Source organism: Grampus griseus (genome assembly GCF_964374135.1).
Source record: "Grampus griseus genome assembly, chromosome: 15".
NCBI lineage: Eukaryota > Metazoa > Chordata > Mammalia > Artiodactyla > Delphinidae > Grampus > Grampus griseus.
Genome location: NC_139009.1, coordinates 57,200,400 through 57,344,144, shown reverse-complemented (window position 1 = coordinate 57,344,144; position 143,745 = coordinate 57,200,400). Strand labels below are relative to the sequence as shown.

The 143,745-nt window shown below is 37.1% G+C and overlaps 2 protein-coding genes across 3 annotated transcripts; one reads left to right on the top strand and one right to left on the bottom strand.

Moving 5' to 3' along the window:
- Window positions 1–35,370: 35,370 nt before the first annotated feature.
- On the bottom strand, window positions 35,371–117,295 carry APLF (aprataxin and PNKP like factor). Of its 2 annotated transcripts, XM_082671959.1 has the most exons (10): window positions 117,141–117,295; window positions 102,311–102,382; window positions 91,319–91,491; window positions 81,984–82,128; window positions 81,319–81,451; window positions 72,645–72,829; window positions 60,300–60,655; window positions 55,340–55,465; window positions 40,847–40,893; window positions 35,371–35,882 (listed from the first exon to the last, which is right to left on the bottom strand). In XM_082671959.1, exons 1-10 carry the CDS (start codon window positions 117,234–117,236, stop codon window positions 35,680–35,682), a joined length of 1,536 nt encoding a protein of 511 aa, XP_082528085.1. In that variant the 5' UTR covers window positions 117,237–117,295; the 3' UTR covers window positions 35,371–35,679. The 2 variants fall into 2 exon arrangements, with proteins under 2 accessions (XP_082528085.1, XP_082528086.1); XM_082671960.1 differs by lacking the exon at window positions 91,319–91,491 and having other exon boundaries at window positions 117,141–117,271.
- A 2,686-nt stretch (window positions 117,296–119,981) lies between these two features.
- On the top strand, window positions 119,982–121,006 carry FBXO48 (F-box protein 48). The gene is made up of 2 exons (XM_082672877.1): window positions 119,982–120,317; window positions 120,754–121,006. Exons 1-2 carry the CDS (start codon window positions 120,012–120,014, stop codon window positions 120,913–120,915), a joined length of 468 nt encoding a protein of 155 aa, XP_082529003.1. The 5' UTR covers window positions 119,982–120,011; the 3' UTR covers window positions 120,916–121,006.
- The last annotated feature ends 22,739 nt before the right edge of the window (window positions 121,007–143,745 follow it).

The following is a 143,745-nucleotide window of genomic DNA, read 5'->3' as shown; positions in this document are numbered from 1 at the left end:
TGCACTATCCTCCTACATCAAGGGCTTCCTTGTAACTTGTCCCTAATTCGCCAGGCTGCTGGACGAGTCTGTCCAGGGTGTATCCTACACAAACTACCCAGACAAGAAGGCATGCAGAGGCCGAAGCCCTGCCCACACACCTCATGCCAAGCTGATGGCCTTCCTGTGGCCTAAGTCTACCCAGAGGAAGGGGTGCCTTTAGACGAATGAAACACTAGCAGTGGCCCAGAGTCTGTCTACTGGTCAACAATCAACACTTGGTCCTCAAAAGTCTTCACTTTATCAATTCAGCATGCCAGTTGATCGTTTGCATCCAACTTTGTATTCCTCCATTCTACATTCTGTTGGGTAAAGAGGCTCCAGGACTAGGCTGGAAGGCCAACATGCTGGGCTCAAATTTCTACCCTGCTCTTGTCTGTGTGCTGGTGTACAGCTTGCCTACCTTCTCTGGGATTCGGCTTTGCCATAATCTCTAAGAACCTCTAAGATCCCTTCAAGCTCTAAAATTACATGATTCCTTTGGGCATCAAGTTTCAGAGATGCCCACACTGTCAAATTTGCTCCAACTAGTCAAATGATCTCCTCGGGCTTTGAGATCACGGCCCCCACCCCTGAGTGGCTGCTGGGAGAAGCTGGAAAGCTTCTTGACCTTTGTTAAGCTGACCACACTCTCACTGAAGCCAGCCACCTTCACTTCCACACCCTTCAGACCCTGGTGCATGTCCCTGAAGATGTCCTGTGGTTGCCATGAGATCCCATCCCACTCCATCTCCCAAAACTTCCAGTGGTAGCACTTAAGCTTCTTTTGTAGCTGGAAGAAGATTTGAGTAGATTTCTGGTTCTTCAAAGACCTGCTTGATGTGGGTGGCCTGCTGCTTGTCTGCACTGCTGGCAAGTTTCAACTAGTCATCAGCGTTGTCCTCTGGGATGTTTGTACAACCTCGATCTGTTATGTAAACTTCAGGGTCTTCTGGTGCAGGTGCGCGATAGCAGCCTTTGTGCACTGAGCATCTCATATTCCATCCATGGAATCCATTGGATGCTGCCATCAATGCGAGTGGAAGTCTGGGCAAGGCTACTTACTTCCAACTACTCCATTTATTCTTGGTTGAAATGCAGCAGCAACACAAGCTATTTCCGTCACAGTTAAGCTGCTAGAAGCATCAGTCATAGCTAGAGACTTGGGCTGGCCTGACTATAACAACTGCCATCTTCTGGCCAGATCTCCTATTCCTATTGATTTGGTGACTTCCCCTTGTGGTCTCTGGCTTGCCCCACCTACTATGAAAATTCATCTCTTCCTTTATCTTGGATGGCAGTTGGATCTGCTGTAGGACTCATTCAGAGCTGTGGGGTGGGTGGAGACACCATCAGTCTTAGCACATGCGTTCTTGCTTTCCAGATCCATTTCAGGCTCGGGTCTACCTGAATTCGCCGCACATCGTGTGGAGACACAGATGACCTCCTGTGCTGGTGTTGAAAGAGATGCTTCAAGCCTTGGCCAGTCACATTATTGTTCTCCAAAGCATTATGGGTCATTTTAACAATGTGTGTTCTGATTCTGTCTGCTTTCTGGCCTCTGCATCTGCAAAGTAGTAAATGTGGCATTTTTACTTTGACAATTTCTTGATGCTATTTTTCCTTTCTCTCTCTTCCTTCACTAAGGAAGGTTTGCAGCTAAGTCACCCTTCCCTGACCTGGGACACTGTACCAATGGTCCAGCCCCTCCACCCTGCCTCCCAAAACATACCTTTTGGTTCTTTACAACACATTGTATCTTTGATGCTGACTGTCACCATGAAAGCTTTCACCTGACTCAATGAAACGACAAGTACTCTTTTGCTAATGACTTAGCTGCGTGATTGGGTGACTAGACTATACTTGGAGGCAGTAGCAGGAAATGACAAGCTACGCTAATTGCAAAATTCTTTGGATCTGTTTTTGATTCCGTGCAAGGGATGTGGTAAAGTAGCGGAAACTGAACTAAATATAGGTCCAGCTCTGGTTCTGCCACTAACAAGCTGTGTGGCCTTGAAAATGCTACTTTACCTTTCAGGTCTCAATTTCCTCACTTATTCAAAAATATCATTTGAGTATTCTTATGTGCCAGGTGCTGTGTTTATCACAGGTAAAGAGAACATGGTCCAGATCCCTTTGTTGGTGGGTAACACAAAGAAAGAAAGAAAGAAAAGTAAGAAAGATAAGAAAAGGAAGGAATGAAGAAAGAGAGGAAAAGATGGAAGAGAGGATGGGGTGCAGGGTGGAGAGATAAATTAGGAGTTTGGGACTAACATATACACACTACTATATATAAAATAGATAAACATCAAGGACCTACTGTATATCACAAGATATCCTGTACTATATATCTTGTGATAACCTATAATGGTAAAGAATCTGAAAAAGAATATATATTGTATATATTATTGTTGTGTACCTGAAACTAACACAACATTGTAAATTAACTAAACTTCAGGTTTTTTTAAAGGTCAAAAAAGGGAGCAAGTAAATAATCACAAATTATAATATAAAACTGAGTATTTTTCAGTTTTTTCTTTATCCATAGAACTATTTACTCAAAGAAAATCTACCAAGGCAGCCCATGAGTTGACCTGGTTGATCTCCACCTCTCTCACACATGGCACTCAGCCCTTGCTCAGCCCATGCCTGCCTTCTCATTCCTTCTGGATCAGGCTGAACTCTCTCCCACCGCAGGGTCTTGGCATTTGCTGCTCCTCTGCTTATAACACTGCCCCTACATTCTCAGATGGCCTGATCCTTCGTTTCCTTCATATCTTTGCCTAAATATCATGTCTGAGAAAAGACATCTCTGTTAAAACTATCTAAAATAATTCTGTGTCTTCCAGTGCCCTTCCTACCTTACCCTGCCTTGTTTTGCTTTTCTTTGTTTTTCTGGGGTTTTTTTACATTTAATTCTAGAAATTATATACTCATTCTTTGTCTCACAAATGTAAATTTCATGACAAGGAGTTTGTCTTATTAATTTCTAAGTTCTTAGCTACTAGTGCAAGGCCTGGGGCAGAGTAGGAGCTCAATTAATATTTGTTAAAAGAACATGGGGAGAAAAAATTAATGTGGAGTTGGTTTTGTTGAAACATTAGGGAAGACACTAAGTCCTACACCATCGTTTCCCTCCCGATATAGCCCGTGAGGACACTTTCAGGTCTAACACTGTAGGATTTCATGAATCCATTCCTCAGGAAAGAGGTCTCATGTGTTAAACTTTATTCATTATTCTTTTTTTTTAATTCCAAAATTTGTACTTTGTTCTAAGAATTATGCTAATAGTACAAATAGCATTATCTATTCTGTCTTGCAGTTCATGGTCTACCTATGAAAACAGATTAATCACAATTATGACAGATGAGCTGGGAAGACAGAGTAGCTTCATGCAGGACACCTCAAATTCCTCATCTATAAAAGGCATATTTACTTCTTGACTTCAAATTCTGTTATAAGAATGAAATGAGAAAATGGATATGAAATTGCTTGAAATACTGCATAACATCTTCAAATGTCCAGTATTGGTATGGTTAGGACTTCAGCAAAATGGTGGAGTAAGGAACTCCAAAAAGTATGTCCCTCCATGAAAGCAATGAAAAAAATGTCAAAAACTGTAAGAATCAGTTTTGACAGGAATCTGGAAATTAACCAAAGGCTTGCAATAACACAGGGAGCACTTACTCAAGAAAAACAGCTAAATCTATGTTAGAATGGTTAGCTTAGTGGTGTTTTAACTTACCCTAGTCCAACCACCCACACCCCAGCTCAGTAACAGCCTTGAAAATAATGGTCCACATTCTCAATACCAGAGAGAACAGAACCCCATTCACAAAGAATTGTCATTCTTTGACCTACTAGTGACTCTTTGGAAGACTGCTTGAAAGGCTATCTTCATCTCACTTGACTCAAAACTCAACTAGTACTAAAGCCACTACCCAGGAACATTTGTCAAAAACAATTACAAGGAAATATTTTAGCCACGGCTGCCTGAGGCAATGGATAACAGCTGGGCAAACAACAGACTAACCTGGAAGCTTGAAAAGAAAGAGTAAGGAATGAAGAACTTTGAAGAACTCCTAAATATTTCCTGGAGTATAGAAGGCTATTTACATGCCCAGAGCTGTGTACCTGCTCGAGAAAGACCCAAGAAGCCCTACACTCTCATTACTGGCAGACCTTGAGACTCTGCATAAGGATAACATGAAGCTTAGGACAGAGCTGTAAACTTCCAGACTAGATGCTAAATGTATGCCTCAACACTCACAGAGAGACTGTTGGCAAAAGCTCTAAGAATTTTTGGTTCCAGGTGTTTAAGGAAATCTCTGTCCAAATCATTAGGTAACCAATAAATGAACGGACCAGAAACATCAGTAGCCATACATGGCAAAGAATACAAACTTTACAGAATTAGTTCAGGAAAGCCACTAAAAAACAAAGACCAAAAGTACAACAAGCAGCAACAACAACAAATCCTAGGGAGGGAGGAGAATCTGATTTCCAGAGTTGCCCACATAATATTCAAAAAGTGCAGTTTTCAACAAAATATTACAAAGGATATGAAGAAACAATACACAGTGAAATATAAAAGCAATCAATAGAAACTATACCTGAGGAAGTCCAGATGTTGGACTTAACTAGACAAAGATTTTAAATCAGCTGTTTAAAAATATGTTCAAAGGAAACCATAGAGAAAGAACTAAAGAAACTAAGAGAGGGTCTCATCAAATAGAGAATAGTCCAGATTTGAAAAGTACAATAACTGAAATGAAAAATTCAATAGAGTAGCTCAGCAGCAGATTCAAACAGGCATGAAAAGAATCATCAGACTTGAAGAAAGTTGATTGAAGTTATCCAGTTTGAGAAAAAAAGAGGAAAAAAATGAACAGAGCCTAAGAGACCTGTGAAACACCATTAAGTATATCAACATATGTACAAATGGGACTCCCAGAGGACAGGAGTGAGAGAAAGGGAATGGAAGAACATTTAAAGAAATAATGGTAAAAATCTTCCTGAATTTGATTTTTCAAAATTAAAAAAAAATTAATCTACACATTCAAGAAGCTCAAGAAACTCCAAGTGGAATCAATTCAAAGAGATTCACACAGAGTTGCATTACAATCAAACAGTTGAAAGTCAAAGAGACAATCTTGAAAACCGCAACAGAGAAGTGACCCATGTACAAGGAATAATCAATAATATTAACAGCTGATTTACCACCAGAAAATATGTAGGGATATCACATCCAAAGTGTTGAAAGAAAAAAATGAACAAACATTAATACAACATATCCAGACTTATGGGATGCAGTAAAAGTACTGTAGAGAGGGAAATTTATAGCTATAAATACCTACTTCAAAAGTAATAAAATCAATATCCTAATTTTTCAAGTTAAGAGACTTGGAAAAAAAGAGCAAACTAACTCACAGCAACAAAAAGGAAAATATATTATAATAGAAATACACAAAATAGAGAATAGAAAAATACAGAGAATCAATGAAATGAAAAGTTGGTTATTTCAAAAGATCAGCAAAATTGAGAAAATTTTAGCTACACTAACCAAGAAAAAGAGAGAAAAGTACTAAAATCATGAATGAAATGACTAAAATTAGTAAAAGCAGGAATGTAAAGTACTAAAAACCACAATTACCAAAACTGACACAAGAAGAAATAGAAAATCTGAATAGACCTAAAAGAAGTATAGAGATTGATTTAGTCATCAATAAGTTACAACAATGAAAAGCCCAGAACCAGATGGCTTCACCTGTGAATTCTATCAGATGTTTAAAGAAGAATGAACACAAATGCTTCTCAAACTCTTATAAAAAACAGAAGAGTAGTGAAAACTTCCTAACTCATTCTATAAGAACAGTATTACTCTGATATAAAAACCAAAGGTATCTTAAGAAAGGAAAATCATAGATCAATATCCCTTATGAATATAGACATGAAAATCCTCAACAAAATACAAGCAAACCAAATCCAGCAACATATAAAAAGGATTATACACCATGACCCAGTGGAATTTATCCCTGGAATACTGACTCAGTATATGAAAATCAACAAATAAAATAGACCATACTAATAGAATGAAAGGCAAAAACCACATGATAATCTCAACTGATACAGAAAAAAATCTGACAAAATCCAATGCTCTTTCAACATAAAAATGTTCAACAAACTAGGAATAGAGGCAACTTCCTCCACCTTATAAAGGACATCTATGAAAAACTAACATCACACTTAATGGTAAAAGACTAAAGCTTTCACTGTAAGATAAGGAACAAGACAGAGATGTCTATTCTCACACTTCTGTTCAACATTGTACCAGAAGTTTTAGCCAGGGCAATTAGTAAAGAAAAAAAAAAGAAAGAAAAAAAATTCCAAAATAAAATTAAGAAAACAACTGTATTTACAATAGCATCAAAAAGATAAAGTCCTTAGGAGTAAATTTAATCAAGATAGTGAAATACTTACACGTTGAAAACTACAAAACATTGTTGAAAGAAATTAAAGAACACCTAAATAAGTAGAAAGATGTCCCATGTTAATAGATTGGAAGACAATATTATTAAGATGGCAATACTCCCCAAAGGTCTACAGATTCAATGCAATCCCTATCAAATTCCAAATGCCTTATTTTAGTAATGCACCATTATTGTAGCAAAGGCTAACTCAGACAACATATACCCAAGAGAAATGAAAATATATGTTCATTCATTAACTTGTACACAAATGTTCATAGCAGCATTATTCACTGTAACCAAAAACATACAAATTTTCATTAACTGATGAAAGTATAACAAACGATGTGGTATATCCTTACAATGGAATATTATTCCGCCATAAAAGGAAATGAAATAATTTCTCTTGATGAAAGAGAAATACATGCTGCAACATGGGACATCTTAAAAACATTATGTTGAGTGAAAGAAGCCAGACACAAAAGACCACATATTCCATTTTTATGAAATATCCAAAAGAGGTATCCACAGGGACAGAAAGAAGAATGGTAGTGGGAAATGGGGAGTGACTGCTTAATGGTTACAAGAGTTTCTTTTGAGATGCTGAAAATGTTTTAGAACTTATTACAGTGGGTGGTTGCACAACTGCTGTGCAACATTGTATTGTTGCTGCCCCCAGCACTATACCCACCATCTTCATAGGTCTTTAGACTCCTGTTGCTCCTGTGAAAAAGAAGGGTTTCCATCTTTGGCTATATTTTAATTCCTATTCTAGTAACTGCCTCAGAGAAGATAGGATATGACTGTACTAAGGTCCTCTGGCTATGGGCCAAATTCCATTCAATTCAGTTCAAGCATTTAAAGTACCTCTCTCCCCAGATAAAGCAGAAATTAACAAAATGTTAAACCATTGGTTATTCTATTTTCTGTAGCCTTACTGCTAGGAAAATGAACATTTAGGTTCTATCACACATGCCAAGTCCTGAACTGAGCCCAGGGTAAGGGTCTGTCACAGGGCGTGGCCAGTAGACCAGCATTTTCATGGGGCACAAAGGCCTGCTCTGTGGAACCTTTGCAAGAAGGACTGAGACCCAGTTCGAAAGTCAGTAATTTGAGTAATCAGCAGGCAAAAGCTTCAGCAAAAGTAGTTAGTAGATCTTTTTTTTTTATCCCTATAGTCTTTTATTCATTCAGTTTCATACTCCCTGCCCACTAGACTTTTCAGATTAAAAAATAAAAATAAATCAAAACAAACCAAAAAACAACAGCATTCACAGTCAATACTTTACCTATGCACAGTGTCTTCGCCTGAGATGCATTTCTGCAAATGGAGGAGACTAACTCCCAAGGGGAGAATCCAGGCTTTTCTACAGCATTCTTCTCTTCCCTCATGACCTGGTCACCCTTTGGGGCCAGATGTCATGCTTTCCCAAGGAAGGGAGCAAGTGTTCATTGAGCATCTATTATGTGCCAACACTGTATATACACTATTCACTTAATCCTCACAACAACTCTATGAGGTAGGTCCTATCATTAGTTCCTTTTCACACTGAAAAAGAAAAAAAAAAAAAAAGAGGCCAATGCCCTAAAGTCACACAGGCAGTAAATGGCAGATCCAGAGTTCAACCTCATGTTTCCAGAACTTGAAATTTATGTCCTTTCCATTCTTGTGAGGCAAATGAAGTACTGATTTAGAGAAGAAGAGCACTGAACATGGCCTCCCAATTCTCAGGTTTTGGGGCGGGGGGGATTAAGAGGCTTCCTGAAGTTTCATTCTGTTACCTTATTAAACATGATTTTTAATATCTGTTGTGCATCAGAATCACTAGAGGAGCATTTTCACTATACACATGCTTGGAATTCACACACTGGAAGACCTGGTTAGCAAGAGAATAAAATGTGTTTAGATTTTCTTGCAATTTTTAGAAACGATACCAAATAAAAATAGTAAGAGAATGAATGAAGCTCAAAGGAAATGTATCAAATAAAAAAGATAGATTTTAATTAATTGGGGCTAAGTTATTGGCTCTTAAAGATATTAGAAAATTGCAGTAGGATGGCATTCTGGTTTTCTTGTTTGTAATCCTTGAATCAGACAAGGTTGTCTGGGTCTCCATCAACAGCTATATTCAAAGAGCTGTTCTTTTTCCTGTCCTCAATTCAATTCAGTCATTTTTTTTTGAATGCCTGTTCTTTGAAAGGCTACTTTTTTACAAGTCACATCAGGAAGAAAAGGTTAAATTCAACCATAAATTTAACAAGCATTTATTGACTGCTTGATGTATGCAAAGCTCCATGCCAGGCAATGCAGGTCTTGAAAGAAAGGAGAAAAGGGGAGACAGAGGTCGGGAGGGCATTTCAGGAAAATCGAACAAAGTGATGGTTTAGAGAACTTCTGCAGATTTTAATTAATACAAATATGTCTATATATATATATCTTATAAAACAAACAAACACACTTCTTCTAGGCCTTAGGGACTGTGCAGTAGACTGTATTATTTGTTAGTAATTATTTGTTCATACTTGTCTAGGTAGAGTACTTTGCTGACTCCACTAGCTACTAGCCCCACCCCTCCTCAGCTGACTTTGGGCTTGGTCTTAGGACTTGCTTTGGCCAATGGCATGTGAGTGGACATACTCAGTATATCCACTTGCGTGTTTTGACTCAACCTTCTGAACTCGTACTGTCCACCTGCAAACAACAGTGGCTGCTCCTTCAGTCTTGTCCCCAAAACGAGAAGACAGAGAGACCTGGATCTTTCCCACATGCTATCAAGTCTAGCACACCCCAGCAGCATCGAGCAGCTCCACAACCACAGACCCACAAGTGAAAAATAAGTGTTTGGAATTTAAGCTACTAAGCTTCGAGGTACTTAGTAATGCACCATTATTGCTGCAAAGGCTGACCAATACATCCTGTAATGGTTTACAAAGACGAGCAGCATGAAATGTTCTAGAGATACTCCCCTAGAGCCCATCTAGTATTCGTTTTCTACAACTCCTGTAACAAAGCACCATGAACTGAATGGCTTACAAAACAGAAATTGATTGTCTTGCAGTTCTGGAAGCTCAAGGTCTGAGATCAAGGTGTAGTTAAAATTGGTCCCTGCTGAGAGCTGTGAGGAAGATTCTGTTCTGTGTCTCTCTCTACTTCTGGTGGTTTGCTGGCAATCTGTGACATTGTAGAAGCATCACCCCACTTTTTCTCTTCATCCTCACATGCGTTCTCTCTGTGCCCAGATGTTTTCATAAGCATGAAATCTTTTAATAAGGACACCAGTCATATTCGATTAGGGGCCCACTCTACTGCAGTATAATTTCATCTTAACTAATTGCGTCTGCAATGACCCTATTTCCAATTCTGTTGCATTCTGTGGTCCTGGGAATTAGAACTTCAACATATGAATGGGGGAAGTGGGGGTGGGCACAGTTCAATTCATAACAGTGCTTTTTTATACTTACGTTCCTTAAACCAGGGGAAGACCAGAGACCAAACATCATTATGGCTTACACTCCCCTACCTTGGGCCACTGGCCCTTATTGTAATAATTCTCACTTTGAGAGGAGTGGGTTGTTGATGACATGGTATGTGTTGAGCCTTAGGCTTACAAAGCTTGTAAGTTCTGGAACCAGGCTGAGAATCCAGGTGTCTGGATATTAGAACATCTTTCCTATTCTATTCTGCCTTTTTAGTGGTCAGTGATTCAGGGAGGCAGCTAAAGTAAACAAAATAAAGAAATTAACAGGAAAGCAAAAAACAACAATCACATACATTCAAATCACCTATAAACCTCATTTACCATTAGCACGACAAAGTTTCAAAGGCATGAAATCTCTGAAGAAAATAAACAGATCAGTGGTAGAGGATAGCTTTAGCAATCAAAAAAGGAAGTAAATATGGTTGTACAGGATTTTTTAAAATATGAAAGTAACATTTTATAAACTTGATGAAATGAATCATTTTTTGGAAATTACAGAAATTGACTCGAGAGGTAGAAATCACAGTAATTATAGATAGATGAAAAAGTAGTTAAAGTCTCCTCCTATAAAAGGTAATAAAGCCAGATTTATGCAAAAAGTCTACTGAACTGTGAGGAACAAATGATGGAAATCTCCCCCAAATATTGGGTTGGCCAAAAACCCGAACAAACATTTTGGCCAACCCAAATATTTACCCATCACCCTTATGAATACACATCAAAAACTTTTAGTAAATATTAGCAAAACTGGATACAGCAGAAGAATCATGACCAGGATTTATTCCATGAATACAAGCATGGTTCAACATTAAATATCTATTATGTAATTTATTACATGAAAAGGTGAATGGTGAAGAAATATACTTACCAGAGGCTAAAGAATTTAATAAATTCAAAATAATTTTTACTTCTTAAAATTCTTTATAAGCTATGAAAAAAAGTAAACTTAACTAGAAACCTATTGTGTGAGAAAAAAAAACCAAAAAACAGACCCACTATCAATAAAACTACATGTCACATATTCTAAATGTTAACCTCTCAGCAAAGAATTACTTAATATTTGACTCCTCTGCACCAACTTTGTGATCTTTTTATAGGTCTTCAGTGTTTTACTCTCCTGGAAAAGATGCCATGGTACCTTTCCAAATACTCTCCTGGATAATTACTATGTGTGTTATCAGTGCTTTCTTTATACAGACCTTGAAGTTTCTAAATTATGACACAAGGGCCACTTTCATCTGCCTTTTTGAGTATCTTGGGTCTTATCTCCCCCACTTGATGTCATGAGACCCCCTTCTTCCTTGCTTACCATAAGGCAATTCTTGAAGAGCTGTTAGGTTATGCTTAGGTTATTAAAAAAAGACCCTGTGATTACTTTTATGTGTAAAAGACTGAATTATTGTGTTTGTTTCCCTCATTTCTTCCTCTAGACAATTATTTAGAAAGAGAACAAAAGGTTTGCTTGTAAAATTCTAACTCTATGATCTTTTTTATCTATAACGGCAGCAAGTCCCATACCTCATGGTAAAACCTTAGAAGCAATCCCATTAAAATCAGGAACAAGGTAAGGAATCTGGCTATAAGTTCCCATTATTCAACACTTAATGGAACAAGAAAAATAGGTGAAGTGCAAACACTGGAAAAGAATAAACAAAGCTAAACTAGTTCGCAGATAGTATCATTGTCTAACGAGAAAATATCTCAGAATGTGTTATAATAAATACTGAAACTATTAAGACTGTTCATTAAGTTGGTCTGATAAAAGATCAACACAGGAAACTTGGGTTGTTTTCTTATTCATAGCAATAGCCGTAACCAATTAGAAAATGCAAAGGAAAAATATACTCCATTCAGAAAGGCAAAAATAATTATGAAGTACTCAGAAATAAAAGTGGCAAGAAATACGCAAGGCATTATTTTAAAGACTGTAATACTAAAGATATAGAAGAAGAACCGAAGAGATGGAAGGGCTGGTATATTCCTGGATGAGATTGAATTTTCTAAATATGTACCCTCCAATTAAATTATAGATTTTGTGCATTCCCATTAAAAATTAGAATAGAATTTCTTTTTGAATTTGACAAACTGATTCTAAAGTTCATCTGCAAGAATAGCCATGACAGTTTTCAAAAAGAACAAGGAGGCTTGTGGTAGGCAGCTTCTAAAGTGACCCCCAATGACCCTTACTTCCTAATATTCATGACATATGTAATCCCTTCTGCTTGAGCATGGGCTAGTTCTAATGTCTCACGTCTAATAAATATAACATGGCAAAAGTGATGATGTCACTTCTGAGATTAGGTTAAAAAAGGCTGTGATTCCATATTAGGCACATTCTGTTGCTCTCTCATGTGATCTAGAGCCAGGAAGCTGCCATGTTGTGAGCTGCCCTTTGGGGTAGAGGCTCGTGGGGCAAGGAACTGATGTCTCTGGCCAATAAGCCAGTGAGGACCTAAGGCCTGCCACCCAACATGAGTGAGTTTGGAAGTGGATTCTCCCAGTTGAGCTTTGAGATAAACACAGCCCCACATGCCACTTTGATTGCAGTCTTGCGAGAGATCCTAACCCGGAGGCTCACAGCTAAGCCACGCCCAGATTTCTGACCCATAGAAATGGAGAGATAATAAGTGTTTGTTGTTTTGGGTAATTTTTATACAATAATCAATAATTAACACACCCATAAATATTCAATTCCTTTAACCACAACTGCCTCAATCTCATTCAGCTTCCATTAAAACTTAAAACAGAGAACAGATGAGTCACGGAGTGCTGCAGATTCAGGGTCCCATGAGAGTTAGGCTCCTTGGAACTCTTACTCTTACTCCCATGTTGAGGAGTTTTGTGTGGAAAAGCAGGTGCATTCACCAAAGGAATGGTCTGAAGGCCGTCATACCTTCCCAGGGCAATCTTTTTTTTAGAAACTGCAATTAATTTATTTTTTTAACATCTTTATTGGAGTATAATTGCTTTACAATGGTGTGTTAGGTTCTGCTTTATAACAAAGTGAATCAGTTATACATATACTATATCCCCATATCTCTTCCCTCTTGCATCTCACTCCCTCCCACCCTCCCTATCCCACGCCTCCAGGGGGTCACAAAGCACCAAGCTGATCTCCCTGTGCTATGCAGCTGCTTCCCACTAGCTATCTATTTTACGTTTGGTAGTGTATATATGTCCATGCCTCTCTCTCGCTTTGTCACAGCTTACCCTTCCCCCTCCCCATATCCTCAAGTCCATTCTCTAGTAGGTCTGTGTCTTTATTCCCGTCTTACCCCTAGGTTCTTCATGACTTTTTTTTTTTCTTTTTTCTTAGATTCCATATATATGTGTTAGCATACGGTATTTGTTTTTCTCTTTCTGACTTACTTCACTCTGTATAACAGACTCTAGATCCATCCCTCTTACTACAAATAACTCAATTTCGTTTCTTCTTATGGCTGAGTAATATTCCATCGTATATATGTGCCACATCTTTATCCATTCATCTGTCGATGGACACCTAGGTTGCTTCCATGTCCTGGCTATTGTAAATAGAGCTGCAGTGAACATTTTGGTACATGACTCTTTTTGAATTATGGTTTTCTCAGGGTATATGCCCAGTAGTGGGATTACTGGGTTGTATGGTAATTCTATTTTTAGCTTTTTAAAGAACCTCCATACTGTTCTCCATAGTGGCTGTATCAATTTACAACCCCACCAACAGTGCAAGAGGGTTCCCTTTTCTCCACACCTTCTCCAGCATTTGTTGTTTCTAGATTTTTTAATGATGGCCATTCTGACTGGTGTGAGATGATATCGCATTGTAGTTTTGATTTGCATTTCTCTGATGATTAATGATGTTGAGTATCCTTTCATGTGTTTGTTGGCAATCTGTGTATCTTCTTTGGAGAAATGTCTATTTAGGTCTCCTGCCCATTTTTGGATTGGGTTGCTTGTTTTTTTGATATTGAGCTGCATGAGCTGCTTGTATATTTTGGAGATTAATCCTTTGTCAGTTGCTTCATTTGAAAATATTTTCTCCCATTCTGAGGGTTGTCTTTTCGTCTTGTTTATGGTTTCCTTTGCTATGCAAAAGCTTTTACGTTTCATTAGGTCCCATTTGTTTATTTTTGTTTTTATTTCCATTTCTCTAGGAGGTGGGTCCAAAAGGATCTTGCTGTGATTTATGTCATAGAGTGTTCTGCCTACGTTTTCCTCTAAGAGTTTTATGGTATCTGGTATTACATTTAGGTCTTTAATGCATTTTGAGTTTATTTTTGTGTATGGTGTTAGGGAGTGTTCTAATTTCATGCTTTTCCATGTAGCTGTCCAGTTTTCCCAGCACCACTTATTGAAGAGGCTGTCTTTTCTCCACTGTATATTCTTGCCTCCTTTATCAAAGATAAGGTGACCATATATGTGTGGGTTTATCTCTGGGCTTTCTGTCCTGTTCCATTGATCTATATTTCTGTTTTTGTGCCAGTACCATACTGTCTTGATTACTGTAGCTTTGTAGTATAGTCTGAAGTCTGGGAGCCTGATTCCTCCAGCTCCGTTTTTCTTTCTCAAGATTGCTTTGGCTATTCAGGGTCTTTTGTGTTTCCATACAAATTGTGAAATTTTTTGTTCTAGTTCTGTGAAAAACGCCAGTGGTAGTTTGATAGGGATTGCATTGAATCTGTAGAGTGCTTTGGGTAGTATAGTCATTTTCACAATGTTGATTCTTCCAGTCCAAGAACATGGTACATCTCTCCCCTCCCAGGACAATCTTTAACTTCCTATGTTCACAACCACTCAGCTATGGTCCTCAACCTTGTGGGCTCAGCAATCTGATTTTGTGGCCAAACAATGTCTGATTCATCCCTTAAGAGTGGACTCGTATTAGCCAAGCATGTGAGACTGAAGAATAAAATCATTTCCATTTACAAATTTAAAAAGAAAATTCTAACTCACATGGGATCCTGAATACACTGTTCTCCATGAATCATCTCTTCTCTCTGGGTAAGTTTCTTAGGCAGCAATGGAAGATGAATAAGTTCAGGAAGTTGGTTAAAGGAATCAAATTAAACATTAATTATATTAATTATCGATTGCTGCATAAAAATTACCGAAACCAAGCAGCTTAAAACAACCACTTTGAAACTTTGAAGTGCTTCAGAACCTGAAATGTTTACTGTAAGACCTGGCAGCTCTCAACAAACAGGGGTCATTATGGTCATCCATCTCCCGTGTTCTCACCAGTGCTTAGGTACAAGAGGGGCAGCATGGAGTCTTGGACAGAACATGGGCCTTGATATCAGATAAATCGAGGTCCAAGTTCCTGTGCTGCTATTTATCACCTGTACTTTCTACTTCGACTGCAGGAAAGGGAGCAGCAGTTTGCTTCTGTCAGAAGTCCTTGAGAAAGTAAGTAGATGCATACTAGAGGTATTTGAGACCATCTAGATACAACAAATAATAAATAAGCCTTAGAGATACAATGAACAATATTGTGTAACATATTGCATTATAATTACCAAACTTGCTAAGAGACTATAACTTAACTATTCCAACTCCAAAAAAGAAAGGATAATTATGTAATGTGATAAAGTTGCTCACTTTCACTACAATGGCAATCATATCACAGTATGTAAATGTATCCAATTAACATGTGACCCAAGTCAAATATGTTTCAATAATAAAAACTAAATTAAAGAAATAAAAATAAGACTAGATAACATATTGCCACAAAAAAAGAAAGCAAACAAAAAATCATCTAGAGAAATCCAAGGATTATAAACAAAAATATACCTTAACAAGGCTGAATGGCAAAAACCTTTTAGAATCAGGGGTTACAAACTCAAACGTCTGCTCAGAAGGCAATGTAAGTAGATGAAGCCTCTAGGGACAGGTAAAGCCAGGTTTGAGGGTCATCTAACTCTTTCAGGTCTTCACCAATTCTGTTCCTGCTGGCTCCTTGGGAAACCAGCCAGCTGTGCCACGGCCCATGTGGTGTGGCCTGCAAGATGCTCCAAGCTTCCCTGCCACCAGCTGTAAGGGTCCCTGGCAAACATGGGAAATGATAGGACAGGTGTGTGGGAACAGAGGCTGAGTTGTCCTGCCTTGGAGTTTATAGAGAGTAGTCAGTGCCTGTGCTACAGCAGTTTCATCATTTTTGGTATGGTGTAAATCTAGATCTATATATTTATTTTAGTGTTTGTGTGTTGTAAGGAATACCTCTATTACTTAAAATGGTTGTTTTGGTTGATCAGCCTCGTACAGACACAGAATAACACCATAGAGAGGCACATGAAAGTGAAAGAGATTTACTATACTCACAGGTCCCAGAAGAGGTAAACCCAGCACTACATGCAGGCGACAGCATGGGAGGAGGGCCAAGGGAGTAGACTCAACCAAGCAGGTGGGCAGCCAAGAGAGAATGAGGACCTGTGGACAAGTGCCTGTATTGGGGGTCAGAGTGAAGCACATAAGCAGAAAGTGTGAGGGGATTTCATTGGTGTGATTGAATGCCACTAGGTCAGAGGGAGGGCAAGAAGGGGAACTTGCAGTGGGGACCAGCCTTATCACACTGGCGCACCTGGTCACCTGGGCAGCGTGCTCACAGCCTATTTATGGGGATGTTCAGGAATCAGAAAAATATGAAGTTTAAAAATTTTACAATATGGTTTGGTAGTGCTTTCTAAAATTTATTTTGCAATAAAAACCTCTTGGTAGCAATGAACTTATAGAAAGGAGAGTACTAATTATCATTTTTTAAGGGAAGTTGGTGATAAATGTTCACTATTCTTCCTTTATCAAAAATAAGGTGACCATGTATGCGTGGGTTTATCTCTGGGCTTTCTATTCTGTTCCATTGATCTATATTTCTTTTTTTGTGCCAGTACCATACTGTCTTGATTACTGTAGCTTTGTAGTATACTGGGAGGGAGGGAGACACAAGAGGGAAGACATATGGGGATATACGTATATGTATAGCTGATTCACTTTGTTATAAAGCAGAAACTAACACACCATTGTAAAACAATTATACTCCAATAAAGATGTTAAAAAAAAAAGAAAATAGGGAAGAGAGAAGATAAATATGTAAGATAAAAAATATATATAGCTGATAATTGTTAAAAGAGGTTCAAAAAATAAATTAAATAATAAATAACAAAAAAAGAAAGATACTGTGAATAACAGTAAAAGTACCTCTGAAAATATTTTGATTGACATATTGTTCCATTTCAATACAAAACAAAATAGATTTGGAAATAGTCTCCATTTAGCATAATTGACTCTAAGTTTACTGGGTACCTCAGCATGTATAGATAGAATATTTTCCTCATTAACAATATTATATTCTATGGAGAAGAGACAGATGAAAGTATAAACAATTTCAAATTGATTAACCATAACAGCAATATTGAAGAAAATTACAGGAGATTTTATTAAAAAAAAAAAGTAAAAATAAGGCTGTATTGAAAAAACTACATTCTTCAGCAAAATACTAGTGTCATACAACAAGACAAAGATATGGCCCTGAAATTGATTAAAGTTCAAGAATATTTATCTAAAATAAATATACTGCTTATGCTATTTTTTAATATTAAAGAAAACCTATAAGGGAATTTTAAATTTTGATCTATTATCACTTATGTATTCAAGTTTTTTAAAAGATATTTAGTTTTGAAAAACAGTTTTGAATAAACTCTTTCGCAGGTCTACCAATACAATAAAACCAATATTTTGTTAAATAAATAAATATTTTAAAAATCACTTGATTCTAACAATTTTAGTGTCCCCTTTCACTTTCAAAAATGTCCCAGTGGGGTGGTATATTATGTGGTCACTTTGGCTTTACATAACATGTCTGGACATCCTGCTACCCCACTACAGGCCTCTGAAGTTTATGGGTTTGTCTTTACTTGTCCTTAGACTCAGTTTGGATGAGTTCTTAGAGACGGAGTCCACCCTCTCATTTACAGATGAGGTTGCCTCCTAGAGCTAGCTTAGTTCTTGGAGGTGGCATCTTCCACTGTCAGGAGAGGACTGGAAAAATTCCAGGGTAGGTACTTACCAGACAAAGAAAGAATCCCAGGATGTTCTGGAATAGCCAAACCAATGCTGATAAAGGGGGTAGGGGGGTTTTCCTCTCAAGAAATTGATTCTCTTTGAAGGACCTGAGAAAAGTGCACAGAAAAAAAAGGAAGGGGAGCAACCTGTAAAGCCCACACAGCTGGAGAACTAAAGATCATAAAGAAGCCTTTGGACATGTAAGAAAATAACAGCAGTTACATGCATCAAGCACCTACCACGGCATGTGTCAAGCACTTGCTGGGCACATTACATACATGGTCATGTCTCATCCTTTCAACACACCTACGAGATGGGTATTAGATCCATTTTACTGTTGAAATCCTGAAGCTCACTCAAGCCTGAGGGCTCTTTACTGCTGCACCACCAGGTCTTCCCCAGTAGAGGGGAATGGAGAGCAATAGGGAAACAAAGAAAGAACAGAAGATGAAGACAGGTAAGAAAATCAAGGTTACAACTTGAGAAAACTATTCGTTCATATAAACCAGCCTGAACAAAGACCTTAGCAAAATATGAAAAATCTAGAGGTTCAAAATATATAGGTTTTGAAGGCTCTTGAGAGCAGTGGTCAGCTAGAGACTTTATTCATCCAATCAGAAACAAACATGCCCTCTTTTGGGTGATGAGTGTGCAGAGAGCCAAAGCTCAGAATTAATTACAGAGTGGCTACAATACCAGCCATCCCCTGGAAGTCTGCTGTGAAGCGGAATGCAGAAATAGCACGGGTAATCAGATCCACGGGTTGCTGGGGACGATGCACATTATTCTCCCCAAATTAAAGCACTCTATTCATGTCCAGAGCTTGAAAATTCATTTCTCAGTAAAGGTCAAGAAAAGCAAACACTGCTTGAATTCAATTATTAAGCCAGCTGTCAGTCACTGGCAGTGACAGAGACAGGAAGACATACTGAGGCAGGAAATTGGCTGAAATTAGCAAGACAGCGTCCTTGCATCTTTAGTCAGAAGCTCCTCTTTTAGAAATACTTTATCGCTGAAAGAATGATGCCAAGTTGGCATCTATTATATTCCCTTATAGCTTTATCTCATTTTTTAAGTAGCAAATCTAGCAAGACCTTAGTTCACTAAGAGGATGGATTTCAGAAGGGCTGATAATCATATTATTCTGTCATTGACTGTCCACATTCAAAGTAGTGCCCTGAAGCAAGATCAAGGCATGAGATAAAAATCTGACCTGCTGGCACTTTGTTTTGTTTATAAGCTTAGGTGAGAGAGAGTTGGTTCAGGCATCAGGTGAACCAATTTTATCCCTGAACCCGCCACTACTAACTAGAGGCAGCTTCAGAAGGTAGAAAGGACCCAGTAGGCTGGAAGGGAGTACTTGAACTATTGATGTACAGTGAATGAGAAAAAGGCCTAAAGCATCTGCCATCCCCTCCTAGAACCAACCCTGCTACTAATTTTTCCTCTGTAACTTTGGAGGATTCACTTAACATCTCTTAATTTACATATTATTTGATTTTTACACATCAATATTATTAATATTTCCTTAAGCTTAAGTTACTGCCTCGCTACTGATAAATGTTCTTCTGTATTTTTTTTTTTTTTTTTTTGCGGTACGCGGGCCTCTCACTGCTGTGGCCTCTCCCGTTGCAGAGCACACGCTCCGGATGCGCAGACTCAGCGGCCATGGCTCACGGGCCTAGCCGCTCCGCGGCATGTGGGATCTTCCCAGACCGGGGCACGAACCCGTGTCCCCTGCATCGGCAGGCGGACCCTCAACCACTGCGCCACCAGGGAAGCCCTCTGTATTTTTTGATGGTTCTTTATACACAGGGTCATAACAGAGGAAGCAATCCCATCATTGTCACAAATGATAATGAACAGTCTTCCACAGTCGACCTTGCTTCTCAGTAAACTCTAAAGCTTCTTCCAGCAGTAAAATTAAATGATGATGATACCTTCACTACTTTCAACCAATACATATTCTCCAGTCCTTATGATGAGACAGAAATGCTTTCCTAGGCTAATGTCTGACAAGGAGTTAATGAGTTCTATAGAAAAGTTCAGGAATATTCGCTAACCTGTCATCCATTCAAGAAACTACTTAAAGGGCATGATTAGTCACATTTTCAATAGTTTTTCATTTTTTTCAGCATAATGATGGCCACAGAGAAGAAATGACATTTTTGAGTTAGATGGAATTAGATAAAAATGATATAACCTTAAAAAGGAAAAGTTTCAAATACACACCTAACACCAAATAAGGTTTTATTTTTAAGTTTAGTATCTCTTACACATACGTATAATTAACACATATTTCATTAATATGCATACAAGGTCCTCATTATTTTCATTTGAAGTTTTTAACTTTTAATATTTCGAGTGTTATTGATGGTTATAGTAGAAATGTCTATAAGGTTTCTTGTGTTATGGATTTCTCTTTCAGCTGATACGTATTTGGATTCTGTTGGCTATAGTGTAAGTCAGTTTCTCTTCTAGAGCATTCATCTTCTCAAAGCCACAAGATCTAGATTCAATTCACTGGGAAAAAACCTGAAAATCAGCTACGTATACAGCACAGGGCTAAGAACTGCGTGAGAAAAAGAGAACACAGGCCTCACCCTCAAGGAAACTGGACCCACATGACCCTCCTAGGATGACCGCCCAGGGGCTTCAGTTAGAAATAACGAAACCCCAAAGGGTTCTGAACGCCCTGGTAACGCTTCCTCTCCCCTTCCTCAGGACATCACAAGCCTCAGCTGCCCATACTCCATGCCCTGTAACTGGAGGCTGCAATTAGCTGCAATTGTCTTCCATCAGATGCATCTCACCATGCCTCGCACCCGTTTGCCTCAGTCAAGTCTAAGATCATTCCTCACCTAGTATCTTATACTTATGTGTTCAATACATATACAAACTTGACTCGGTTTCTTACTCCCTCCCAACCCCCAAACTTACCCTCTGTAATTCACACTCTGTCATCTCCCAAGTCTGCTAGATGCTCACCTCTTCTCTGAACATCCCCATGAGCTGGCCCTCCGTGGTCTGGCTCCTGCCTCCCTCTACGAAAGGGAGAAGTCTCTTATCCCTCCTGACCTCCGACTCCTCTCAGCCTTTCGCATTCTACCCTAAGCACTCAGGTTTTCTTGATGTTGCTGGAACTCTCTAAGCTCCTTCCTGCCTCATGGCCTTTGTACTTGTTACTTCTGTTGGGAATACTCTTCTCCTAGATCTACACATGGCCACTGCCTTGCTTCACTCGTGTCTCTACTCAAGTATCACTCCTCGGGCACACCTTCTCCTACCATTGATCTAAATTAGCTACCACCCCTCACACCCACCACAAGTCCCCACCTCACCACTCCCTATCTCTTTTTTTATTTTTATAGCACTTATTACATTGCTATCATCGTCTCTGTTTTGCTGGCTTATTTGCCGTTATCCTGCTAGAGAATAAGCTAAGTTTGGGAAAGAACATTGTGCCAAGAACAATATCTGCCTCAGTTATAGTTACTCAATAAGTATTTGTTGAATGAAGGAGTGAATGAATATTCTAGAATTTCTAGAATACTCCAGGAAAAAGGTCATGGTTACATAGGTTTCATAAACAGTAAATACTATAAACACAATTTTGAAGATTCACAGAACAAATTTCCTTATGCAAGGCTATGACATGTCTCAGAGTGAGAGACCCTTTTAATCCAGCATTTCACAAACTTACTTCATCACTGTATTCCTTTCTGAGCTTCACCTATAAACACCCTATAGAATCAGAACTCCACTTGGGAAAGGCTGTCGTTGGCTATAGAAATCCACTGAGGATATTTTAGAAGGGGAATGACATCTTCTGACCTTCAAGTAATCCCCTTCCTTCCAGCTCCAATTTTCTAATTTCTTTCCTAGACCAGGAACAGAACCTCAGTCTCAGTAGTCCAGGCTCTTGCAATCTGGGACTCACATGAGAGAACAAAGAGTCTATCTGCTGGTGGCCACTTGGGAGATTTTGTTACCTAAAGAGCCACATGGAGACACGCAGTGTGACACCCAAGCTTGTCTCACACAGGTCACAGGAACCTTCCGTACGGCAGCATCCAATCTTGCCCAATTCCTGCTTCCTCCCAACACTGAACCACTCTCCTCGTTGGTAAGATGTGTGGGTTGAGTGACATTGTTAGGAGGATGAAGATAAATCTACTTGCCATTGCAACTTGCTAATTTCCCCCAGAAGATCATTGGATTGTCTTCCCATGAGCCTTAGTTCCAGGAAGTACTGCAGTCAGAGCTTTCGGGAGCCTTCCATAGGAAGTATCTGGATCATGTTACATGCCCCCAAATTTCCATGGGGGCAAAGTGAGTGGTTGAAGACAGAGAAACACAGTCTAGAATGCTCTCTTCAACTTAATTCTAACTTCTGATGCTTAAGTGAGAGCCCACCCCCAAAAAACCCTCCCTATCTTGATTGAAGCCTGCTAACAAATTCTTCCTAATTGATTACTCTTCTTACTTTCTCTCTGCTCCACAACCAGGTTATTCTATCTGCCTTGGTAGCAGTTTAAAATTTCACCCGGAAATATGAGAAATTTTAAGCATGAAAGTGGTCTCCAAATGTTTTTGACTGCACACTGCATGAACAAGAAATTTTGAGCATGTATATATTTTTTTATAAATTTTGAGCAAGTATTCATATAAATACTGGACATAAAGTATTTATATGCACCACCATATTAATATATGCCCTACAAAACACACAAAAAATTTTTAATTTTAAAGGATGAGGTCAAATTGAAATAATATTTTTAACAGGATTCTTTTGTCTTCAAATTAACTAGTATAGAGCTATGCATCACTTTCTTTTGTATTTAAGAAATCACCCCCATGTTTTATTTTCTTGTTTTATTTTCTTTGTTCTAAGACTTTTAAAGAAAGTTTTTTCAGACACACAGAAAAGTTAAAATAATAGTATAATGAACATCTGGATACTCACCACCTAAATTCAACATTAATTAACATTTTTGCCACATTATCCGTGTGTGTATATGTGTATAATGGAACCATTTGAAAATAAGCTAAATATATTATGCCACTTCAGCCATAAATATCTCAGCTTGTTATCTCCTACAATTAAGAACATTCTTCTTCAGCATCAAAATGCTATTATTGCAGCCAAAGGAATTAACAATAATTTCCTAATATCATCTAATATTCGGTTCATATTCAAATTTCTTTGACAGTCCTAAAAATATCATTTATAGCTATTTTTTCCAAAGAAGGATCAAATCAAGATTTACGTATTGCGTGTGGTGGTTATAATTTTTTATTCTCTTTAAGTCCAGACTGGTCCCCCTACAATCTTTTTAGAACATTGTCTTTTTTTAAGAGATCAGGTAGAACATCCCACATTTTGTTTATCTGATTATTTTATTGTGGTGTCATTTACCATGTTCCTCTGCCCACTATATTTCCTGTACCCTGAGAGTTAGATTCAAAGGCTTAATTAGATTCAATAAAATATTGTGGTCAAGAACATCACTTCAGGAAGCACATAAGGTCATATTGGTGGGTGACAACTTCTCTCTCCATTGTAAAGCTACATTTTCTCATCTGTAAATTATCTGCAGGATGACACTTTTCAGGATGTGTTGATGGCCCTGGTCTGAATTCATGGGTACATTGGGGGGTTAGAAAATGGTTATTTCCTCGTTCTCTCATTTCTCCTCCTTTTATTAGCTGGCATTCTACTGTGAAAAAGAGATTTCTCTCATCTACAGGGGATGAAATACAGTTTTTCCCCAAAGGCAGGATAAACGTTTCTTCAAATTTGCAGAGTAAGAAGTTAATGAGTTTTTTCCTTCTTTTACTTTGTAACAAATATTATTAATAGTAGTAACAGTAGTATCTCTATATACTCACAAATTTGTATTTATTTAATATTTTGTTATGAATTAGAATCACTAGTTTTTTGTTTCACTTCCAACTTTGGTAGTTTAAAGTTATACTTAAATCTCTAATCAGCTAAATAAATGCTGGTGCACTGGGATCTGAAGATCTGCAAGATTTTTTTTCCTTTAAGAAGACCCTGTACATATTTGAGCTTAAGAAGCATTGAAATAGTACCTGTATAAAAGAATAAACTTTGAGACTCATTACTTGACAAAATGCCAAGAAGTTCACCTTAAAGCGTTATATCAGATGTTTTAAAAGACAAACAGTATCTTTTCAACATTTCTACCTCAGTCTGCTTCCTTAAGTACTGACTTTTGGAGAAAACAGGAAAGGAAAGATCGTAACAAATATTGATGGCTAAAATTCCCTTAATTAAAAAAAATACCCTTAATTGAAAACTATAGTGTTGATTATATAGCTTAATCATAGTGTACACTTTACTGTAATAACTAAAAGGGGTTTTGTTTTTTCCTTTTTGCTGGATGCAGCAGACATCAATTTTGGCTAGCTTAAGGAAAATAAAAAAGACCCTGTGGCACTTCAGACAAAGGTCTGGGGATACGCTCTCTAGACGGCCACAGTGCAATTGCCCCAGCTCCAACTCCTCCCTTCTGTTCTTATCCAGGACAAATTCTCTGGAAGGAACACCTGATGGGCCTGTGGGGTCTGGGCTCACCCTGCATCAGTGGCTGAGGTCAGAGAGGTAGGATCCTGAAGCTGGGATGTGGTCCCCAGAGCCACTCTTGGGCATGTTCTCAGAGACAGCAGATCATCACCAGCGGGCAGCCTCTACTAAGGAAACTTCAGTTGTTCTTTACAATGAACTGAGAGTGGCTGTCATTGGTGAGATGGTGTGCTGAGTGCAGATGTGGGAATTTCATTAACTTTGTCATTCTGATTGTGTTGATAGCTCTGTTTTGTTAAAACAAAACAACTTAGGTGACTGTGATTTTTACCATTTAGAGGGACTATAGGTAGGGTGCCAGCTTGGAAAACAAAGTTTGGGGGAACAAACATGTATCCTTGATTAGGAAAATTTTCCCTGAATATCCAGCCTGCTACTTCCAGACATTTGTTTATTTCACAGACCAGTAAACCTGCTAAGTCATAAAAGTGTCATCTCTTTATCAGGTGGCATGGTTAATATTTAGGCATAGATGATTTGTGCCATCTTGAGATGGCAACCATTAATCAGAAATAACAAGTGCTATATCTAAGAAGAAAACAAGAGGCAGATTGATCTGTGGCTATTAATTAGACACACCAAGCAGCGTGATTTTATCTCCTGTCAGTTAGCACTTAAGATAGCACTGTCCAAAGAATGTAAATCCCTCCAGCATGTAATCAAGGGTGTTGGAAACACAGTTTGCTTAATCTCAGTTTTGGAAGAACAAATTTCTCTTTCAAAAAAGAAGGGATGAATTCCAATTATATGCTGTCATTAAGCTAGCATTAACACAATTAGGGGATATTCTGGACTTCTCATGTAAGCACTGGGATGGGGTGGGGGTTGTTTGGAGTCTTAATTAGCTCACATTCTTCAACCTGCATTTTCTTATCCAGTGGTACCAGTAGGTGAAACCCCCCCTGGCTTTTCACCTTGCCCTGTTATAATACACAGAATAACAACGATCATGGGTGGGTGCTTGCTGACCTAATGATGCCGACACAGTGGAGGAGTCCAAGCATCAAGACATCTAGGAGAACCCGGTCAGTATTTATGACAGATGTTAAATACCATGGAATATCAAGAGATTTCCAGGAGGAGGGGTGAAGACTCCTTCCAGAATAAAGGATGAGGATGCAGCACTGAGTGGGTTCATCCTGTTTTACCTTATGATGCTCCTTCTCCAGCTTCCCCGAACTCCTCACCCAGGAGTTATATTGATAAGTGCTTGGAATTTGGAGGGAACTGGGGAAATTTAGCTTAATATTTTTTTCTAAAATCAGATTTTCTAAAATCTATCAGATTTGGCATGGGGGAATGCCTTGAATCCATAAAATCTTACATTTCTACTAAATTGTTTTTGTTTGAATTTATGTTTTGGCAAAACCCCAGAAGCCATGGGCATAGGGAGATTCGTCCTGGTCACTAAAAAGTTTTCACTGACAGAAACGTTATTGACGGCAGCAGAAATAATGCATGTGTCTGAGGGCTTTATCTTGAGACTGTACTGCTTATCTCTATCACTGCCAGCCTCGATTGGGATCCTTAGCAATGATTTTTTTTGGATACAAGTGGTACTTGAATATGTTCTTGTTATAATATAATAATGTATTCTGGGAATACATTAGTACATGGGCTGAATTTGACAGTCCACCCTTACTCCCCTCCCCCTCCCACATCCATTCCCACTCTCACAGGTAAGTATTATTAACAGTTACCTATACCCTGCTTTTTTTCTATTCAAGTGTAAATAAATATACACAGGTACTTCTTTGCATAAATGCAGTCATACTGGTCTAATTATTCAATGACTTCTTTTTTTTTTTTTACAAACAGCACTTCTTGGAGAGCTCTTCATATTTGTACATAAGTCAAACACATTCTTCTTAATGGCTGCATAATACTCCACAATATGGCAGCTTCATAATTTAGTCAACTATTTCCCTATTGATAGATGGAGATTTAGGTTCTTTCCTTTTCTTTTTTGTTTTTCTTTCTTATTAGAGACAAGGCTACAATGGACTTTTTGGAATATTCATCTTTACACTTGGACACAAAGTTTTTTGTAGGACTGTTTCCTCAAATAGGAACCTGAGTCAAAGGGCGTGCACTTTAAATATTTGTAACTATGGCAAAATTGTCTTCCAGAAAGGCTTGACCATTGAACACTTCCTTGTTATCACTGAAAGTTGTCAATATTTGAGATTAAAACTTGGCAGTCAAGAACTCTTCCATCATGTTAATTTGTACCCATGTACAGTGAGGCTGAACGCATTTTCACATACACACTGGCAAACTGCTTATCTTCTATGAATCACCTGTTCATGTCTCTTGTCCATTTTTCTTTTACATTGTTCATAGATTTTTATGTATATACATTGCATATACTGCAAATATTTTCCCTGTCTGTTGCTCTATTAAAACAAAATTTCTTTATTTTTGAGTGACATGTGTCATGTTTTTTCTTTATAGATTCTGAAGCGTGGGTTTTGCTTAGAAGGGCTTTCCTTAACACTAGGTTAGGGAACTATTTTACATTTCCTTCCAATATTTTATTTCCCCCATGTTTTTTCTTTAATCCATCTGAATTTTATTTTTCAGAATCTGAGGCGAGTATAATTTCATTATTTTTCAACTTGGCCCAATTGGTTTAAAATTGAACTTTTATCATAAGTTAAATTCCTATATACATATGGGTCTGTTTCTAGAATCTCTATGCTGTTTCATTCATCTGTTTGTCTCTTCCTGTATTGATAACAATTTTTTAAAAGCACGTATACTTCTATTGTTTAGATATAGACAATTTGACTAGGTGGTTGAGTCTTCTCATTGTTCTTGTTCAAAAATTATTGATTTGTGAAGTATATTTTTCTTCAAAATGAACTTTAAAATTGCAAACTTGTCAAAACTTTAGGTTGTAAAACTCTATAAAAAATACATTCAGGGCTTCCCTGGTGGCGCAGTGGTTGAGAGTCCGCCAGCCGATGCAGGGGACACGGGTTCGTGCCCCGGTCCGGGAAGATCCCACATGCCGCGAAGCGGTTGGGCCCGTGAACCATGGTCGCTGAGCCTGTGCGCCCGGAGCCTCTGCTCCGCAACGAAAGAGGCCATAACAGTGAGAGGCCCGCGTACCGCAAAAAAAAAAAAAAAAATTCAAAATTTTACTTGAGATTTCATTGAATTTACTGATTAGAGAGATTTATATATTTTTCCACTTCATTGAGGTGTGATAAATAAAAATTGTATATAAGGTATACAACGTGATGTTTTGACATAATATATATTGTGAAATGATTACCACATCAAATTAATTAAGGTGTCTTTCAACATTGCATTTTTAATCTAGAAATATAGTGTGCATTTCCATCTATGTCAGTCTCTCATGTCCTATAAAGTTTTAATATCTAATTCTATAGGTCTTACACATTTGTGTTAGGTTTATTACTAGGCATTTTCGACTTTGTTGCTCTTCTGAATAAGATACTCATTCATTACATTTTCTAACTTGTTCCTGCAGATGTATAGGGAAGCTGTTAATTTTTGGTGATCTTGTATCTAGCCAATTTAAAAAAAATCCTTGTTAGTTTTAATAATTTTTCAGTTCATGTGTTCCCTAAGTAGCCAAACATGTTGCAGATAGTAACAGGTTTTGTTGGGGTTTTTTTCCTATCCAATATGGAAAACTCTTATTTCTCTTCATTTCTATTACCTGGGGAGGAAGACTCAGAAGACCATGAAACTGTAAAGGTGATCGTGGAGACCATCTTGTTTCAAACTCCTTCTCTGGGAACACTTCTAATGTTTCCCTATGAACTGCAATGTTTGCTGTAAATTTCAAATAAACACTTGCATCAACTTAAAGCAGTTTAATTATACTCCTAGCTTACCAAGCGCTTTCTTCTTGTTATTTTGTTTTTTGAAGAACAATGTTGAATTATCCAGTACCATTTTTGGCTTTTCAGGAGATCATGAGAAACTGTTCCTTCTTTAACCTGTTAGTGTGATGAATCACATTAATAGATTTACTGACACTGAACTACCCTTATACGCTCAGCATAAATCCTGGTGCATCATGATATCTTAATGCACTGTTGGAGACAAGTGAGTCATTATTTAGGATATTTATGTCTATGTTCAAACTGAGGTAAGTCTGTAAGTTTTTCAGTGCTGTCTTTGGCTGATTCGAAGAATTGGAGAGTTTTCCATGTTTTTCTATACTCTGTAATAGTTCTTATAACAGGAGGACTGTATGTTGAATAAAGGTTTAATAGACTTCACTTGTAATCCCCAGCATTTAGTACCACAGTAGGGGCAGATCTTTGAATACTCTCCATTTCCTCTATAGCTATTGATCTATTCAGATTTTTAAATCTATTTTAAAGTAAATGTTGATTAAATTATATTTTTATAGAAAGTCATACATTTATCTAGATTTACAAACTTACTGACAAAAAGTTGTACATATTATCTTACAAAAATTTTACAACATTCGTATGTATAGTTCTAACCATTTTTGTTTCTAATGTCTTTTTTTGCCACGTGTCTATTTTATCAATCATTTCAAAGAATCTATTTTTGTGTACTACTGATCAAGTCTACTGCTTTTTCGAGTCTTTTATTTCAAGTTTTCACTTTACTAATTCTGTCCTATTTTCCTCGGGTTTATCTTGATGCTTTTATCTTGCTTCTTGAGAAAACTTAGTTCATTTATTTGTATTCTTTTTTCCTAATATATACATTTAAGGCTATATATAACTGTAGAGGCCAAAGATTGAAGCAGGGAGCCCAAGCTGATAGCAGTGGAAGTTCAGAGATAGAGTCAGATTCTGGATATATTCTGAAAGTAGAACCATCAAGATTCTGCTGAGTGTGGGAGAAAATGGAAGGTCAAGAATAATATCAAGTTGTTTAGGTCTGATCAGGAGAGGAAGGTTTGGGGGGTAGCGAGGAGGGCAGTTCGAATTCAGTATTGAACATGTAAAGTTTGAGATGTCTATCATACATTCAAGCGGAGATGTTGAGTAGACAATTGGGTATGTAAGTCTGGAATTTAGTTAGGGAAGAGGTCAGGTCTTGAGATACAAATTTAGGAGTTATCCATACATAGAAAAAACAAAACAAAACAGAAGATTGCATGAAATCACCAAGCAAATGAATGTAAATAGGAAAATGAAGACCAAGGACTCTGCTGCAGGGTACTCAGCATTAAGAGCTCATGGAAAAACTAAATACCCAGCAATGGACACTGGGAGTAAGGCAGAAAAATCTCAAGAAACTCTAATTTCCTAGAAGTCAAATCAAGGAAGTGTCTCAAGGAGGTAGGAGTGACTTATTGTCTCAAATGTTGCAGAAAGTTCAAGAGGAATGAGGGCTGAGAACTGATCATAGGATTTAGAAGAGTGATCATTGATGCTCTTGACCAAAGCAGTTGCAATGGAGAGGTGATAAGGAAAGCTTGAGTTTCAAAGGAGTAGAGGCATTAGTGACAACAAGTATAGACAACACTCTTGGGGAATATTTCTGTTAAGGGGAGAAGAGAAATGGAGTAGTAAAGCTGTAGAGAAAAGTGAAGTCAGAGGAAGATTTTCATTTGTTTTCAGGATGGAAGAAATATTCTTTATATGGTGATGGGAATGGTTCAGTATATAGGCAAAGACTGATGAGATGAGAGCAAAAGGGAGGAATTACCAGTGTGATATCCACGAGCATGAAAGAGGTGACTGAATATGGGGGATTGGCTTTAAATAGGAACACAGACAATTCAACTGTAATATCAGGAAAGACAACAGAGAATATGGGAATAGCTGGGAGATAGGTAGATACAGGTGAGAGTCTGTAAGTTCTCATCTAATGGATTCAATTATCTCCATGAAGTACGAAGTCAAATCTAATCTCAGTACTTAGGCTTGTATCCATTCTGTAGCAACTGACATTGTTCGCTACTTTCTAATAGTTCCTCAACTTTTAGCTTCTGCAACACAGCAAGTTCCTGACATCTCTCTTCTCCAATTCCTTTGAAGTCTTCTTTATCTTCCTACTCCTTAAATGCTGACACACAAGATCTTGTCTTCAACTCTCTTCTCCCTATTTATCACTCACCCCTTCAGTGATTGTGGACATTACTAGTGTTCACTCCATCTGGTTCTCATCTTTTCTGGGCACCCAAATTGTATTTTCCAGGGCCCTTTCAGTGGGCAAGGCGATGTGACTACTTCTGGCCAATGGGCTGTGAGCATGAGTGACACTCCCAGCATGAAGCATTTAATTAACAGGGTACAACCCTCCACTTTCTTTGTTCCCCTTGCAGTCATGATTGATAAGTTTTCATATTCCGGTGGTGCAACTACAAGATGACAGGTTCTGAAAGCCTGGAATGATGAGTTGCCACATGAAAGACACTGGCCTGGAGAGTCACCCAACACAAAAAATCTTGGCTTATGAAAACTTTCCTTGTGTTCAGGCACTGTGATTTGGGGGTTATCCCACCATAACTAGCCTAGTTGAATGGTACAGTGATCTAATTGAGTGGTTCTCAAAACATTGAGGCTTAAGACTCCTTTAACTCGTAAAAATTATTGAGGACCCTAAAGAGCTTTTGTTTATGAGGGTCATATCTATACTTACCTGTTTTGAAATTATAATTGAGAAATTTAAAATATTTATTTGCTAATGCTTTTAAAAATAATAAATCCATTATACATAAACACAAATAATATATTTTATGGAAAATAATATTTTAATTTAGTGAAATGAGTGGCATTGTTTCACATTTTTGTAATCTCTCATTTTTTAAATCTCTTTAATGCCTGTCTTAATAAAAGACAGATTCTCATGTTTGCTCTCGTATGTTGTTTTGCTCAAAGTATATAGAGAAAATTAGGCCTTGTACAGATATATACTTAGAAAAGGAAGTATTTTAATAGGCTTTTCAGATAATTGTGAATGTTATTTTCAAAAAGTCACCCAAAATAGACAGAGAGCAGCTTCTGAGATGTTAGGTGCAATGTGTAACGTGAAATCATATAATGAACTTTACAGACTCTGTTGCACTAAGTTTCATTGGTCTATCTTATGCCTTGAATGTATCTTTTACCCATGCCTGATTTTATAACATACATTGGTCATTTGTAAAATAATGGCTTGCTCAGTTTTGTAGATCTCCTAAATGTGGACACATTTCATTGTATTATATCACCATCAATATCATCAGAAGAGTTTTAAAAGTTCTGGGAAGCTATCAAGCTCACAGCGACATACACAAGTTTTCTAAAATTCTAATTTTTTCTTTGAAAGCTCAATTTTTACAATTACAACATATACTGTTGGTTGCTTTCCTTGAAAAAATAGGCTAAGTTCATTTTTGAGGAACTGTCTGCCACATACTCAAATGTGAATAACCACAGTATGTCTGCCAGTCACTACTGAAGATAAAAATTGTGTACCATGAAAAAAATTTGCTAGTTCAGATTGTAACTCAAATCAGACAAGGGCTCTTCCTCAAGAATGAGACTGTATTTCAATATGCAGCAAGACAGGACATTTAAATTATACTCCAGTATTCCTTTCTTGGACTATTTCATTTCTACCCATTATGCTATTTGCATACTTGCCTCACTGCCTTTGTGAGCTCTCTGACTGTAGACCCCATGTCCTTTTCTTCCTTGCATTCTCCACAGTGTTCGGTAGTCACCGTTACTGAATGAATAAATATCCTATCTTCCCAAACAGACTGTAAGGACACTGAAAACAGAAACTCTGTGTTATTCTTCTTTGAATCACCAGCACCTAAGACAGGGTCTTGGGCACAACAGAGTACAACTGTGGTTGTTTATGATAATCAAGTTTATTATGTATATTATATCAAGATGGCCGGTAACAATCTCAGCAATAATTACTCTTTATCATTTTTCTTTCAATAACTACTGTAGAGGAGCAGCTTCATAAGTTAGGTTTGCAGATTGGCAGGAAGAAACCAAACACATATACACACACATGAAAGAGAAATTAATTGCAACAAGGTGGTCACACAGAGCAGGGTTGGATATAGCATGTTGGTGTGTGGTTTCCGCCTCCATGCGGTGTGTTGGTGACACTGAACTCTGCATAGATAAATCAGAAGAAAGTCACTATCCATTTATTGTCAGCTTTATATCACCATTCTGGAAAAATTATGCTCACAATCTATTTGCTTTCATTACAATGAATGTTTACAACCACTAGGATCGTCTAGTTCTAGAAACCAACAGTATCAACAAAGCCATCCTCAACCTGGGAGAAAAGCAGAATCAGCACCCATGTGTCACTGAAAAATCTTCATCTCTCCAGCTTCCCAAGGTCCCAGAAAACCCACCTCCCTTCAAGAAGTCAACAAAAAATATCTGCTTTTAGAATTAAACATGTAGGTGAGAAATGTATATGTGATCATTTTTAGCTTGAAGGAGGAGGCTGGGATATAGTTTAAATTCCATGAACACCACGATAGGGAGAGTTGGCTCTTTTCCACGTTCAGGACAGCAATTAATTAAATAATCAAGTTTTTGTTAATATTGCTTTTGAGCCCACAAATGTCATCAGTTTTCCCTCTATTTCGAGAATCACAGACTTAAATATAGTCCAATTACAAGTGGCAAATTTTTCTTACACTTTAGTCAATTGAGTTACATATTTATACATTTGTTATACTCAAAAGTGTCTTCAGGATGATTATGAAAGGCACATCAAACTATCCTTAAAAAACAGCTACCATGAGTTATCATATTACTCTACTTCCAGGAAGAATATATTCTGATATTGAATGCTTTTTTTTTCTTTCTAAAAGACGAGTGTCATCCTTTGCATTCTTTTTTTTATAATACCCTTATTGAGATATATAATTCATATGCCATAAAATTCCCCCTTAGAAAGTGTATAATTCAGTGGGTTTTAGTAAATTTACAGAATTTTGCATCATCACCACTAATTTTAGGATATTTTTATCAATTCATAAAGAAAGTCTTCTATGCATCAGGAGTCACGCCCTAGCCCCTCCCTCCTCTAGACCCTGGCAACCACTCATCTACTTTCTGTCTCTATGGATTTGCCTATTTTGGATATTTCATAGAAAAGAGTTTACACAATCTGTGGCCCTTTGTGTCTGTCTCCTTTCACTTACCGTAAGGTTTCCAAGGTTTATCCACGCTGTAGCATGTTTCAATCCTTCAGTTCTTTTTTATGGCCAAAAAATATTTGGTTGTCGAGGAAGACCACATTTTGTTTATCCATTCATCAGCTAATGGATATTTAGGTGTCTCCACTTTTTGACTATTACGAATAAAGCGTCTATGGACATTGTGTACAAGTTTTTACGTGGACACGTTTTTAATTCCTTTGGGATAGATCTGTAAGTGGATCAAGAAACACTTTAAGGATTAAGTTAGTGCAAAATGAGAATAAGTTCAAAGAATTTTTTTCACAGGTTTTTCAAGCCCCCAAGACTAAAGGGACATTAGGAAAGAACATTAGTTCCTAAATAACAACAGAGAGAAAATCAGAATAATAGACAATAGAGAAATACTTACCTTTTCCTTGCTGTAATTTAAGTAAATTTTAGTATTATACAATTTCTTGAAAACAAATTTAAAGACACTAAGAAAACAATTATAAATCTGTCTTGCTCTTTCTAGATATACATTTTTAGGTTCTTTTAGAATAGAAAATATTAGTGTTTAACAAGAAAACTTTTGGTTTATGATTTATGATTTCAATACTGTATCTACTGCGTTGTGTACATACCCAAATTAAAGATTCTAAACTATATTTCAAAGATTCTAAGTCATCTAAAATGAAGAGTATTACAGAGCCTAAAGTAGTTTAACAACAGAGATACAGGGAGTTCCCTGGTGGCACAATGGTTGGGAATCCTTCTGCCAGTGTGGGGGACGTGGGTTTGATCCCTGGTCCAGGAAGTTCCCACATGCCACGAGCAACTGGGCCCGTGCGCCACAACTACTGAGCCTGCTCTCTAGAGCCCGCATGCCACAACTACTGAAGCCTGCACACCTAGAGCCTGTGCTCTGCAACAAGAGAAGCCACCTCAATAAGAAGCCTGTGCACCGCAACAGAGTAGCCCCCGCTCGCCACATCTAATGCAGCCAAAATAAATTAATTTTTAAAAAAAGATACACTACATAAAATTGGAGAAGAAGGAGTTTCTTCTTGAAATAAAAGGCCAGCATCTTGAATGCTGGCAGACAACTTGCTACTTTCATCTGAGGATAAAAGAACTAATATCGTTTGAGAAAATTATGGTTAAAAATACTGTCTTTATTCTTAATACAAGGACAGCACATTGAGAGCTAAAATAATCAGGCAGGACTTCAGTTTGTAAAAGAAATGGTCAAATTCTTTGAGTTTTCCTAAATACTTTTAAACTCAGACATACAGTAAATTACAGAGTTGGGACGCAAAATAACATCCCCGACATGGTGGACATTTCTCTTCTACAGTCTAGTTGAATCTATTTGCAGTATCCATTTGGTACTGATTTCCCTGTTTCAAAGAATAAAAGTGGTAAATGAAATTGCAAAGCTCACATCTAGGGTTCTAGAAAAAATAACAGCCATTAGATGATGGCTGTTATTTTTTAAAGCCTGGTTCTGCTCGAAGAATTACTTTTAATAGGAATGAAAGAAGCATGCTTTCCCACTAATTATGCAATCTGCCTGCTTATACTGGAGTAAGTATTCTATATAAAGACAGCATCTTTGGAAAAAAGAAAAGAGACCAATGTTTTGTGCAACCTATGGCTTTTAGTTTTATTATAAACACACGAAGTACATGAAAAATATCAAATTATTTCTTTTTAACTCTCTGTCTGCTTATTATTTCCAGATGCTTTAAATAGGATAGAAAAAGCAAACCAACAAAACAAATTCCATCCACTACACTGAAGGTTGACATTTCAGTGTTTCACTTGTAAAGAGTCAATAGTAAAGTCATAACTATAAAAAGAAGGAAAACAATTATCACTTAAGTGCTTCCGTGGTTCCTGAATTATTTTTCCACAAAGAAATGGTAAATATGAGCCATATATTACTGCAGAGGAGAGTTACTTTTTTCTTTTCATGAACTTTTTCGCTTCTTTCAAAAGCCCTTCCACATCTTCCTTTTCTAGGTCTTCCTGTCCTGGTTCCCAGTCGGAATCTTCATCTGTTGGCTCATATTCTTCTCCCTCATCATCTGTAACGCTGTCATGCAGGTTGTACTCACTGGGTTGGCCAACACTGTCATCTTCATCTGAAATGTTTCTCACTGAAAAACAGTTTAGTACATGACACAACAATTGCCACTCAACCTGGGATTAGAAACATCTAACTGTAAAATATCCTTTTCTGCCAAGAAGAATTAATTTTACTTAATACAAAGCTAACTACTACAAATTTCTAGAAAGGGGGCTAAAGCTCTCATTTGTTATAATTCTAACTTTTTTTTAACATTTGCTTAATTCTAACTTTTCCTACCATGAGGCTCCCAAGACTAAAATGTCCTCTGAGATTCATAATGGTTCCTTAATAATATCATAATCATATTCATGCTACCCTACCTTCCACTGTGGTAGAATGTATTTTTGTCCCAGTTATTCACTGTCGCTCCCTGTGATGTGATTCTATTTACCCACCCCCACTGACATCAGACTTGGCCAAAGAAAAGTGAGTGGAAGTAACAGCTTCCATGGAGAAGCTTTAAGGGCCTTTCTGTGGTTCTGCTATTGCCATTTCCCCTCTGCTAGGAGAACAGTGTGTCCCAGATAGAGGTTGATCCTTCAGCCTGGAGTTAGGATGAGAACACACATGAGACAGAGCCACAGCCAACATGCAGCTACATGCATGTAACATGAAGGAGAAATACACCTATTTATCGTTGTAAGGCACTAAAATTTGAGGACCGTTTGTTTTCGCTGCAAACCTAGCACAATCTGATTGACACACCAGGGTTGTGACCAAATGAGGTAATATAAGCTTCCAAACTTTGGAAAATTTAGCTCATGCTTCAATAAGACTAGGATTACTATGGTAACAGCCATTAGACTTTACAGATTTCTAAATAACATTATAATAGTAGAATTACAATTCTAGAATTCTTCTGTCTCAAAGATCCTTTGACCTCAAATGACCTCAAAGATCCTTTCCAACTCCGAAGTTCTAATTTTAAGGACAAAACAGGAATTTTCATTTTCTCTACAGGAATATGAAATGCAGAGACAGGCTGACAGCTTGACTACTTGAAAGCAGCACAAGAGAAATAAGCTGTCACTTTTTTAAAAAAACTGATGGGTAACACTGTTCTACCATAACAATGAAAAATAACAACCTCTAGAAAAAGTAACAAACTCTTTAACATATTTGAAACAACATGCTATTAACTATTTGGTATTAGGATATGGTAATTTCTGACTTTTCTATTTATGCAGAGGAATTTATAATAACAGAATGACAACTCTGAAGTTTGTATCCAATATTTCCTGTACAATTTAAAATTTCACCATCAAAGTCTTATCCCAAGAACCAAGTCTGCAGAGCTACTGAAGAGTATACTGTGTCACATACATGCTGGAAGATTTTTACATGGAGAAAAAAATCTTTCCAAATTGCTGATTTTCTCCAAATAGTTTTCTGGTAATAGGCAATAATAAGACAGATGTCTCATTACAGCTTAACATCAATAATTCTTCAGGTTTTATTTTCCTTTCTTTTCCAGTATATCTTAGGATTAGTTAGGATATTAATTTTCATTTAAGTGAAAAAATACTTTAGCCCAGCATCTCTAAAGATGAAAGCTTACTACATACTATAAGAATAAACATTTTTAAATGCCTCATTTTACTACTACTAAAGACCAAGCTACTAGTTGGGTATTCATATTTTTAACTTTGGGAAAGCAGTTTGTGCAGGTCTGATCCACTTTATTATCCATTAAGTTTATTTCTTTTTTAAAACACCATTGCATTAGCCTTTTATATGTTCCAAAATCTCTCAGGTTTCCTCACAGTAAGCAGCAGTTTACAGAATCTCATTTAAGTTTCACCAACCTTCCTTAATAGCTTTCTTTCTAGATCTTTTAATTTCTACTTCTGAAAAGAAAAAAGTCTACATAAGCACATGTGTGCATACAACTGCAGAACTAGAGAAATAGGAAAATAGCTAGCAGTAGGACATTCTAAATTTTGAGTCATGAATGGTACTGATCACCTAGAATCATGACTATCACATAATAATCAAAGCCAGAAAGAATGACTCCAATAATCAGGTAATAAAATGCTAACAACAATTTCTTTCAAATGCTGTCAACAAGCAAGGTAGCTAAGAAAGTTTAAAATAAAATCTTCCTGGCATTGATCACTCTTGTATTCAATATGTTGTGCTAAAACTGCAGCACTATGAAAAAGTGTGGAAAGTTAGTGAAATTTTAAACCAATTAGTTATACAAGAAGCTTAACAGATGATAGCAGTCAAACCTACAAAAATTGGAATACACTGCATAAACTGTTACATGTATGGAAGAACTTTACAAACTGAAGTGTTTTAGGAGTGCTACAAATCAGAAATTAAATAAGGATTTCATGTAGTTATTCTGTATTATAAAATTCTATAGTATTTGGTATATAGTATATGGGTCTATATTAACTTTTACTGTTTTATTATGTATTTATGATACCCCCACCTCAAATTTAACATGTGTTAAAAAAAAACAACCCACAAACTACCTAGTTCTTCCTCCTGATCTCTATTATCATCTCCAGCCTCCTGATAATCTGTAATTTTCAGTCGTTCCTATTTCCTTTACCTCATCCACCCCCCACACCACAACCAATCAGTTGGCAAATCCTATTGACTCTTAGTTCAAAATCTCACTTGTATCCAATCCTATCTTCCTACTCTCATGGTAGCCTAGTTCTGGTCCTTTATTCAACTACCTAACTAATCTCCAGAAGGCTTCCCCTACTCTAATTCAGACTGCTCATCATCAGGGGTAAAATACTGGCTCACCATTGTTTGTCAGTGCACAATACCTCTTTGGTCTAGCTTTCAAGAGCTTCTATAATCTGACTTCAATACACCCCTTTAGTATCATTCACAGTAACTAGAGAGACTCTCCCTGTCAATTAAACTGATCTACCTTCTAACTCCAAACACAACTTTCCATTTTCTACTCAATGTCCTTGACTCATCTATTATTCACTTTGTCTGGGATGTCCTATACCCACCCACGCAAAGCTAAGAAACAAAGATAATTGAAATCCTACCATCGTAAAGACCAACTTAAAATTCCCTTATCAAGTCCACGTTGATAAACCCTGGCAAAAAGTGCTCCACCCCTTTCCTCCAAGATTTTAGAGCATTTCACCCCAAGCATGTAGAGCCAGAGCTGGTTCTCATGTATCTCTGTAACTCTGCTCACTTGGAAGACACATAATAAATGAATAAATGAGTGAATGAGTGTTACATAAATCAGATTAAGATCTTGGGTAATGTTAAACTTTAAAGATTTGGGAAATAAGAAAAACAAGTATGTTAGCATTTTATTTTAGATATCTCTAAATTAAGAAATATGAGACCTCAACATTTAATATTTTAAATACCCCAGACACCTTAATTTATAGGATTTTAGAGTAGGAAGAGATATTCTGACTATATTGCCACATAACAACTCTTGAAAGTACATTAAATATACAAGGCTAAACTGTTACATTAAAATATCATACTTAAAAAAAAAACCACAACTGTCTTTCCAACAAAATAAAGTTTTTTTTTAAGAAAAGTTAATTGTTCTAAAAATACGTTCTTCATTCAGAAGACACTTCAGTGATAATTCAAAGAGATTTTTCAAAGAAAATTCAGATACTTTTAACTATGCCATATGATGCATATTGTCGGTTTTAGGAAAATGGTTCCTAGTTCTGTAAAGATATACAAATGTGTCAAATGCTCTTTCATGGGGCAGTGCTGAAATCTGTCAATAAAATAGAGTTTTAATCAAATATTATTACATTATTGTTCAAAGGAAAGTTAATTTAACAATCATAAAAGCTATAGCTTGAGATACAGCCCCAATAAAGAAAAGGATAACATATAAACTCCATACCACATTAGCTCAGATAAAGTGATTAAATCTGTATCCGCAGTATTAAAGCACTGAAGTGTGTTTCAATAAGAAACAGCAAATAGAATTCCCTTGTGGTGAAATTAATTATTTTTATCACTTGGTTACAAGTTGGCTGTGTTTATACATATACAAAGGCAAGTGGGCATAGCCCGGATAGTACATTTTATTCTCTCACTCTGTGGGCAGAAATACTGGATGATGAATTGGCCTCTGCATTATATAAATGATATGAAGAAGCCAGAATTTGTTAACGGGAAAAAATATTAGAGTTCAGAAGCAGGGGAAACAGAAGGTAAAACAGACTGATGTAAACAGGAATGACGGTCATTCGATAGTTGCATCTCTGGTGTCTATCTCCCCTTCTTCCCCAAAACTAGCTTCTACTGGGGATCTCTGTGGTTCTGAAGAAAGGGACTCTGAAGAAAGGGACTCTGCCTTGGTTCCAAGGGTGGAACAAACTAATCAGTGGTCACAGTGATTAATTCAAGAATAAGAATGTAACCTAAGCCAGTTTAAAAAAAGTTAATTTTATGATTTTTCCTAGGAATAGCAAGAGTCAAAGTTGTTCTCTCTCTCTCCTTACATATAAACATGGGGAGTTTACCATGTTAAATGGAGTTTAGCCAGTTGAATAAGGATGCATATAGTTCCTTGGTGGGGAGAGGAGCCAGTCTTAGGATAAAAATCACCCCTCTAAAGACAGGATGATGGAAGGAAATTGGGTGTTGGTGAATTATTGACATTATTAATGAGCCAAAGCAACAAATCTTGTCCAATCTAGCCTTGCTTCTGGACTTTTCAGTTATAGAAGTCAATATGATCTCTTTATCATTCAGGCCAGTTTGAGATTTTGTTTTAAGGTACCTGCAAACAAAAGAATCATAACAGATACCAAGGCAACTATATACTGTTGGACAATGATTGTAGAAAACATCTGCTATATAAAAACTCATCAGTTATTAAATCTAAGAAAATTATTAAAATCAGCAATTCAACAAATTCACAGGAGCAGAGATTTTAAAAATTCACAATAACTGGAAACTGTATCTAGGTTTAACAGGAGAATCCATTTGAAGGTTTCATTTGGAGTTTCCTGAGGGAAAATTACTTACCTGGAAATGTACTATGTCTATATTCTATCTTGTGCTGGGGATTCTTCCTTTAAAAAAAAAAAAAAAAGGGAAAAAAAAGAAAGAAAGCAAATATAAGGTCTAGTTTGACAATCACTGAAAAGGAATAGGACTGTTCAAATTAAACTAGAGCACTCACTAACCTATGAATAAAATTATCAGTAAACCTCTTACTGAAAAGCATTTGCCTTGTTATTGTTGTTGCTGTTAACTAGAGTCACCATGCTGTACAAAGCATTTGCTTTTTAATTACATTTACTGAGTGCCTACTCCATGCCAGGCATACTTCTAGATGCAAAGACAGAGTGATGAACCAGATAAAGTGCTGCCCTCATGACTGACATTCTACAGAAAAGCAGTATGAGACAAATAAAATATAATACAATATACTGTATCTCTAAACTGTCAATGCCATATATCACATATATAAAGATATGAGGTAAATTAGTATATAAAGTATATAACACAAAATATCAAATTGTGTGTGTGTGTGTGTAATATCTAAAAGGATACTTCTAAGGCTCTTCTAGAATCCAAAGACAAAAGCATGTAAGTCATGTCTCTCCAAAGAATACCAATCAACTGTTATGAGAAAACAAGAAAGTCAGTTTGCATCGAGAAATTTATAACATATCCCGAAGTCAAACAGAAACTACTGTTTGAATATCTACTTTTGATTATATACATTGATGATCGCTTCTATCATTTCATTAAACAAATGTTTGGGTACACTGTGTATACAACACATTCTCCACAAAGTACAAAACTACCCAGGCGGCAGAACCCCAAAGCGGCAACTGGTTTATCATGATCCACTTGGTGGGTACCTTTCTCTTAGGGGACTGACAAAGGAGAGCCGGGGAGCGCTGACAGTAGACATGTGCTGAGGTATACAGTTCACATGAAGCTGCTGTGAGGATTCAGGAGTAATACACAATAAGTCCTCAGTTTAAGGGCGTAGTAGGCGGTAAGTAATTAATCTTAGCCATTGATTCATTCATCAGTGGTCCAAGTAATAGGCATGGGCCACTTATTACATGCCAGGCTCTGTGTCAGGTGTCAGCAACGTTTCTTATTGCTAATATCTCTTCTTTTGGGGTAACTTCTCCTACGATATGAGCATTAAACACAGTACGAGAGTGCAACCACACAATTAACTGGGGTCATAACTCAATAGTTTTGAAAAGTGGAAATAAGATTCACCAAAAGATTGTGTGTTTGGGGTAATTAACCCAAATCTGACCTTTTGATGGAAAAGAAACTTCAAAGTTGAAAGAAATAAACTGGATAACTTAAACGTGATGAAGGGAGCTGCAAATGAACAAAGCTGCCATAATGCTTCGTGGGAAGATCTTTCCTTACTGAACATGCTGGCACAGGTCATTAACTTGTTTAATTCAGTCTTTATTAAAGTACAATTAATGTTGGACATCAGGGGAGGTAGAACAGAAAAATGGGGGACATTAATACCAAAGGTATTTTCATCAATAATCTGGATGAAATTGCTGATCCTTTGAGATTGTTTTTGGTAACCTTTTTAAAATCTTTTTTTTTTATTGTGGTAAAATATACTAGTAACTTTTTATTTTGAAAAAATGTCAAACTACTGAAAAGTGGCAAGATTAGTACACAGAAATTCCATATATCTTCATCAAGATTCTTCAAGTGTTAACATTCTACACAGATGCCTCATTATTATTATTATCTATCTACAGTCATTTGAGATTTAAAGGCTTTTTTCTCCTTCCTTTTAATACATGTTTGCTTCAGGTCCCTAGAAGTCCTAACCTTTTCCTGTTTTGCCCTTAACAGAGCAGGATTATTGAAAAGTTCATTATGGTCTTAATTGTTTGCTACTGGAGCCTCCTTCAAAAGCTGCTTTAGAAACTCTCAAGTAACTAAATGTCAGACTTTAAAAACAAGTATAGAAATGAAACCAAGTGAGTTAATGGAGACAAGTACAGTTTGTGTACCAAATACCAGTTAAAAGACTGTGGACATCCACTGGCAGGCTAGCAAGACTGAAAGGAAGAGTAACTTTTTTAAAAGGCCAAATGAAGACACAGTATCAGGATTGACATATATATATATTAATATGTATAAAATAGATAACCATTGAGAACATGCTGTATAGCACAGGGAACTCTACTTCACTGTACAGTAGAAACTAACACAACATTGTAAAACAACTATACCCCAATTTAAAAAAAAAAGAAACCACGGTGGGGATGGAGGTAATGGTTCAACCCCAAAGTTGCAGAAGGTAAGGTTCCCCATCATCTTGGAACACATACACAGTTGCACTCACATACTCCATTTACATTATCTAACCTCACACACTACCTAGGAAAAGGCAAGCCATTTAAGAATAAACGAATACGGAAAAAAGTTTACCCTGGTATATTGCAAAAAGAGCAGAAATATGTGTTATGAAATTCTGTGCTCAGAAAATTTCAGCTCCATGTGCAGATTCTCATCTGCCTTAGAGGGGAAAAAGCTGTTTCTCTGAGGTTCTGCTAATAGTTTCCATCCTTTCCTAGGAGAACTTGCTATTTTCATTAAAAGGCAGGTGTTAAGACTGCAATGTAGACCAGAAGAAACTAGCTGAGTTGGTACTTTTCCACATTTAACTTAGAGATCAAACTTCCCATTTAAAACAAAAGTTTTAATTAATTAATATCAATAGAGATTCTGCTAGTTAATTCATTGAAAATGAAGAAAAAATATCCTCTGGGACAGGTTCAAAAGTTTCCTGTTTTGGGGTATTTTCAAAAATACTTTATTCTTTCTTGATGCTATAACTCACAGAATAGATAGACTTCAATATGAAAATGAGCCAAAGCAGAAACAAAAATGTATCATCACATTTATGTGCAAAAGCACATACTCAAAAACAAATTTTAGGCATGTTTTCTTTACATAGCAATTTAAATGTAAAGAAGTTAAGTATTCTGAATGTTAAATTATCCTCTCCTTCAAGGTCCCTCCACCTTTATTTGCAGCCCAATCCTTCATTTCTACATTGGGAAAAAAGTTTTTGATTTTTTGCCATTGATAGGCACTTGCTCACAGCCTTTTTTTTTTTAACATCTTTATTGGAGTATAATTGCTTTACAATGGTGTGTTAGTTTCTGCTTTATAACAAAGTGAATCAGTTATACATATACAAATATCCCCATATCTCTTCCCTCTCGCTTCTCCCTCCCTCTCACTCTCCCTATCCCACCCCTCTAGGTGGTCACAAAGCACCGAGCTGATGTCCCTGTGCTATGCGGCTGCTTCCCACTAGCTATCTTTTACATTTGGTAGTGTATATATGTCCATGCCACTCTCTCACTTTGTCCCAGCCAGCTTACCCTTCCCCCTCCCCGTGTCCTCAAGTCCATTCTCTAGTAGGTCTGTGTCTTTATTCCCATCTTGCCCCTAGGTTCTTCATGGCCTTTTTTTTTTAGATTCCATATATATGTGTTAACATACGGTATTTGTTTTTCTCTTTCTGACTTACTTCACTCTGCATGACAGACTCTAGGTCCATCCACCTCTCTACAAATAACTCAATTCCGTTTCTTTTTATGGCTGAGTAATATTCCATTGTATATATGTGCCACATCTTCTTTATCCATTCATCTGTTGATGGACACTTAGGTTGCTTCCATGTCCTGGCTATTGTAAATAGAGCTGCAATGAACATTGTGGTGCATGACTCTTTTTGAATTATGGTTTTCTCAGGGTATATGCCCAGTAGTGGGACTGCTGGGTCGTATAGTAGTTCTATTTTTAGTTTTTTAAGGAATCTCCATACTGCTCACAGCCTTTTTGCCAAGAATATTCTTCTAACTCTACACTGCTTGTCTAAGTACCTTGCGCAGGAAAACAACTCTGATAATTACTGGGAAATATCTCCAGAACATCTTGTCCATATCCACCATTTGGTACTTATCACGTAATTTCTTATACTGTCATCTAAATTTTCAACACAAATGTTTGTGTGTGTGTGTGTGTGTGTGTGTGTGTGTGTGTGTATTATCTCATCATCTGTCAAATGAGCTGCTGGAGGTCATGGGTTTTTCTTACATTTTTAAATATCTTTTATAGCACTTACAAGAGTACCTTTTACAAGGTGGCATTCAACTATATTTTTCATAAATTATCTACCTACTACAATATAATCAACTCTTTTCCTTCAAAAAGAGGGTTTTTTTAAATTGAGCTTTACATGAGTTTCCAAAATGATGAAATATTTTCTATTTTCCTATTTAAGAGGAAAAAAGACCCTTGTTTTTGCTACCTATACTATTATTTCTTAAGAAAATGATTGTTGAAAAGAGCTTGAAAGAATCATTTGTGGGACTTCCTTGGTGGCGCAGTGGTTAAGAATCCACCTGCCAATGCAAGGGACACGGGTTCGATCCCTGGTCCGGGAAGATCCCACATGCCGCAGAGCAACTAGACCCGTGTACTACAACTACCGAGCCAGCGCTCTAGAGCCCACATGCCACAACTATTGAGCCTTCGCTCTAGAGCCCGTGCTCCACAACAAGAGAAGCTGCCGCAATGAGAAGCCCGCGCACCACAATGAAGAGTAGTAGGCCCCGTTCCCCACAACTAGAGAAAGCCCGTGCACAGCAAAGAAGACCCAACGGAGCCAAATAAATAAAATTAAATAAAATAAAATAAAAATGCCAATCTTTAAAAAAAAAAAAACATTTGCAATAAAATTTTCATTGGCTGGTACAAAACACGATTTCTAATAACTTCTAGACTGATGAGTTTTCTTACATTAACGTTGTTTTTTTTTTTTTTTTTGGAAATTGTAATCCATGGATCGTGATGTTTTCAGAAATCTATCCTTTGAAAGGCAGTTTTTCTGTTGGATATAAGCCAAAGAATGCCTATTCTCATTAGGCTGAAAAGAATGTCTATGTGCTGAAATTGCTCTGCATTCACACCTACAAAGTTAATAATCAAAGTGCTCATGGAAGCTTTTTACACAAACCTAGGACTGAAATATGTTAGAATTTCCTGCCATTAACAATTCATATTACTTCCCCAGGAAACAATGAAAATCCGACAACCATATTAAGCAGACACCACTGCAATCAGGTTCCTGAGATACTGACTGCTCAGCATCATAGGACACTTAGCTCTAGTCAATCAATCACTCCAGTTAACAGGAACACAGAGTGTGTCCTTCACAAACACTTAAGAGGCAGATGCCACTGTGACTTGGACCAGTTCTCATCTGGCTTGTTAAACTTTAGATCACCAGCATTATGTTGTGGAAGGGGTTCAGGTTTCGAGATCAGAAGAACCGAGTCTGAATTCAAACTACAGTTTACTGGTTATGTGATTCAGGGCAAGTCCCGTGACCAAGTCTCCACTTCCTCATCTGTAAAGCAGGGAAAATACTGCCTACCTCACACAGGGTTGTTTGAAGCATTAAATGAAGTGACGTGCATAAACATTTGTAGGCCATTAAGCATTTTACAGGTGTCAACTATTTTTATAGAAACATAAATCAATTTTACTTTAAGATAGCCAACAGGGCTTCCCTGGTGGCGCAGTGGTTGAGAATCTGCCTGCTGATGCAGGGGACACGGGTTCGAGCCCTGGTCTGGGAAGATCCCACATGCTGCGGAGCAACTAGGCCCGTGAGCCACAACTACTGAGCCTGCACGTCTGGAACTTGTGCTCTGCAACAAGAGAGGCCGCGACAGTGAGAGGCCTGCGCACCGCAATGGAGAGCGGTCCCCGCTCGCTGCAACTAGAGAAAGCCCGCGTGTAGAAACGAAGACCCAACACAGCCATAAATAAATTTAAAAAAAAAAAAAAGATAGCCAACAATGTCTAAAAATTCTATATGCCAGTAAAAGTAATTGCCAACTAATACTAGAAAGCTGAATCTTTCCTTCAATAATACATATAATTATTATTGTTGAATATTTCCCCAATTGCATTTCACATATTTATAGAATATTTTATAACATTTGCCCATGCATATCCTATTTTTAAAAATCAGTTATTAATAATAAAGCAGAAAGTCTTTTTCATATAACCCTGGGTTAAGGCTAAGTGGCAATACTGTACAGCTCTTTGGGGACATATGAACATCTGAAATAACTTTCAAGGACAATGCAAAATTCCACCCAGGACTTTTTCCTAATAATGAATGGAAATACTTAGAATTCATTCATAAAAGATTTACATCAACCTTTTCCACAAATAGCATTTTCTGTAACTCAGCAGGCCTCAAAATCCTGTTTTTGGACTTTTTTTAAATCTTTGGGTTCTAAAGATAGACGTATACACCCATAACTACACCAGGTTTTTATGAGCTGTTATATTTTAAAATATACATTTTCGAAAGCATTTCTGGTGTTAATGATATAGACACATGAATAACAAATACATATCTGAAGGAAGAACACTCAGTAAGAGAAAATAAAAAATGTCTTCAAATTTGCCATGGCCGTAGGGTATTTGGAAAAACAAAGATTTGTATAGCTCAAGGAGAATGAGGGAGAAGGAAAAGAAGTCCTGAATGAAGTCAGAGAAGAACTTGTAAGCCATGGAAAAGAGTTTTGTGGGAGGCTATCGGATGATTCTGAGTAAGAAATCAACATGATATGACTTATTTTTAGAGAACTGCTCTGGCTGCTGTGTGGAAAATGAACTATTAAGGGGCAAGAAAAGAAACAAGGATATCAGTTAAGAAGCTACTGCGGTACACCAGGTCAGAGATGACGGTGGTTATGACTAAGACGACTGAAGTAGAGGAAGTAGGAAATGGTCAGGTTCTTAATGTATTTAAAGGTTGAAATGGCAAGAACTGCTGATGGATTGAATGCGTGATGTGAAGAAAAGAGAAGAATCAAGGGCATGTCTTGGTTTGGGGCCTAAACACTATGTGAATGGTGAAGTCATTTACAAAGGTGGAGAACACTTGGGAAAGAGTTGTTTTCATGCAAAATCAAGAGGTCTGTTTCTGATATAAGTTTGACCTATTTTACAACCAAGTGCAGGCATTTAAACATTTGAGTCTGAAGCCATTACCCTGAATTAGCTCACCTAGGGAATAAACAGAACAGAGAAGGGAAAGGATCAAAGAACTGAACCCTGAGGCTCAGCAATAATTACAGGTGGGAAAAAGGAGACAGCAAAGGCGGCTAAGGAAGAGTAGCCATGAATGTAACTGATCTGACTTTATGAATATGACTATATTTCTCTCTGTTCTAGATTTCCCCACTATTGAATGGAGGCCCCCAGAGCACAAATGATCCAACCTTCTTGTTTTCATGAGGAACTGAAGCCTAGGAAAATCAAACGACATTGAAAGTTTTGCTACAGAACTGGCATAACCATAACTAGAACCTAAGTCTGCTGATTTCAAAACCCATTCTCTCTCCATCATAAAGAGCTACCTAAAGATTAACTAGGCAGTAACAAGAACAGAATAATATTTATTTTTGTTTACTTCCAAAAATTTGATAACTTAATACCAAACCTACCACTCAAAATTTTAAAATGAACCTAAAGTACTGTTTTACATCAACTTCTATAAAACTGACTAGTATATCAGATGCTCAACATTCACTCAATGAATAAATGATCATACTATATGCTTTTCATTCCAAAATAATTTATCTTGCACTTCTGAAATTCAACACTTATTTTAAAACCTAAAGCAAAAACATGAATCCTATGTTTTCAAATATCTAAGTCTCAAATTTAGGAGAAAAAGGAAAATTAACAAATATGGTCTTTATCAAATACTGAAAGAGTAAGCCAGCATAAAATAAGAGAAAGTAGTCAATCTGCTAATTGAAAATCATTACAATTTACTATCTCTGCCAAGAGAGCTCTGAAAATTTGTATACATGTGCAATTAACACTAAATATAACAAAGAAAAACAAACATTAATATGAAAGGGAATGTATATTCAAATAAAGGAGAAAGAAAAACAAAACCACAGAAGACACTCCAGCACATTTTGTCAAGGCTATATGACACATTACATGTCAACTAGCAATGTTGTCACTGCTACTTCTTTTTTGTTGCTGTTACTGCTATTTCTAAATGAAGTTAAACAAAAATTTATAGCCAAGTCTCAGGTAAAACTGTGCAGCCAGTGATTAACATTTACTTTAAGATTCTTTCTTCTAAGATTGTATTCTTACATATGATTAAAGAACCGTAAGCGTGGCAAGTGATGACAGGTTACTTCCTATATATGCAGATCCTATAAAAATGCGATCAACTTTGATTATTCTTAACTACAAATAAAATCATCGACAGCCTCACATGACTGATTCTGGGAATCTCAACTACGAGGCAATTAGAGTTTCCCTATTAAAACCTATTTATTTTGCCTCAAATAATATAATATGAATTTACACTAAACACACACATTCCTATTTTTTTAATTAAGCAGCTTCTAAAGATCAGTATCTTGTAGTTTAAGGTGTACATCTGCATACAGGATCTATTAAGATAATACTGCAATAACTTGGAACACTTTGAAAATAAAAGAGAAAATAGGAAAAGACTAGATCATAGCTATAAATCTGGATCAACAAATAAAAAAAGATAGTAATTTTAATATCAACAAATTATGCTTGTGTCAAAAACACTTACGTTTTTTCACACTATACAGATCATATTGCAGATTCACTACAATGAGAGCACTTACAGTTGATGACTGATACACTTCCTTATGTCATCCCTCTTAGAAGGTATTATAATTAATATTTTAAAAAAATGGGGCATTGGCTTCTGGAAAACATGAAGGCAACAACACTTTCATTTGTATAATACATGCCTGCCTAAGGTTTTGTAAATCTAAGACAATATACATGTTTGACTTGACATTTTTACACTAAGCTGGTTGAAGATGGATTCTGTTCATTTTAATGTATATATATTTTAAGTTTAGTGCTTAATTTAACAAATAAGAACAGGAGTAATGCACTGAATAAAATCCTATTATGCACCAGAGGAGGTAGGTCAGAGGCAAGCACAGCAATCACTGGATTATCCTGGACATTAAGTATCTAACGTTCTAATTTAGACAAGTACCTTAAGCTAATCAAATGCATTAAACAGAACAAGTCTTCTGACAGGCTGCAGTGTATAGTGCAAAGGGAAGAAAACTGGTTAAATGAGTGAGATACTGAAAATGATAACAACTAGTTCTTTCAAATTATCATTTTTCAAGTTGATTTAACTTTGTTAGAGTTTTAAAAGTATAATGTCAGAGAAAATATTAATAATGCCTGTAGTTTTAGAAGAAATAAAATTTAATAATTAAAGATCCTTTTTTCAACATCAACCTCCTATATTATATGGGCTATGGGAATCTTTATTTTACTATAGATTCAGATTCAGAACTTAAGTCTCTCAGACCTCCCAGGAACTCAGCAAATATTTCTTGGGAAAAATCAGCCTTGTGTTTGGGGTTCCTTTAGTTTCTAGACTGTTGTGACAACACCATGAGATCATGATAAGCTGTACTAGCTGATACAGTATAAGATTAAGATTATTTAATGTATTATACAACATTTGAGATCACCTAGATTTATCAAAACGAGAAACTGACTTGGACACGTTCAAGGGATTAGAAGGTAAGATTGGGAAGCAAACAAATTAAAAGCCAACCTAGTATTTCACTTGAGAGAATACTTGTTTTTACTTGAGAATAATTCTTATCCTGTTTTGTGAAGGCAAATTTTTAAAGATAAAAAGCTAACAAAGATGTTTTAGCCCCTGAATTTCATCTCTCTTCCAAATGTGTCAACCATCATGGAATACAGGCATATCACAACTTTACTTTTAAAACATATATATCTTTACTTTTCTAAATATATTAATTTCTGGCTGATTTCGTGGGTTATTTTATGATCCGTGAGGCTTCAATATTTTTCTTCTATGGCTACAGGAAAAACCTGACATGCATTTACCTAAAAACTTGCTTTTAAGCAAGCTAATTTAGAACATTTTATCATTCTGATACAGTAGGCTTATATTCTAGCGCTATTGAAACAAACATCTAGGACCAAGATGGAGCCACTCCTGCCTAGGGTGCCATGTCAGCAAACTGAAACTTAAGATAACTTTCAGGTCCCTGTAAATGCTCTGCTTGACCACAGACACCATGTATCCAGTCAGCCAATCCCCACAGGCCAAACCAATTCTTGGCTCTATACTTATTTCTTTGTTCCTTCTCACCCCAAACAAGGTTGACTATGGGGCCCCAGCCAATCAGACATTTTCTATTTTTCTCTTCCTTGTTCTTTATTCTTCATCCTATAAAATCTTCCTGTCTTCTGCCCCATGTTGCAATTCTCCAAATGGAGACTGTCTGTTTCATAAAGTGTTAAAGTTAATTTGTATCACCCAAACTGTCTTCTTTAAATCATTTTTTAACAGCACTAAACAGTATATGGCTAAAAAAATAATTTATTCTTGCAAATCAATATTGTTAAAGAAAAAATAGCTCATAACATTATATCAATTTAGTTATAGAAATGATACAACATAAATTTACTAGATGTGTTTTTTGCCTAACTAAAAATGATAATGTGACGAGAAAGGATATATAAATATATATCATGCTTCTACAATCTAGTTTCTAGTATCTTGTTGATTTGAAAAATTCACGATTTCTTTAAGGTACTTTATCTGGGTTTTTTTTTTTTTTTTTAACTCCCAAATATTATTTTGCTATGTGGCTAGAAAGGCAAGCACTATCAATACTTTAGAAGCGCTAACAATGGTGGAATCAGGCCACAACACAGAGAAATGCTGGACCGGAGGAGAGAGGAGACTTGGTTTTGAGCTCACTAGCTTTGGAGTCTTAGGCAACTCAATCTTTCTTTGTTTCCATTCCCTTATTTGTAAAACAGTAGTCAGAGTAAGCAATCATATCTAACATTCTCCAAGAGCCTCTCTAAACTGTAATTAAAATTAATGAGGGAGAAAAAAATCTTACGATTTTATCTTCAAGTGGAAACAATGACACCAAGCAGCTCAACAGATGAAAAAGAAAAATACAATATACATACATATAGATATATTTAGATACAGATATGAAAGTTTCTACTAGTACATGTGAGTCACTGGCCTTTGAGTAATTTCTCCTGACTACTCCCTACTCTGCCCCCATTTAAAGAGACTGATGAAATAAAGGCAGCAATTTTTGACATCATTATTCTTAGCAAAGCTTTGCATTTTGTTTTTATTTTCCTCGAGAATAGGCATATTTGTATTTTGCTTCTGAAAAGGGTTCAGGACATCATGGCAGACCGATACTCTTGTTTTAACAACTAGAAAAAACCCTTGATAAATGGTTAAAAATATATTTATGAGAGAATTGTGGGAGCAACGAGAATTTTATATTATCTAAAATTCCAAAGAGGAAAAAGTCCTTCCTAGGTGAGCTGACAATAACTGGCTCCTTTCTTCTGCAGAAGCCTTTGACAATTCTTAGTGTGGGCTAAGGATAAGATTTGGACCGAGTGGAGGCACACTATCTTAGGAAAGAGAAATTAGTATAGCTTATCATGATCTCATGGTGTTGTCACAACAGTCTAGAAACTAAAGAAACCCCAAACACAAGGCTGATTTTTCCCAAGAAATATTTGCTGAGTTCCTGGGAGGTCTGAGAGGCTTAAGTTCTGAATCTGAATCTTCAAAAAGGCAGAATGAAATGTCTAACTCAGGTAGTGTTTCAGAGACAAAGTACTATTGGAAGTAAGAGATCTGTAACAAACACATAACTAGCTTCTAACAATCAATTATGAGGAAATACAAGGGAACATAATGAATGACAATTTGGTAATGCAATCAGCAAAATACAGACTAAGGGATACTCCTCAGTACAAATGGTCAGCTTTCTTACACAAATATATTGCAAGGGAAAAAACAAAGAGGAACCTATTGATTAAATAACTTAAGAAACATGGCCACTTTTTGTCATACATGGACCTTAACTGGATCTGGATGCAAAGATACAAAAGGAAAAAAAAATATTATGAGACTGTAAGGGAATTGGGATACCTGACAGAATATTGAGATATTAAAGATTTATTTAATAATGGTATCACAGTATTGGGTTGGCCAAAAAGCTCCTTCGGTGTTTAAAGTAAAACTAGAAGACGGATTTTTCATTTTCACCAAGAACCTTACTGAACAACATATTCACCGTTTTGTTCCACTACCATCTGCCAGTTTCCAGGCAACTTCATAATTCTACCTTCTCAAAACCTTTTATCTTTTTGAGCAAAGAACTGTTCCAGGTGCCTTTTACAGTCTTCCAGGGAACTGAAATTTTTTCCATTAAGAGAATTTTGTAAAGACCGAAATAAATGGAAATCTGAAGGTGCAATGTCTGGTGAATACGGCGGATGAATCAGAACTTCCCAGCCAAGCTCTAACAGTTCTTGCCTGGTCATCAAAGAAACGTGCAGTCATGTATTATCCTGAAGGAAGATTATGTGTTTTCTGTTGACTAATTCCGGATGCTTTTTGTCGAGTGCTGTTTTCAGTTGGTCTAATTGGGAGCAGTACTTGTTTGAATTAATCATTTGGTTTTCCGGAAGGTGCTCATAATAGAGGACTCTCACCATATACACAACATCACCTTCTTTGGATGAAGACCAGCCTTTGGTGTGGTTGGTGGTGGTTCATTTCACTTGACCCACGATATCTTCCGTCCCACAGTATTGTACAGTATCCACTGTACAAAAAAAAAGTGTACAGTGTACACTTTTCATTGCCCGTCGCAATTTGTTTTAAAAACGAAACGTTTTTGTTACGTTTAAGTAGAGAATTGCACGCGGAAATACGGTCAAGGAGGATTTTTTCGCTTAACTTACGTGGAACCCGAATAAGGTGACATATGGTCACCTTATCTTTGATAAAGGAGGCAAGAATATACAATGGAGCTCAATATCAAAAAAAACACTACCCAATCAAAAAATGGGCAGAAGATCTAAATAGGCATTTCAGCAAAGAAGACATACAGATGGCCAAGAGGCACATGAAAAGATGTTCAACATCACTAATTATTAGAGAAACGCAAAGCAAAACTACAATGAGGTATCTATCACCTCACACCAGTCAGAATAGCCGTCACCAAAACATCTACAAACAATAAATGCTGGAGAGGGTGTGGAGAAAAGGGAACCCTTCTGCACTGTTGGTGGGAATGTAAATTCAGCCACTATGGAGAACAGTATGGAGGTTCCTTAAAAAACTAAAAATAGAGCTACCATATGACCCAGCAATCCCACTACTGGGCATATATCCTGCCTTCTTATTGAAAACCAAATCATAGAAATAGCAACAATTTCAAAAACGGCAGTAGGTTCAGTAACCTGTATTCCAAAATTATCTAAGAAAGACAGTTGTCTAGAATTAAAGCTCTCTAAGAATGGAATCCTACTTCTTTCTTTGGTAGTTTGATTTATTTCAAGTTCATTCATTCATTCAACAAAGTTGCAGATAAAAAAGTCCTTACTGGAGGGACTTCCCTGGTGGTCCAGTGGTAAAGAATCTGCCTTCCAATGCAGGCTTCAATCCCTGGTCAGGGAACTAAGATCCTACATGCCGCGGGGCAACTAAGCCCACACGCCATAACCACTGAGCTTGCGCTCCTCAATGAGAGCCCACGTACTGCAAACTACAGAGCCCACGTGCTCTGTACCCTGCGTGCCACAACTACAGAGCCCACACACCCTGGAGCCTGAGCGCCACAACTAGAGAGAGAAAACCGTACTCTACAACTAGAGAAGCCCGTGTGCCACAACGAAGAGCCCACACTGCAACAAAAGATCCCATACGCCTCAACAAATACCCCAATGCTGCAACTAAAACCTAAACTAAAAAGGAAATAAATTAAAAAAGAAATAAAGATGCTTAAAAAAAAAAGTCCTTACTGTCAAGGAACTTACTGTCTGGAGGAGAAGCCAATCCAGGAAAGAACTAAACACAACCTCATGAGATAAATTCTACTGTGCATGATACAGACAAGTACAAGATGCTATGGAAGGAGAGAGGGGAGGTACTGTTTCCTTTTAGGATTGAGTTTCATGTGCTGGCAAGAATGGTGGCCTGGTAGGCGTTGAGGGAGGCAGAGATAACATCCTGAATTGATTTATGTCAAACTAAGGAGTCTGGATAGAAGGTATAATGGGGTAGCACTGACAGCTTTTAAATTATCTGATTTACACTTTAGAAAGTTAGAAATGAGGAAAAATTTTAGGCATTTATAATGTTAATAACTTCAACAATTTAGAATTATCTAAAAGAAACATTACAATCCTACCTATTAACAAAATGAAAACCTATTATCTATGGAAGTTTAAAAACTAAAAGTGAAAGGCTTGAGAATGAGAAGCTTGCCTGCAGTTTCTCCTGAGTAAGTAACAGAGATTAAGCGGAAAAGGAGTATAACCAAACACTTCAGGTTTACGTACCTATAACAAGATGCTCCATAGGGACATTCGGGCCGGTCATCAGCCTCACCTTGACACGTGATGTGTACACCTCCATAATCACTATCACCAGGGTGACTGAAGTGTTGAAAATGGACAGGATTCTTCCTATGAGAGTGATAAACATACTGTCAGAAAAAAAGAATTAATAGGATATAGCAGACTTCTAGATAAACTAGAAAAAAATAATAGGATATAGCAGGAAACCAAACAATACACATTTGATTATTCTAGAACGTGAACCAACATGCTACATGACATTTAGTCAGTGCGGAACTCTCATGGCAGCAAATTAAATTTCTGGTGACATGGGGAAGACCATGAATGTCAACGGACAATCTGAAAACAGTACTTTATATAGGCTATATACAACAGAATATACAGGATAATATAAATAGTATAAGCATACAGAGCTTTTAAAGACTTTTAATAAAGTGAACACATCTACACTCCCTCTGCTAAGATAAAAAACAATATTACCAACATTCTAGAAGCCCTGCATGTCCCCTTCGAATCATTAAACCCATTTTACTACCCAAAGCTAACCACTATCCTGTCATCTGCAACAGTGTTTCTCAAACTTTTCAGTCTCAGGAAAAAAAACTATTAAAACTCCAGAGAACTTTTATTTATGTGGGTTATTTAACCTATTAGAAATTAAAAATGAGAAATTTTTAAAATAAATTTACTTTATAATAGTAATAAACCCTTTACATATTATGATAAATAGCACATCTTAATGTAAATACCTATTTTCCAAACAAATTCGTGGAGACATTGTTTTATACTTTGGAAATTTCTTTAATGTCTGGCTTAAAAGAGGGCATCCGAATTCTCCTACTTGCTTCTGCATTCAATCATTAACACAAATCATGTAGCCTCTGGGAATACTGTACACTTGTGAGTGAGAGAATCAGAGAGAAAAAGGCACACACACACAAAGTATTATTATGAAAATGGTTTTGGCCTCCTAAAAGCATCTCGGGGACCAGGACCTGCAAGGGCCTCTGGAACATACTTTCAGAAGCAATGTTACAAACAACATATTAGTTTTTCCTGTATTTGAATTAAAATGGAAATATGTAGTATGTACTTCTTTGAGAATGACTTTTTATGTTTGTATGATTACTCCACATTACTGCATGTAACAGTAGTATACTTTTATTACTGTGTAACATTCCACTGTATGAAAGTGCTATAATTTATTTGTCCATTCTACTATTAATAGACTTTTGGATTCATTCTAGTTATTGGCTTTTATAAATAATACTGCTGTGAACATTCTACTTTTGGCGTACTGTTAGAAGTAATAAACTAATTCAGCAAAGTTGGAGGATACAAAAATCAACACCCAAAAACCAGCTGTGTTCCTATATACTTGCAATGAACAATCCCGAAAGGAAATTAAGAAAACAATTCAATTTACAATAACATTTAAAAATAAAATAGTTAGGAAATAAACTTAAGGAGGTGAAAGACATACACAGGTTTAATTTCTATTAAAGAAGACACAAATAAATGGAAAGACATCCCATGTTCATGGAATGGAAGACTTAATACTGTTAAGATGTAAATACTACCCCAGGCAATCTACAGATTTAAAGCAATCCCTATTAAAATCCCAATGACATTTTTTTGCAGAAATAGAAAAATCCATCCTAAAATTCATGTGAAATCTCAAGGGATCTCAAATGGACAAAACAATCCTGAAAAAGTTGAAGGTTTCACACTTCCTGATTTCAAAACTTATTACAAAACTACAGTTATCAAAACAGTGTTGTACTAACATAAAGACAGGCATATAATATAGACACATGGAAAAGAACAGACAGCCCAAAATAAACTCTTGCTTATATGGTCAAATGGTTTTTCAACAAAGTTGCCAAGACCATTCCAAAAGGAAAGAATACTCTTTTCAACAAATGGTGCTGGAAAAAGAGGATATTCACATGCAAAAGAATGAAGTTGGACCCTTCCCTTACACCATATACAAAATTAACTCAAAATGTATCCAAGACATAAAAGTAAGACCTAAAATATAAAACTTCTAGAAGAAAACAGGGGGAAAGCTTCATGACATTGGATTTGTCAAAGATTTCTTGCCAAATGCAAAGGCAAGAAATGTAAAAGTTGCCTAAGTTCCATGAGACTGCCCCAAACTCTGCCTGTCCTCTTAGCCCTCAGTCTGAAACACTAAAAAATTGTCAAATGTCACAAGAGAAAAAGAAGCCTCAAGGTCCTGACTGCCTCTAATGTTCTCAAGCGTGAGTGTTCCCCTTTGCTAGTTGTTTTCAGTGGGAGCTTTGGTCCTCAATAAGACACATCACCTTTACTAGAGATAAAACGCTTATTTTATAGACTATTAACTCATAATTTATATGACCTTATGGAGATAAAATCTACAAGTTTTAATTAAGGTATAAATTTCTTACAAGTTAATAAGAGACATTTCAATTTCTATCCAATTTTTAAAAGCAGTTTACTAATGGAATCAGATGCTATTAAACAGAAAAACTATATGGCCCCAAAAGAACAAAATTTTCAAAAAGAATTTTTTGGAAGCAACGGTTTCTATAAAGTTAAATGCTATTTTGTTGTTTTTTTGCTTCACAAAGGATTGAAATAAGATGTGACTGCTTTAGACAGGTTGAATTTGAAGTGCCTGTGATTTAAGTGGTGATTATCTGGATCTAAAATTTAGTACAGAAATCTGTGTTGGAGATACAGACTTGGGAGTTAATACCATAACATCAAGGGAGTGAATAAGACTACCCCTGAGCAATAATTTTCTATTAAGACAGAACATGTAAATAAATAATTAGAAATAAATGATTAGATAGTAAATATCAGATCTAATATCAAATATTAGAAAGTGTACGAGGAAATGTCGTGTAGAATAGAAGATGAGCAATTTAGGGAAGAATGAACATGTTAGAAAAGGGCTAAGAAAGGAACTGAATGTGTCTTTAAGCAGGACAGGAGACAGGAAAAGGGAACAACACATCCAAAGGACCTAACAACAGCATGACAGCATGGTGCATCCAAAGAATTACTGGGAGTTCAGGGTCTTCTAGGCTATGCTAAGAAATCTGGCCTTTAGCCACTGAAGGATTCTGTAAAGGAGAGTAAAACTGTCAGATTTTTTTCTCTCTCTTCTTTTTTACCTTTGTTTTTATTTTCTTAGCCAGATCGTTCAGGCAACAATGAGGAAGGAATGTGAACCTGACGGAAAGTTTGGAGACTTAGGAGATTATTCACTTGTCCCAGAGAGATCATTGCATGAGCTAAAGCAGTAGTACTGAGGCTGGAGAAAAGATACATTTAACTAATTGTTAAGATGCATGTATATAACAAGAACTCAATATAGGTTATTTTTCCCCCTTTGTTACAAATATAAACATTTTGTTTTCAAGATTTCAGTGGCAAATATTTCTCAGGTATTAATTATGTATATCAAAATTAGTGAAGAAGTAAAAAAAACTATTCATAAGCTATGACTGGTTAAAACTAACGTGTATCATCATCAAATATGTATGAATTCATTATGATCTTGATAAAACATTCAATCACATTTAACAAAGACAAGTACCAGCCAAACACTGTTATGGACTGAATTGTGTTCCCTACCCCCAAATTTGTATGTTCAAGTCCTAACCCCTAATGTGACTATATTTGGAGACAGAGCCTTTAAAGAGATAATTCAGATTAAATAAGGTCATGAGGGTAGGGCTTTAATCCAAAATGACTGATGTCCTTATAAGATGAGGAAGAGACTCCAAAGATGTGCATGTACAGAGAAAAGGCCATGTGAGGACGCCATGAGAAGGCACTGTCTGCAAGCCAAGGAGAGAGCCTGCAGGAGAAACCCAACCTGCCAACACCTTGATCATAGGCTTTCAGCCTCCAGAACTGTGAGATAATAAATTTCTGCTGTTTAAACCACCCAATCTGTGGCATTTTGTTATAGCAGCTCTCGTGAACTGATACAGATACCAAACAGGATTTTTCAAAAATCCAAAATAATAGAAGGTTTATATACTTCCATTTCACAAGTTTATAAATTATGTTCCATATGCAGGACTAAGGCCATTGCAAATAGACAAAATTGTGAATAAACGCATAAATTATAATGGTTGAAATTGAAAAATATAATTATTCAGGTGTTATAATGGCACTGCATTTTAAAGAGAGATACAATGAATGAGAAATTAACAGAATATGTGATATAAATATGCTATTGAATAGAAGACAAACTGCACTAGAATGTACTGATAAGATACTTGGTTTGATAAGTTGGAATGGCAAAGAAATACTTCTGAAATAGGGCTAGGTAATTATAAACATGCTAGAATAAACAGAGAGAAACTATAGCCTAAAACTAATTCACAAAGCATGAAATTAGAAAATATGGTACAGTGTTATCAAATGAAGTAAGTATAGGAGTAACCAATCAATCCAGAAAATATATATTTAGTTGTTTCAGAAGGCATCACGGTGACTCAGAAGCACCATTAGAAAAATATAAAGGAAAATGCACAAATATAAGATGCTTAAGCACAACTTAGAATTCTCTTGAGAGTTATACTGTATACAGCAACTATTTATGAAGGCATCTTTCCAACAGCTAAATAAGACATTACATAAGCAGGTATTTTGATCTGAGTGATTCTGTTTTCAAGTCTGGATTCCCCAGTTCAGATCCCTGTATTAATCAGCATATCTACAATGAAACATTTAATTCTCCACAATATTTTAAAAGCCTCTAGCAGGATTTGCTAGAATGCATACTGAGAAAGTGCAAACCAGGAGAAACATGATAAAGCTCCTAACCTTTAGGCCAATGGGTTTTATTAGGCTTTTAACACACTATAGCATGTATCTACATAGCTTTTATGCTGTTGAAATAATGGAATTATATGCTAGCTGTAATTTCACTTCATACCTGTAGCAGTTTGCCCCATACATGCAGGATGTCCTCTTGACCTTGTTTTCTTCAGAACCCTGTGGAACTGAATCAGCTGCCTTTGCATGCAAAGTTTCAGGATTGGAGGGATCAGAGCCAGACTCAGGATGAGATCTTTCAGGCTCGTCATGGAAGGACTTGCCTTGGGCACTCAAACAACTCTCAGAACAACTCCTCGCCTTGCTGTCTTTATTTGGTGTTCCCTTAGTGGTGATTTTATGTTCAGGAACCTTACCAAGTTCCTCTACTGGGATTTCATTTCTCTGTGCATTAGTCTTCATGTTATTTACCTCTGTGTTATCTAACGTGATTGCAGAAAATGACTGTGACATTTCCTATAACACAAATCAGAAAGTAAATAATAAAGCATGTTTCAAAAGAAATATGTAAATTTAAGCATAAAAGCGTGAAACTACAAGATTCATGCAATATGTATATTTTAAAACTTTAAGATTCACATTTTAAAGTTATTAAAAATACCATTATCTCTGTCTCTAATTTAATAACTTTGAAATGGTCTACCGTTATCAGAAAAGGAACTTATAGCTGTATCAAACCTTTACAATCGTGTCAAACATTCAGTGACAAATAACCAGAAAAATACAAACGAAACATAAGAGAACACAACAGTTGCTTTCATTTGAATATAATCTTTCCCAAAAAACCTAGTAGGCTCTTAAATTTCCTGTTCAACAATGTGTCACACTCTTATGCCCTGTTCTTATAATTTCTTATAAGTTACTGTAATACTTTATTTCTACCCTCTAAATATAATCATGATTTTTTTCCTACAGCTGCATGATGAAATTGCTCCGCCTTCACAGAAAAATTTGCATTAAGTTATGAGCAACTTAGAAAATAAATGATTCCTTTGAAGTGGTAGGAATAACAGTTTCAGTTTAACCAATTAAAGGCATCTTGAATCAAGTAAATATTCTCATTAGCACTACAGAACCTTTTTTAATGTGTACTTACCACCAGTAAGTACAATGAGTAAGCCTACTCTTATCCTATTAAAAATGACCTATTAATTTCTTATACTTCCTGTGGAATGAAAACATTGCTCAGATAAACCCCAGTCCTCCTGGTAAGGATGTGATGACCAGGTACTAGATACACGTGAATGTTCACTCCCATGTATAACTAAGAACTCATGTATGCTGGCTGTCTTCTGGGAAAAGCTGGTTTTAATGTTATGTGATATCCAACAGCTCAAATTTCTTGGGAAGGTATCAGCATGACTTTTTTTTAGACTAATTACTTAGGTGTTTTGATAGTTTTTTCTTTTCTAACACAGTATGCCAACTTTAAAATGTTATCCAAACTGACTAAATACCTTGCAAAAAGAACCTAGATCTAATCATGGCTCTCGTATAGTAGGTAACAGACAACCAATCATGTGACTACCTCTTGGAGCTGGCCCTCAGGTGGTGGCATTCACGCCACGTCCCGCTAACATATACACTATTTCCTCCGAAGCTGCTCAAGTACACCCCAATCTCATCTCCCTCTGCTATAGGACCAACTAACACATGCCAGGATCTGGACCTGGGGGTGGGTGGGGTAACAGAGCAATTCTGATCCACCTCCCCACTTGGCAGTCCCCACACTGGGTCAACTCTCACCAATTTTCTTTTTTTCTGTTCAGACAGTAATGGGGTAAGTCAGCAAATCCACTGGCTAAGCAGGTCTAATAAAATGTCAGTCTCTTCTTCCTGTTGGCATCTCGAAATGCCACAATAAATTCTCTTAGAGCACATCTCTTCTCTTGATTTTAGAAAGGGAGAAAATAACTTCTTCCCCCAAACACAGCCCTCTCCCAGATCTTAAAACCTCCTTGTCTCTCAGTTCTCTTTGTATAAAGCCTGAGGGTGGAACAGTGAATACTTCTCACCCCTTTCAATAAGCCCCACAGGGAAAGTCTAGCTCTCACTGCTGGGGTGCTCCTTTCAAACATGAGATACTTAACAGTACTTCTGTCCTCAGTGTTGGGCCTCAGCAACAGTTTTGTTGACAATAGGGAAAAATATCCCATTCAACGTCCTGTCACATTTAGTATAGGGGAAAAAATACAACACAACTAGGGAAATGGTTAAATAAAGTAGAATACATTCTTACCATGAAACACTGTGCAGAGGTTGAGAAGAATGAGGTAGATCTATATATATATATAAGGATTTTTTAAATTAAACAATATATATATACTATGATTCCATCTAGCTTGTAAAAAAATATTCCCTATATATCTATGTGAGTACTTACTTGTGTAAATCCACATGAAAAGATTTAGAAGGATGCAAACTGAAATACCAGTAGGCAATAAGACTGAAGGATGAGGCAAATCAAGATTTTCATTTTACTTCACGTAAGTCTGAATAGTCTAATTTTTGACAATAAGCATCTACTATATTACCACTTAAAAAATGAAAAGCAAACCAAAGAAATGAAATAAAAGATATGAAGTGTAAAGCATCATATTTCAACTCCCTCTACTTCCATGAAACGTAAAGAAGGATTTGTTTTTTTAATATCTTCACAAGGAATATGTTGAACATGTTAATTTATTCCAAAAGAGAAAGGAGTAATAAAGTCACAGATATCAATACTATGGATCAGGGGTTCTCAAATATTTTAAGAGGCATAAAAACTGGAATTCATAATGTTCTTTATGGAACTCCATGAAATATTGATATTCAGTAGGCCCCTGGCATTTAACATTCGTGGTTTCAATTATTCATAAACGGTCTCAAAAATCTATTACATGCAGTATTTTGTAAGTTTGCTGAGATATAAATTCGTACTGTGCCAATTATAAAACTCATGAGCCAGAGCAAGTCACTGAACTGGCAAATGAGAGAAGAGGAAAGATGGAGGGTGCTCTGTGCTGGAAGAAGTAGGGGAAGGCAGAGCTCCACATTTTATGGCACCCACACGGCTTATGTCCTAGATGAGATGAAAAAGTGAAGAATGAAGTGTGGCAGGCTAGAGATTCATGACAAAAGAGGCAGATCTACACTTTGTAAAAATACATGCTAGAGACCTCAGGGATCGGGGAGCATGGAGCTAATGGAAGGTGGCCCTGGTGCTTGAAGGTGGCTAAAATGTACCATATTAAGGCTATTAAAGTAGCCTGTTAACTTGCCCAATAAGCCCTGCCTCGTCCCTCAACCATCTAAAGTTGTTCTTTTTTTTGGCCCCGCCATGAAGCCTGTAGGATCTTAGCTCCCCAACCAGGGACTGAACCAGTGCCCATGGCAATGAAAGCACAGACTCTTAACCACTGGACTGCCAGGGAATTCCCCATCTCAAGTTTTAATACACTACAAGGGACAGGATAAAGAACCTTCCCCGATACAAGTTCAATGAAGTAATTTGTTGTTATTTCCAAGCTGCCCTTGGAAAGAATGTCTGTGCTAATAAATTGCCTTGAAAGTCCTGCATCAATCCCATTAGCACCCACATGCTAAGGACTAAAAAATCCTAAACTCCAGCCCCAGCCTCACTCTTGAGCTTCAAACTCATATATTCAACCACTAGCTAGACATTCCTTCCTCAATATTCTATGCAACTCAAACTCAAAATGTCAAAATTGAAATCCTCCCTCTGTATTCTGGCCATAGTTTTGGCCAACATAATTTATCTATTCATTCTAGCCAGAACCTTGGAAGTCTATCTTTCATTTCTTCTTTCCTTCACTTTCCCCAGATCTAAGCAACAAGTGCTGCAGTTTGTTTCTTAAATATTTCTCTAATCCAATGCCTTTGCATCATCCTTAATGTCAGTGCCTTGGGTCAGATTCTCTTCATTTCATGACACTGTCAATGACCTTATCCCCCATTTTTATCTTATTCTCTTCCAATCTCTCCTCTGAAGAGCTGGCTTATGTAGTCCTCCTCAAGGCTCCCATAAAAATCAATGTGTTGTCACTTTATTTTAGGATTTGAATCATGTCCCCCATAAGACTATTTGCTTCTTATCAACTATATCTTATTCATCTTTATTCATTGAATTCCATATTCTAGCATACTGCCTTGCATATAACAGACAGACTGCTTTAGTGTAATGATTATTAGAATGGTCTTTGAAATAAAAGAATCAGATTTTGAATATCAGCTTTGCTATTTCCTAACCTTTGACCTTGAACAAGTTGATTTAAACTTTCAGACTCTCCTGGTCTGTAAACCAGGGATATTATCAACCAACTTTACAGGATTTTCTAAAACTTAAATGAAATAAGTATATCTTAGTACTGGGTATAGCCGATAAAAAGGGCTCAATAAATGACTGTGGGTGTTTTTTCAGTTGTTGTTGTTAATAGCATTATTAATGCCACCATATTACTACTATTTGCTTAGTGAAAGCTTGTTAAATGAATGAATGATTAAATGAATGAAAAGGTGTTTCTGTGGGACTGATCAGAGACATGCTATAAATGGTACAACCTAAATGGCCGATCAGGAGCAAAGGATATAGGATTCTTTGATGCAGTAAACAAACACTAAGAAGCGCTGGGGGACACAGTCTTACTTAAGAGGTAGCTATGTACGTAAGAGTTACGCTCTTCACCTCTCCTGTTATTTTGGTCAGCCAAGCCAAGAATCTAGTGTACTCAAGAAAAATGAAGATATTCTTAAAATATCACCTCCCTACCAGCTTTCAGGAATAAACAACCTATTTTTGGTAATGTTTCAAAGAGTTTATTGAACATCTAGATCTTTTGATATTCCTGATAACTTAAAATGTTTTCTTTCTGAATAACCTTGATTGCAGTCCTTACAGTTGGCAGAAAAGGTCTGACCTTTCTTAAAGGTTCACTTGTGATTATCAAACTTTATGGGTTGGTATAAACATAGGAAAACGTGTATACTACAGATTTTCCTCCGAAAAAAAATTTCTCTTCTTGGAAAAAAAAAGGGCAGTTATATTGATATTATAAAAAATCAATAAAAAGAAACCTCAATTAAATAGAGTCAGGATACCAGAAGATGGAGCTCTCATGCCCTGTGATGAGAGCAAAGCCCAACAGAAAGAAGACTCCTCTTCTTTCCTGGCAATGATTCAGCCAATAAAAAGCCATGGACTCTTAGTTTACTATAGTCTGCCAACCTCCTTTTCCTCTCTATAAAAGAGTTCTCCTTCCCTTGTAAAGCGAGAACTTGCAGCACATGGCTTGCCATGGTTATAGACCTTGAATTGCTGATCACAAATAAAACCATTTGTTTTAGGTCAACATTTTGGTGGCCTGTATGGGAATCAGAGAAGACCCCCAATAGCTCCAGGGTTGGTGAGCAAACAGGTGCAGTCCCCACAATTGAGTCCACTGTGCTCACTGATTTTTCTCGCAGACCCTGGAGTTCGCACACCCATGTTTCTCCAGGATCCGAGCTCATATCCTCTTTGCATTTGAAGCTCTCCAGGCTTTATCTGGAATCTATTTTAAGGTTCTGTCTTCCGGGTTAAGGCCTTGTTCTGCATGAGGGTACTCATTTGGCACTTTGGTCCGACTTTGAGATCAGATTGTTTTAACTGAAGCTGGCTGAGAAGTCTCTAGCCTGGCTTCTCCAGGACCAAACTGTTTCCTTAGAACTGTCTGGTATTAGACCTGCGAGCTGTTTGAGTTGCGAGCTGTTTGAATTGAGCTGCTTAAGCTGTTTGAAAATTGTTCTTTTATTATAGAGAAAAACCTCTGAGAACTGGCACCCAGTTATCTAAATATTTTGAGGGCAACCCACCCCCACAACAGGTACTTCAGCTGATTTTGTGTTTAAAAACCACAGTCCTTCCTCACGGGCATTTCCAACTAAATGGACCAACCTGACCAAAGGCAATTTAGAATATCAATGGCCATTATGGGAAACTTTTGAAATCCCCAAATTAATTTTCTTAAAGCCAAGCTGGATTACAATAGCTCAAAAACTTCCAGAACTGAATGGAATGACTATTTTGATTTGAAATTTTGAGGCTTCCCAATGTTATCAGAAATCTAAAATTGACTCTCTGCAAAATAAGATTTTAAGATTAACTGAGGCAAATGATTAAAGAAAAACAAAATAGCTTCTGAAGCTTCAGGCTCTTCTTCCTTAGCTTCTTCATCTCAGGTTCCACCTCAGGTGCCATCTTGTCTTTCTCCCTTAGCTCCTATGGTCAGACTCTGCCTCTGGCACAAACTTCCTCCTTCCTTTTATACTGTCTATACCTCCTCTGTACCCTCAGTGCCCCCATACTAATTTTCTTGCTAAACTTCCCCTTTTGTCTGAAACTCTCCCTACTCCCTCTTCCTTTGAAATTGCCAGAACCTGTTGCTTTAAAATTAAGCCTTCTGAGGAGCCAGAGGCTAAACCCTTAATTTCTTATATTCCCTGGACTAAAGCTGAACTGTGAGCAATAGTCAAAGGTTTTCCCAAAGTAACAGAAGATCTTCATAGATTTGCTGAGGAATTTAATATAGTCATTCAAACTTGACAACCTGGTTTCTCTGACTTATATCACCTAGTTCATATATTTGTCACTGAAGGCCAGGCCCAGCATTGGATAAAAGCTACTAATTGGGAAAATCTTGAAAGGTTTCTAGCATTACAAGTGGGAGACCAGCCCAGTAACTTATTATATGATCACACTTAAGCAATCATGAGGCGACTTCATCAGGTAATTCCTACGGCTTTTCCAAAGCCTGTTGATTGGAACAAAATTCAGGCTTGCACACAAAAATCTGATAATCCTGTTTATGACTATTACAATCAACTTCAGATTGTTTTAAAAGAAAATTCTGCTCTTCTTTCAGATGTGGATTCCACCTGGGTATCTGTTAACTCTATGTTTATTACTGGGCTGAACTGGGTCCTTTCCTTTCTAGTAAAAAGGAGCAGGATAGAATGGAAAACGATGTCTACTCCAGATTTAGCTAACCTGGCAAACCAGCTCACTCCAACTCTAGGTGGGTAACCCTGCCCCCCCTGCCAAAAAAAGACGACTAAAATTCTTAATCTTCAAATCCAGCAACTAAAAGACTCCTAAACAAGACCAAAACCCTCCTGGTTTCTGCTATTATTGTGAAGAGCCAGGACATTGGAAAGAGACTGTTAACAAGTGTAAGTACTTCAGGCCTTCAGCCCTCTAACCAGCCTTTCCAACATCTGCCCAATTCTCAATGACAGGACTCTGATAAACTACAGGGGCTCTTCCCAATCCTCCCTCTCCATCGACTTGGAGAAACATTTCTCCAGATTGGGGATGAATCTCTTCTAGTCTTAACTGACCCTGGAGCCATACTTTCAATGCTCAACCCCGCTACTATAAAGCAGTCCCTAAAACAGCTCAAATAGTGGGATTTCTAAAGAGCCTCAAGAGTTTCCTCTCCCTGAGCCTATTCCCTTTTGTTTAGGCCCTTTGAGAGACGCACACCCTTTTCTCCTTAGTTCCTCTGCCCCTATTCATTTATTAGGCTGAGACTTCTTAAAGAAGTATCATGCTGGAATTTCTTTCTCCCAAAAGGGGGAAATAATTCTAGAATTTAACAATAGTCATCAAAGTAACCAATCAGGTGAATTAAATGATCCTTTGACATCTTTTATTTGTTTTGCCTCTGATGGCACTAGAGCTAATTCTTGGAAACACTGATCATTTGTCCCTAGTGAATCAGCTGCCACCCTCCTTATGGGCAAAAACTCCAATTGATACTGGCAAAATTCACAGCGCACCTCCCATCAAGATTCAAACAGAGCCCTCAAAACCACTTCCAGAATTAATATTCCATAAGAAAAGAAGCCCTTAAAGGCATAAAGCCATAATAGAACATTACAAGGCTCAAGGCCTCATTATCCCTTACACCAGCCTGGTAAGAAAACCTAACGGCCGAGGGTGGAGGTTCATCCAGAATCTCTGAGCAGTAAACAACATTGTTATCCCTTGACACCCCGTTGTTCCTAATCTCCGTACATTACTAACATCCATTCTTACTGGAAGTAAATTCTTTACTGTTACTGATTTATGTAGTTCATTCTTTAATATTCCAGTTGATGAAGCTGGCCAATACCTTTTTGCTCTCACTTGGGAAGAAAAACAATTCCCCTGGACAGTAAGGTCCCAGGGTTTTGCTGAGGGTCCTTCTTATTTCTCACAAATCCCAAAGGCTGATCTGGATTATATAAAGTTCCCTAGAGGTTCTACTTTGTTGCAATATGTGGATGATTTGCTTCTTTGCTCTCCTTCTCAATCATCCTCACAGGAAGACAGTATTCACTTGCCAAAGTTTTTAGCCTGAAAGGGACATAAGGTTGTCAAAGAAAAATTGCAGTTTGCCCAAACCCAGGTTCAATATTTAGGGCATCTGATATCAGAACGAAAGCTACATGTAGATCCAGATACACTTCATGATGTCCTAAGTTTTCCCAAACTCCAAACTAACCGCCAACTGCAAAGTTTTCTCAGGATAGTTGGTTACTGCCAAAATTGAATTCCAAATTTCTCTCTTATGGCCAAACCTCTGTATGCTTTATTAAACAATAACAACCATGACTCAAACTTATGGGAAGAACCAAACAATATAGCCTTTAAGGCCTTAAAGTTGAGTCTGATGAACCCGCCTGCCCTTGAGAATCCCAATTATCAAATTCCCTCTTTTCCTTTTTGTATATGAAAAGGAAGAGAATGTCCTTGGCGTACTCACCCAAAACCACGGGGTCCACCATCAACCCACACTGCATTATTGCCAATAACTGGACCCTGTGGCACAGGGATATCCTGCTTGCCTTAAAGCCATTATGGCCACTGCCCTTTGGGTTAAGGCCACCAAGAAAACTGTGGGATCCCCTCTAACTATTTTTGTACTTCATGCAGTAGAAGCCCTCCTGAATTCTCATCACCCTCAATATTTCTCAGCCAGCTGCCTCACCTCCTATGAAGGAAGTCCTTTTGTTAACTGCTCCTCGCATAACTCTTTTATGCTATAATAACCTTAACCCTGCTACTCTTCCCCCCTCTGTCACGAAAGAAGTCCCTCTTGACTGCTTAACACTGACTGATCACCTCCTGACTCCTCATTATGATTTACAGGAAAGATCTCTCAGTAACACTGACTTCTCATGGTTCACTGATGTTCTTATTTAAAAGGTAACAATGGCAAATATTATGTTGGGTATGCTTTGCAACTCCTTTTGATGTTGCTGAGGCAGCATCTTTACCAATGGTTACTTTGGCCCAACAGGCTGAATTATACACTCTCAAATGGGCTTGTACTTTAGCTAAGGGCAAAACTGCCAATATTTATACTGATGGTACACACTTTAAGAGTAGCTCATGATTTTGGAATACTGTGGAAGCAACGTGGTTTCCTTACTTCCAGCGGAAATAAAATTTTAAATGGCTCTTATGTTCAGGAATGCAATATTTTTATCTGTCACTTTAGCTATTACTAATATTGCAGGGCATTCTAAACTTTACTCTATGGAAGCTAAGGGAAATCACTTTGCTGACATTTCTGCAGGGAATGCTGCCCTGAAAGGGGCTAACAGCATTCTGTTGGTCCAAAGGAACATTTCCCCAGATGATAACTTAGAAAAACTGGCTAAAGAAACCCAACAACTGGCCTCAGAAAAGGAAAAACAAGATCAGAAATTCAAAAATTATTGGTTTGATAAAAAGAGAAAGCTCTGGTTTAGACTAACTAACAACCCAGTCCTACTGGAGACTCTAAAATCCCCATTCAGCACCCCTGTACATGCATTAAACCACTGGTCTACTGACAAAATGACAGCATTCATGAATCAGTATTGATGGGGAAACATTGACAAATCCACCCAAAGTATCTACTTCACTTGTCCCACTTGTCTGAAATATAACCCAAAGAAGTCTGTTTGTACTGCTCCTAAACAATTTAAACTGTCCAATGGACCACTCAAGTCTGACAACTTGCTCTGGCTCATGGATATAAATATGTTTTAGCAATGGTCTATGTGTTTTCACATACAGACAGGCCTCCCTTGCAGACAGGCTACTGCTTCTTCTGTGGTTAAGGTCCTTTTAGAAAAGAGTATCCCTACCTGGGGAATTCCTCTCAAATTTCATGGTGATCAAGGAACACATTTTACTGATCAGGCACTTCAACAAGTCTGCTATTTAGCCAGTTTTACAACACTTTCACTGTGCTTTCCACTCTCAATTCTCATTTAGGTGAATGCACTAATGGCATTATTATGACTCAATTGGCAAAATTTGTAAAGGCCCTCCAGATACCTTGCCATTGGTCCTTCTAAATCTCAGATCCACCCCTTTTGGAACTCATAAAGCTCTCACCCTTTAAGACAGCCACAGGATGCTCAATGCACTTGGCTCTTGTTTCTTTTGACTCACAACTGATAAGAGGAGAGATACTCCAATATTGCAAAGGCCTAATTGCTTCTATTAAAAATAACCATGTTTTGGTAGAGCAATCTTTTCATAGTGTACTTGTAGGAGATGATGACCTTAAACATCACCTGGCAACCTGGATATTTCGTCTATTGGAAAGAAACACCTCCAGAAGAACTCTCTTCAACCTCACTGGAAAGGCCCCTATCAGGTACTGCAAACCAGCCCTTGTGCTGCCAAACTCCAAGGAGTGGACTCTTGGATTAATGTGACACACTAAAAACTGCACTGAACCCTGACTAGCCCTGCACATCATCTGATGACCTGAAGGTAAAGATTTCCCATAATTGAAGCCACATCTGATGAGACAGCTTTCCCAAGATATCCAGGCCAGGCCTGTTGGAACCTTGTCTGCCAAACCTCTGATGATGACATAAAACTTCAGATGCTCTCCAATCTCTATGATCTTTATAACATAGAGACTTTAGATTAAAAGTGCCTGAAAGTTCTTCCTCCTACCTCTCCTTGATACTTGAATGTGACTTCAATAGGTTTCCAATCTGTACTTTCTCTCCAATGTGAGACACCACACCTAGCAAAGGCCCCTCCTGGCATTAAGGGACAAAAAGCCACTGAAACCAGAACACCTGATTCTTGATCAGCAGTGCTTTCAGAGAAAGACCTTGATCAAAAGGGGTAAAATGTAAAATATTAACAAACAAGAAACTTCAATTAAATAGAGTTGGGAGACCAGAAGGCAGAGCTCTCATGCCCTGTGATGACAGCAGAGCACAACATGAAAAAGAAAGACTCCTCTTCCTTCCTGGCAAGGACTCAGCCAATGAAAAACCATGGACTCTGTTTACTATAGCCCTCCCAACTTCCTTTTCCCCTCTCTAAAAGCATTCTCCTTCCCTTGCTGTGCAGGAACTTGCACGTGGCTCATCCATGGCTGCAGACCCCAAACTGCACTGATGACCTTATTAAGTCTTTATAGCCAATATATGAGTCAGAACACATTTTGTTTTCATTTATTAAACTTGACTCCATAAGTAAGCAAAGGAGTTGAGCCTATAGTGATTATACCCCACTTCTCTAGCTTGAGGAAAGGATCCAGTGAGAAGCAGGATCTCCTCTAATGGGAGAGGAGGCAAGAGTGAGGGGAGAACTATAAAAGGTCTGACTCTCTGGGATAACTGCTGGAATTTCCATCAATCCAGTGCATGCTATTCTAAAACCAATCCTACTCCTATGGCTCTCAATGAGACTAAATAGATGCGGACCCACAAAGCTTAGCCATCGGTCTACAAGGATCATGAAAACTGTCATCTAAAGCCACCCTACTCCTGAAAGGAAGACTACCTGATCTTTTTGTCCCAGGGCCATCTCTCTCTCTCTTTTTTTTCCCCTTCTCTCTCTCTTCTTAAATTCATCCAATAAATAGGCCTCATTTTCTTAGAGTATCCAGTACCAAAGAATGCTTCAGTCAGCCAAACAATTCTAGTGACTTAGCAAAAACTGAAAGAGGAAAGAAAAGATTTATAAATACTGCAAGTTAGTCCAGAAGTAATCCTGCAACAGGCTGTTAAGAACTGCCCATTTGTTGTTCCTCTCTTCACACTTATCAAGAAGAAGGTAGTTACGGGCAGTCTGAGAATGACCAATAGAATAGAAGAAACCAGATTTTCAAAATGGAGGTACCAAATTATGACCAAAGTCAAGTGGTCTCCACCTTTTTTTCAGTCTGAAAATGTCTAAATTAAATAGCTTTGTTTTCTACGTTGCAAGTGCTATATTAAAGATTAGTTTCAGTAAGCCAAAAACAAACAAAAGAAAAACTAGGGCTAGTTTTTATCTTGATAAACTCAATATACAAAGCATTTTTGGTTTTTCCTTGATATATACAGCATATAACTATTCCTAACTAGAACACCTGATGAAGAAAATAAACAATCAAATTATGAATTTTTAAAAAATCACCTTGGATGAAATGATAGACTCTTCCTGGTCAGCATTTTTGCACTTTTTTCCTGTGTCTTGCTCTGCTGATATACTTTCTGTACTTCCTGATGAAATTAATCGCTTTCTTCCTTGCTGTGTGATGTTTACTTGGGTTTTGTCTTTGCAGATTCCTTCTTTTCCACTTTCTTGGATTACATTATTATCTTAATCACACACAAGTACATAAACACAAAGAAAAAGAAGAAGAAAATTATCTCCTGTACCTTCAAATGTCAATAATCCATACCAAAAAAAAAAAAAAAAGACAGAAGGAAAGAAAAAGGATAAAAGAGCAAGTAAATTTAACGTTCTATTTATATTAAGGCCAATCTCCAATCTGAAAATGCATATTTGCAAATCTCAAAAAGTATTAAGCAGCACCATGGCCAAGAGCTCCAGCCCTGAAGTCATCCTGTCCAAGATGCTAATGTGGGCAGGCTCCATCCTCTAACTGTTTCACCTCACCTTTCTCAACTTTGGTTTCATCATCTGGAAAAAGGGAGTTATAATAATAACTGATGGAGTTATAAGGAGGAGTAAATGAGGTAAGATATATAAACTCTCAGTTTATATATATGTATGTTAACATATATGTATGTTAGTTATCATATACATTTTTTAAAATTTTGGCATTGAATTTCTCTAACAGAAAATCTGACATATAACTATCCAATGAATTTTACAAACATTTACTGAGCCTCTATCATCCACAGTGAGGAATACAACTTAAGTTACCTTAAATACAGATTAAGTACCTAAAATAACTGAAAAGGAAGAGCAACCTCTACAAACTTCACTGATAAAGAAAACAAGTCTCAACAACAATGGACACTGCATTGCTATAATACTTATTCAAGGTTCAATGTAGTGGGGAAACTTAAATCAGCATCATATTTTGTTAACAAATTCATGAATTGTCTAATCAGAAAAGAAAAAAGATCTGCTTATTTTAAGAGGAAAATCTTCATGGTTAGTTGTCTTTCTCCTCTACTTCATGAGGGCAGAGACTTTCTGTGCCTTGTTCATTGTCCCCCATTTTGTGTCTCTAGTATCTAGACCTATGCCTAACACAAAACTGATACTCAATGAATATGTTTGAGTAATTGAATTGTTAGCATACACAGAAATTGTCCAAAGATCCTTTGAGAGACTGGATACAGGTATGTAAGGCAATCTGTAGTCACTATTTTAATGTTCTAAAGCAAAGATTAGCAAACTTCTGCAAAAAGCCAGAGAATAAATATTTTAAGCACTGTGAGCCATATCATATTTGTCACAACTACCCAACTTTGCCTTGTAGTGTGAAACCAGCCATAGACAATACATACATGGATGAGTATGGCTATGTTCCAATAAAACTTTCTTTACAGAAACAGGCAGTGGGCTGAATTTGGCTCATGGGCTGTAGTTTGCTCAGAGCTGTTCTAAAGGATATTCAAATGCCCTGAAATGACACACCCTCATTAAACTCAGAAAAGAAATACTAATAGAATACTGTCCATATTATTGAACAGGAAAATCACTGAACCAATATAAAAGTAATGTATTTATCAAAGGAAACTTATGAAAAAACTATCTAATAACTAAACTCAGCCTCAATTGTTTAAATCTTTGTTTTGAATCTAAATTAGGGAACATTTCACATCATTTTAGAAACTGGCAGAAATAGGACTAAATAAAACTGACTATACAGTTTGGTGAAGCAAATGACCAAATATTACAACAGTTATGAATTAGTGAAACCAAGGGAAATAATCAACTATGATACTGTTTACTATGTTAGGAACTAAAAAACTGTATATTAAATAAGGCACAGCTTTTCCACAAATGACAGTTCACCACATTCTAAGTGTCACAGATGTATATAAAATTCTAAAATTAAATATATATATATTTAAAATATCCAATTCTTTAAAATTCCAAATGATATACTACAAATATCCCTTCTAGGGACCAGAGCTCATTTTTTTTTTTTTTTTTTTTGCATAGGAAGAAGTCATTTTGATACTGTTAAAATGTTCTTCACAAAGTGTATATAAAATATGTAAGTTAATTGTCTCGTAACAATCTTTATATCTGGCATATAAAATATTTTTCTAAATCCAGGATAGGTATACTTAAATGATAGAAATATAAAAGAAATTAGCTATTAGAGCAAATCAGTTTATTTTAAACAATTACTAACTGCATTTACTTACATGATCAGTTACACTAATACTATATGAATACTAGCTCAACTATATGCATATATGTCATTAAAATCACAACCATCCAATTTTATCCTCCAAAGAAACCACTCCTAACAGTTATAGTAACAATTTGATGCGTATCCTTCTCAACTTTTTCCTAAGTATAAGCAAATATATTTACAAATACATAAATATATACAGGGCTAAAAGTATACATGCTATTATTTCTCTGGGATAAATACCTAGAATTGGAATTTCTGGACCAAAATGAGTTATACATTTAAAGATCTAAGAGATATTGGCAAATATCTCTATTTAATGTCTCTAAATAACTTTAAAAGGCTATACCAACTTATACTTCCACCAACCATGTTTGCTGATACCCATTTTGGTCAGTACTGAATATTATCAATTGCTTAGATTTTGATGAGTTTAATAAACAGAAACTGGTATCTGGTTGTTTTAATTTACATTTCCCTATCTGATAGTAGTCATATATTTATTGGCTGTTTGTATTTATTCTTCTGTAGTACAGCATATAAAATGCCCCAAATTTCTACCAAGTTCTTTCTTTTGTGTTACTAAGTAGACAATCATTAAAAACCTTCTATCTATTATATAACTGTGACAGATAATATCTCCCAGTATATTGTTTGTCAGTCTGCTATTTGCCTCTGACTTTGTTTACAGTGTCTTTTGCATTAAAATTTTTTTTACCTTTAATCTAAATAGATCTGCCAAATTTTCCCTTATGGTTCTAGGCTCCCCATCATCTTAAGAAAGTCTCCCAGAAGTAATAAAAAATATTTCCCCATATTTTCTTCAAATGCCTTAATAGTTTCAATTTTTACATTGGTTATTAATTCAATAGAAGTTTATTTATGAATATGGCATGAGCAGTGAGTGCTCTATTATTATTTCTTCCAAATGGAAAGCTAATTCTCCCAACATCATATTTAATAATGATGCATCCTTTCCCCATCAATTTAACTGATAATTTCTTATATATTAAATGTGTGTTATTCTAATCTGCTTTGGGGTGTTTCACTCTTTTTTACTGGTCTAACTTACCTATTCCTATGCCAGAACTATCAACTACTAAAAGTAGGCACCAGCCTAGATTGTGAAAAAGGAAAGTTCTATAAAGAAATGAATATTTCTGTCATTCAAACTGTCCTTGAGCATATATAAAAAATCTCCTAATGCACTTTATACAATGCTGACATAGCTCTAATGTCAAAATCTGACATGGATGGCACAAATGGAGAAAAATACTAACCACACTTATGAATATAGATACAAACGTCCTAAACTAAATATCAGCAAATCTAGCACAGCATGAAAATAATAAGTCACCACAATAAAATTAACTTATTCCAGGAACACAAGCATGGTACAACATTAGGAAATCTACCAACATCATTAATTACATTATCATATGAAAATGCAGGACTGTTTCTATAACAAAATTTCTTTTCAAAGAATTCAACAGTTATTCCTGAAGGAATCAGTCAATCACCCTAAACATGATGAGTATCAGAATCAAATATCAATCATATTAAGTGCTGAAACACTAACAGAATTACTGTTAAAATCAGGAATACAGATGCCAATTTTATCCATTTTTATTTAAAATTTATAGGATCTAACTTATGAAATAAGAAATGTTTTTAAAAGCAGTAAATAGATCAGAAGAGCCAAAATTATCATAATTCTGTAGATATGACTATACAGCTAGAAAATCCAAGAGGCTAAAAAATGATTAGAATTAATTAGATCATTTAACAAGGATGCTTAAAATAAAGTAAATGTTTATAAAGAATAAGAAGAGCTTTAAGTAAACTGAACCATAATCAAATTAAACAATGTCAGTTAAATATTTATAATCTGTATTGAGTTGTCATACAGAAAATATTCAGAGTACAAAATTAAGTGTAAACTAAATGGTTTGGGGACTGCTTACTACTTCAACCTTTATCAGCATGTGCCATTTTTCATAACTCCATGTTGGAGGATTAGAAGATGGGGAAAGAAGAATACTAAAGGGTTGCATGATAACCAGTGAAAATATAAAAGCTGCCTTTTCAATCTAGCAAGAGTGTCATACCCTAGGAGTTCTAACTTGTCCTGGGGTCTAGAAGGTTGAGGAAGCAAATGGAAGCAAAGAGAGGGGAGGCTCTAATACCCTTTGCCCAAATATTTATATTCACTTACCAATCACTAAGGGACATGGAAAAATTTTAGCCCAGGCCTGAGAAACTCATGATAACATCTAAGGGCTAGTAGCTGGGGACCCAGAAAAGTAAATAAATTAGAAGTATACTGGTTGAAAGACAGAAAGGATAGCCTGATCACAGCAAACATTCACGTACATATAAGAATTAAACTAACAGTTAAACTGAGAAAAGATCTAGGAGAGAATGCAAGGGCATATTAATAAAATAAAAAGCAAAAACCAAACCAAACCAAACCCCCAAAGCATACAGAGGGTAAATTCAGGTGGCATCCAGGTATAGTGGTATGGTTCAGAGCATGGGCTTTAGAGCCAGACAGAACTAGGTCTCAATTATAGCTCTGGCATTTATTATGATCTTAAATAAGTTAGTTAACATCAGTTAACATTATTATTTGTCCTGTAATTAATGTCACAGATAGTTCCAAAATATCAAGACGGTTTCATAGTCTAAATAAAGATCAATGAACACAATAGAGTACTAAAGCTGCAAAAGACGTAAGAAAGTATCCTACATCTAAATGAGCCTAAAATGCATCTTGGAAATTGATTTTTCAAAATCATTAGCATCGGTCTATTGACCTGGATGATATATTACTTAAACAAACAGAACAATAACAATAATAAAAACTACACAGCAGAAAAAGTCAAATTATTCCAACCTTTAATTAGCTGGATTCAAGTACGAAACTGTCCTTTACTTCTAAATCTTTCTGTCTTTAAAGGAGTTAAGTAACCTAACTTCGCTTTTTTAAGTATTCCCCCAAAGTCTGAATTTTTAAGACATGCCTGAATGCAAAGACTTTTTTATCTTATTTTGAAGCTTTAGCATTTTAAGTATATTATGTACTATATAATATTCCTGTCCAAATCAATGTCAAATTACTCTCATTTGTATTTTCAAGGTGAGGTGCCAAAAAAAGTGCTTCTTATTTTATATGGTGCATTTATCAAGTGAAAATTAATGGATATTTGCTTCAAATTTATAATTTGAAGCAAATATATTTTAGACGATTATAAGTCATGTAATAATGGTAGTACAGAAGCAGATAGAGTACAAAATAACTCTGAAAGAAAAGAACTTGTTTGCAAGGAGGCAGTTCACACTGGTCCAATTTTTGGTCCAATAATATTCTTTCTATATTAGAGAAAAGGTTCTACTGAGGGAAAGTGCTGCCCCCTCTCCACTACCATCCCCCATTCCCGTCCTGCAAACTGAGAAGAACCACACTTAATGAGAAATGTTACTGCTAAAAATATATTATACATGTAATGATGGGGGTGGGGGATTGAAAACCACTGTCCTGGAATAAAACACTTAGCAGGAAATCTTATGATTTAAATACGAAAATTCTCTAGATTAAATCACATCTCCCTCACCATATGATATATAAGCTATTTTTGCCACAAGACCACTCTGATCCTACTACAATCTAAATTAGCATTAAATAAGGAATATTCTGTACACAACATATTTGATCACAAACTTTAGAAGACTTCTATGACCACTATGCTGAACATGAGAAATAGTAAGAGTTGGAACATTCAACTAACATATATTGTGCTGTTAATTGTACTGTCAATTGTGCTGTTAATTTATAAAAGACAATGTTCAAGGTAAAAAGGCAGATTGACTGAACTGATCATCCCAAACAAGACCATTACAAATTTTAGACAAAATATTTTTTTTAAAAAACAACTATTTGAAGGCACTAGAGAGTAACCAAAAAGGCAGAAATGACGAGTCTGACCTTGAAAAATTAACTACAGTCTGCGAAGTTTATCAATTTATGGCTTTTTCCCTGAGGGCATCCCCCAATTCGCAGGTGACAGAAAGCTGCACCCTTACTGGCTTAAGTGCTGGCTGAGTTTGAGGCTAACAGAGTAGGCAGAAAGTTAAAGACAAAATTCCAGAAGGAAGAAAGGCTTAGAGAGCCAAGAACCAAAATCTACATTTAAAACTGACCCAAATCCCTGGCTGGTTGCTAAACTACATGCGCAGAGACTGCAGCTGCTGTCCACACGGAGGAAACAGAGTTTAGGGCCTGAATTAAATGCCCATTAAGAAAACAGGAAGTAAATTTCCTATTAGGCCCAGTTAATTGCCTATTAGAATAAAAATATTTATTCAGAGGGATATAAAATCAAAGTCTCTATACTCTATCATTCATAACATCCAATAGCATAAACAAGAAAATGTGACCCATCTAAAGGAAAATAAGCAGTCAATTGAAACTAAACCTGAGATGATGAAAAGCTGCAAATAAAATGCAGACTGAATAATACAATGTAGCAAACATTTTAATAATCTTGAATCAATGGGAATACCCAGCAGATGACACAAATCATTGTGGTATCTGCTATAACAGTGAACTATGCTAGGACACTGGTCTCATCTTTGACTCCTTCAGCACGTACCATTGGGTGCCTGTAGTTTTTTGTTTAATTAAATAATTAAATTAATTTTAAACACTCTTACTGTGCTTGTCTGTTACCTTAGACATGACCCCAACAGGTCTGTTTGAAAACCTACTTTAATAAGTCATCTGTATTGCTTTCAGTATTAAAATGAATAGTATTTTTCTACATATGTAAATAGCACATATTGTAATGGGTGAAACCTAGAGTTGACCAGGAAACAATTTTTCGAAATTTTTTTTTTCCATTGTAGTATAAAGGGAGTGCTTTAGCAACATATATCATGATCCTTTAATATTTACACTTTTTGATAAACTAATTTCCTTTCTACAATTTATACCATAGTAATAATAAGAGTAGACTTCTAAGATATTCACAGTTTTTAATTGCACTTACTAATGAAGCTGCAATTTGGGACAGTGAATAAATATTCAATAATAAGATAATTCTTAAATGATGATGTATTAAGACCATGTATTACTGTGGTTGGCAGAATTCTAAAATGAACCCTCCCCAAGATTTCCTGCCCTAATCCCCAGGACTGTGAATAAGATGAGATATCATGCCCATGATTATGTTAGGTTATATGGCAAAATAAATGTTGCACCTATTTTTAAGGTTACAAATCAGTTTATCTTGGGTTAATTAAATGGGAGATTATGTACATGGGCATGATCTAGTCAACAAATCCTTTAGAGCAGAGAGTTTTCTCAGCTAGCCAACGAGGGGAAATTAGAGAGACGCAAAGCTGGAGAAAGGTCTGTTGCGTTATGCTGGCCTTGAAAATGAAATGCAAGAACAGAAAAATGCCCTCTAGGAGCAGAGTGAGCTCCAGCCAACAGTCAGCAGGAAAACAAGTCCTTTAGTCCTCCAACTGCAAGGAAGCAAATTCTCCACAACTGGAATAATCTTCTAAGGGGATTCTCCCATGACACCCAAGTCAGAACCCAGCCTGACAGACACTTGGATTTCTCTTGTGAAAATCTCAACAAACAACTCAGTTGAATCTGCCGGACTTCTCATCTTTAAAACTGTGAGCTAGGGCTTCCCTGGTGGCGCAGTGGTTGAGAGTCCGCCTGCCGATGCAGGGGACACGGGTTCGTGCCCCAGTCCAGGAAGATCCCACATGCCGCAGAGCGGCTGGGCCTGCGAGCCATGGCCGCCAAGCCTGCGCGTCCGGAGCCTGTGCTCCGCAACGGGAGAGGCCACAACAGGGAGAGGCCCACGTACCGCAAAACAAAACAAAACAAAACAAAAAAAACTGTGAGCTAGGGCTTCCCTGGTGGTGCAGTGGTTAAGAATCCGCCTGCCAATGCAGGGGACACAGGTTCGAGCCTTGGTCCGGGAAGATCCCACATGCTACCGAGCACCTAAGCCAGTGTGCCACAACTACTGAGTCTGAGCTCTAGAGCCCACAAGCCACAACTACTGAAGCCCGCATGCCTAGAGCCCATACTCTGCAACAAGAGAAGCCATAGCAATGAGAAGCCCGCGCACCGCAACGAAGACCCAATGCAGCCATAAATAAATAAACAAACAAACAAACAAACAAACAAATTCATTTAAAAAAACCCTGCGAGCTAATAAATGGGTACTGTTTTAAGCCACTAAAAAATAATCATAATCATAATAATTAGCAGAATGGTGTTTGATAAATGGCATAAAATAATAGTTTATGTTTAAAATTAGACTTCATGAACACATCTAAAGAAATGTTAGGCTAAGTTATACGCTTACATAACTGCTATTGTGTCTTCATTTGTTCAGAAAAACTTCCAAATTCTGTTAAATATTTTCCTGAAACAAAACCTACCTCCACTGATGACTGGTACTGAAAGGTTCTGATCACTTAGATTTTCTGTTAACATCCACGCTGGAAGGATTCTTTTCCTCTGGGAAGCGTTTGGCTGTTGCTTACTCAAGTCTCTACTTTCATCTAGGAAAGACTAAAAAGGCACTTATATATGAATTGCTAAAAATAATCCTGCATCCTTAATAAAACCATAAAAATTATTTACTTTGCAGAAAACTACCATTAAAAAAATCCATCTGGGCTTCCCTGGTGGCACAGTGGTTGAGAGTCCGCCTGCCGATGCAGGAGACACGGGTTCGTGCCCCGGTCCAGGAAGATCCCACGTGCCGCGGAGCGGCTGGGCCCGTGAGCCATGGCCGCTGAGCCTGCGCGTCCGGAGCCTATGCTCCGCAACGGGAGAGGCCACAACAGTGAGAGGCCCGCGTACCACACACAAAAAAAATCCATCTGCAACTGTGGACTGAGTTGCTCAAAGTTCTCAAAGAAAGAAATTCAGTATCTCTGTTAGTTGAAGTGTTGGTCTAGTGTGATATTCTCTAGAGCTTAACTTAAAAACAGCAAAAGCAGATCAATGCTAGAAATTTTGTCATGATAAGTCTAATACCAGTTGTCTTGTCTTTCCTTAAGGAACATGTTATAAACGGATGAGATCTTAAATTTCTTACCACACTATTTGCAGCCGTCTGGGTCTTTCCTATTTCTGTGCTTCTTTCCAGCTGTGGGGCATCAGGTGTCTCATCAGGCAAATCAATCGAGGAAGATTTTGGCGTTTCACTCAATATATCATCTTCATCATGTATTTGACTGTTTCTATGAAATACAATTGCAATTCATTTATTAATCACGTAAATTTAAAACATTTCTATTGCCTACCATGCCATTATGTGATTCGCCCAAGTACATCTAACTAATGGGTTATGCTACTTTTCTCAGACTTAGGAAGACAAAAAAGCAGATTATAGTATGCTAGAATAAAATATATACACTAGAATATGTTCCTCATCTTCTGCCCACTCTATCACCATAAAATACATTAATCTTTCCAAAACATGGGCCTAGAAACCACAGCTATTTATAAGATGGGCAATGGCCATCTCTATGAAGGCTTAAGAGTTATTTACTTACTATATAGTATTTGTTCAGATTGTCCATAAAAGTTAAGATCTCCTCCAAGTATCCAAAAAGAAAATGCAAACTGTAAGAACATCAGCTAAGCTAGTTAGGCTCTTGAAGAAAAAAGAAATAAAATCCTGAGGTCAGGTTCACACACAGCTGCTACTGGGGTCCTGGCCAGTGCAGCCACTTGTGAAATCTCCCCAAACTTGTAGTCCGACACAGGAGCATCCACAGTCACATGTGGAACATACTAGCAGAACCAATTACCTCCTACTTGCTGCAAAGTGTGGTAAGATCATCCAAAGTTCTGGATCATTATTCTTTATGTATGCATAGAGATGATCCAACAGACTTATCTTTTTTTTGTTTTTTCGTTTTTTTGTTTTTTTTGCGGTACGCAGGTCTCTCACTGCTGTGGCCTCCCCCACCGCGGAGCACAGGCTCCGGACGCGCAGGCTCAGCGGCCATGGCTCACGGGCCCAGCCGCTCCGCGGCACGCGGGATCCCCCCAGACCAGGGCATGAACCTGCATCCCCTGCGTCAGCAGGTGGACTCTCAACCACTGCGCCACCAGGGAAGCCCCAGACTTATCTTTTTGAAAATTTGAAAATATAGATGGAAATACCACTCAGAAATAAAAAGGAAAAAAGTACGATATGTACATTAACTTGGATGAATCTCAAAGGCAGTTTGCTAAGTGAAAGAAGCCAGACACAAAAAGTACATATCGTATGAATCCATGCATATGTCATTCTGAAGACGTAAAGCTACAAGGACAGAAATCAGATCAGAAGTCGCCAGAAACAGTGGGTGGTGGAGGGGAATGACCACAAAGAGGCAAGAGGGAATTTTCTGGGGAAATGAAAACGTTCTATATCTCACTGTGGTGGTACTTACATGACTACACAAATTTGTCAAAGTGCATTGAATTATACATTTAAAAGGGGTGAATTTTACTATTGGTAAAATGTTCCTCAGTAAACACTAACATTAAAAAACTTTGTCTAGCTGAGAAAAGAATAATTAATGGCTTGTTTTATTTGTTTTAGTGTATCTTATAGGAATAACCTCCTTCAAACGCAGACTCGAATTCAGGGCAGGAATCAGTCAAAAGAGAACAACTTACTTAGACTAAATTTCCCTGCAACACCACTGTTTTAGTTCATTCAATAAATATTTTTTAAATACCTAGGGTGTGTCAGACACTGTGCCAGGCACCGGGGACTCAGAGTTGAAAATGTATGATTGCATGAAATTGCACTCCCATCACAATATTCAAATCCATTTTACTCACAACACACAGGTGTGCTTCCAAATTCTTTTTTTTCCTCAAATTTTCTTAATATTTAATTTTAAAAATATTAAGAAACACTCCAGAGAAATGCAATGGCTTTTTACAACTTACAGTGTTACAAATTAAGCAACATCATCCATTCCATTTCTAGTTTTTCTATTCTGGCATAAATTCAAGACTAATACACACACATCCTATAGCCACAGGGAATTTTTATTAATATTTACCAAGAATAAATATAACAACAAAAAAATCCTATCCCAGAACAAAATTCCAACATTTAGTTTCAAATAGGTCAAAGTGCAAATTATTCTCTTATACTTTTATTTAAATATAAATATTGTCACTGTGATATGGACATATTCTTATATTATCTTCAAATACTTCCTCAAGCAATCAACTATCACAGATTTATCATACAGTGTAATCAGAATTTGTTAAAAAATAAAAACTTGGAATTTAATCTAAATACAATATAACAAAGGTAAATGAGTTACCCTTTTCTTTGGTAATAGCTATCAAGACATAATTCACATAATCATGAAATTCATGCCGTTAAAGTATAAAATTCAGTAGTTTTAGTATATTCCAAAGTTGTACAATGATCACCAATATCTAATTTTGGAACATATTCATCACCTCAAAAAGAAATCCCATATGCATCAGCAGTCACTTCCCATTCTCTTCTCCAGCCCCAGCAACTGCTAATCTACTTTCTGTCTCTAGAGATTTACATTTTCTGAAACTTCATATAGATGGAATCATATACGTTGTTTGTATACAGATGTTTTCAATTCTTTTGGGTACATTCCTAGGAGTGCAATTGCTGTGTCACATGTAATTCTGCGTTTAAAATTTTGAGAAACTGCCAGAATGTGTTCCAAAGAGGCAGTAACACTTTACAACCCACTACCAAAGCATAAGAGTTCCAATCTCTCCACAACCTCATCAACACTTGTTATTATGTCTTTTTTACCATAGCTACCCTAGTGAACGTGAAATGGTATCTCACTGTGGCTCTGATTAGCATTTCATGTTGAGCATCTTTTCATGTGCTTATTGGCCAGTCGGGCATTTTCCCTGAAGAAATGTCTACTCAAATTTAGTATGCATTTTGAAATTGGGTTGTCTTTTTATTACTGTGCTGTAAAAGTTGTTTACATATTCTAGATAGAAGTCCCCTATCAGATATATGACTTGCAAATGTTTCCTCTCCTTCTGTGGGTTGTCTTTTCACTTCCTTGATGGTATCCTTAGAAGCACAGAAGTTTTTAACTGTGATGAAGTCCAATTTATCTATTTTGTTTGCTTGTGCTTTTGTTCTTCTATCTAAGAAATCATTGCCTAATCCAAGGTCACAAAAATTTATACTTGTGTTTTTTTCTAAGCATTTCATAGTTTTAGCTCTTATATTAGGTCTCTGGTGCATTTTAAGTTTAGTTTTTCTATGTTGTGAGGTAGGAGTCTAACTTCATTCTTTTGCATTTGTCCCAGCACCACTTATTGAGAAGGCTACTCTTTTCTCCATTTAAATGTTTCGGCACTCTTGTAGAAAATTAATTGGCCATAGTGTAAGGGTTTATATCTGGACCCTCAACTGTATTCCACTGACCTGTATGTCTTTCTTCACACCAGTACTACACTGTCTTGATTACTGTAGCTTTGCAGCAGGTTTTGAAATTATGAAGTGTGAATCTTCCAACTCTTTTCTTCTTTTTAAAGACAGTTTTGGCAATTAAGTTATTCTTAACTCTTAAAGATATATTCCAAGTTGTATTTAAATATAAGTTATATATTTTGTCTTTAATACAAAATGTACTGCTAATATGTATGAGCTGGATCTAAAAGTAAGTTTTAAAATAATTATAAATGAATTGTAAACATGCACACTTTCATATTACAATGGCATTTTCATCAACATTTTATTGTTCTGTCCTGTCCAAAATTAAAGTGATTAAAATTAGCTATTTATACGGAATCTAAGTATTAAGAACTTTAACAATTTGAAAGAAAAATGTAATTTGGTACAAAAGATTTACTTTCCTTTCCTCAACAGTGTTTTAAAGAAAATATCCCTCTAGAGAGAGAATGTTATACTTCCTTATCAGCAATGAAATTCAGAAAAAGAAAATGTTATACAATATTTCATTCATGTATTCAAGAAGCCAATGCCTGCTAAGCACCCACTACTGGGGAAGCAATAGGAATGCAAAATTAACGTTGGTCCTTCTACATGAAATATGTCAAAATTTAATTAGCTAAAATCTAAAACTTTTTTTTGGCTTTCTTACTTTGACTTCTCAAAAAAGTATGGATTTTAGTACTTCTCACAGAATAATTTCATAGAAACATATACAGAAAAGAGTGAAAAATGAACACACTAGAGCTGATATATATAGACCCATATGCTCTCATTGAGTTCATTATGAATGGGATTTATTATACAGAATGTAAACACTACATGAAAAGCATGTTGACATGAGTGAAGTGAGAACCTAAAGAAATGACAAGCTTTTGTACGGTTGTTTTGTTGTTCAAATCTCTTTCTTAAATTCATAACTGGTTGGAAGAAAAAATTTACAATGATATCAGGGGTCCTTACAACTGACACAAAGCACGTAGGTTTTCTTTTCTGTTCTTATTCAAATTTAAAAATATTTCAACATGTAGAAATATAGAGAAAATATAATGTATGTATTCTATCTACCTATCTATTAATATAAATACTTCTGTATCCATCACCCAAATAGAAACATTTTGTCATATTTGCTCCAGATTAATTATAAATACAATCAAATCTTCCTCTGTGTCCAGCCTCAATCTTGTTCCTCTCCCTCTCATCCCTTCTTTGAAGGAAAATTATTCTGATTTTATTATTCACATGCATGTCTTTATACTTTTACTACTATATGTATATATCCATTACTTGTGTATATATATATACACACATAATATATATATTATTCATGAAGTAATCCAAATAATCCACAATACACAGGTATAATATGTAATATATATCTATATACAAACGGCATATGCTTTATATATATGTAATCTTTTTGTTTGTGTTTTTCCTCAACATTACATTGTGGAGATTTATCCACATTTTAACCTGGAGCTCTCTCTAGTTCATTCACTTTCACTCCATTTTAAAACTACACCAAATTTATTTAGCCACTCTCCAAGTGTCTTCACTATTAGAATGACTGCTATAGTAAGCTTTCTTATACAGTCAGGGAAGTCAGTAAGAGCTATAGTCCTAGTCAGCTTGTATTTGAATTCTCTGTCACATATTAGCTATGAGACCTTGGGCAAGTCTCAAACCTTCTGTGTCTCAGTTTCCTAATCTGTAATACAGGGATTTTAACAGTACCTTATTCCTTATAAAGATGGTTGTGAAGATTAAAAAGTTCATACATGTAAATCTTACACAACAGTACAACGGTGTTTCTATGAGGTAGACACTACAAAATGGAGCTAGTTCTAAAATATATGAGAATCCCAATGGTATCAAAAAATGTCTAAAATATATTTCAATACTTCCACAGTCTAAGACATGGTTCACTCCCCCTTGCTAGAGGATATCAGCCTTTCTTTGTCTGGAGACCAGGCAGCTGCCTCCTAATGGTATACCCGTCATGATGATACTTGCCTTCCTTAAGACCTGCCCTCCCACCCCTCGTGGCTTCTATTCCAATAACCAAGGTCAACTCATCATTACCTGACTAGAAAAGTACTGTCCCTACTTCAACAGTAAAGCAAATATTTACTAAAGAGCTACAGGACCTGGCTAATATGTACTGACAGAAACCAGAAGAGCATGCCCAAGAATAGATCTTGAAGATGCTAAAACAGGGGATGCAGAATAAAACTGGAAAAAAAACACTGCAACCTGTCCTGCAACCTGGGATTTAAGGTACTGGCAAGGATACCTGAAGCCAGTCCTAATATACAGCTGAAATGGCTTGTTCATGCTTGGAAAAAGAATATGTTTACAGTAAATAGGGTAGAAATAGAGAATGCCCTGGCATGATACTGAAAAGGGGGTCAATAGGCTCTAAGAGGTGGGCATGCTAAAATGGACTTATTACATGAGACTAGAGAATCCCCCACCTGACCATGTTCCCCAGAAGGGCCCAGAACACTAAACTATATACTAGTGAGGCAGTGTTGAAGAGCTCAATGGTAACTGCCTCTATAGGTCAATGTTGATGGTAGGAGAGGCTGCCAAGAACAAGCCTCTTTAGCATCAATGGAGATGACAGCATTCTAGAATTGCAGAGGCCAGGTGGTTAGCATTTAACCATCAGAGGCTAAGTGGACATTATTTGCATAACAGTCAGCAAAGTTGTAATGGCACTGATCTATAAGCACCTTTAACAATGGCTATCCACCCAGCTGGAGATTACATTGCCCAGCTTTCCTTGCAACTCCGTGTAGCCATGTGCCAAACAACCCGATCAAAACGTGGGCAGAAGACTTAAATAGGCATTTTTCCAAAGAAAACATACAGATTACTAACAGGAACATGAAAAGTTGCTTAACATCACTAATTATTAGAGAAATGCAAATCAAAACACCATGAGATATCACTTCACACCTGTCAGAATGGCTATCATCAAAACGTGTACAAATAACAAGTGTTGGTGAGGATGTGGAGAAAAGGGAACCCTTGTGCACTGTTTAAGACTATAAATTGGTGCAGCCACTATGGAAAACACTACAGAGGTTCCTCAAAAAACTAAAAATAGAACTACCATATGATCCAGCAATTCCACTCCTGGCTACGTATCCTAGAAAAACAAAAACACTAATTCGAAAAGATACATGCACCCTGATGTTCATAGCAGCACTATTTACAACAGCCAAGATATGGAAGCCCAAGTGCCCATCAACAGATGAATGGCCTGTTGTTATACAAAGATACATATATATATATATATATATATACACACACACACACACACACACACACACACATACACCCAATGGAATATACACACACACACACACACACACACACACACATACACACACACACACAATGGAATATTACTCATCCATAAAAAAGAATAACATTCTGCCATTTGCAACAATATGCAGGGACCTAGAGAGTTTTACATTAGTGGAATAAGTCAGACAGGGAAAGACAAATACTGTACGTTATCACTTACATGTGGAATCTAAAAAATACAACAAATGAACGTATATAGCAAAACAGAAAGAGACTCACAGATATAGAAGACAAACTAGTGTATACCACTAGGGAGAGGGAAGGGAGGATGAGCAAGATAGTGTTATGGGATTAAGAGATAAAAACTACTGTGAATAAAATGGATAAGCGAAAGGATATATTGTACAGCACAGGGAATTACAGCCATCTCTCAGTAATAACTTTAAATGGAGTATAATCTATAAAAATACTGAATCACTATGCTGTACACCTGAAACTAATATAATATTATAAATCAACTATAATTTTTAAAATGACAGAGAATATATCCAGCACCCCCCAAAAAGTTCCCTTGTGGCCCCCCTTCCTAGTCAATCCTCCAGAAATAAACATTGATGGATTAGTTTTCTTATAATAGAACGTAATATAAATGTAACTATACAGTAGGTATTGTTTTGTGTCTTGCTTCCTCAGGATTTTCTAAATAGACAATCATGTCATCTGCAAATAAAGACAGTTTTGCTTCTTTCTTTCCAGTATGATGCACTTTATTTCTTTTTCTTGCTTTACTGGACTGGCTAGGACCTCCAGTCAACATGGAATAGAAGTTGTGCAAATGGATATCTTTGTTTTGTTCCCAACTGTAGGGAGAGAACTTTTCAATACCTCACTACTAAGTAGTTTTTTATAGGAAGGAAATTTCCTTCTTTTCCTAGTTTTCTCTAAGGGTTTTTTAACAGGTATTAAATTTTTGTCACAATTGTTTTTAGGCATCTACTGGAATGACAGTTCTTTAATCTGTTACAGTGAATTTCACTGATTGGTTTTTTTTTATATATATGATAAATTCACCTTGCATTTCTCATACAAATTTCACTTGGTCATAGTGTGTTAAAATCTATTTCACACATTGCTGGGTTTGACTTCTAAATATTTTGTTATAAGGAATGTGGGTTTGTATTTACTTTTCTTGTAATGTTCTTGTCTGATTTTGGTATCAGGATTATGGAAGCTTCATAAAATGAGTGGGGAAGTGTACTCTCTTCTATTTTGGAGAAAAAAGTATAATATTGGTATTATTTGTACCTTGTAAGTTTAAGAGAAATCACTAGTGAAGTTCCTTGCAGGAAATTCTTAAATTGGGAACTCAATTTCTTTAATGGACATAGGATTCATCAGATTTTCTATTTCTTCCTGTATCCGTTTTGGTAAATTGTGTTTTTCAAGGAATGCATCCATTCATTTAGGCTATCAGTTTTACTGGCATAAAGTTTTACATAATTATTTCTTCATTATTCTTTTAAGGTCTGCAGGATCAGTAGTGATATTGCCTCTCCCAGTCCTGATACTGATAATTTGTGTTTTCCAGCTTCTTTTTCTTGGTAAGCCTTGTCAATTTTATCAATCTTTTCAGAAAACTAACTTTAGGCTTTGTTGATCTTCTTTGTTATTTGTCTATGTTCTATTTCCTTGATTTCTAGTCCTATTCTTCTTATCGTTTCCTTTTTTCTGTCTATTTTGGGATTAATTTACTCCTGTTTGTCTATCTTCTTAAAATAGAAGCAAAGGGCATCAGTTTTACCTCTTTCTTCTCTTCTAATATAGGCATTTAATATAAATTTCCCTCAAAGGACTACTTTAGATATATTTCACAAATGTTTTTGTTATGTTTTCAGTATTATTCTGTTCAAAATGTTTTCTAATTGCCCTTGTGATTTCTCTGGGTTCCAGAGGTTACCTAGGTATGTGCTGTTTAATTTCAAAACACTTGAAGATTTTCCTAGATATTGTACTTTTATTGATTTTTAAATTTAATACCAGTGCCGTCAAAGAACACACTCTATATAATTTTGTCCATCTACTTCTGTAGGTCCAGTTTAAGTATTCTATAATTTAAAAACTAAAACAAAGGCGAATAATCCGCTAATGACTGCCTCAACAAAACTAGTGCATTAATTTCAATTTTACATCAGCTATTTATTGTAACCTCATTTCATCTGTTTCCCTATTCTATATTTTCTGTTATTTTTATAAGAAATAAGAGTTATACAAGCATAATCTAAAACAGAGGTTAATACCTTAAGAAAATTTTAAAAACTAAAAAAAAAGATTAAGAAAATGTAGTCAGTTTCAAATTAACTATCCTGGTTATTGTTAGATGCGAAATATATTCTAAACACAATGGTAAAAGATACAACATATGGAAGCAATCACTATTGAAGCATTAGTTTCCAAAATCTAATGTTTTCTAGAAACACACACACACACACACACACACACACACACACACTCACCATGTAAGACCTATCGCCAATGTAGTTGAATTCTAGAGCGGTGTCTACTGAAGCTTTTGTGGATGACTGAGGAATTAGATTACAAATACCATTACTTAATTGCATTTCATCAGGCAATCTTACCTTAAAGTACATTCCACTTCCGTTTCAGAATGTGTAGACAAAACACGAAAAATGTATTTGTCAACTAATAAAGAGAAACTATCTCCAGGATTCAACCAGTGCCATAGATTTGTCTTCAATGGTAAGAGCTGGCTCTTCTCAGAAGACTGATAAAAGCACGGATTTGTATGTATCTAACAAATTAAAGAAAAAGAATACAGTGATGTAGTAACTTAAAATCATGACTAGTTAAAACTACAACTAAATACGAACTGATTCAAAATTTGTGTCAAAACAATTCTAAGTATAAACTTACACTTAAAAGTCTAATAAATCTGGCACTTCTAAGTATCATAATTATTATCTAAACATAAAAAAATAGTTGTAACATACCTCCCATTTCTCTAGGAATCAAAGAAAAAAGCAAAGTTATCAATTAACTGGTTAAAAGATACTTCTATTTTGTTTGAGAGATGACTGGACATTGGAAAGAGAAACATGAAAAATAATTATCAGTATGGAAACTGAGTCCCCCAATTTTGATATCCAAAATTCACTAATCTATTGAAAATTCTCTTCTGCTTATTTTCCCCTAATAATTTCTTACTATGATTAAAAAATGAGAAACTATGGGAAGGAAATTCTTGATCAAATTTCTCAAGCAAACAACACACCTTTTTTCTTTACTCCTCACAGAGGAATCTTCTTATTTTGTTTAAATGAAATTCCCCTCTGAAGATCATCATCCATATTCAAATTGCAAGAGGTAAATATATCTCAATGTCAAAACTATTACAATATCCCCTACTTTGAATTATGTTTCCACTGATTACCTCACGTTAGCAAAGATAATGAGAGTTGCCTCCATAATTAACACCTATTGAAAGGCATCTTAAAAATTCTAACTAAAATCAAGCTGAATTTAGCCATCTCCAGAATAGCCTTCTTGTCATCTAAACCACTGGGTCTTTTAATAAGCTTTAGCATATACCAAAGCAATCCACATTAATGCAGATCTTCAGTTTTTTAAAAGAATTTTACATAGAGCAACTCCCCCTACCACCCATTCATCTGTCTACTTCATCAGTATAAATGACATTTTTTTCTAGAGACATCAACCATCTCCCCATTTATAGCAAGGTAAATGTCACCCTGAGATTGGACATATGCCAAACATTCTCAGTTTTTCTATTTATACTTCATTAAAGTATCTTGAGATACAACTAAATTTTCACACATCAAAACCTTTTCTGATCCCAACCATTTAATATATCTATAGGTGTTAAGATACGTTTTATTCACCCTGAGTTTGAACAGACTAGAAATGAGTATAAATTCAGTAGGTAAAAACTTCTGTTCCTACTGTACAAAATATTCATTATGGAAAAATTAAGGAAGCTTATAATAGTCCTCTTTTTAATGTATTTTGAAATTCTAGAAATGCATCAGTATTTTTTTTTTCTTTTTACCCCTCAAAAATTTTCTTTTCATTGGGAAACTTGGTTAAAATTTTTTATTAAATATAGTTACTTTCATTTTTTAAAAATCTTAATCATTTATGGAATATAAACTAAGATATAAACAAGTCTAGAATATTGTTATAAAACATGAAGCAAATAATGTTGTTAAGTTAGGTAGATTACTTTGCATTATAATTTATTTTTCATTTGTTTTTATTTCTTAAAATGCCTATTTCTATGGAAAAAGAATAGGGTATTTCAAGTGTAAATACAAGATATTCTGATTTAGTTTCAATTATATATTAAAACACACCAAAATATCCACAAACTTTTATTGAACATCTACAACATTCTTTCATTCCATTCAAATGTCAAGCCCCAGATCATTTACCTCTGAAGTATCCCGAGTCCATCTCTCTTTAGCATTTGCAGTCACTGCCCTAGTTCAAGGTCTTACCCACTGCTTGCGTTTCTTGCTTGTGCTAACATCATATCAAGTCTCCCTGATTTCCTTTACCTCACTGCTTCCTAAGTTTTTTTTTTACATTTCCCTACATAAGGCCTCTGATGCTTCTCCAATATAAGCAAAGCATAGCGGTGAAGGCTCTTCATAAATCTACAGTGGTTTGCAACCTCATCTCTCACCTTCATACACCAAAATCTTCACCCTATACATACAATCTTTGATCCAATCATTGAGACCTACTCAAAAATGCTCTTTTGTTTACTACAGCCTCAGTAATGTCTTATCCCACCCCACCTTTCTGCTTGAACTATTGGAACCAGTCCCTATCAGTTCAAAGACAGTCATCTGATAAATCACCACTAGACTCCAAGGTCCATGGGTGCAGATAACTACCTAACACAGTTCTAACAGTCTATGATTAAAATGACTACAGAAGCCTCTAGCAGCAGGAAGAATCAATGATATTTCAACTGTCAATCATTAGTGAATAATCTCAGGAACGGTTCCAAATAGTGTACCATAAGAAGTGAGGCTTGAAGTCTAATGTACTTAATAAAAATGCTACCTGTTGAATCACTTAAATAGAGTCACCCCTAAAACTGTTTGACTGCATTCTCTATAAGACGTCATATTAAATGATTTTTTAAAATTATAATCGGTACAATTAGGTAAACTAAATTTCAAACAGAATCCACTTTCATCTGCTAAAAAGCTCGTGGAAGCAAGCAACTCGGCACATGAGCTTACTGGCTTTCAAAATCCCAAGAAAATCACAAAAGTAACTTTAGTTGTCGCTTCACATGACTTCTTCTGATCAAATACCATAATATACTTTTTTTAAAAAATTATTTACTTATTTATTTATTTTCATTTGATGACTTGAATAATATATATATATATTTTTATACAGAAGGTTCTTACTAGTCATCCATTTTATGCACATCGGTGTATACATGTCAATCCCAATCACCCAATTCATCACACCCCCACCCCCACCACCCGCCGCTTTCCCCGCTTGGTGTCCGTACGTTTGTTCTCTACATCTGTGTCTCAATTTCTGTCCTGCAAACCAGCTCATCTGTACCATTTTTCTAGGTTCCACATATGTGCGTTAATATACGATATTTGTTTTTCTCTTTCTGACTTACTTCACTCTGTATGACAGTCTCTAGATCCATCCACGTCTCAACAAATGACCCAATTTGTTCCTTTTTATGGCTGAGTAATATGCCATTGTATATATGTACCACATCTTCATTATCCAGTCATCTGTTGATGGGCAGTTAGGTTGCTTCCACGACCTGGCTATTGTAAATAGTGCTGCAATGAACATTGGGGTGCATGTGTCTTTTTGTGTGTGTGTGTGGTATGCAGGCCTCTCACTGTTGTGGCCTCTCCCATTGCGGAGCACAGGCTCCGGACGTGCAGGCTTAGTGGCCATGGCTCACGGGCCCAGCCGCTCCGCGGCACGTGGGATTGTCCCAGACCAGGGCACGAACCTGTGTCCCCTGCATCAGCAGGTGGACTCTCAACCACTGCACCACCAGGGAAGCCCTGCATGTGTCTTTTTGAATTATGGTTTTCTCTGGGTATATGCCCAGTAGTGGGATTGCTGGGTCATATGGTAATTCTATTTTTAGTTTTTTAAGGAACCTCCATACTGTTCTCCATAGTGGCTGTATCAATTTACATTCCCATCAACAGTGCAGGAGGGTTCCCTTTTCTCCACACCCTCTCCAGCATTTGTTGTTCGTAGATTTTTCTGATGATGCCCATTCTAACTGGTGTGAGGTGATACCTCATTGTAGTTTTGGTTTGCATTTCTCTAATAATTAGTGATGTTGAGCAGCTTTTCATGTGCTTCTTGTTCATCTGTATGTCTTCTTTGGAGAAATGTCTATTTAGGTCTTCTGCCCATTTTTGGATTGGGTTGTTTGTTTTTTTAATATTGAGCTCCATGAGCTGTTTATATATTTTGGAGAGTAATCCTTTGTCCGTTGATTCATTTGCAAATATTTTCTCCCATTCAGAGGGTTGTCTTTTCGTCTTGTTTATGATTTCCTTTGCTGTACAAAAGCTTTTAAGTTTCATTAGGTCCCATTTGTTTATTTTTGTTTTTATTTCCATTACTCTAGGAGGTGGATCAAAAAAGATCTTGCTGTGATTTATGTCAAAGAGTGTTCTTCCTATGTTTTCCTCTAAGAGTTTTATAGTGTCTGGTCTTACATTTAGGTCTCTAATCCATTTTGAGTTTATTTTTGTGTATGGTGTTAGGGAGTGTTCTAATTTCATTCTTTTACATGTAGCTGTCCAGTTTTCCCAGCACCACTTACTGAAGAGACTGTCTTTTCTCCATTGTATGTCCTTGCCTCCTTTGTCATAGATTAATTGACCATAGGTGCATGGGTTTATCTCTGGGCTTTCTATCTTGTTCCATTGATCTATGTTTCTGTTTTTGTGCCAGTACCATATTGTCTTGATTACTGTAGTTTTATAGTATAGTCTGAAGTCAGGGAGTCTGATTCCTCCAGCTCCGTTTTTTTCCCTCAAGACCACTTTGGCTATTCAGGGTCTTTTGGGTCTCCATACAAATTTTAAGATTTTTTGCTCTAGTTCCGTAAAAAATGCCATTGGTAACTTGGTAGGGATTGCATTGAATCTGTAGATTGCTTTGGGTAGTATAGTCATTTTCACAATACTGATTCTTCTAATCCAAGAGCGTACGATAATATACTTTTAAATTAACCACAGAATCATGGAATTTGGGGAAAGGAACCAAAAACTACTTAGCTAAGTTAGGAAAGAAAATGACTACATTTTAGATGCTAAACCATCTAAACAGTACATTTAACCAAGGCCTGGGGCAGGCCGGTGAGACTAATACAGAATAGGGAATGTTAAAGCAAAAGCTGCCAGGAAAATAAGCACTGTTACCTACATGCTCAAATTAAAGAAAAAGAAAAAAAAGACAATTCTGAAAGCTGCAATGAATATAGTCTATCTAGTTCTGGCAATTAAAATTCATGAGGACCTGGTTAAGTCCTTCCTAGGTGTTTCTGCAATTGGAAACATTTCTATTTCCTTTAAGTCTGTGTTAAAAGAAAGCAGTAAAATAAAATTTGGAGAGAAAGGGTAGAAGTAGAAGTTAAAAACAGAGGCTATATAAATTTGGTAGGCAATTATTTCATTTGTCAGTCGTTTTATAAACTATATTAATATAAAATTTTATAAACAAGATGGCATAACAATGGAGATGCAGTGCAATTTATGCAACATCATATTCCTAAAAAGAGCTGTGAATGTTTGATTTTTTTTTTAAGTTATAACTGAAATGTAATGTTTAGAAACCTTTCATTATGTTATCAGCCACCCCTAATGGTTCTCTGGCATATGGCTAGAGCTTTTGAGTGTTTTTGCATGTTGCTGGGCTTGGAAATGTTCCCTGTTACTCCTCAGCCTTTAAAGGGAAGCCTCCCCTTCCTCGGGTGTATGCCACGGTCACCCGTGAGGAATGGTGGGTAGCAGGAAGGACAAGAGTCAAAACAGGAATATACATATCTTCTGCCTGAACCCTGAATATTCTCTAAATGAGGTTTCCTTCTTATAAGCTAAGAGAAGACCATGCTCTTATTCATGAGTATTTTAAAGATTCAAATGAATCGCTAAACCATATTAAATAATGATATAGTCCTAAGTTTACAAAAGCTAAGATGTTAAATACAAAGGCATAAAATTGTAAGAGAAGAAAAGGTAAAATACTTAAGAAAGGAAAATGATTATGTTTCTTTAAAAACACATCACAAACCCAAAGTCAAGAAAACAGTCAGTTTGAGTATTTTTTACTCAGCTGAAAGCATTTAATATTTAAATGATAGGTGGTTAAATATTAGGCATTTAGCAAATCATCCACAAAGAAAGTGGACCAATCTGTGTGGTCCGTGATCATCTTTTTCTTTTCCTAAAAATGTTCATACAGGAGATCCCAGAACTAAGAGCAAAAATGACATACCAAGAAATCTGATGTTCGCTCCTAAAACTCACATCTAAATAACTATTACTCATTGAGTAAGCTTTTTAAAAAAATCTATATCAAACAATATACACTCCAACTAAAAAGCCACACATACAAGAAGTCCAAAAGGCTGTTTCTTAAAAGTTATAAAATGACAAAAATTTATCAATATTTATAAAAAAGGAGAAGACAGACACAACATTTTCTGCCTCTATTCAAAAAGAGTCATGTACCACAATGTTCACTGCAGCTCTATTTACAATAGCCAGGACATGGAAGCAACTTAAGTGTCCATCAACAGATGAATGGATAAAGAAGATGTGGCACATATATACAATGGAATATTACTCAGCCATAAAAAGGAACGAAACTGAGTTATCTGTAGTGAGATGGATGGATCTAGAATCTGTCATACAGAGTGAAGTAAGTCAGAAAGAGAAAAATAAATACCGTACGCTAACACATATATAAGGAATCAAAAAAAAGAAAAAAAGTGGTCAGAAGAACCTAGGGGCAGGACGGGAATAAAGATGCAGACCTACTAGAGAATGGACTTGAGGATACAGGGAGGGGGAAGGGTAAGCTAGGACAAAGTGAGAGTGTGGCATGGACATATATACACTACCAAACGTAAAATAGATAGCTAGTGGGAAGCAGCCGCATAGCATAGGGAGATCAGCTCGGTGCTTTGTGACCACCTAGAGGGGTGGGATAGGGAGGGTGGGAGGGAGGGAGATGCAAGAGGGAAGAGATATGGGGACATATGTATATGTATAACTGATTCAGTTTGTTATATAGCAGAAATTAACACACCATTGTAAAGCAATTATACTCCAATAAAGACGTTAAAAGAAAAAAAGAAATGGTGCAAAGGATGCATTATCCCTGAAGGACTAGAACTAAAATACAAATCAATTTTCTATAGCTTTCTATTGGAATTATCATTAAATATTAAACAAAGATTGATGTATACCGAAAAAAAGCGCTCCTCTTATTTTGTGTTTTTTTAATTTGGAAAGCATTTTTTTTAAAAACAAAATGAGTTGTGGAAAAGCTATTTTAGTATTTTATAGCTATTTTACAAGTGCACCCATAATTTCATGGGAAGCAAAACAATCACAACTCAGAAATTTCATTGTGCAATAGAAAAGATACAATCACCCAAAGCTGCATATTTTGAGAATCAATACCAAATGGCAAAAAATACATATCTTTTGCAATTTATACACAGTTTAGAACTACTCTCTCAATCATCCAAGAACCAAAGAGTAAGTTTTTATTAAAATGAAATAAAAGCATTGACAGGGCTTCCCTGGTGGCACAGTGGTTGAGAGTCCACCTGCCGATGCAGGGGACATGGGTTCGTGCCCCGGTCCGGGAAGATCCCACATGCCGCAGAGCGGCTGGGCCCGTGAGCCACGGCCACTGAGCCTGCACATACGGAGCCTGTGCTCCACAACGGGAGAGGCCACAACAGTGAGAGGCCCGAGTACCGCAAAAAAAAAAAGAAAAAAAGCACTGACAGCTATAAATTCACCCTGATGACATAACTAACCACTGGTGATACAGTCATTTACAAAGAACATCATCATTTTGCCTTCAGAATGCATCTTCTCCCTGCTGATACCAGACTGTACATCAAATTTAAACGACACACAAAAAAGCTAGCATCATCTCCCCATGAGCTAATATTATCTCCTCATGCACTATTTCCAAGAACTGCTAAGAGCTAGAGGCTTTTCTAAAGGGAAATATTAGAGCAGGAAAAAAAGACAAATTCATCCAATTTAAAAGTCCAAATTAGTTACTCCCCTAATTGCATTCATCTATCATTGTCAAAGCTACTTTTTTATTTACTTAGATTTCTAATTTGAGGGAAAGCAAAAAAACATTTAATTACTTAAACATAAAGTGGAATATACAGCATACAGAAGGGATCATCAAAACAAAATATCTGCTATATTTATTTATATAATTTTACAAAGTTTTTTAAACTAAAACTTCTCTCTCAACACTTTATTACAGTTGTATATATAATTTGCTTTAGCAGATCAAATAATTTGTGATTGACTAGAACAGAGAATAAGTGATATTTAGCACACATTATGATAAAATGAATAAACTGGAAGTTATCTGTCCATCTCATACTCATTATTTCTAATCTTAAACTTCCATTAACAAAGTCAGTGTTAGGATTCCTCTAAACTTCTCTAAATTGCACCTTGAAGGTGCAGCTACAATAAGATGCTGATTAAATAAATAAATCTATTTCAAGGGGATAGGTATTTTATTGAAACTATATTAAAATAAACAAGAAATCAAGCATTACATAAAGCAAAGAACCCATACGTATATCACTAAGTCCAAGAAGCAGCTTTCCTTCAACTAATATAAAGTGAATTCCGTAATTCTTGGAATAAAATTCAAAACCCAATTAAATATTTTTCTAAAAGAGCAATCAAATTCTAGTACTAGAACTGCACATTTCCTTAAAAAATCATTTTTAATGTCTTCCAATGTTTGGTAGTTTGGCATTACAGAAATAACTGCAATATACTGTACTATTCTTTACCCTTTTTCATGTTATAAATATTCCATAATAATTTTTTAGAGACATAATACATGTAAGATATTATGTGTGGACCCACCACCCAGTTTAAGAATATTACCATTACCTTTGATGTTACCAATGAGTCTTTACCTAACCACTCTCTTCTCAGTTTCCTCAGATGTAATTATCCTGATTTTTGTGTTTATCACTTCCTTGATTTTCTTTATGGTTTCACCACCTATGTTTATGACCCTGAATATATTGTTTACTTTGTAGGATTTTTAATCTTACATAAATGAAGCCACACTGTAAATATTCTTCCAATGCTTGTTTTCATCATTCAGTATTATGTTCCTGATTTTAATCCATGCTTTTTCAGCTTTCACAGTAATGTATCTTCACTGTTGTACTACATTTCATTAAATTAATATATCACAATATATTTATTGATTTTACTGTTGGTGGAAATTTATGTTGCTTCTAGTGTTTTGCTATCATATAAACAATTTTGCTCTTCAGGCTCTTGTACATATCTATTGGTACCTGTGTGTGTGTGAGGTCTGCTTGCAGGGAATACAAGCCTTCATCTTTAGGAAATAGCGTCAAGCTATTTTCCAAAGTGGCTGCACCATCTAAGCTCTCAGCCACAGCTCATAACTATTCCACTTGTTCTACTGCTCCTCCAACACTTGAAATTGTTAGACTTTTCATTTTTGCCAATCTGTTGGGTATGGAATCATATCTCATTGTGGTTTCATTTATTTCTCCATCTAATAAGAAGGCTGAGCACCTGCTTTTCATGTTTACTAGCCAGTCAGGTTTCCATTTCTGCAATGTGCCACTCAAATCTTCAGCCCATTTTTCTATTGGATTATCTTCTTCTCATTGACTGAAAGCATTTGCTATAAATTCTGGATATCATTCCTTTGTCAATTATATGTTTTAAGTATCTTCTCCCTGTTGTATTTTTCGTTTTCATTATAGTGTCTTTTGATCAGCAAAGGTCCTTAATTTTAATGTAATTGGCTTTTTTTCAATCTTTCTTTTACAGTTTCTGCTTTTTATATCTTATTTTAAAACCTTTCCCTAATCTAAGGTCATAAAGGTTTTATCCTACGTTATCTTCTAACAGTTTTACAGCTTTGACTTTCACATTAATCTATCTGGAATTGATTTTTGTGTATGGTTTGAGGTAGGGGTCTAATTATTTTTTTTATTTTTTTGCCCAAACAAACAACAAACTGTCCCAGTACCATTTATTGATAAAAAGTTCTCTTCTCCATTTATATGCAATGCCAGCTCTGGCCCAAATCAAATTCCCACGTACAAAAGCCTGAATCTAAGATTGCTTTCAGTTCTAAAGTTCTACTCAACTGAAGGCACTAAAACGTCTTGTGAAGATAAGTTGAAACAATTAGTTTTAACTTCAAGAATTTTTTTTAAAGAAGAGAACATGGCAAAAGAATCCTGACTTGGAAAATGTGATGAAAAAAAAAAAAATACTGCAGAGGATTCAAAGAACCTGAGTTCTAATTTTCATTTAACAACTTACTGACTATGTAGAATTAGACATTCTAAGTTGTCAAAAATAATAGTACCAAGAAAAGGGTAAAAACACTTACCTTTTTCCCATGTGTATAAGGTCACTTAATAAAAGTTCATAAAATTATACTAAACAATATTTAAAAGATAAATATAAACAAAGGTATAATTTAAATAAAATGTTACCATCCCAAATTTTAGTTTTAAAAGTCTATAATCTAATGTGGAATTTTTGCTCTAACTTCTAATTTTGTATCTACCACAGTTTGGTGCTCAGAAGACACTTGTTGACTTATATCAACACAATCTAATTAAAGACCAAGCAAGGTAAAGAATGTTTTCTAAAAGGTGTCTTCTTTGTTTGAACATTGTTAAACACCCATACAGAAATCTGACCCACTTCATAAGGGATAAAGTTTAACCTGAAGAAAGAATTTTCCATTAATAAAATCACCTTTAAGTATATTTATTTTATATTATCGATACTTTTAAATAGTCACAGAAGTTCAAAATACACCTGAATACTTTTCATCCAAGTATAGACATGACTCCAATTAAGCATCTCTATTAAGCCAATTTGGAAAATACTCTAGGTACAGAAATCTATTGAAAGAAGTCTATAACACTTAAGTGACTTTGGCTGCTAACCCATCCCCCAAAAGCCAACCATTACACAGTTATGGACTTTCTTATAGAATCTTATTTGTAATACCTACTCATGAACAAAATCATAATGTACACATGAACTGGTAGTCACCTTTCATTAAGATTCTAACTACATAAATGTAGCACTGCCCCATGGGAAAAAAAAGTAGCTTAAACAGTTTAGATCTTTATCTCCCAATTATCTTCTGGCAATAAGAAAAACATATTCTGACATTAATTCCCTATTTTCATAACCTTAAAAATAAGCCCCTCCAATCAGGAGCTGGAAACACGTGAGAGAGAAAATGTTAAAATAAATCATTAATAACATACTTACCGGTTTGATTCGAAGCTGACCACCCACCACTTCAAGAATGGCATGTCTTCTGGACACTCTCTTATCTGTTATCTACAGGAGAAAAAAAATTAAAATTTCAAACACAGCCACCTGCCTAAATAACAACAAACCCCACAGCAACGTTTCTGAAATCAGTAGGCTAGATATGAAATCTATTATTCATTCAACAACTGTATATTGAAATGACTGTCCTCACTGAACAAATAACGAAACAACTCAGAGATTAAGGGACCTTAATCACAGAAAAATAAACAGTGAAGCAGAGACTCAAGGCTGGAAACTAACAGATCCCAAAACCTTTCATGATGGTTTCCATTCAAGACAGACATTTAGTAGGGATTCTTATCAATAAAATTCATAAAATGAGAAAAAAATCTATATAATATGTACTTATCAGGAAGCATTCCAAATACAGATAAGATAAATTATGTTATAATGACAGAAGGTCTCAAAAAGCAGCAGTCTGGTAAATGTAAAACGTAAGACTACAAGCTTTGGTGTCAAGCAGACCCAGGTCAGGCAGACCTGCATTTGAGCTCAGGGCCATTAGCAGTAGTTAAGAGAACAGGAAGGTAGGAGAGGGAGCAGTGAAAACCAAGTATTTACAGTGAAGAAAAAAATTTTAATTATATATTTGCTTCCTGTTTTGAGCCAACACTGTTCTACTTACTCTCACAATCACTTCTGCACACCAAAGTTTAAAAATTGAGAACTTCCCTGGTGGCGCAGTGGATAAGACTCCACACTCCCAATGCAGGGGGCCTGGGTTCGATCCCTGGTCAGGGAACTAGATCCCATATACATGCCGCAACTAAGAGTTCACATGCCACAACTAAGGAGCCCGCCTGCCGCAACTAAGACCTAGTGCGACCAAATAAATATTTAAATAATAATAATAATAAAATAAATTGCAACCTTCACTTCTGCACTTTCTATCTCCCCTCTCCACAATTAAAAAAAAAAACTGCTTGCACTTTCAATGTTGAAATTGCCAATCAAGCCTTCCCTGCATGGCTATTAACAGAACAGTTAAGATTACCTTTGTAATTTGTGACTTTACGTAATGAAAACATTTTAATCACCAATTTTACTTAGCACCATAATTATCCGGCCTACCTCTTCATTACCTTAGTATCTATCACTTCATCTCTGACCTTATCCACATCAGGACCAAAATTATCAGTAAAAGCAGACTATAGCAAAGCCTAAATTCAAGTAAACCCATTGGTTCTATAAAAACTTGCAAAAATATGAAACTTCCAGGAATCAGTACTCATTATTTTAGCCAACGACTCATTCACACTTAAGGCTGTGACTATATAAAAACAGAAGCATCGCAGTGGAATAAATTCCACATAGTGAATATTCCACACAGCTACAGTTGATTTTTAGAACATTTTCTAAAATAAAATATCTTAAAGGTAGCCTATTTAAAATATACCCACTATTAGCCACAATGGCTATTTCAAACAATTAAATATAAACTAGTAGCCTGTTCAATCAGAAATTTGGAGGTTCCTATATTCTTCCCATAATGTGCCTTAGTGGGCCCAAAACAGCAGTTATCTAATAATCCACTTTACCATTTGCACAAACTTTATCATTTGCATAGAACTTTCACTTAAATATTGAGCTTCACCCTAATACTGTCACAGCTATTATTCACATTTTACATATTTGGAAGCTGAAAGTCCAGAGAATTTAAGTTGCTTGTGTAGGTCACTCTTCAAGCAGGTAGGACTCCAAATCCACACTTATTAACAAAAATAAATACCTGAGAAAAACAGTCATATATTACTCTATGCCTACATGTAATCATTCAGAAGTAGTTTCAAGAATGCAAATTATTGTGTGGTGAGGAGTAAGAAGTTTCTATTTATAACTTGGAGAGTAATATCTTATTGTTAACTTCAATAATACAAATTGATTTTTTAACCAACAGAGTAAGAAACTGTCCAATATAAAACCATGACATATAAGGATGGTTCCTGTAATAGTCCAGCTTGGGTTTCCTTCTTTTTCAAACCATATTTTTGCAGGAAGCTATGAGATAAAAGTATAATGTGACCTCTAGTGGACACATGTTTCTACAACAATGTAATTTCATCACAAGCTGTGCATTTCTATAGTACCCACAAAAGTGTTTTAAAGAGGCTTTGAAATTAACATCATTCAGGCATTTAGCTATACCTGTCCCTTTTAAACCACACCTCTAAATAATGAGTAAGTTACAAAATAATAATTTATGCTTTTTCAATGGAAAGTTTAGAGATTTAACAAATTATCATTAAAGCTTATTTGAATTTCAGGATGTGGATGGTGAGAAGCGGGTAAAGTCACAAACAGATCCTAAAGATCTGATGACCTGCTTTATGTAACAGCAATCACTGCTCCTTGTGCAGAGTAAATATTCATACATTCTTATTAACATACTAACTGTAATGGCAATTATTTACCAAGACCAAGGCACTGTTCCATATTTATCACATATATCTTTTTTCATCTTCACAAAACCTGTGGAAGATACTACTATCTTTGTTTTTCAGGTGAGAAATGGAAGTGCAGACGAGTTAAGCAACTACTTAAAGTTACACAGCCAATAAGCAGCAGGACCAGGATTTGTGATTCTAAAGACATCTTTGCTCTTGGTACTGTACTGCTTCCCTCATTATCATTATGTAAAATATCATTTTTAGATGATTTAACATCAGCTTGACTGTAAACTAAAACACACTAAACAACTGGAAATAAGGAAGAATGGCTATTTATTAAGCAAATAGACATTCTAAGAAAACTCAAGCCCTAGATAAAGCTCCAAGAGGCCTTCAGGCTTTCACGTGGTCCTGTTTATTCTAAGATCACACCCAAGTCTAATGAGATGAGTTATCTGAATTCCCAGCTGTCTATTCACAGCAGATAATAAAGTGCATAGGGTTTAGTAGTCAGTGCATTAACAATGATGTTGGTCTGCAGGTGGAAAGGAAAAGGCTGTAGAAAAACAAAGAAACATAAAGACTCAAAGAAGTACACTGGCTAGAGACTCCTGGGAGTAGGACGAATGGCATAACATCCTTCTCAAGGTACTAAAGGCTTATCTGAGTTAACTTACTGATTACCAAGAGTCATCAGGTTTAAACAAAAACTTCATTTGAAAGTCAGACATTTCGCATCTTAGAAAACCATAGAAGTCGTTAAAATAGAGGAATTCCAGTGTCCTACCAAATAATTGTAGCCACCTAACTTCTAATCACACCACACATTCTCCAAAAAATCAGAGATCAACAAATACAGCAAATAAAACCACCTATTTTCCACATCTAAAGCACAACTAGGAGACAGGTTACCACTAACTTTAATTTACATGTAAGAGGGGAAAGAAATGCCAAATGCGGATGAAGCTTCAGGATCGATGCTGGAACAGAATTCAAGTGGCAGTTCGGAGGAAGAGAGAAGATGGGAGCGAGAACCACAAAAACATCACCCCTTGAGTGGGAAAGGCTGAAAATGCATCCCACATCCAAGAGTTCAGAGATCCAGCAAAATTGAAAATAATTTGGGCATCAATATGAATAATAACAATAATGGAATATAACACACTCAATACAAAATAAGCCATGAGTTCATACTGAACTCAAGAAAGGGGCTGGGGTCAGGGCTGGGAGAAAAAGCCTTTCTTTATAAAAGAATGACAGCTAACATAGAAGAAATGATGGAATGAGGAAATCACAATTTTGTAACTACTAACATTAACTGACTCAGTAAAGTAACAATGGATGTTAATTTTCAGGTGAAAGCTTGATGGAAAGCAGAATACTCCTGAAGTCTCAAAGCATCTCTCAGATTACTCACAAAAAGAATAGCATCGTCTCTGGAGAAGTCTGATAGACACCACCTTCCCCAAGTGATCACATTTATAACCAACAACAACAGGACAAAGAGAGAGAGACCTGGGCCTCCTGACATGCTGCTCTAAGTTCATATCACCGATGGAATGTTCTTGCCCAAAGTGTTTAACCTGAATCTAATTATGTGGAAACAATCAAACAAATCAAAATTCTGGGCATTCTATGAAACAACTGGCCTGGACTGCTAAAAGCATTAATGCCATGAAAGACAGCTCTCGATTAAAGAAGATAATATATATTTGATTGGATCCTAAATTTTTTTAATGCTGAAAAGGGCATTATTTGAAAGTTGGGTAAAACTGAATATGGAATATTAAAATTTACTGCACCATTACAAATTTCTTGAGTATACTTTATATAACTTACATATATAATGTATATAGAAATGTCCTTGTTTTTAGGTGATACATGTTGGCATATTTGGGGATGAAGTGCCATGCAATGTACTTTCAAATGAGTTCAGGAGAAAGAGGGAAAAAAATGTGTATATATATATATATATATATATATATATATATATTTATACATATGAGAGATAAAGAAAAAGTAAATGGGACAAAATGTTAACCATTAACTAACCTAAGTTAAGGATACATAGGTGTTAGTTGTACTAGTCTTTCAACTTTTCTGCAGGTCTGCAATCTTTCGAAATGAAAAGTTGAGGCAAAAATAGTTAAAATTTCAAAAATGTTGGTACATTTTTGGTTGGTACTAAAAGGGTTATCATCAGGTAATGGAAAATGTAGTGTACACAACTGCTAAATAACATAACTGAAGTGTGATTTAATTTACACCTGTTCCAGTGAAATTAATAACCCTCTATTTTCTACATGCTCTTTCTATTTTCTACATTTCTATATGCTGTTTTAAAATATTCCTTTGATTTAGGCTAAGCACCACAAACTGGTAGCCAACACACCACAAATCACTCAGTATCTTTTTTAATTTTTACTTTGAAGAGTGTATGTACCCTCCACCTCCCCAGAGTGCCCAGCACTCCCTATAATCTGCACTTAGCCGGCTTCACTCTTTATTGCATACCTGGCCTCTGCAGGCACGTGAATTTGTAAGTCATGATTTAAACTACACCTATACTTTTTAGATGCTAATTCTTCACACATGACACTGTGTACCAGATGCTACTAGTTGCTTAATCAATATCTATTCATTTCTTCTTTCATACTACTATTACTTCAATTTTGTTTAGGGTAACAATGTACCCAGTTAAAAACATCCAAATGCCCAGAATTCCTCATAGCTATGGATGGCCGAGACACAATTCTAGCCAAGCACATAAGGAAGAGTGTGTACTAACCATGTTTTATAGTTTCTGTATCTGATGCTTTGATAGCTAAGACTTTGCTGACTAGGGAAAGGCTACCCCTCCCAGGGTTACTGATTCTAAGAAACAGTAAATGACTCACCCGCAAGTGCACCTTTCATATGCAAACAAACCCATCCAAAGCCACACCCCCAATGATGGCTTTACCTAGTTCTTACACTGCCCTAACCACCCTAGGACTAGGCATCAACTAGGGGTGGGCCCTAAAGCCCAGAGCCCCATAAGATTACTCAAACTAGATCATCCTCTGTTTACACTGCCTTGCCCATTCACTCCAAAGAGAACCACAATAAAGGCTTTCCTGCAGTTCCCCTAGCTCTCTCTACCTTCCACCAACCTTGTGTGGCCCTGTGTGGCATGGTGTGTCCTTACTTCTCTCCGGAGCTATGAGTAATTAGTTTTACAATAATAATCATCTCCTGGTCCGTTGGCCTCACCATACCTAACAAAACAATAAGACTACATTTCACAATATAGTGGAGCTTCTGGGAAGATTAGTGTCTTCCTGATAAAAAGGAACAGGCTCAACTGGCCTGCACCTTTTTCCCTCTGCCTTTCTCTTTTTCTTCCAGCTTATGTGTAACACCTCAAGGTACAGCAGCCATCTTATGAGTACAGATGCGAAAGCCATACGCAAAGGATGACCAAGGAGAAGCACAGAAAAGCCTGTTCCTTGAGCAGCTGCACCAGCCCTGCACCGACTGCCCAAGATTCTGTTACAGAAGAAAAATTAATTTGATTAAGCTGCCATTTGTCACATTTCTGTTACTTGCAGCCGAAGCAATTACGATTAACACACACTACTCTAACAACTGTTATTATTGATACTGGACACTAATAGCAAATTCGTTTATGCTCAGCCAGTGAGAGAAGGAGTATTAGAAAACAGAGAAGCTAACTAAATTAAGCATTCAAATACAAGAACATTTAATATTAAAAGAACTGCACAGCATACAGCAGGAGCTTAGAAAAGAAATTCTGAAGGATACACAGACTGAAGAATTACACTGAAATCACTCCTATTTCTTGTTAGCAACAGCTAAAATGACAGTAATTTTTCTTCAGACACTATAGAAAAAACCCTTTTTACTTGAATTCTTCAGACTGTGTCTTGAAAGGGGACAGGGATCTCTGTTTTTTTTTTTTTTTTGTGGTACGCGGGCCTCTCACTGCTGTGGCCTCTCCCATTGCGGAGCACAGGCTCCGGACGCGCAGGCCCAGCGGCCATGGCTCACTGGCCCAGCCGCTCCACGGCACGTGGGATCTTCCCGGACCAGGGCACGAACCTGCGTCCCCTGCATCAGCAGGCGGACTCTCAACCACTGCGCCACCAGGGAAGCCCGGGATCTCTGTTTTTATATGACTTTTGTATTAATACAATGCGGATCCCTTATCTTTGACTTTCTGGGTTTGAATTGGATATTTCATGTATTATGACACATGTACAAGTTTTCTCCATTTTTAAGACATGGAGTTTGTGGTAAAAGAAAAGACATGAAAATATAAAAGAACTGTTTGTGATTTGTTTGCCAAATATTTATTTTTGGCATTTACTGAAGTCAGACAAAATGAAGATTTTCTTACACTATCAGCAGAAATGTTTAGATATTTTGAACCAAGGTCTCTGACCTATTTGTTTATTATGTCCAAAATCCTAAAAGTAAAAAACAAACCTGAATAAAGTAAAAGTAGAAAAGCTACTGGACCTTTCATTTCATTTTTGTCCATATATAATATTTACTGAAAAACCAACATCAGTTAATTTTTCTGACAATGTCTTCCTAGAGAAATTTCTGAATATCACAGACAGGAATAATATATCTCATGAATTCAGTGTTCCCATTTAGCCTGGTTCCTATAAATGGAAAAACAGAGAAGAGGAAAATTTGTTTTTTTCAGAATAAGCTACATAACAAATCACAGGCTAAGATAATAACAATTTTCTTGTACAATACTTTATAATTTACAGTGCTATCATGTAAGATTATCTGGTTTGCTCTATCAACAACAGACAAATTCAAACTTTCATAGAAGAGAAAAACAGAAAATCATCTGCTATGGGATTTAAGCCTGTATTATGAGAAAATGCCTAAACCTAAAGAAGCATGGGATCTATTTTAGGCATAATTTCCATAAAATTCTTTCCCCAAACTTATATTGTGGGGCAAGTAAGCAAAATCTAAAATTAAGACCTGAAAATCACAGCAAGATCTTTTTTGACCCACCTCCTAGAGGAATGGAAATAAAAGCAAAAATAAACAAATGGGACCTAATGAAACTTAAAAGCTTTTGCACAGCAAAGGAAACCATAAACAAGATGAAAAGACAACCCTCAGAATGGGAGAAAATATTTGCAAATGAAGCAACTGACAAAGGATTAATCTCCAAAACATACAAGCAACTCAACTCAGCTCAATATCAAAAAAACAAACAACCCAATCCAAAAATGGGCAGAAGACCTAAACAGACATTTCTTCAAAGAAAATATACAGATTGCCAACAAACACATGAAAGAATGCTCAACATCATTAATCATTAGAGAAATGCAAATCAAAACTACAATGAAATATCATCTCACACCAGTCAGAATGGCCATCATCAAAAAATCTACAAACAATAAATGCTGGAGAGGGTGTGGAGAAAAGGGAACCCTCTTGCACTGTTGGTGGGAATGTAAATTGATACAGCCACTATGGAGAACAGTATGGAGGTTCCTTAAAAAACTAAAAATAGAACTACCATATGACCCAGCAATCCCACTACTGGGCATATACCCTGAGAAAACCATAATTCAAAACGAGTCATGTACCACAATGTTCATTGCAGCTCTATTTACAATAGCCAGGACATGGAAGCAACCTAAGTGTCCATCAACACATGAATGGATAAAGAAGATGTGGCACATATATACAATGGAATATTACTCAGCCATAAAAAGGAACGAAACTGAGTTATTTGTAGTGAGGTGGATGGACCTAGAGTCTGTCATACAGAGTGAAGTAAGTCAGAAAGAGAAAAACAAATACCATATGCTAACACATATATATGGAATCTAAAAAAAAAAAAAAAAAGAAAGAAAATGGACAGAAGAACCTAGGGGCAAGACGGGAATAAAGATGCAGATCTACTAGAGAATGGACTTGAGGATACGGGCAGGGGGAAAGGTAAGCTGTGACAAAGTGAGAGAGTGGCATGGACATATATACACTACCAAATGTAAAACAGATAGCTAGTGGGAAGCAGCCGCATAGCACAGGGAGATCAGCTTGGTGCTTTGTGACCACCTAGAGGGGTGGGATAGGGAGGATGGGAGAGAGGGAGATGCAAGAGGTAAGAGATATGGGGACATATGTATATGTATAACTGATTCACTCTGTTATAAAGCAGAAACTGACACACCATTGTAAAGCAATTATACTCTAATAAAGATGTTTAAAAAAGTAAAAAATAAAAAGGATAAAAATAAAATTAAGACCTGAATTGAAGAAAGACTGGTTACTGTAAACCAGTTGACAAACCATAAACTTTTCTTACCTAGAGTGATCCCCAGTATTGGGTCCAGCCCACACTCCAGAGGTCAGACATCAACACTAAGGCTGCCATGATATTAGATGATAAGTAGACCTTATTTCTGAACAGAGCAAAAGCTAGTTGACACAAGCTGTTTAATATCATCCCACGTGGAATGTATCAAAGTGCAATTTCTGATACTAAGAAAAGACAAGTTTGAGGAAATGGACTTGATTTTGACCAGAGGCTCTCTAGGCAGACTCCAATTTATGCATGATCTCTCTTTATAAGGTTATTAATATACTGGATGTGGTCTTTGAAACTTGTGAATATACTTTCTCACATGAATAATGATGTAAATAAGAGGTAGGTTATCAGACTACCTCACAAACACCCATGTAATCCACAATACTAATGAAATATGGATCATTTAGACTTTTAAAAGTAAAATCCAATACTTTCCGAGCTCCTACTTCAAGGTTGCCGAATTGTTAGCCAATATGATGAAACTGTGCTGACTCACTGCCACTGAAATTTCAACTCACTCAGTTTGGCTTGCAATTCTGCTTGCACAGTGAATGCTATACAAATGTGAGAACATCATCCTCAACTTTAATATATTATGACAGAGGCAACATAGTGAGTAAAAATATAAGCACAGCTTAGTAAGATAAAACTGGGTCTAAATCCCCACTTGGGACTTTGGTAAATGAAGCTTTCTAAATACATTTAGTTCAGGTCAGCAGACATTTCTTACAGACCTATTCTGTGCCAAGCATTCCACTTAGTGTGTCTAAAAGTGGTTTTCAAACCTGGTTTCTCGTATTCACATTGAGTGGTACCTGGGAGATGACAATTTAAAGAATTAAATTGGAAAATACATATGAAAAGCAATTTACTACACACCTATTAGAATGGCCAAAATCTAAAACACTGACAACACCAAATGCCGACAAGGATGTGGAAGAACAAGAACTCTCATCCACTGACAGTGGGAATGAAAAATGGTACAGCCACTTTGGAAGACAGTTGGCAGTTTCTTACAACACTGAACACACTCTCGCCATACTATCCAGCAATTGTACTCCTTATTATTCACCCAAAAGAACTGAAAACTTATGTTCAAACAAAATCCTGCACATGGATGTTTATAACAGCTTTATTCATAATTGCCAAAATGTGCAAGTAACCTAGATATCCTTCAGTAGACAAATGGATAAACTGTGGAACATCCAGACTGTGGAATATTACTCATCACTAAAAAAACAGGAAAAGACATGGAAGAACCTTAAATACATACTACTGAATGAAAAGAAGCCAATCTGAAAAAAAGTCTACATATACATGCTGTATGATTCCAACTATACGATACTCTGGAAAAGGTAAAACTATGCAGATGGTTAAAAAGTTCAGTAGTTGCTAGGGCTTGCAGGGGAGAGGGAAGATGAACAGACAGAACAGTGAGATTTTTAGGGCAGTACTCTGTAACACTACAATGGTGGATACATGTCATTACACAGTTGTCAAAACCTACAGAATGTACACCAAGAGTGAACCCTAGTGTAAACTGTGGGCTTTGGGTGATAATGACATGCCAATACAGGTTCATCAAATATACCACTGTGGTCGGGGATGTTGATAGGGGAGGTTTTATTTTTAAGAAAAATAAAGAGCCTATTTTTAAAAAAGAAAGAAAACTAGTACATGCTGTAAAAGCAATGTCTGTAAAAGTTAAACAGAATCACTGATGTAATGTGATCATCCCACAAGTCTACTCAACGCTTATCCAATTATCCAATGTGCCTTACCCTTTCCAACTTTAGAGCCTTAAATCATTCATTTAGCCTTAAGGGCCCTTCCCTTCCTATCTACTGTCGACCTATCAAAATTCTAACTGTTCTAACACTCAGCTCAATATGTCAGTGAGTTCACGAAGCCTTCTCTGAGCCCTCATCTTAATTGTGGGTTCATTCCTACACCTCTCTGTATCACGTTACATCCTTCTGTTTGGCTCAAGGTATTGAAACAAAACTTTTAATGTAACCTTTTAAAAATCAGAGGTTGTATCTAAAAATCTAGATTTCTTACTACTTTTGAGAAAAATGATATGACACTTACTAGGTAGGAATGGGGGTGAGTATTAGAAACTGCATTACACAGTCCTCTCCTTGTGGCCTCAACACTGAGGCAGTTGTCATTTACGACACCGCTGTCATCTATCAGTGTGTCCCTGTGTTACTATTTCTTACTCTCTCCCACTTCACTCACTGGAGGTGCCTGCCTAGCTCCCCTTTCTAGTTACTTGCTTCTATGTCTCTCATACCTACTAACTATAAGTTTCCTGAGAGCAAGGACTTATTTCTCCTTCATTCCTCCCATCTAACTATAGTATATATTCATTAGCTATTTTCTGAATTTACTAATTAGTCAATAAAATAGAAAAAATGCTAACACAATCCACCATGAATGTTGCTCCTTAAGCTTTAGCAGTTGGTAGCACTGCCTCGTTACTATATTTATATTCACTTTAAAACTCTACGCTCTCCTTTTTACACCTAAGTTGCAAGTAGGCTCTTTATGAGGGTTGGAAGAGTGAGGCTGAGATGCAGAAAAGGAAGAGATCATGTGTTGAAGGCCTACCATACGTCAGGAATTGTACTAGGCTTAATAACTGAGGGCAGGGCAAAGCTAGGAGTGCTTGGCACGTCCCTAGGGACAAACCTTGTCAGACCAGACAGCCGCAGCAGGTGAAGTCTGGCAACAAGTAGGAACAGTGCAGAGTTGCCAGGCCTGGGAGTGCTTACTTTGTATAAACTTTGTGGGACACTTACAACAGTCTTAGAAGTGGTGAACTGATGCCTGGTGAAGAGTCTGCACTAGAGCCCAGGACTAACTCCATCCCCACCTGGGGGCCCTTTCTCTTTTTAATTAGAGCAGTAGCTTCAATCACATCTGCCTTTAGGAAATCGCACTAGATACCAGGTGCTGTCCTATTTCCTTGGAAGAAAATAGATCATAAAGGAATGGGTCCTATAATCCCTGCTATCAAAACAGAATAAGGAAACTTTGAAATCAGAAAGAGCAGTTTTCATTTAAGAGCAAAATCGGATTTAATTCAAGAAAAACCATAAAGCAAATAATTGGGCCTAATGGTATTCTGTTGTTTGAGATGCTGTAAAATCTTTTTTTTAACTAATTTTTTTACTTAAGATAGTTGTAGATTCATGGTTAAAAGCTACATTACAGAAAGATCTCTTGTACTGTTTACTGTTTCCCCCAGCAGTAACATCTTGCAAAACTACAGTACAGTATCACAACCAGATATCGATATTGACACAGTCAAGACACAAAACAAATCCCTCATTGTTGTTTTACAGGCATACCCAATTCCCTCCTGCTCCCCTCACCTCTTCGTTAAGCCCTGTGAACCACTAAGCTGGTCCCCATCTTTATAATTTTGTCATTTCAATAACAGTATGTAAATTAAATCATACAATATGTGACCTTTGGAATTGTTTGTTTTCACCTAGGAAAACTCCCTGGAGATTCATCCTGCTGTAAAACCTTTTAAATGGTGATCAGGAAACAGAATTACAACTTAGTTAAATAAAGACCTTGGGTTCCCTGATGACTTACACTAAAGCAAAGGGAACAAGAAAATGAAATTTCACTGTGCTCTGTTGTCTACAAGTGTTCTCTATAAGGGTTTTCCTGCCACTGTAAAGATACGAAGGCATTCCCACGGTCAAATTGTTTTACCACAAAGAATGCTTTACACGTTGGAATTATAAACCTAAAGGTTGTGGCCATGAAGGTTCGTGAAACTTGTCTCCAAAAAACATGGCTAGTTAAGAGAGTTCAAAAATCATCCTGATTATTACTAATCACTTCAGATAGATATGAATTTACAGTAAACTCCCTGAGTTTACTAAGTCTGCTCTCTCACACACTACAAACAAAACAAACCAACCAACTCACTGGAATTGCTGTTGTTTGAAACAGCAGCCCTCAGGTGGAGTTTAAACCACTGCAGAGAAGAAACACCTGTCTGTCAGCTCCAAAATCTTGAGAACCACAAGGTAATTTGTTTTTCAAGGTTTTCCTTCCACACATCTAGTATCGTTCGTAACCACGTCTAATAACCTGCCTTGGCAACTTAAATCTCATCACTGAATGACTATTCAAAAAGGAAAAGCTAAATCCTGACCAGATAATTGACTTTCTATTCCTTACCATTTTTAAAAAGAGAAACCGGGCTTCCCTGGTGGCGCAGTGGTTGAGAGTCCGCCTGCCGACACAGGGAACACGGGTTCGTGCCCCGGTCCGCGGCTGGGCCCGTGAGCCATGGCCGCTGGGCCTACGCGTCCGGACCCTGTGCTCCGCAACGGGAGAGGCCGCAACAGTGAAAGGCCCCGCGTACAGCAAAAAAAAAAAAAAGAGAGAGAAACCGAATAGGCTCCTCTCGCATTAGCAAGCCTATAACACAAAGATCAAGCTACAAATAATGAATCGGTCTGTGACCCGATGTCAAGTTTATAAAACAGAGGCCTAAAATTCATCCATCATTTAACCGGATCCTCAGCACTCGGTGTTAGTGATACAGTATGTTAAGGAAATTAAAACTCATTAGTAATCAGACATAACATTTCTAGATGAAGCACATACTCTGTTTCTAACTGAGATAAAGTGAGAGAGAGAGAAAAATAGGGGGAGGGAGGGGAGGAGGGACGAAAAGGGGAAGGAAGGAAGAAAGGAAGGACGGAAAGAAGGGAGGAAGGGAGGGAGGAAACCTCCAGACAGTTCCACCAAACGTTTGTATAGGTTAATAAACTTTGAAGAAAAATAACAAACATTTAAGTAAAAACAAAAAACCCTACAAACAAACCAGCAAGTGAACTTGGAACTTTCTCAAAAATCTTACCACATACACATATATGTACGCACACATACACTCACACCCCTTTAGAACTGACTTCCCCATCACCACCTTGAACCACCACTCCTTTTCCTGCTTGGAGAGGAGTCCTAAGGCTAATACCTATGGTTCTATTTAGACACTGGAGGTTAACCAGGGTAACAGACAACACTCCTTACTCCCTGGTATTGGCTCACTGACACAGGTGTGTCGGGACAGTCCAAGAGAAAACTGGAGGGCAAGGACCCATTCATCCCTGTGTGCCCCGCAGTGCTAGGGTCTGCACGACATGCTGCGCAAAGCAGGCGCTAAACAAGACATGCTGAATGTTGAGAAAACAATATATATGTATTTAGGATGAGATCTACAAAATTCCAGAATGGTACAGGCAAGTTTTCTAACTCCTAAACATCCCAGAGGAAGACTACGTAGCCCAATGGCACTCTGCGTCCAAAAGCTGTGTGTGCCCTTTAAATAACCAATCCATAGCTCAATTTTCTCATCTGAACAATGAAGATAATAAGAGCACCTAATTCATAGGGTTTGGAAAGGATTAAGAAGTTGGTATAGGTAAAGTCCTTAGATCAATGCCTGGAATACTACACACTACAGAAGGGTGAGCCACTGTTGCTGAAAAAGGCTACTACAATAAAAGTAAAGCCGACACAGTACCACCAAAGGAGCCAAAGCTTAAAAGAAATTATTCTAGAAAAGCTAATATCAGAGGTTGGCAAGCCTTTTCTGTAAAGGGCCAGAAACTACTGTAAACACTGTGGCTTACCAAGCCAAGAGGCAATATCCCCAACCCTCAGAGCAATTATTCTCCCTGAAAAGCTTAACATGGATTTTTTGTTTACGTTTTACAGTTTAAAATTTGAGAATCATTCTTAGTATGTGGGTCCAAACAAAAGCAGGCTGGATTTGGAGCCAGAGCCACAGTTTGCCGACCCCCGGGTAAGATTATAATGATGATAACCCAAGTCAAGTTGACTGAAAAACGTGCTGCCCCCAAACTTCTAAAATACACATAGGCCAGGCCGGCGCCGTGGGGAATAGGCGCAGGACCCCGAGTAGGGCCTCAAGAGCCGGCCAGGATCTCGCGGCTCTCCGGGGCCGCCGAGCCTCCGCCACACTTACTCCCAGCAGCGGCCCGCGGCCGACCACCGTCTCCCCCGGCGCCAGGGCCACCCGGGGGCCGCCGTCCTGCGGCTGCAGCTCGAAGACCCGGGACATGGCCGCGAGGATTAGACCCCTTCGCGAGGAGCCGGACCCCGCAGCCGTTTCCGCCTTCCATGGACGGCCGCCGGGCCTACGCAGGCCCCCGGAAAACACAGGGGGAGGTGGAGCAAAGACTGCCCCTGAGTGTGACCAGGCCGCGCGGAGCTGGGGCCCCAGCGCGGGTACGGAGTCCCGCCCGTCCACTCAGACCAGTGACTAGCTCAGGGATTTCCCCCTTCACGCCGCCTCCAAACTATTGTTTAAAAGCCCCGGTTAAACCCCCCCAGCCCTTCTCACCGCCCACCTGTCTCGGAGGACACCGGTCCTTGTAGTCCGTGGCGCCTCCACTTCTCCTCGCTTGCCGAGCTGAGACGCCCTGGGAAAACTACCAATCCCAAGAGGCAATGCGCGCTCCTCTCTGCGCCTGTGCGAAATACTAGTCAGCAAGGCGGGGCTAGAGTGGGCTGGACGTGAGGGACTTGAAGGGGCAGGGTTCGAAGTCCGGAAGGTTTAAATCGTTGAAGGAGAGGTCGCCAAGGCCCGGTAGGTAGGAGGGTCTTCGCTTCCGGCTGACTTTGGGCGGGCGTGCTTGGGGGCGCGGCCCTGGCGCTAGCACAAGCTTCCGCTTAGCCGGCCGGAGCTGCTGTGACATTTGGTGCTGACGGTTGTTATTGTTTACTTGTCAGTGCCCCGTATGGTTTGGACTCCGGCAAATGCAGTCTGGGCGGGACACGCCAGGAGGGTGGCTCAGAAAGGACGTGGGGTCATTCCTTCCGACCTGCGGGGTCCGCAGGGGGTGAGGGCTCCCCGAGAGCCGGGCGTCTGCGCTGCCTTCCGATCCCTCCCTCCGTGTGACACCCGAAAGAGGGGCGATCTGTCACCTAACTAGAGAGGTAATTCAGCAAAGTTTGGTTCAGAAAGAAGAAGGGGCAGAACAGGATAGGTTTCTAGGCATCCAGGCAAAACTGGACTTAAAAGAAGAAGAATGCCTAGTGGGATTTTAGGAACCTCACCAAGGCACCCCCATCTGTTAAATTCAAAAGCTTTCATCTGCCTCCTGTGGTATAACTGTAAAGGCAGGACGCATTTCATCCCCAGTGAGATCTTGGGAGAAGTAACAAATGTGCATTTAAATGCACAGTAACTTTTTCCTAATATGAGATAGAGTAGTTTGGCTTTGGTTTGTATTAATGGGGCAGGAGGGTGGGGTGACAAAAACTTGACTCATGAACTTGTTTTTACCAGTTTGCTTTCTTACTTACCCAGACTCTCAAGAGGAAGTCCTCTGCTGAACTCAGACATTAAAATCCTAACCACCAGAGCTAATGTGGATCATAAACCACCAATTGAATGGGAGCGTATGTGGTCTTGGCAAGTACAGAAACATATAGGTGAGTAGCACATCTGGAAAGGGGAATTTGTCATTAGCTGAGCTAGAAGAAGTATTTAGCTGTATCTGAAACCTCTCCTGTGATGCCACCCCTCATTATAAAAGGAAGTGCAAAATGGAATAAACTGATTTTAAGTAAATATGAACTGTCTTTATATGCCAAAATAGCTCCATGCTTCCAACTGATTTCAGAAGCCTGCACCATGCACCTTAGGTAAATCAGCTGAAACTGGACTTTAAATTTTTAGTCACGTGCTATACCTCGATGAGTTATAAACATTGTTTATAGTTGTTAGTCACTGTTGCTTGATGGCCTCAGTGACTGTTATCTTAATTCATAATTGACTATGCATGTAGTGTAGCTTCAAAAAGCCATTTCTGGGGGCTTCCCTGGTGGCGCAGTGGTTGCGAATCTGCCTGCCAATGCAGGGGACATGGGTTCGAGCCCTGGCCTGGGAAGATCCCACATGCCGCGGAGCAACTGGGCCTGTGAGTCACGACTACTGAGCCTGCGCGTCTGGAGCCTGTGCTCCGCAACAAGAGAGGCCATGACAGTGAGAGGCCCACGCACCGCGATGAAGAGTGGCCCCCGCTCACTGCAACTAGAGAAAGCCCTCGCACAGAAACAAAGACCCAACACAGCCAAGAATAAATAAATAAAAGCCATTTCTAAAACACTACTCTTATTGAATATTTGAAATTTTGTCAGTATAACCCAGACCTCAACTTCTTGTCTATTCCAGTTAGTATTTGTGTCAAATGTGAGCACCTACCCATTAGATGTAAGTAGATAAACAATTCTTATATAAACTACTAAAAGTTGATCAAGTTTATGATTAAGTCACAAACTGTAGATGAAGAATTTAATGGCAAGGCATTGGTTCCCACAGACAAATATTAATGAGTTAAATAGAATCGAATACTTTTCAAAAGTATTTTCAATCAGTACTTGGAATCAAATGTGTTCTCACAATATTCGTTTCTACTGCTAAAAATAAATTATAGTCTGACTGTGAAGAATCACTTCTCTTTTTTAAGATGATGTTCGTTGGGAGTAAAAAAAACCCAAATATTTAGAAACAAACCCATTTACCAAAAATGTCTAAAAAGAAGAAAGGAAGTAACATGTGTTGGGTGCCTCCCACATGCAATTCAGATGTGGGGCTAGATGTTTTACACATTATCCCTGTTTATGCTTGCAAGAACACACCCCAGAGAAGCATCATTGGCCCCATTTTACAGACTGAGAAGCTCAAGTCAAGAAAGTTAAAGTTCATTAAATCACCCCCAGAAAGTATCTGGCTCAGAGTAGGATCTATAGTCTGATCTAAAGGGAGTGAGTCTTTTTAACTTTTGCCTTTTAGCTTACTTATGAGGATAATTCACTAAAACATCAAGCTATGAAGAAAAACTCCAAGAGGAACCACAGTTCAAGGGTTTCTGACCTAGAATTGAACTCTGCGGATGCTGAGAAGGAAAAGAAAGAGCGTCAGAATAACTTTGTTGAACTGCTGCCTCCAGAAGTTACTTTTAAAATTTTCAGTCAGCTGGACATCTGGAGTTTGTGCAGGGCTTCAGTGACGTGCAGGAGCTGGAATCACACAATAAGACACAGCGATGCCTTGTGGAAACCTCATTGCCTGACTGTGAGAGCTGTATGCCAAAGAGAGATAGATGATGATCTAGAGAGTGGTTATCCCTGGAGGGTAAGTTTAACCTATGGAGTCTGCAGTGTTCTTGACAATATGGTGGTCAGTTTGAGCCCAAGCCTACCTTCTGCTTGGAAGAGGGAGGATTTCATATCCAGAAGGACATACAGAGTTTGTTGGCTTTGGGAGTTAAAGTTGAATTTTATCATTCTTTTCCTGCAAACCACGCTATCTCCCATCCATCTTTTTACATTTTGGGGGCATTTACCTCTGTTAACCACAATAGCTACTTCATTTCACTTTACCTTATCCAAAACCCCCGGGAGACTCTGTGAGTCACTCTGTTCTGTACACACACACACACTTATTAGTATATGTGTATATCGATGTAAATAATCTTTTCAACCCTCTCAATCAGCTTCTCTAGTTTCAAACAAACTCACTCACCAACCACTGACTACCTTCTTTAACAATGGTGGTTTACCTCTTTCAGGTAATACTACTGAGGAATTACCAGAAGAGTAAAGTGAAACATGAATGGCTAAGTGGCAGATATAGCAACATATGTTCTCCTATCAGCCTACCAGAAAAAATCATGTACCCAATGGATGCAGACACATGGGGGGAAATTCTAGAAGCAGAACTGGAAAGATAAGCAGAAGAATCACACACAGATCTCCTAACTTTGAGAGTTTAAAACTAAAGTGACTCTTAGTTTATAAAAGGTATATCTTTAGCCGTCCATTTTTTTGTTTGCCTTTTTACTATTTAACATTTAAAAGAAAACTAAGTAGAACATATTATAAAAATATAGCTTTGATTTTATTTTTCACTTTAGTTAAAAATACGTTTCTGGTTTTATTGTAATGTGGAAAAATCATGAAATGCTATTTATGTAAAAAAACTATACTGATAGAGTGATTTCAAAATGTATTGTTTCATGTATTTGTGTTACTCTGTTGCAGTACTTTAATGATAAGAGAGTTTGATTGGTATTTTCTGCTTAATGATAATTTGAAAATTCAGGAAACCATTTGAAGAAACTGACTTAGAGATTTTTTTTTTTTTTTTTTTGCGGTACGCGGGCCTCTCACTGTTGTGGCCTCTCCCGTTGCGGAGCACAGGCTCCGAACGCACAGGCTCAGCGGCCATGGCTCACGGGCCCAGCCACTCCGCGGCATGTGGGATCTTCCTGGACCGGGGCGCGAACCCGTGTCCTCTGCAAGGGCAGGTGGACTCTCAACCACTATGCCACCAGGGAAGCCCTAGAGATTTATTAATTAGTAGACATAACTAGACTCATGGGGAGACTCCCTAAATGAAATTAATAGCAATATGTTTAAATGTATAATAAATTTGTATTTCAATAACTTTAAAATTTCCATTTCAGTGGAATCAGATTGAATCGTCTAACACTGAAACCATTTTGTGTTAAACTTGTGGTTTAATTTAAAATGAATCTGACCAGAGGGCTAAAACTTGTGAGATTAAGATTCCCGTTACTTGCCTACAAACCTAGAATTGCTCTCAGGGACTGAAAATACATGGAAAGTTTTCAGCACACAAAACGGCCATCAGAACCTCCACACTATTTTTCCTGGTGAAACTTACCTTCTTTTTGACAGCCTTATAGCACCATCTAGTGTACTCCTTGTAGATAACCAAGACAAAGGACCGGCTCCTTTCTGTTTTCTGCACAGTGAAGAGAAAGAAAAATATCATTTTCGAGAAACCTGTATACTTTGTTGAAGTTTAGAGCTTTATAGGAGTCTTTAACTTTTATTCTATTTTTCTTAAAAGTAGATGATATAATATTCACTATTCCAGATTCTTCATTCTGAATCTGTGATCAGCACCATAGGTAAAGTGTCTACAAAACCTTTAGTTAGCATGGGATTTTCTTCTTAAATGGTGCTCTATAGCATGAGAAAATGAGTCCAGGAAATCGGTATTCCACGAATAGGCAAATATCAGGAAGGTGCCCCACTCTATACAAATTCCCTTTGTTGGATCAAGTAGATGATGATTGATTGTCTCCTACTGTCTTCTTGGGGTTGGAAGGGGCCTTGAAGATCAGGCAGTCCAGTCCCTAGGACTATTCAGTCATCCCTGCTATAGGAATGTTCTTCTTCTCACCCACCATTACTTCTTTTCTTGGCAAATTCTTTTGTAAAATATGTCATCCCGACCTGGAAACCATCTCAAACTTCTACCATTCTGGATTAAGTGACCCTCTTAAGGTTCCCCTAGTTCTTTGCACATACTGTTCTCAAAGCTGCATACTACATTAAATTGTCTGTTTTATCTGTCTATCTCCCCTTTTAGGCTGTGAGCTTCTTTTTTTTTTTTTTTTTTTTGCGGTACGCGGGCCTCTCACTGTTGTGGCCTCTCCCGTTGTGGAGCACAGGCTCCGGACGCGCAGGCTCAGCAGCCATGGCTCACGGGCCCAGCCGCTCCGTGGCATGTGGGATCTTCCCAGACCGGGGCACGAACCCGTGTCCCCTGCATCGGCAGGTGGACTCTCAACCACTGTGCCACCAGGGAAGCCCAAGGCTGTGAGCTTCTTAATAGCAGGGTCCATTTATTTATTTTTGTGTTCCCAAACCTGGAACATAGTTCCATAAAGATTTGTTAAATTATTTCTATATTATTTATTTTAATCCTACCCAGAATGTAAAATAAAAATAATTTAACATATTGTTAGTGGATAAGATTGTATTGAAATGCAATGTACAACCTATAAGATATATGGGATGCTTAATATTAATGCTAATATATGAAGAATTATTCTTGTTTTCTCAAAAGCTGTAAGAGAAAAATAGGAAAAGTTGAAATATTTTTTTAAATTCTTTGAATAAACACTTGCAAATAAACTTCACCCAAAAGTTTCGCTTATTTTTAATTATTGGGTCACCCCAATGAGTCTTAAGTATTATTTTGTTATATGAATACTCTTTAGTTTGGTTTTTGTTTTAGTATTATACCACTAAAATAATTCTATGTATAATAAGTTATAAACTATGATCACAGTCTACACTGAAAGGAAAGTTTTGGAACTTAATGACAAATTTAAAGAATGGGCTTAGAATGAATTGTACATTTATCAGACCAAGCCATTGGCATCTGAGGACATGTGTGTGTGGAGTAGAATGAAAGGAAGGAGTGCTTTCACTCAGAGATAAATAACATGTTACATATGCACAGTTTGTAAAAAGAGTTAAGGTTATTGGGGATAGAGGATTAAAGAATTTCCAATGTTGTATAATGTTTGATCAGCTCAAGACCTAGTTTCTTTGTTTGTTTTTAGAAACCTTTCCTTAGTTGCTTCTAGTTTATAACCCAATCTTAAACCAGGATAATCATTAATAAAATCTATGGGAATATAAACTGTAGACCTTAGAATAGTCATGTATAGAAGCCTAATTTGAAAAATATACCCCTAACCAGTTTAATTTCATCTTTGCTTTGACTTTACATGATATCTTCTCTCCAAAACTTCCAGTGCCCTAATAATATTAACAAAAATAAGATGAGTATTAACACTAGGAAATGGCTTGGGAAGAATATATAAGATGGAAGATCACACATTTTTATTTAAAGTAGAGTTGAAAGAACAAAACCATCAAATGGATGAAATTAGGTCAACAATGGACAAAGTTGATTAATTACAATAGCCAACATTTATTGAATGCCTACTCTGCCCCAAGCATTGTGCTTAGGTGGGGGGTACTCTAACTCTATATCCATTTTATGCATGAAGGAACTGAAGATTAGAGAATGATCTTATCTGTCTAGTTCAACCCCACTCCTCAGCACCTGTAAGAATAATACATAGTAGGTGCTCATTAAATTTTTATTTTGAACAAATAAAAACTATTCTGAGAACAAGTAACTCAAATGAAAGAGCCAAGAATGTTCCTTCAACTTTTTATTTTGAAAAATTTCAAACCCCCAGAAAAGTAATAATACATGACAAAAAAACTCTTACATGGGAGGAGCTTCAAGATAGTGGAAGAGTAAGACGCGGAGATCACCTTCCTCCCCACAGATACATCAAAAAACTCTTACATGTATATCTTCACCTAGATATACCAGTTGTTAACGTTTCCACATTTATTATTTATTTTTGCTGAAACATTTGAAAATAAGTTGCAGACATGATACTTCACTCCTAAATACTTCAGCATGCATCTCCTAAGAATAAGTACAGTCTCCTAAGTACAATTTCATTAGCACATTTTTTTTTTTTTTTTTTTTTTTTTTGCAGTACGCGGGCCTCTCACTGCTGTGGCCTCTCCTGTTGTGGAGCACAGGCTCCAGACGCTCAGGCTCAGCGGCCATGGCTCCTGGGACCAGCTGCTCCGCGGCATGTGGGATCCTCCCAGACCGGGGCACGAACCCATGTCCCCTGCATCGGCAGGCGGACTCTCAACCACTGTGCCACCAGGGAAGCCCAGCACATCTATTTTTTTATATTAATTCAATAATATCATCTAATTTACAATCCCTATTTAAATTTACCCAATGGTTCCAAAAATATCTTTTATAGATTTTTTTTCCCCAATTCAAGATCCAGACAAGGTTTACATATGCATATCGTTTTTTATGTTCCTTTAATCTCTTTTAACCAGAAGCATCTCCCTGCCCTTTGATTTTTTTTTTCAGGATATTGACTTGTTTTTTGTTTTTGATTTTTTTTAAGAATTCAGACTGGTTATCTTATAGAATGTTCTGTAATTGATTTGTCTTATTCTCCCTTTATGATCTGATTCAGGTAAAACACATTCAGCAATTAGACTACATAGGTGATGTAATATACTTCTTATTGTACTACATTAAGAAGCACATAATATCCGATCACTTTACAATGTGAGAGGGTAATCTGATCATTTGCTTGAGATGATAATCACCAAATCTCTCTATTTAAAGTGTTATTTTTTCCCTGGAGCTAAGATTTCTTTTTTCAACAACGTGTTTCTAGATTATTCCCCCATGGCTGCCCTATGCTAAATACTTTATAATTTCATCTTCACAATTAATTAGATTTTTAAACAGCATAGGAAATCATCACCAAGTTCTTTGCCAGGTAATCTAAAACATAAGTATAAAAAGAAAATGAAAACCTACTATTTAAACACAAATCTCTGATTTCAGAGAACAAGCTTTTAACCACTAGAGTAAAGTGTCTTTTATAAATTCAGCACTTTGTTCTTATGTTGAGACAACATGACAGACTAAGACTAACATGAAGCATCTCCCATTACAAGTATAAAGAGAATCTATGGGAAATTAATATTAAATATATAGAACTTACATTTCTACTAATGGCAGAACAGATAATTCTGACAAGATATCCTACTCAGGACAACTCGAAAACCTGGGGGGGAAATTAATCTATTTGAAGGCATCCCAGAGCTAATAAGATAGAAAAGAAATATTGGACCAGTTTCTGGGGAAAGAAAGAGAACCAAAGAGGTAAGTCAATAATTGAGGTTAATCTTGCCATGAAGCATTTGCCAGTTTCTGCAGGAGCAACTGAGAGATTAAGTAGATTTTGAAAGCCTGCAAGGCCACGAGGACAATGAGCAGAATCTAGGATTCACTAAGAGAAAGGGAACCAGCAACCCCTCTCCTTAGTAATCTACCTTCTTGTGGTTTGGGACCTAGAAGGACAGCATCCTAGGAATGGAAGTGACCTGGAAGTACATAGTACCTCACAGGAAAACCATGCACCTTCAAAACATCTCAGCCTCTGAAACTGCAATGAGAGGATCCCAGAAGAATAATGCCCTAGACACCTGGCAGAAGCAAAAAAAAAAAAAGTCCTCCCTGGAGAAACATATCAACATTTTAGACTTTATATTATCTCTATAAGCATTTTAAAAAATCAGTGTCTGATGTGCATACACACACACACACACACACACACACACACACACACACACACACATGAGGAGACATTACAATGAATAAAATCAAAGAGAAAAACACAATGGAAAAGACCCACAGTTGGAATTATCAGATGCAATCTCCAAAATAACAAAGCTTGAGGTAACCAATGACATAAAAAGCAAGTTGAGAATTTCATCAGAGAAATAAAAATAATAAAAAGAGCCAAATGGGAATTATACAAGTAAAAAGTAAAATGACATGCTAAGAAAGCAATAGATGGATTTAACAGCAGATTAAGCACAGCTAAGAGAGGAGAAAGTGTTAATGAATCTGAAGATAAGTACAAAGAAAATATCCAGAATGAGGCAAAAAGAAAGAAAGGATGAAAAATACAGAAAAGAGAATAGTGGAAAAACATTTATAATGAAGTGAGAAGCTCTATACATGTGTAATTAGAGTTCAAAAAGACAAGGAGAGATAGAATGAGGTAGAAGCAATTTTGAAGCAATGACAGCTAAGAACTTCCCCAAATTTTTGAAAGACCTTAAGTCACAGATTCAAGAAGCCATACAGTCTGCAAACATGCTAAATAAAATATATACCCCCTCTTAAGCTAAATATGCTGAAAAGTAAGGACAAAGGGAAAAATGAAAGCAGTCAAAGAAAAAGGACAAACTACCATTGGATGAATAATAATTGAATGATTTCTTCTTAACAAGAACAAAAGGTTGTTATCTTCAAAAAGCTTTCCAAAGAAGAAAAGTACCAACTGAGAATTCCGTACCCAGAGGAAATACTTTTCAAGAAGAAAAGTGAAGCAAAGACATGCTCAGGAAAACAAAAACTGGGAGAGTTCTTCATGAATGGACTTGAACTAAAGTATATATTGAAAAGGTAAAAAGAATATGTTCCCAAATTTAATCTGGTTGGAATACAGGAACGAATAGAAAGCAAGAAAAGTGGTAAATATGTGGACAAATCTCAATGAATGCCACGTATAAGGCAATAATAAAATCTGCAATGGAAAGACAAAGATATTAGACTGGATTTTTTATTTTAACTGTGTTACCAAACTGAACTTGAGTCTGTTTGCCTGATGCACAGCAAAGCCAATTTACTGACACCAGGTTGTGGTGAAAGAAAATACAGCATTTATTTCAGGTGCCAAGCAAGGAGTACAGGCAGCTCATGCTCAAAAGCCCCAAACTCCCTGATGGCTTTCTGAGAAGCACTTTTAAAGGCAACATTTGGGGTTGAGGGTTTCAGGATGCATGAATTTCTTCTGATTCGTTTGTGGTGGAGTAACAGGGTGGTTTTCAGAAATCTTAATCATCAACTTTCTGGTTCCAACCACTCTGGAGTACCATCCTCCACCTGAGTGAGGGAGGGGAGCCTTAGTTCCTGAAGTACAACGTAAAAATATCCATATCTATCAGATTTTGTAAGTATCTAGATATCTATAATATCTGATAGATTATGATATCTATCATATCCTTTGAGAAGGAACTAGGACTCTGTTTTATTGCTGAATTATTGTCATTGCTTTTCTTGTTTAACTGCTTTTCCTTTGTTTCTGCATTCCCTCACTTCCCTAATTAGTAACTGCCTGTGCCTGCTCTTTAGAACTCAGGGAAGGCCTAGGAGACTAAAGTTTTTTTCTACAAACAAGAAACAGGGGACACAGAAGGGCTTTTGTACCCAGGAGGGCCCCAAAGTGTCCTGCTCAGTTTCATTCCCCTTTTCTTTGGTACTCCTCAATCTTGAGGGGAACAGGTGTGGGACAAGAAAGGGAGTAAAGTTTTGTATAGAGAGGTTAATCATAAACTCAGCAGAGGAACTCAGTTTTAGGGGGACTTGTTTTCAACTACATTCATTTTACAAGAGACACATCAAAACTTAAGGATATAAAAAAATGTTAAGTAGAAGGATGGAAAACTATATGCTATGCAAACACTGACAAAAGAGAAAAGTTGATGTATCTAATGTCAGACAAATTAAACTTTAAGGAAAAATATGTAACTGGAGTATTTTTTACAAAACTATACAATTATAAAAAACACAATTCACCATGAAGATTGTCTTTTCTATTTGTATGAATTTAATAATACAGCATGAAAATATAGAAATAAAAATTAACTACAAGAACAAGTAGAAGCATCCATAATCACAGTAGGACATTTTATCACACCTCTGTCAGCAATTGATAGAAAAAACACAAAAAATATAATAATGATATATAAGAGCAATGCTACTGCCTCAAATAAGTAGAAAAGACATAAAACAGAAAACATCAACAGAAAGGTAATGGAGAGTTGCCAAAGCAACCAGAGCTAGAGGGACCAAGATTCTGGAGAAGGATGGACCTGGAGAGGTAAGTTGATATTCTGCAGTTTTCTTTTCCCTGAAAACATTTGGCAATTGGTGTGATGCAAAAAAACTGAGAATCTGGCCTTTGTTAAGATAGAGGACCTTGGCAGAGGAGGCAGGGGATCTAGCAGAGCTGTGGGTGGTCTCAAGAGGACTGAAGAGACAAAATTGGAGACTTGAAGGCTCAACCAGAAGGGAGAGGCGGAGAGCTAAGTCTTAAGACATTTGCCAAACTCTGAAGCTCTGCAGAATTGGAGGTTAAGAAGCTAAGCAGAGAGCCTCTGAGAAACAGAGCAGAGTTTTCACACGGTCTCACACTGCCAAGGAAACTAATTAGAGTTGGGGTCCACCCGACAGAGGGGCCCAGGTGAGCATCCAGGTTCTCAGTTTAAACCCCTGGAGGGCTCCACAAAAAAGTCTGCAGCCTCAATTCAGCTAAATCTAATTTGATTAAGATGAGCAAACCCCTGGGCCTAGCAGAAGACACTTCCTCTTTAGAGGAAGATAATATCACTTGGAGCCTCTATAGGTTATAATATACAATGTCTACATACAATAAAAAGTTACCAGGCATACTAAAAGACAGAATTAAATGATGGAAAGTCAAGAGAAAGGACCCAAGTCAAAGGGAATTAGTGGAGTTTGCCAACAAGGACTTCACAATAACTATATTTAATAAGTCCAAGTAAATGGAAGAAAAGAGATAACAATGAAGAATTTTACCAGAAAATTCTAGAATAAAAAAGAACTAAATGGAAGTTCTAGAACTAAAAAGTATTAACAGCAGACAGGAAAACTCAGTATGTTGGTTTAATGGCAGATTAGAACACTGCAGAAAAAAGACATTTGTGAACTGAGAAATAGAACAATAGGAAAATGTTTTGAGCCAAAGCACAGAGAAAAAAATTATTTTTTAAAAAAAGGATTTAGAGATTATGAGTCAGAATACAAAACCTTAGTATATTTATAATTGGACTTCCAGAAGCAATGGAGAGAGAGAAGTAACCCTCAAGTTTCCTCAGCTCAGTGGGACATGCAGGAGACCATTGAAAAGGATCCCATGCTCTATGAGAGGGCTATAGAAGTAGCTGAAAAATAAGGCAAAAGGACCCCAAAGTAGAACCCTGGGATTGACAACCGAAACCAGGAGCCAAATAGAGAATGCCACAGAGTTCTTACAGCACCATCAGTGCAGTAAGATTTGCAGTGGGCCAAAGGCAGCAGTGGGAGGACACCCATGCCCTGAGCCCTGATCACTCCCAGAGAAGAGGCTGCAAATTACAGGGACAAAGGATACAGTGTGAGGAAAAGCTACTGCCCACAAGGCAAGAGGCCTTTCAGGAGGCTGTTAGAAGTGAAGGCCTCACTTGGCTCGCAGGGCAACCACAGGCTTTGCCCTTGATGCTGTTACTCAAGCTTCCTGCTCTGCCTGGATGCCAGGAAAGGGGAAGGAGAAAGGAAAAAGGAAAGAGGAACTCCAAATAGGATTGCCAGATTTAGCAAATAAAAACACAAGGTGCCCAGTTAAATTTTTATTTTAGATAAACAACAAATCATTTTACTATACTGAATAGGATACACTTACACTAGAACATAAATTGTTCATTTTTTTATCTGAAATCCAAATTTAACTAGGCATCTGTTTTTTCCCTGGCAACCCTAACCCTGAAAGACGGAGTAAGGTGCTGAGCCTGAGTTAACCTGGAAATGACTGGAGAACGTTTAATAGGCAAGGTTAGGTCTCACAGCATGTCCCGTCCCCCCTCCCAACTCCACACCCCTCAATGAACACAAAATGGTTGCTGACGAAGCCATGACCCTGTAAGGTAACCCAGCCTCTTCTCAGGCCCACTCTGCCTACGGACCCGCAGCGTGCCCCTTTCCACTCCCCTGCTGCTGCCTCATGCTGTTATAGGACACAGGAGTTCTCCCAGGTTTTTGGAGAAATATAGAATGTTCTGCCGTGAAATCCCTCAAACATGTCTGGGATTGGGGGTTCCACTCTCAGGGAATGTATGAGCAGGACTCTCAGAGGCGCCCCATATAGACATCCTTTAGTCTTCTCTGATTTTCTTCTTTCCACCAACTGGCAAACATCTCAATTGCTTTTTGAGTGGGAATGCTGAACTTTAGTTGTATCTTGCATCCTTCCTATTTTATGGTAGTTCACTTAGTAAACACTGTTCTAGATTTATTTAAAGTGAATCTTTCGGAATTCAGAACACCCTTCTCAAGTGCCTGGGTCTTTGCATTGAAAGCCTGACTAAGAAAACCTTTGTTTCCTCTGTGCTTTTTTTTTTTTCTTTTAGTCTTTTGAAATTCAAGGCAGCTCTGACTCCTTTGTTCTTAGCCAAATCCACTCTCCCCACAAAGCTCTGGAGGCCTGCCTTCACAGGTGGAGAGCAGCAGAGAAATAAGACTCACTGGGAGTGGAAAGTACAGTGCAAAGTGTTACCAAAAAATCAACTCATTCTATTATTACTCTACACAATAAAACAATCCGGGAAAAGGAAGAAAGATTAAGAACAACAGAGACTGAAACGAGACCAAAGAAAGTCATAGTACAAATGAAGGATGCAAGTCAGGTCTGATTAAAGCTCAGCATTTTTGTATTCGGCCCTACTATAAATAAACCCACTTTTTTAATAAACCCATTTCACATTTTTCCAACACCTCCCTAGTCCCTGACAGTCAGGCAGAATGGATGGTAAAATAAGATAAAACTAGAGGTTTGCAAACCACACCAATTATGCTGTGTTACCATAAACATTAACTTGTCAAGGAAAATTTTTTTAATATCCATTTTCTAAGGCCTGTTTTTCAGCTATGGGTCTTCTGAGCCACGTAGAGAAGAAACCGACTGCTGGTTTCCCAATCTGCTTGTTTTGATTTCGTTTTAATAGGACAAAATTATCTATTTGATCATCAGTGAAAGCCTGGGAGAAAATCTTTACATAAACTCATAAAAGAAGTTTTCTAAAAATCACATTTGAAATTTTCTCAACTTAATGTGATGTCTTGTGGGTTTTGTTGCCAATAAGTAGATTAGGCAGAATTTTCTGTCTTTTCTTTATTCTCATAAGAATAATAATAATAAAAGAATTTTTACCATTGTTTTTCCACGTGTGGCCTATTGTTTTAATCAGTTCAGCTTCTTTTTTCTCTCCTAGACTTCTTTTATTATATATTTATGAAAGTTACCTTTTCCCTAATTGTTTTGTTGAAAAAATTCAAACATACAGAGAGTTGAAAGAATAAGATAATGATACAATCACCTAGATTATCCAGTCGTTAACTTTAGCCACATCTGCTTTATCTATACCAGGTTTCAAAACCTTGGCACTATTGACATTATGGGTTCTTTAGGGGGCTGTCCTGTACTTTGTAGGATGTTTAACAACATCTCTGGCCTCTACTCATTAGATGCCTGGAGTACCCCTTCCCAAGTAGTGACACAAAACTGTCTCCACACATTGCCAAATGTCCCTGATATAGAACTGGTCTATGATAAAAATACATACCACTTCCGCTGAGCTGAAGTATTTGAAAGTAGGTTTTCAGGCCTCCTGTTTTACCCATAAATACTACAGTACGTTTTTCCTCAGGACACACACATACGCACTCCTACAAAATCACAGCCCCATAATCACACCCAAGAAATTTAACTTTCATACAATAATATATCATCTAATACCCCCAGCTCAGATCCAAATTTCACTCCGTTGATCACAGAAGTATGATTTCAAGCTTTTGAACGCTCGCAATCTGTTAGTAAGAAATGATATCTTCATGTAGCTTTTTGCAATGATTTATTATGAACTTTTTCAAACATACAGTAAAGCTGAAAGAACTTTCTCACTGTAGATTTGATTTGCATTTCTCTTGTCAAAACAAAGTTCATGTGTTTAAAGGTGCTTATATTTTTGGTGTGTCTGAATCTTTGCTTTTCTCGACTTCTGAGTGCTTTGTAAATAGGGAAAGTTAGCTCTTTATCTGTGGTATATGCTGCGGCTATATTTCTCCCAGTTTGTCACTTGTCTTTTGATTTTGCTTATAGTGCTTTTTCCAGAAAACTTCTTTCTATTAACATAGTCAATTCTGTTGATTCTTTCTGCTATTGCATCTAGACGATGAGTGTATTTTAAAAGTTTCCCCCCACAGCAAGACTATGAATAAATTAACTTGGGGTTTTTTCCTAGTGCATTTTTGGCTCATTTTGTCATTTGAAGTATGAAATATGAGGTATCTTGTGGATCCCAAATTTTTTTTCCAAATAGCTGTGCAGTTGTCCTAACAGCATTTTTATAAAATCTGTCTTTAACCCAGTGATTTGAGATGCCACTCTACTCATTAATAAAGTTTACTTGGTTCTATTTCTGAATTTTCAGTTATGTTCCTGATCTATCCATCTATTCATGCCGTATTGTTTTAGTTATAGAGGATTTATAGTGTATTTGTATTTAACAGGGTTATCTCTCCTCACTGACCCTTTTTTCCCACAGATTTTCCTATATATGTGTGTTCATTTTTCCATGCAAATTTACAATCAATTTGTCTAGTTTCTAGAAAAATACTTGTTGGAATTTTATGGAAGTAGTGTTAAATTAAGCGTAAGTTACAATCTTTTTGATGTCAAGTTATCTTATCCAAGACCAAGGAATTTGTCTTTCAGGAATGTTTTACATTTTTCCTAGACATTTCTTTTTAAGTTTATTTTTCAAGTATTTTTATCTTTTATGCTGTTATTGTAAATGGGATTTTCTCTTATTTTATCTTCTAATTGGTTACCGTTACAAATACACACACACAAACGCACACACACTATTAATTTTTGTACGTTAGTTTTGTAGCCTGCTAACTTACTGAATTCTTTTGTTCATATCAGTATTGGGTTTTCCAGATGTATTATTATATCACTTGCAAATGGAATTTTCCTTTTTTTCTGATATTTATATCAGAAATTTTAATGAGTACACTGACTAATGCATCCAGTATGTTGTTAAACAGTGAACATCTCTGCATTGTTCCTTACCTCAGTAGGAATGCTTCCAGTATTCCTCCATCATAACATTCTCTCTCTTATCATATATATATATATATATATGTCATACATATATAATATGTATAATCATGTTGGGGGAATATCCATTAATTTCTATTTCATCTAATACTCTCATTAGGAATGCATATTGTATTTTATTAAAGGACTTTGGGACATCTATAATTTAAGTTATGCATTTCTCACTTGAGAATTTTTAAGAACTTTACACATGTTATGTTAATATTCTATACACTATGAGGATAGCTTCTTAGGTTGACATAACACATGTATGTTTTCTCAGATCCAGAAAACCAACAGTATTGAAGATCATATGTTACAACTTTGAAAAACTTGCTGAACAAGCTGTCTTTCTTTTCCAAAAGTGTCTTATACCTTTCATTTATTAAGTACCTTTTATGTGGCCATTTACCCATAAAACAGTCTTGAAAGGTAGTCTTTTTAACATTACTATTTTAAAGATGCAAAAATCAAGGCTCATAAAAGCAAAGTAACTTGAATAGTATCAAACAGCTTTTACATGGAGGAGAGACACCCTGACCCTAGGTCTGACTCAAACTGTTTCTGCCACACAATCCTTGAGAGCTGGTCAATGCTAACCGGCTGCCAGCAGAGGGAGCAATGTTTCTATTGAAACCTAGACAGACAAAGAACTTGAGTCAGAAAGCAAAGAGCTCATTTCAACCCTGTTTGCGGATTGGAAAATTTCGGACATCAGAATTTGTCCAAACGCTTTTAGTTGCAAATGACAGAATTAAAACTAGTCCTGCCCATCCCAGGTGACAGGGATGGACTGAGAGTGGAGTGGAGTCTTTCCTGGAAGAGAACATTTGTCGATCCAAAAATGACAAACAGATTCTACAACTAGAAAGTTAAGATGTCAGGAAACATAACACTCCAATGAAGAGAATTCTCATCCTAGACCATCCTCCACTCCTGGCCTGACCATCCAAAGGGTTTCTACCTTAATCTAGAAAGGCACAATTAAGAACATTTGAATCCAACTTTTTTTTTTTGTCAAAAAAAAATGTCCAAGTCATTATTCCGTGTAGATGTTTTTCCATAGGGGTATTATTTCATTTTCCATGGGTTTGTTCTCCAAATCTCCAGTTCAGTGCCTCCACTGATTCTGTAGCTCTTTGAGGTTGCGCTGTAGTAGTGAGTATATTATACTGAAGTAATGAATGCAAGCTCTGAGGTTGTTGGCTCTAAGAGCTCAGAATTAAACATTCATGGTTTAACAGCCTTTAGGTGTAAAGAAATTTCTCACCATTTTACTAACATTGTGAATAAATTCCGCTCCCATATATGAAAAGACTATAAAAGGAATTCACCCAGAGGTCAAAACACTTCTAGAATCATGTGTGATTCTTTCCCTTTGAAACTTACTCGGGCAGATAGAGTGAGCCAGGGACCTTGAGGGGCTGAGCAAGGCGATCAAAATTCACATGCAAGAGTCCATTTCATTTGAAAACACACCTATCATATGTAAGTTCTGAAATTCATCTCCTGAATTACACACTTTATTATGTATACAATATCCACATCTCAAAAGGGAAAGCAAATGTGCCCAAGTATGATGTAGAATTTCGTCTCAATATGACTTAGTTTTGACTCAATATGACTACTTTCCTGACCTTGCTTAAAGCACAGTGTATTTGTGATACAAAAGTCACCACTCAAGTTTAATGCATAGATATTTATAGCTACCCTAAGGTGTGTGCTTACTATGGAGAAGGTATCCTCCCAACAACCCTTGAAGGTATTTCATTCCTGCAACTGTCCCCTATTAACTATGTGGGCAATTTGTGTATACTTCTGATTTTCATCTATAAAATGAAAATTACAAAAGTGTCCACCTCATGGAGCTGCTGTGAGGGTTAGCAGTCATGTCCCATCTCCCCAAACTTCCTGCTCTGCCTCAACCACTACGAATCTACTTTCTGTCTCTATAGCTTTGCCTATTCTGGACATTTCATTTCGAGTTAATTTCTTGATACAGTTGACCCTTGAACAACATGGGCTTGAACTGCAAGGATCCACTTACACGCGAATTTTTTTACTAAATATGCACTATAGAAATGCATGATCCAAGTTGGTCAAATCCATGGATGTGGAATACAGAGGACAGACTATAAAGTTTTGTGTGGATTTTGGGCTGTGCGGAGAGGGGGCACCCCTAACCCTTTCGTTGTTCAAGGCAACTGTATAGTATGAATTAGGGGACTTCATTCTTTTGCACCTCACTCTCTGGTTGTCTGGGCACCATTTGTTAAAAAAACTGTTTCTTCCCCATTGAGTGGTCTTGGCATCCTTGTTGAAAATCAGATGACCATAAAAGAATGGGTTCATTTCTGGACTTTCAATTCTTCTCCACTGATCTATCTATCCTTATGCTTTATCTTGATTATTGTAACTTTGTACTAAGCATTGAAATCAGGAAGTGTGAGTCCTCCAACTTTGTTCTTTTTAAAGATTATTTTGACTATTCTGTGTCCCAGGAGGATACTTTGTTTTTGTTTTTTGTTTTTTTTAACTTCACCTTAGTTGGCTGAGTGTTTCATAAAGAGGAGAGAGAAAAACTGTCCCCCGAAAAACAAAACAAAAAAAACTTCCAAGTGACTGAGCTGTCTTTCCCGCCAATCTCAACCTCCAGTATATCTCTTTTGTAGCTGAAGTTGCAAAGTCATTAACAATTCACTGATACTCAAGGAATATTGTCCTTCTGGTATTTTCTATATTACACACTTCTGTGCAGTAATAAACAGGAGCAGAGTTAGGGCAATACAAATATTACTAACACTAGTTAGTAGTGACACTTCAGGCTGATTACTTGCTGTTGACCAATAGCTGCTGGCACTAGAGGCACTTGAGGAATCACAGACCCTGACAATTCAGGCCATCTTGACCTTCTAGATGCTCTGCTGGAGACCCCAGCCCACGGGAGTAACTTCAGCCCAGAGGTCAGTCACTCTGAGTAACTCATGTCACCTGTCAGCTTTGTTGTTGTTTTTTTTAAGTAACGGGAACTTACTTTTCCAGACCTTCATTCCACAAATACTTGGGGACTTGGAGTTAGATTTTAACAGGTTTTAACATTTCGATTTTATACTGTATACGTCTTCCTTTGGTCTTTTGTCACCTTTTTATTTTCGTTCTCTGTATTTACCATTTAGCTTATTTTAGCTTTATCATGATTTTACCCTTTTAAATCTTTGGATCTAGAATTTTTACCTTTTACTGTGTCTATTTTTGACTTTATAGTGTATATTTTATCCTGTTTATATTCTTTTTTATTTAGCCCTAATTTTTATCCTTAATTTGTGCTTCACTTTTAGTTATGTCCAATTTCATCTTTCCTTTTTATTTTTTAAAAATTTCAGCCAAATATATTACTTTAATTTTCTGATTCATTCTGGGCTCAGACCTCTTATGTATAGTTCTTTTTTTTAAAATTCTTTTAACTTAAATTTCTGTTCACATGTTTTTCTTTTTAAATGTTTTCTCTTGTGTCCACAGTAATTTTAAAATCTTTTATTCTTTTTTTTTAACTCTCAAGCTATAATGGTGGGCAGGATTTATGGGTCTAGGAATAACATAGCTGTGGCGAGGTCCACACCACAAACAGAAATGTTGAATACTCTTTTCCTTCTAGCTGTCTCTACGCTTACCTCTCTGGCTCTGCTCGGCAGATCATCTGTCTTAGTCAGTGTTTTTCTCCAAAAACAAATGTTAACTGGGTTATACCAGAAACTCAGGAACGAGAACTCCTTCACGTGCCTCTAAACTTCCTACTTACGTAAAAAGCATATTTGAAATGCTGGAATGAGGGCCCTTTATAAGGAACTACATGTTCTAAAATCTATGGTCTATGACATATATAGCTAGTCAATATATGGGGTAGAGATTTAGGCCGAAAATACCTCTTCTTCCTCCAATTTTCCCTTTAGCAGTAAATCAGGTACCAGATGCTCAAGCCAGAACCCCGTGAGACATCCCACAGCAAATTCTATCCATTCTGCCTCCATACATCTCATATTTGTCCCCTTCTCTTCAACTTCACTGCTCACCTGGGCTACTGTCATATCATCCCAACTTTGCTTCTAAATTCGACCCCTTCTATTCATATAGCAGCCAAAGTGATTTATTAATGTATCAAATCATATCACTCCCTGAGTAAAACCTGTCAGTATCTATTTTCCCATTGTACCTCAAATAAATCAGTACTCTTTTTTTTTTTTTTTTTTTTCTTTGCGGTACGCGGGCCTCTCTCCGTTGTGGCCTCTCCCGTTGCGGAGCACAGGCTCCGGACGCGCAGGCTCAGCGGCCATGGCTCAGCCGCTCCGCGGCATGGGATCTTCCCGGACCGGGGCACGAACCCGCGTCCCCTGCATCGGCAGGCGGACTCTCAACCACTGCGCCACCAGGGAAGCCCTCTAAATCAGTACTCTTTATGAGAGCCTCCGCTTGGTGACCTGGTCCCTGGCTGTCTCTTCCCCCTCAGCTTGTTCCTTGAGCTTCCTCCCTGCACTGACTCTTCCCTGACTACGCCAAACTCTTTCCCACAGCAGAGCCTTTGTACTTGTGATTCCTTCTTCCCGGAGTGCTTGTTTCCTACTCTTTGTAAAGCTGGCTCTTTCTCATCCTTCAAGCGGGGTGAGCAGCCATCCTGGTTTGCCCAGGTCTAAAGGGATTCCAGGGATGCAGGACTTTTAGCTTTAAAACCAAGAAAGTCCTGAACAAACTGTGTCCGTCAAATTGATCACTTATTTTCAAGTCTCCGCTCAAGTATCATTCCCTAGCAAAGCTTTCCAGGCCCATGATGTCCTCAGCGGGTTCCCACCCAAACGCCCATTAGTTCTCATTTCAACGTACTGTTGCCTTCACGAGGAGGACCTACTACATACACTTTGCACTTACTTTATGTATGTCTCTATTTGCTTTCTCTTTGTCTCATTCCCAAATGTCTAAGTATCATGGGGTACCAACATGCCTGTCTTACTCCCCATAATATCTCCAGTGCCCAGCACTGGCCAGGCACACATGTGTTGAATGAAAGAATGGAAAAAGGAAGGATGAAAGGAAAGAAGAGGGCGGACCCCTTAACTTAACATCAGGCTTACTTTTTTAAGGAACGGTATCATGTTTAACCTTCCCCCAAAGCCCTATGGAACCAGGCAAACCCATTCTTCACAAGCCTACTTCTGTGTATTTTAATTGGATTTGTGTCCACTTTTTAGGGAATTACTAAAAGAACCTTTCAATGTCTGAATTTAGTGTGTGGGTTTTCTTCACTCTCCGCCCTTTGAATTCCTTTCAGAGTCAAGTAGCTCCTGGAGAGTCATTTGATTTCTTTATATACAGAAATTATAAACCCCAAATGCCCTCAGGAGCCAAACCGGCAATATACAGGAATGAAGCAGACTGAACGTAAGAAAAGTCAACTGAGGAAACACATACTCACACATATTTTGTTTTTATTCAGCTGTGGCTTAAGCACACAATCTCATACACATTTGTAAAATATTGGAAATTTTATTTGAAAAATGAAATGGAAATCCAACCCAAACAATGAAACATAGAAATGTAATTATCCTGAATACTGCCACAGGTTTTACACAACTTATATACACCTAGAATGGTGTTTTTCCTTTATTTAGCTCAGTGGCCCCCAACCTTCTTCTATGGGGGGGAATGGTTCAGGTGGTAATGCGAGTGATGGTTCAGGGGGTAATCTGAGCGATGGGGAGCGATGGGGAGCAGCAGATGAAGCTTCGCTCACTCACCCGCCGCTCACGTCCTGCTGTGCAGCCTGGGTCCTAACAATCTGCGGACCAGTACCGATCTGTGGCCCAGGGGTTGGGGACCCCTGATTTGGCTGATATAACTGTGTTCCTTGCAAACCCCTACCTCTGAGTTTCAGAAGGGGAAAGATTTACTATCCAATCCATTGTTTAAACCTTAGACCAATCCAATAACAGAAAGTATTATTAAATTTCAGACTTTTGAGAAAAATGCTCATTACCGTGTATTTCCATTGCTTTCTACCCTACTGTCATTCAAAATGGTAAAAGATTCTTGGGGACAGAGGGATTCACGTGATTGTGCACCAGAAGAAGTCATGTGACATCTGTTCTCCTGTCATCCGGTCTTATGGCTGCTGAAGCATACGTAGTTGACTGGGACTGTCCAAGGGCTTTCTACTGGCATCTGCTACTGACATACATCTACTGCATACATGGTCTTTTCTCTGCAGTCTCATGCTGCTCAGGTCTACCTTTGGCCATCGCTTGGCTGTAGACCTGAAAGTCTCCTCCGGGTCTTCCACACAGTCTCATAGCCAGTTGGTCTCCCACCCTCAATATCTGCTGTGGGGCAACCTGCTCCTACCAATGGCAGGCGTGATGACAAGCGCCCTAGCTCTCAGCATGGAACCAAGAGAGACTTGGTGTCTAAACTAGAGCTACTGTCGTCTTGGCCATGCCCAGCAGCTCTCTTGGACGTTTTGGTTCACCCATATTGGCATGGAGCCGCTACACAGGAGTCTCCTCCAGAAACTGGAGGAGAAACTGGAAAAGCCACTCTCCCTTCAATTTATCTGAGTCTTGCCACTGTCCATACCAAGACCCAAAGATGGGCAATCACAACACTCTCCCTCTATCCCTCCTGATTCTTTCTCTCTGCCTTTCCGCACAATCCCAGAGCTAGCATGGGTGGGTTTCCATGACCACCAGTGCTTTCTGTGCTCTGGCTTCACCACCTCACCATCCCAGCAGTGTCTTCTTTACAGTAATGATCTCAGTGTTCAGACCTTAAAAAAACTTAAACCCTTTCTCTCTCACCTTTAACTGGATTTTAAGCCTACTGTCTGGCAGTAAGTTTCAAAGAATGTCATGAAAGGAATATTACCTTATTCTTACTCTCACATTGCTTCTGTAACAGATCAAGGTTAACCAGGGAAATGATCATATACTAGAAGAGGCACAATAATACTTTTCTCTAAATGTCACCTCTGTTAAATTACATTTTTAAAAAAATACGTTACTCCTTTAATTTGGAACTAAAATCTCACACATTTCCTTCCTCACTAAGACATCACTGTCAGGTTTGTATTTCTTGTTACGGTTCGCAATGCAGAATTTAGCCTTAAATCCTTTAAGTAAGGGAGATACTCATTTTTATTCATAATGAAATCTGCCGACCACAAAAATAGGTATTTCCAAATATGGATATAATTTTTGCCCCATGATTTTCATATCTAGACTAACCACTCAAGATATTTGTAAAATTCTGTTCTTCTGAAATCCCCTTATTTCTTCTTTATGATTTTGTTTAACTGCAATTTAGTAACTTCCCTTTGTAGCAATTTTCCACACTATCAATATTCAGTTAGATGGTAAAAATAACAGTTTTAGCTCATTTTCATAAAGTTTTAAATCAGAAAACTTTTTGAAATTTAGTTCTTGGTTTCACAATTATACTTCATATGATGATTTCTATTTTTGGAGACTGAATTCAGTGTAGCAAAGTGGGTCAGATTATTATGCACCAGTTGAGTTTCCTCAAGAAAGACTTCTCCAGGAATGAGTAGATTACATAATATGTTTATGTCACCACCTAAGGATGCCCAGGCAGGATAATATTCAGTGTGGTGAGTTGAAATGTCAACTAAATGACCAAGTCTTTGATCCAATCTTGCTGGTTATTTAAGGTAGGGATTCTTTTTTAAAGGCATAAAACAAGTTGGTTTGTTTGCTTTGTTTTGTTTTACATTTTAAACAGTCTCTTCAACATTTTTCAGAACTAAATCATTCAATTGCTGCTGTCACATTGTGCAGCTAATTTATTAAGCAGAGTATAGAATTCTTTGGGTATTAAGCAATGGGGCCATGTTAGTTCATAGTGATGCTTTCATAATGTTTTCCATATTTTATTTTAAAGACACAGTATTCTTGATGACTCTGTAATGGACATCCGAATGCATCAGATCCATGCAAAATATTTTGTCTCTGAATTTAAGTTTTGTAATAAGTCCAGCATTAACACCCACCTTCGCAGGAGCATAATCATTTTGATCAGCTTACATTGAAACATTTAATTCACATTAAAACATTAATTACATTAAAACATTTTCACAACACAGGATTAAGTAGATAAGGTCCAAGGATTGAGCCCTGAGACACCCCATGATTCAGAAATGAAGAGGATGAAGAGGAGACAGCAAAGGAGACTGAGAAGTGAAGTAGAGGGAAAACTAGGAAGTAAAGTGAAATACTTTAAGGAGGTAGGTGGAATCAATGAGGTCAGGTGCCACTGATAAGTCAAATAATAGGACCACTGGGACCATTGGTTTGAACAATGTGGAGGTCACTTATGTGTCTAAGAAACTGATAGGTGTAATTTATTGCATTTATAAATCTAATTGGAAATATTGTTGCTCAAGGGTTGAGAAAATGCCTGAGAACTTATAGGACACATTGCATGGAAATTTTCACTTATTTGTGGTATTTCCTAAAATGGTCCCATATGACCTGGACTCCACTGATGCTCTGACCTTAACTCCAGGACCTTTTTCTCCCCCACCTCCCACTCATATTTGCCTTTGCTGTACTGGCATCCTTGATGTTCCTCAAGCATACTCCAACCTCATGGCCTTTGCACTTGCTGTTCCCTCTATCTAGAATGTTTTTCCTCCAGATATCACCATGGCTCAATTTCTTCCTTTATGTTTCTGCTCCAATGCCATCTTATTGAAGAGGATTTCCCTGACTCCTTTCACTAAAAGAGTACGCCTATCCACTGACCCCCCAACCGTTTATTCCTATTAACTAACTTTTTATGTAACCATTATTGCCATATTATAATTTACCTATTTATCAAGAATATAAATTCAATGAGATCAGAAACCAAAACAGTGCCTGACACAGTGGTTATTCAATAAATATTTTGAATGAACATTAATTAAATAAATGAAATGAATGAAAAATAACTGGCCAGGATATTTTCACAGTAACTAGATATGGCATAATTATCTGCTAAGAACGGTGAAAACACCAACTTTGGTTAAGGGGCATATTTTTAGAATCTACAAGGCAAATGTCTTGCAAACATCCCCCCCCACACACACTTCTATCTATCAAGATGTAAATGGCTACCTGAGAGCATTCTTTTCAAAGCTCTAGTGTGAATTCTTTCCCATTTTCTGAATACCATCCAGTAACAACTGTTTCTGAAGTTTTTGATTCCATTTAGAATGAATAAGAAAATATATACTATATAAGCTTTTGTTTAAACACTGGTTAATAGAAGAATTATACAATAATAATGCCTATATATTCCTTTCAATTTTCTTTCTTTTTATATGGTAATTTGCCTAAGTTAACTCTTTAATAAACTATACATCCAATATCTTATTTCGAGGTTTCACTATAATAGCTTCCCTTTAACTTTTTACTTCACTTTTTTTTTTTTTTTTTTTTTTTAATGCGGTACGGGGGCCTCTCACTGTTGTGGCCTCTCCCGTTGCGGAGCACAGGCTCCGGATGCGCAGGCTCAGTGGCCATGGCTCACAGGCCCAGCTGCTCCGCGGCATGTGGGATCTTCCCAGACCGGGACACGAACCCGTGTCCCCTGCATCGGCAGGCGGACTCTCAACCACTGCACCACCAGGGAAGCCCATACCATAAGCTCTTTTAAAAAAAGAAGTTTAAGTCAAATCCAAGCTTAGGATTTTTTCAGCCTTCATCCCATTGCCTTATTTGTGATCAAACTGCGTGTTGGTTTTCTACTTCTAAATTACACAGGATTACAAAATTACCGTCATAATAGCGGTGCTTCACCGATGGAACATTCGAGATTCTATGTAGTTAAGAGAATGAGGACCAGTCAACCTTGCTTAAAATTAAATGCAGCATAAACAACCTTAATTGTGTGCCTTATCTTACCCAGAAAATATGTTTTTTATAAGTGTTGTCTAAAAATTTGGAAACTGCCGCATATATACTGAATCATTACCATTGAAGAATTTTGCTGGACTGTCTCACCAGGAGAATGGCATAACAGGCAAAGGGCAGAAGTCTCAGAAGACAAAGGCCCAGTCCACACCAAGGACAGAGCCAGCCTTCTGGGTTAGTCAAGGAGGTCGCTGCGTATTTGTGATGCTTCTGG

Excerpts from the sequence above, each read along its gene's own strand:
- APLF (XM_082671959.1), bottom strand. The coding sequence starts at position 117,236 with ATGTCCCGGGTCTTCGAGCTGCAGCCGCAGGACGGCGGCCCCCGGGTG. Across the intron at positions 91,492-102,310 it reads GTCAGCTTCGAATCAAACCG|ATACATACAAATCCGTGCTT; the intron begins GTAAGTATGTTA and ends TTAATTTGTTAG. Across the intron at positions 55,466-60,299 it reads TATGGGGCAAACTGCTACAG|GAAGAATCCTGTCCATTTTC; the intron begins GTATGAAGTGAA and ends TCACTCTCATAG.
- FBXO48 (XM_082672877.1), top strand. The coding sequence starts at position 120,012 with ATGAAGAAAAACTCCAAGAGGAACCACAGTTCAAGGGTTTCTGACCTA. Across the intron at positions 120,318-120,753 it reads AGAGTGGTTATCCCTGGAGG|GTAATACTACTGAGGAATTA; the intron begins GTAAGTTTAACC and ends TACCTCTTTCAG.